At 48.8% G+C, this 144,179-nt stretch overlaps 2 long non-coding RNA genes across 2 annotated transcripts; one reads left to right on the top strand and one right to left on the bottom strand.

Moving 5' to 3' along the window:
* Positions 1-26,643: 26,643 nt before the first annotated feature.
* On the bottom strand, positions 26,644-114,772 carry LOC136174040 (uncharacterized). The gene is made up of 3 exons (XR_010664375.1): positions 114,746-114,772; positions 33,300-33,484; positions 26,644-26,699 (listed from the first exon to the last, which is right to left on the bottom strand). It is a non-coding gene; the product is annotated as an uncharacterized lncRNA (long non-coding RNA).
* Positions 38,157-57,185, top strand: LOC136175063 (uncharacterized). The gene is made up of 3 exons (XR_010664429.1): positions 38,157-38,286; positions 55,675-55,888; positions 57,130-57,185. It is a non-coding gene; the product is annotated as an uncharacterized lncRNA (long non-coding RNA).
* Positions 114,773-144,179: the final 29,407 nt, after the last annotated feature.

The raw sequence follows: 144,179 nt of genomic DNA, 5'->3' as shown, positions 1-144,179 counted from the left end.
GCCTCTCAATGTAGGCAAAGCCCAGTGCTTAGCGTGTAGGTGCTCCAGAAAGGCCCCTCCTTCTTGCCCTCCCTCCTTCCCTGGTGATGCCCTCCCTTCCTCACCCACCCCCTTCTTGCTCCCAGGAGTGGGCGGGCCCCAGAAACAGTGTGCTGGGGTTTCTCAGACACCGGAAGTCCACCCAGCTCGACCGTTTCACCTTAAACCACTTTTCTGCTCTGCTTTGTTGTCGGTTTGGCTTTTCACATTTTTTGTTCCTTAATCAAAAGCACAGCTGAATTGCCAGCAAAGCAGATCTCTTGATCCTGTGCTCCTGGGCACCAGGAGAGCCTCTGCGCTCAGCTAAGCTCCTAGTGCCAGCCAAAGGGCACGATTGCCCAGGTTCTACTTGCACGCATGCGTGCTGACCCCCAGCCCACGGCCGGCTTCCTGAATACAAACAACCAATTTGGGAGAAAACATGCTCTCTTGTTTGTGGCTTTCTGGATACACTCGAGTTCCTGGTTATTACAGAGACCTGCTCAAGATGTCCAAATACGCTTCTTAGCACAGAAACTGGTCTTCTCACCAGTCTCTGCACATAGCGCCGAAGAGCAGAGGGTCTCAAGAAGTAACAGGAAAGGCCAAGTTACTGAGTCTTCCCCCTGAGGCTCTGGTTCCCTTCCAGCTACTTGCAGGCCTTGGGCCCACAGTGGATAAGACAAGGAAATAGAAATGAGCACTGAGTAGTAGCAAGCAGCCTGGTGAATAAAGGCAACTCAGGACAACGGAGAACCCGGCCAAGCTGTTTAAAGGCCCAAATGTATTGCTTTCTCCAGCAGTCCAAAGGAATAGCAGTCCACCCTGGACATCCAGATCCCTTACCGTCATGGCTGGAAGAGGGGAGGCCAGAGAACCCGGTGGATGCTATGTGGGGGTCTCAGAGCTGCCACTGAGCCTGCAGCACAAAGTGAAAGGGTCGGTCTGATTCTTTGTGACCCTGTGGATTGTAACCCGCCAGGCTCCTCTGTCCGTGGAATTTCCCAGGCAAGAATACTGGAGTGGGTTGCCATTCCCTCCTCCAGGGGATCTTCCCAACCCAGTGATCAAACCCAGGCCTTCTGCACTACACACAGATTCTTTACCATCTGAGCCCCCAGGCAAGCCCAGCATCTATGATGTGTTTGTGCAAATGGTTAGCAGAGCCCCCAGCTGCCTCTGGTCTTCCCATCTCTGCTTATTGAAACCCTGTCCATGCTTTGGGACCCCTGTCCAATGCGACCACTTCCAGAAAGACTTGGAATCAATCCCATTTTTCTCCCTTGTGCCTCTCATCATCCCCTCCCCTTCACACCATCTACCTGGCATTATGGTGGCTTCACCTGCCTTCATTTCAGAGATGCTCATCGGGCTCCAATTACGTGGCAGACCCAGAGCTAGTCACTGGTGATGAGAAAGATACAATCCCTGTGTTACTTAAAGAGCGCACATGCTCACAGTCTAGCAGAGACAGACAAGTCAACACATAATTAAAACACAGTGTGGAGGAATGCGCAGATTGCCTTGAATGCTGAGCGGCTGGGCCATCTGCCTGGGGTTGGGGTGGGGTGGGGGAGACCCCAGGAGACTTCCCAGAGGAGATGATGCCTTAGAGGGTGGGCTCCACAAAATAACAGGGGATGGAGAAGAAGGAGAAATTCAGGGGGAAGTGAAACAGCACCTGCAAAGACAGGGAGGTGCAGGAGAGCCCCAGGGAGCTTCGACGGCTGGAGTGCAGGGTGTCCTCGGCATTGGCGGGAGGTGGAATCAGGCAAGCGGTAGCTGTCAGATCACAGAGGACCCAGTAAGCCCTGCTTAGCAGCCTGGGCTTTGTCCTGCATGTAATGGACCCCCACAGAAAGGGTTTTAAGAGGCATGAACCTGACTGGATCTGTGTTTTAAAGAGACCACTTGGGCTCCTGAGTGAAAACGGATGGTTGCAAGGCAACAGGTGAAGCAGAGAGACCAGGAAGAAGGTGGTAGCAATTGTCCGGGTGAGACGTGATGGCTCAGTGATAGCAGTGGAGGGAAGAGAAGCAGAGAGATGCAAGATCCACCTGGGAGGCCAGATCTGCAGGACACGTTGTTGGTGGGATGGGTGAGGGAGAGAGCAGGTCGGAAAGACTCTGAGAATCTCAGCGCCATCCGCCAAGGTGGAGATGAGGTCTGGGGAGGAAAGATGGCATTTGGTTTAGGAAATACGGATCTGAGGAGCCCGGGAGAAACCCCTGGACTCCTGTAGCAGCCCCTGCCTCCTCTTTCCCTTTCTCCCCAGAACCCCTCTCTGTGGTTCTTTCTCAGACTTACTGCCTATACCTATGTTCAAGGGGTAGCCTGAAGGTGGGCTAGTTTTTTTCACCTCCAGGTGCCAGATATGTATAAAAAGAGAGCAAACAGATGCACCTCTGCTGAAGGTGTTTGAACTGGATACCAGTGTGTGATGCCTCTCTGGGGTGTTTGCACTTCAAAAAAGAAATCTTAAAAAAACAAAAAAAAAGAAAAGAAATCTTGAATAAGTTACTCAAAAGGTGGAATTCCAGGGTTGTAGAAGGGAGATTTGGTGGGATCACCCCATCGTGTCTCCAGGGCCTGAGAACACACTTGCTGGCGTTGGTAGACCAGCCAGGCCCTGGAGCCTTCTTTCCCGCACCTTTTCCTGTTTGCTTGTTGGTCCAGCTCTGCATCTTCAAGAATGTACCCTGCACCCGCTCACCACACTGACCACCTACCTTCACGCTGAGCCCGTACCACCAACTTCAAGGCCCCAGGAAAGTTCTTTGTCCTTCCTGGGCCCTTGTCCTTATTCATGAAACGGCAGGATTAAGCTCTTTTCCTTCCCCCCCACCCACTTTTGTTCCTCCTTCCTTAGTGGTTAAGAACAGGGCTTTGGAATCAGACCGATCTGGGTGTGAATTTCAGTGCCATCACTTTCCATTTGGATGCTTCTTCACCAGGGCCTTAGTCTCCTCATCTGTCAAGTGGACACAGGATATTATTAGTGTATATTACATTACAGGCTATTACTACTGCATGTTATTAGTGTCCATATTCAATGGGATGGTGTTTGAAAAGTTCTGAGCTCAGTGGCTGGCACCCAGTGTGTGCTCAAAATCTGCTAAGGTCATGGTCATCATGTTGTTAGGATTCTCGACTTTCCTCTGCAAATACTCCCAATATAGGGGTCCCTCTGGCCTGGCTGCCAATCATCCAGTCTGGAGGCAGAGGGCTGGACTGGATGAGCCCCCTGGGTCTTTTTGATTTGGGAGTATGGGACCTCAAAGGCTTGGGAACATTCTCTGTGAACTTTCCTCCGCTTGATTCTTGGGGTGATTTGAAATGTGGCCTCTGTGGGTCTCTGTCTCTGTTTCATTTTTCCATGTTCTCTTGAGGCTCCGTTCCTCCATCCCCTGCTTTCAGCATCCCCTCCTGTGTCCGGACAAGTTAAGGCATGCCTCTCAATCAGCCCTCTCCGCCTACCTGCTGGCTCCCCAATTACTGGGCTTCTGGCTTTGCTTCACTTTGCATTTCCCGAGAAGGTTCTGAGGAGCTTCAAGGAATCGCCCCATCTGCCAGCGCTCTGTGTTTCTGAGACCGACTTCAGAGCAAAGGCAAAAGGCCTTGGCAGAATGAGTTTCCACATTGTCTGTGCCGCCTCTGTGCCTGGCAGCTCCCAGGGCCCAGGGAGCTCGACTCTGCGGAACGCTTCTGTTGATTGCCTTGGTCTGTCGTCCTGTGTTTCAGTAACACTTCTGCAGAGAAACAGAGCCAATGTGTGTGTGTGTGGTATTGTGTGTGTATATATACTACATGACCAGGTATAGTGATCGGGGTGTATGAGTGTGTGTGTATACACATATATCCATGTACATATACACAAACCAGTCAATCTTAAGGAACAGCCACCCTGAATACTTGTTGGAAGTGTCAGGGGAAGCACACTGATTGAAACCGCCCACCCTGGCCAGGCACCATAGTAACCATTTGCATGAGTTGTTTCACGGCAGGAGGTCCCGATAAGGAACACGGAATTAATAAACCTCCACCAACTGGAAGAGTTCGGGAAAGGTCAAAAGGAGACACCGCATGTCCGACCACCTCCCAGAATCCTTCTCTCTGGCATCCATTTGGCTGAACAAGGCATGCACCACCAGGAAGGACTGAGTCAGAACGATTGGCCAAAGAAAACCCAGAAACTAATCCCATCACCATAAAACCCAGACTGCGAGCCACGTGGCAGAGCTGTTCTCCTGGGTTCCCTTATCCTTCTGCTCTCTGCCCAGGTGCCCTTTCCTGATAAAATCTCTTGCTTTGTCAGTGCATGTGTCTCCTCGGACAATTCATTCCCGAGTGTTAGACAAGAGCCCAGTTTCGGGCCCTGGAAGGGGTCCCTCTTCCTGCAACAGGACTGCTGCTGACGCTGAAACTCCAGTATTTCGATCATCTTAGGTGAACAGCTAACTCACTGGAGAAGTTCCTGATGCTGGGAAAGGTTGAGGGCAGAAGCAAAAGAGGGTGTCAGAAGATGAGACGGCTGGACGGCATCATGGATGCAATGGACATGAACTTGGGCAGTTCAAGTTCCCAAACTTCGGGAGAGGGTGGGAGATAGAGAGGCCTGACATGCTGCAGTCCATGGGATTGCAGAGAGTCTGACACAACTGGGCAACTGAACAACATACACATATATAGTACATATACTTGATTCATTTCAACGAATTGGCTCACACAGTTATGAAGGTTGGAGAGTCCAAAATCGCAGGATGGGTCAATAGGCTAGAGACCCAGAGAAGAGCCAAGGATGTGACTCAAGCTTGAAGGCTTCTGCTGCAAAACTTCCTTCTTGCTTGGGGGAGGTCAATATTGTGTTCAGGCCTTAACCTGATTGGATGAGGCCCACCCACATTATGGAAGGCAAATCTGCTCAAAGTTCACCAAATTAAATGTTAATATCACCTGAAAATACCTTCACAGAAACATCCAGAATGTCGTTGGACCCCATCTGTGGGCACCACGGTCCAGCCAGTTTGACACAGATAATTAACCACCATGCCCTGTTTTTGACGGGGCTTCCCTGGCAGCTCAGTGATAAGGAATCTGCCTGCCGAGGCAGGAGACATGGGTTCGATCCCTGGGTCAGAAAGATCCCCTGGAGAAGGAAATGGCAACCCACTGCAGTCTTCTTGCCTGGGAAATCCGATGGACAGAGGAGCCTGGCAGGCTACAGTTCATGGGGTCTCAAAAGAGTCAGACATGACTGAAGCAACTTAAATAGCAACAGCAGCCTGTTATTGACAGACATACTGGTGAAATAGCCTGGGCCTCAAGGATGCTTCTCCCCACCCTGTATTCCAGACCAGGTGATAGCAACGCTTGGTTCCTGCTTCCCCAGAGGATCATGATGGAAAGGGACCAACCAGCAGGCTTAAATTCAGCCTCAGCCAGTCAGCGTCACTTGGCTTGCAGCAGATCAGGTCTGGGGCAGCAGACCTGAGGGGCTCACGGGTTGAATGAGAGACACTGAGCTTCTCTATAATGTGAATTAGGGGAAGGGGCTCAGGGATGTCGCTGCCCCTTTGACCTCACAGACAGTGACCTTCAAACCTGGATGCCTATCAGGACCGCCTTAAAAAGCAGATTCCCAGAACCCTGTTCTCAAGGGAAATGCCTGATTTAAAAGACCAGGGCCTCTGACTTTTTAGCCAGTACTTAATGTTTTGCCATAGAAAATATTATAATGAGGATGGAGCTATTTAGCATCTTCTGAGGCCGGACATTCTCGTCTGTGGTGAGGACCTGGTCCAACTCAAAATTTCATGCTGATTCAACTTTTTACCATCTCCCCTGAATGACTGCTGCCATAGAGATCTTATTCTTACCAAGGGAGCCCCTCATGTTTTTAGAGGAGACACACGAAGGCTGGCTTCCTGTGCCTTCCAGCAGCTGGTCCTCGCTCCAGCTCTTACAACCAGAAGAAATCTGTCTAATTTCTCATCCACTGGAGAGCTCTTGAGGTATTGATGACATTTCTCAATCCCCAAGTGTCTTCTCTGGGTGAAAAGTCCCCAGGCCACTCACCAGGCACTGTCTCTCTCAACGTGAGCTCCCAGGAGTGGACCCTGCCCAGACCATTGTTTGACTCCTGCAAGGCCTAGCAGAATAATCACCTCCCTCCTTCTGGATACTCGGTTCAGTTCAGTCGCTCAGTCGTGTCCGACTCTTTGCGACCCCATGAATCGCAGCACGCCAGGCCTCCCTGTCCATGACCAACTCCCAGAGTTTACTCAAACTCATGCCCATCGAGTCGGTGATGCTATCCAACCATCTCATCCTCTGTTGTCCCCTTCTCCTCCTGCCCCCAATCCCTCCAAGCATCAGGGTCTTTTCCAATGAGTCAACTCTTTGCATGAGGTAGCCAAAGTATTGGAGTTTCAGCTTCATCAACAGTCCTTCCAATGAACACCCAGGACTGATCTCCTTTAGGATGGACTCCTTGCAGTCCAAGGGACTCTCAAGAGTCTTCTCCAACACCACAGTTCAAAAACATCAATTTTTCGGCACTCAGCTTTCTTCACAGTTCAACTCTCACATCCATACATGACCTCTGGAAAAACTATAGCCTTGACCAGATGGACCTTTGTTGGCAAAGTGGTGTCTCTGCTTTTTAATATGCTATCTAGGTTGGTCATAACTTTCCTTCCAAAGAGTAAGCGTCTTTTAATTTCATGGCTGCAATCACCATCTGCAGTGATTTTGGAGCCCCCCCAAAATAAAGTCTGACACTGTTTCCACTGTCTCCCCATCTATTTCCCATGAAGTGATGGGATCAGATGTCATGATCTTAGTTTTCTGAATGTTGAGCTTTAAGCCAACTTTTTCACTCTCCTCTTTCACTTTCATCAAGAGGCTTTTTAGTTCCTTTTCACTTTCTGCCATGAGGGTGGTGTCATCTGCATATCTGAGGTTATTGATATTTCTCCTGGCAATCTTAATTCCAGCTGTGCTTCTTCCAGCCCAGCGTTTCTCATGATGTACTCTGCAAATAAGTTAAATAAGCAGGGTGACAATATACAGCCTTGACATACTCCTTTTTCTATTTGGAACCAGTCTGTTGTTCCATGTCCAGTTCTAACTGTTGCTTCCTGACCTGCATACAGGTTTCTCAAGAGGCAGGTCAGGTGGTCTGGTATTCCCATCTCCTTCAGAATTTTTCACAGTTTATACACCCCCATTAATGTGACCTTTGTATTAGTCCCGTCATGCTTTGAATGGAATCCTCCAAGTCTGAGCCTTGAGCCTGGATCCTTACCCTCTTCCACCTGACTTCACTGTTCCACTGGAAAGAAGAGTTTCCTCAAGGGCCTGAGCGCCCCAGAACTTTCTCTTCCATTTTGAAAAATACAAATTATAAGATGTTCTCCAGGCATCTGAGAACATAGGGTTGGCTGCCCCTTGGAATGGCCATCTCTGAGGCCACGTCCTGACCCAGATTCTGGTGCCCTTCGTGGAAGAGACACCACAGTGTCATAGGAAGCTTTTAGCCTTTGGGCCAAGAAGGCTTGGGTTCAAATCCCAGCTCCAGCAGCTGCAGGACCTGCGGCACCTGAGCCTCAGTTCCTTCATCTGTACCTGCCTCCTAGGGCTGGGCTGAGAATTCCAGATTAAGTGTCAAAGCAGCTCGCCCAGGCCTGGCACGTGGTAGATGTGCTGTAAGTCTGATCCTCATCTCCTCTTGAGGAACTTGCTTATCTTCTCCTTCCTTCTTTCTCCACCAGCTCCCCCAATTCTAGCCTCTAAGGCTGAAGAGTCTTACTAAGTAAGCAGACCAGAGGCTCCAAGCAAATCCTGGGGCTTTGGGCACGTGGTCCCTTGGGAGGGGACAAGCCTCTTCCTTTCCTGGGATCTCAGACCTGAGAAGGGTGTCCAGGAAGCTGCTCTAGAGCGCCTTCCAGCTCTGCCCATCAGGTCTCCCCACAAGCCCCGAACCCTGAAAGCAGATGAGACAGATGTGAAAATCATCCAACAAGCTAAGGTAAGGGAGGACCATTCCTCTCAGCACTTGGCCCAGATCCATGCCCTCACTCACCCCTCAGGCTTCCACCAGCCCCTCCTCAGTAGGAAGGCACAGAAGCACAGATGGAAAATAAGATACTAACAGGCCAGAAGGGTGGACAGACAAGGAAACGAGTAACTGGAACCCAGGTTGATAGGAGCTATCCTAGAAACAGAACATATGGAAAGTGCAGGGTAGCTTGCAAGATGGGTGGGGGTTTGCCTGGGGGGGTGACTGCTCCAGGCCAAGGCACAGCCTGGGCAAAGGCCCAGAGATTGGGAAGTCCTCCTAGTGTGCAATGACCTAAGAGCTCAGCAAAGCTTGAGGAAGTGGTTGGAAGACAAGAGTGGAGGCAGGGAGGCCAGATGGGCGTCTACTGTGGTGACTCAGACCAGAAGCCACAGGGACATGAACTAGGCCAGTACCTGGGTCCACACAGGGCCTTTAGGGGCACAAAGGCCAGGTGTGGATCCTCCTCTCCAGGGAGCCATCCAGCCAGCCATGCACTCATCAATCAATGTTAACTGAGCACCGGTACTGTGCCACGCTGCGCCACAGCAGGGAACTTTCCAGGAGAAAGAAAAGGCCTGTCCCCCAGGGTGTTCATTTCCTAGGAAAAGCAACATGAACTGAATGGATTAAAACAACATAAATCTACCCTCTCACTACTCGTGAGGCTGGAAAACTAAAATGAAGGTGTACAGCAGAATCATTGTAAATCAACTACCCTTCAATTAAAAATAAAATAAAGGTGCAGGCAAGGCCATGCTCCCCCTGAGACTCTGAAGAGAATCATATCCTGCCTCTTCCTAGATTCTGGTGGAGGCTGTGAAATCCCTGGCTTGCAGCTGCATGGGTCCAAACTCCGTGTCTGTGGTCGCATGGGGTTCTCTCTGTGTGTGTCTGTCTCTGAGTCTCTCCTCTTTTTCTTATGAAGACACTAGTCATACTGGATTAGACGCACCTCCCCGCCCCAAACTGAGTATAACCTCTTCTTAACTAATGTCATTGCAAAGACCCAAATTTTAAATAACATCACATTTACACAAACCAGGGGTTAGGACATCAATATATCTTTTTGAAAGGGGATGCAGTTCAACCCACAACACCAAGTAACCACAATACACTGTGGCAACCACCTTAGATGAGTCGAGGATGGACTTTGGAAAATCAGACTAAAGACAGCTTTTGGCAACCAGGGGAATCTGGGATGACTTCCTGGAGGAGGTGGCCTTTCAGCCATGTATTAATAGGTAGGATTTAGATATGCAGCTATGGAGAAAGAAAGGCATTCCAAGCAGAGGGGATGCAGAAGTGGAAGCACGGAGGAGAGAATTGCAGGGCAGTAATGCTGTCACTCCAGTTATACCCAGGCCTCCCTCCCACCCTTCTGCCTGCCCGCCCCACCCCCCTGCCCCCGCCACATCTTGTTTACCCCACACTCACTCCAGCTCCACCCCATCTTGCTCTTGGCTTTGCTGAGGTTTGGGGGAAAATTGCTGTCTGGGATCGTCATGACATACATCCCTATTCAAGTCCAAACCTGGATTTGTTTTTTTCCAGAGTTGCAGTTAAGAAAAAAAAATAATAATAATAAACTTGGTATTTATCAAGCAGCAGACCAGTAGGAAATTATAACCTCTTTAAATAAATATGTATCTAATTATAGGGAAGCACAGTTTACTTTTGCAGCACTGTCAGGATTTCCCCCTGCAAGCAGAGTCTGCAGCTAGTGTTCCAACCCCCCAGGCCCCTGCCCACATCTCACTGGGCATTAACCTCAGAAATACCATCTCAGTTGGTCTCTCTGCAAACAGTGAGTCAAGCTGTGTTGAAATACCCTGAGCAGGCTTGAGAGGGACCCGGGTCCCCTTTTAGAGTTTCCTGATTAGCACCCAACCACAAAGCCACAATGGCCTACCAGCCGCCCTAGACTGTCTGACCTGTCCACAGGTTTCTGCCCAGCACGCATGTCTGGGGTTAGCAGTTGTTGCCCTTACAGAAAAGTCAAGAGTAGCAGACAGCAGTAGATTTAGCCATCTTGGGGGTGGGGAGGACTCCCACCCAACCTGTTCCTCATGATGCACTAAGTATTCCCTCCGAGCCTGCCCACCTTTCATGTTTAAGTCCACAGACATTTACTGAACGTAGAATGCCGTGTCCACACATGCCGTAAACGAAGTCCACAGAATGCAGAAGGAAATGCAGATTTATGCTGAGGTGTGGCAACTGTTACTTTTTATGAATAGCTTGCAAATACCATCACCCGGTGGGTCTTGAAATTAGTGCCTCCTTGCAGCAAAGATAAGCATCTATTATGTGCCAAGTACTGCTAAGACACTTGGCTCCCTTCCTCAACGATTTTGAGTCTTTGCTAGAAAGTCACCTTCTCACTGGGGTCCCCTCTGTCCACTGTCTTTAATACTGTCCCCTTCCTACCCCACTCTGGGCTCACCCGCCTTCCTTTACGCTGCATGAATTTTTCTCCAGCGCTTACCACCACCTAATATATTAGGTGATTTACCTTTTGTCTATTATTTTTGTAAGAGAGTGAACTCTAATTAGAAAGTGAGCTCCACGGGGCGAGGGTGGGGTGGACTGGGGTGTCTCGTTTGTGTTTGCTGCCATAGCCCCACTAAGGTCAAGGCGGGGCGCATACGAGATGCTTGGTTAGTGTTGGTTGAATTGAACTCAGATCACTGCTTTTGGAGGCAGACACATCAGATTAAATTCCGGTTCAAGGCTGTGTGACGCTGGACTCTGAGCCCCTCTTCACTTTCCTAACGTGGAGCGTCCATGGGGTCTGGAGAGCCTAGAACAGTGCCCGGCACACAGATACGACTCAGAAGCTGGCAGGCTGGCTTCCGAGGGTCAGGCTCGGAGTGGGAAGTTTGTGGTTCATGGAAGCCTCACCTTTCAGGCAGGCCTGGGTTTGAATTCTGGGGCTGCCACTTCCTAGCTCTGTAACCTTAGGCAAATCACTTAGCCTCTCGGAGCCTCAGCATCCTGTTTGTAAAGTGGGCCTCAAACCAGCTCTCCTACCGCCCCAGAGAGTCACTGGGACGTGGCACAAGGCGTCTAGGCACAGAGCGGGCATCCAGGCTCACTGGCCCCCCTTTCCCTCCTTCCAGGGATCTGTGGGGAGCCGGGGAGCAGGAGCCTGCAAAGGCCCAGGGCCTAGGGCAGGGGCGCTTGGTCACAGAGGGCCACTGGCTCCCCGCCCCCCCCGCCTATCTGGCCCCTCTTGCACCTCTGCAGTTACCCGGCCTGGGCTTCGCAAGGATGTCTCCAGCTCCCCACCGTCTCAGGCCCACGGTCTCTGCTCTCCCAAGGCACTGTCTCTCTGCTCGCTTCGGCACTGGTGGGCCCTAAACATGTCCGAAATGAGAGGATGGCTTCCCCCCGGATCCACAGCAAGTCCCAGGAAGAGGAGTCTCCTGGGGGAATGGAGGGCTCCTCCAGGATTGGGGGTGGAGGGTTGACTTCCAGGGACTCTGGCTGGCTTTGCACCCATGAACAGAGGAGGACCAGGAAGGGCTGCTGCAGCTCTGCAGCTGCCAGTCAAGGAAAGGGGTGGGGCTTGGGCTGGATGGGATTCAGAACAGGCAGGTAGCCATGGCAACCTTTCCTGTCACTCCAAAACAGGAGATGCCCATCTACTTCCTGTGTCTAGGAGGAGCCCCATCGAGGACCGGTGGGGCCAAGGTCGGTCACTGCTCCCACCTTCCTGGCCTAAAGGGGTTGTCTCTTTTGAGGATGGCCCTGTCTCCCCATCACTAGCATGGGGTTGGTGTAAAGTCTGAGGCTTGCACTGGAGGCCCTTCAGCAGGCATGGGGGATGGGAGGGGAGGTGACATTACTGCCCACACTGCAGGAGAGCTGGAAACTTGTGAACAATCTTAAAGTTGGCACTTCCGCCCAAGGCAGGAATGTGTCAGTCTCCACATGGGTCTGGCTTCCCCATCGCAGCTGGCTTGGTGGGTGCTGACTTGACAACATCCCAGTGCAGCCCTACTCGGGAGGTGATGTGTCCTGGAGTTCAGGACCCTCTTTGGGCCATGGCAGGAAACAGCAGAGGCCAGGACAGTAGATGCACACGGGACAGTAGATTAAGCATATTGAGCATCTGAGGTCTAGTGGGGGAAACACGGGCTTCTTTCTCATCTGCCTCTGGGCAACCTGGGTTGGCCACCAAAGCACCAGGTTCATCCTGGGGTTGCTGCCTCGTCCTGAGCTCCTCTGCTGGGCACTCGGCTGGGCACTTTGCCTGTACGATCTTATCCCATCCCAGTTCAGCCTGAGGGTGCTTCTGCCAGGAGCCCCATTCTGCAGCCAGTGAGGCTTAGCCAGGCCCAGCCACTTTCCCAGGGCATACCCGAGCAGCAGAGCCATTTTTAAAGCCAGCTCAGCCCACCTCCCCAGCCCTCTTTGCAGATGAAGAAACCAAAGCCAGGGGAAGCCAATGCCACTCACTAGGAAATATCAGAGCTGTGAGGCTCTGAGGCCAGGATCCTTAGCCTGGGGTCTATGAACATGGGTGGGGAAGAAATACAACTTTATGTTCACTCGCCTCTAACTGAAATTTAGTATTTCCTTCAAGTGTGAACGTAAGCAACACACCAGTTACAGTAACAGCACCTCTGACTTTGTCACCAGCCGAAATCAGGCATTTCCCTGTCACACTTGTGGCAGAGAGCCTGAAATATCATCTGTGCTCATTTCTGCTCTGAAAGTACAGTGGTTGTGACGCCTGGCGTTAGATCTTGTCATGTGCCAGGAATAAGGAAGCACAGTCAGTTCAGTCCTCAGTCCTGTCCGGCTCTTTGCGACCATGGACTGCAGCACGCCTGGCTCCCTGTCCACCACCAACTCCCGAAGCTTGCTCAAACTCATGTCCACTGAGTCAGTGATGCCGTCCAACCATCTCACCCTCTGTCATCCCCTTCTCCTCCCGCCCTCAATCTTTCCCAGCATCAGGGTCTTTTCCAATGAGTCAGTTCTTCACATCAGGTGGCCACAGTATTGGAGCTTCAGCTTCAGCATCAGTCCTTCCAATGAACACCCAGGACTGATCTCCTTTAGGATGGACTGGTTGGATCTCCTTGCAGTCCAAGGGACTCTCAAGAGTCTTCTCCAACACCACAGTTCAAAAGCATTGATTCTTCTGTGCTCAGCTTTCTGTGTAGTCCAACTCTCACATCCATACATGACTAATGGAAAAACCATGGCTTTGACTCTACAGACTTTTGTCAAAACATACATTGCTATAGCCCAGTTTAAAACTGTTTGATAACTTTTTTAAGAAAAGGTAACAAAGTTGGCTTGTTTTGTAATCATACATATTTTATGATTTAAAAACATTATTCTGAGAAAGAGCCCACAGTCTTGACCAAACGGTCTCAGGGGTCATATCATAGAAAAGGTTAAGACAGCCTGCCCCCAGCCTGTGTTCCTAACCACTGACTCATCTCTCCCTTTTCTCCTGACTCCAGCAGAGTCAGAAGCTTGGACTGGCTTGGGGGCTGGCACATTCGGGCAGGCCTCTCCCTCTCCTCCACACTTTCCCATCCCTCAGCCGGGCAGGACTTAAAATGCCCAGTTCTCTGGAGAATCCACTCTTCCCTTTAACAACCAAGTCAGGTTTGTGCCAGTTTCCAGGCACCAATTACGGGCCAGCTCTCTCAGACCAATTAAAATGTGCAGGTGCCATAATGTCGACATCAACAGTCTGGGGTTATCTCAGCAGATATTTTCCATGAAATATTTATAAGAAACTCTGAGGATTTTAACCCCTTCCATGGCCATGCCTCCCTGTTCCAGCAGGGCTCTTGCAGAATCCTGCAGTGACAGGGATGGGAGGGCAGAGAGGCTGAGAATGACTGGGGTCAGGGAGGAGAGAACAGGACTTCACTGAAGTTCTTAAAAACAACAAAAAAAGCACCTGCAAAATTGGACTAACGAAGCGCTGGTATTCTGGAGAGTGCCCTTGTGGGTTCCAGAAGACCCAGGTTTCAGTCTGGACCCTCTGGTGCCCCTGCTGTGTGACCACAGGCAAGCAGATCAGTAGTCCTCTCTGGGCTTCTGTGTCGTCAATTATAAATGAGAGGAAATGGCCTTCACACAACTGCAATGGGAAGTTCACAGCTGAGAGGGTGGGAGAGGCTTTGGAAACGGTTCCTGCCTGCAGGAGACTTCTCTCCGCTGCTCTGGCTCCTGAAGTGGGTGACCTGGGCTCTTCAGCTACCAGGAGTGGGGTGTCAAGGGCACCGAGTGAGTGCTGGAACGTTTGTGGAATGAATGTATGACTAGACTCGATCACTTTCTAGCTCTGTGACTGGTTGTAAAGGTCTGTCATTCTCTTCGCCAGTAACAGGGGTTCCTGGTCCCAGACCCTCAGGGTTGTCCTGCGGATGAGTGAAGACCAGGCTCTTAGGAAAGTGGAAACACTTCCCAGTGCTTATAAGGGTATCATCTGCGAGCATGGATGAGCTTTTCGAGGATCTGCCAAGGAGGGTCTTGTGAGCCGGCAGGCTCTGCTGCCAGATGGGGCTGCTGACCGTACTATTCCCCGTTTTGCCTGCCTCCCTGTCTCTTTGCCCTGGGGTAGCATCCTCCCACGCTGACTCTGGCTTGGCCAGGACTTGCTTTGGCCAATGGAACAGTAGCAGACTTGATGTAAGGCAGGCCTTGAAAAAGCACTTGAGTATTTCCATGTTCCTCTTGCTCCTCTGCCTTGGTCACACGAGTGTGTCCCAGCTGGCTTGCTGGAAGGATTGAAGAGACTTGTGGAGAAGACTCCAGGCATCTCAGGCCAGCCTACAGCCCAAAGCAGCAGGGCTGTCCCCACCTGCACCTCACCACAGAGAGCAGAAGAGTCACCCACCCAAACTGCAGACTGTGAACACTAACCAACAGCTAGTGTTTTAAGTCACTAATTTGGGGGATGACTTGTTATGCAGCCTCTTGATGAAAGTGGAAGAGGAGAGTGAAAAAGTTGGCTTAAAGCTCAACATTCAGAAAACTAAGATCATGGCATCTGGTCCCATCATTTCCAGGCAAATAGATTAGGAAACAGTGGAAATAGTGTCAGACATTATTTTGGGGGGCTCCAAAATCACTGCAGATGGTTATTGCAGCCATGAAATTAAAAGACGCTTACTGCTTGGAAGGAAAGTTACGACCAACCTAGACAGCATATTAAGAAGCAGAGACATTATTTTGTCAACAAAGGAGCATCTAGTCAAGGCTATGGTTTTTCCAGAGGTCATGTATGGATGTGAGAGTTGGACTATAAAGAAAGCTGAGCACCGAAGCATTGATGTGTTTGAACTGTGGTGTTGGAGAAGACTCTTTAGAGTCCCTTGGGCAGCAAGGAGATCCAACCAGCCCATCCTAAAGGAGATCAGTCCTGGGTGTTCATTGGAAGGACTGATATTGAAGCTGAAACGCCAATACTTTGGCCACCTGATGTGAAGAACTGACTGATTGGAAAAGACCTTGATGTTGGGAAAGATTGAGGGCAGGAACAGAAGGGGACGACAGAGGATGAGATGGTTGGATGGCATTACCGACTCGATGGACATGGGTGTGGATGAACTCTGGAAGTTGGTGACGGACAGGGAGACCTGGCACGCTGCGATTCATGGGGTCGCAAATAGTCGGACACGACTGAGCGACTGAACTGAACTGAATAGTTAACTGATACAGTGGTTATATCTGCCCCACAGCCTCTTTGATCTTTGTACTCTCCTTGAAGAGATAGAGCAACACTTTGGTGTCCTCTTTCCTAGGGGTCACCAGGGCCATTGTCCAAACAGAGAGGCAGTTTGCCTAGTAGTGGAGGGTGTGACCTCCAGGCTCAGACAGTGCTGGGATCCCATCCCAGCTGTGGTGACCTGCAGGTAGTTACAGGGTCACTCTGTGCCTTAATGTCTTCATCTGAAAAAAAGCATAGTTTCTTTGCCACAGGGTTGTGATGAGGACTAGAAAGAAAGGTATCAGATGTAAAGTGCGTTCCACAGAGGAAATGCTCAAAATGACAGTTTTTGTCGTTGTTTATTTGTGCTGGTTGATGATCAGCCCTTCCTTCATCCACAAAAGCCTCTGTTACTCTCTGTCAGCTCAGATTGCCTGTAGGCTTTGCCAGGACACCCCTCCCCCCTGCACCACCCCACATCACCCCCACCCCTCCCTCACCCACAGCAGAAGGAGACAAGCTAAAATCTGCAGCCACGTGTGCTTGGTTGTGCAGATTTCACAACGCTGTGATTTTTGGCGAGCAGAGCCTACCAGTTGCAGAGGAACAAGCCCTTCTGACAGCACACAGGGTTTAACGACTGCCAAAGCACTGCCGCATCCATGCCCACGTTTGACAGCTTCACGGGGCTTCCAGGAAATGGTCAGGCCAGGGACTAGAAGCTCCGTTTTACAGAGGGGGACACTGAGGCTCAGAGAGGTTCCCTGACTTTCAGGAGCTAGGATTTCGTTTCAGGTTGTCCAGTCCAAGAGGGGACCTGCCTCCTGTCCTGGATGACTCAATCTCTCCCTCAGGGGCAAGTCTCAGCCTTGGAGATGTGGGTCTGAGCTCTGGGATCTCTGGGTGAGGGACTGCATCTTCGCTTTTGGAGTCCTGAAGGTACTTCTGTGGAAATGTGATTTTATTTCCCGAGGGGAAGGTATCTCATCCTCTCCCTGAGCCCCTGGACTAGTTAGGGAATTATGGTGGAAGATTCCTTTTGTAAAGTCAGGATTTTAAAATTAAAAGCGATTAGGCAGGGTCCTCCCTTTCCAGTGGATGTCACCGTGATGTAGGAAAGCCACCAGCCGTCGCAAGGCTGGTCCCTGCCCTGACAGCCCAGCCCCACAAGGCCCATGGAGCCTGGTTAGGGATGGGGCACTGTCCCCCTGCCTCTCTCCCTCGAGAACCTTAACTCACCCCCAGCTCACGTGGCGAAAACAGGAGGTGAGGGAGCTCCCACCCATCTCTGTATTTATTCACTGGGAACCTTGGCTATTGCTCTACTGAAACCCAACTCTGCCCTCTTGCCACCTCTTCTTCCCCCAAAAGTTACTTTCAGAGTTTGCAAAAGAGGCTGGAAGGTTGTTACGACTTCAGGAAGGTTTAAAACACAATTTCAAAACAAAAGCGAATACCCAGTGTAGCAAGAATATTAAAGAACCCTGCGGGAAAGGGCTGCCAAAAACAGCTTTTTTGTTGGCCAATCCCCTTCCAGGGGTGGGGTGGAAGGGTGGGGTGGGGTGGCCTGTGAGACAGGCGTAGCTGGAATGAACCTACCACTTTGCCGTCTGGTTTCTTCCCTCGCTGTCCTAAGCATTTTCCTGTTGCAGCTGGTTCAATTACGGTGTGTCCACCGGTAGAATTTGAGACAGCTATGAACAAGTGATTGTTACAAAGACGAGGCTGTGTGTTGGAATGTGGCGAGGAGGCAACACGCTTGTCTGCCCTGCGCTTTGCAAACTGGCTCCCAGGGCTCCCAGGGCCTCTGGAGCACCCCGTCTGAGGGCAGAGAAAGGGACTGATGCTCTCCAGCGGGGCCGGGCCAGGGGGTCTAGAGACCCTCAGCCATGGGGACAATGTGTGCCCGACCCCAGACCCACGGCAAGGACCTCTGTCCAGGTCTGCCTCACGCTAATATTAGGGTTGCTGCTGCCGCTGCCCGTTTGATCTCTGAGCCGTCTCTCTCCTCAACCACAAGGGAGAGCCTCATCTTGAGCTCCCAGAGGACCAGGTTTGGGCAGAGATGCTGAGTCTGATTTCTGACACTTTGCAGGGATGAGCAGAAGGGGCAGGTTCTAATCACCACAGCTCAAGAGAGAGGCTTGGACAAACCAGGGGTGGGGGTGTGTGTCATCGGAGCCCCTCGGCCAAGCGATGCCTGCACTCCTGGGGAGTGGGCGCTGTAAGGGTTGGGGAGGGGTCTGGAGGAGGCCCTGAGGCCCTCCGTTCTCTCCTTTCGCCCCTCCAGGTCCCTGCAGCTTCCTGGAGCCGATACACACGGGGCAGCAGGACCCTGAATGACCGCGCAGTCAAGGCCCTGCGCCTCGTAACCTCCTGTGTCACGAGACCTCCTTAGTCTGTGTGTCCATCGACCTTCAACCATCAGAGGCCAAAGTTTTAGATTTTTGGAAACTGCCCGATTGCTTTCCTGCTTGCTAAAGCAGGCAGAGCTTCAAGAGGCCCATCCAGACGTGGGCTTAGAGCAACTGACTCACAAAGTCAGGACCAAGCCTCCTAGAAGGGGCGGCGGCCGCTACAGCCTGAGACCCAGGCCCGCTGGCCAGGCCTGCTTCTCTCCCTGTGATGTGGGCGGAGGTGTCAGCACCACTGGCCGACCTGGGGTTGGGAGTCTAAGCTCCGGGAATGTGACTTTCCTTCAGGAAAATGAAGGAGCTTCCTGTGGGGGAACAAGGGTTTGGTGAGGGAGCAGAGGAGTCTTGGAAAAGCCCTCGCCCCAGCTGGGGTCTCTGAGTTGCTCCTTCTCAAACCTCTGCTCATAAACCTTCAGGCCATGAGTCTGCGGCTCTACAAAATTCATGCATCAGATTTTTTTTTTTTTTTTTGAGTGACTTCCAGGTGACAGGCATTGTACTTTAGGTGCTGGACACTCAGCAGGTTAGAGAATCCTGCCTTCTTGGAGCTCATGTTCCAATGAAGAGAGAAGAGAGGTCATCCTGCTTACCCCAAGATCGTGTCTAGTTCAGTTCAATTCAGTTGCTGCTCAGTCATGTCCGACTCTTTGCGACCCCGTGGACTGCAGCACGCCAGGCCTCCCTGTCCATCACCAATTCCCAGAGTTTACCCAAACTCAAGTCCATTGAGTCAGTGATGCCATCCAACCATCTCATCCTCTGTCATCCCCTTCTCTTCCTGCCTTCAATCTTTCCCAGCATCAGGGCTTTTTCCAGTGAGTCAGTTCTTCACATCAGGTGGCCAAAGTATTGGAGTTTCAATTTCAGCATCAGTCCTTCCAATGAATATTCAGGACTGATTTCCTTTAGGATGGACTGGTTGGATCTCCTTGAAGTCCAAGGGACTCTCAAGACCGTGTCCAGCTGTCCCATTTTACAGAGAAGCAAACCCAGAGAGGGAAGGGACTTGCCCGGGGTCATACATGTCCCTGAACCCAGGCGTCCTGGGCGCTAGCCAGCGGGGCTCCCATCACCCCAGGCTGCTCATAGGAGTTAAAGTAGCTAAAAGCACCTTTGAGTCAGGGTTGTTCATCTTGTAATTGGAGGAAATAGGTAGGTTTGAAAGCCCTGTCAGCAGCTGCTGGCGGCCTCCTTCAGCCGAGGAGCCTGGCAAGAAGCTACTGGCCCCAGAGTCTGAGGTCTCTGCCCCTCTCCCATCGCTGACAGCGTGAGTCAGGAAGGGCCAGGAAGTGATGAAAGGCAGGGGCTGGCTAAGGAGGCGGAGACGGGCCTTACTTCCAGGCTGCCTCTCCAGGCTGGGGCTGAGCCTGGGTCTCTTTCAGCCAGCGGCAGGAATGTCACAGGCCAGTTGCTGAGAAGCCTCTGTTTCCGATCTGAGAACTGATCCCTGTAGCTGTTACTAGTCAAGACCATATACTAGCATTTTCCCTGCGATTGCATTTTATAGCTCACGGCTCCTCTGAATAGCATTTTCCCCATTAAATCAGATGTTTTGAAAAAAAAAATGGTGGGGGGGGAGGTGGAGAAGGGAATCGTAATCACAACCATAAATCATAAGTCACGTTCCTATAAGCGGATGGCTTCCTGGCTTCCTGGGATCGGTGATTCGGCGGCTGTGTGTGGGAAAGCTTGCTATAATGAGGCAACAGGGGAGGCCAGGTCTTCCCAGGGGGTGTCTGCCACAAGCCTGATGTTTCACACAGCCTTGCTTCTGGATAACTTCCGCCTCAAGGGGGTTAGCACATTTAATGGAAGACTGGGGGAGGTGGGATGGGGGTGCAGCAACTGGGAAAAGTAAATCGCAAGAGGAGAATGGTATTTGTCACCCCAGATGCTGCCTGATGATTCTAAAAAGAGGTGGAGTGCTGCCCAAGATGCCCCACACCCCCCAACCAGGTTTGCAGAGAGTCCGGAGTCATGGTCCAGAATGCCGTCACATGCCTGCGGGTACCAAGAAGGCCTGTGTGTTCCCATGGCCCATCATGCTTGCCTTGGAGCCAGAATCCTTTATGGATGAGAAAACTCTTGTGGGCATGCGTGGGGGCTCCCGGGCTCTGCCAGCGGCACCTCTGTGATCCAACAAGCTCTCCTCTGAGCATAAATAAATCAACAGCAGGAGAACCTAGGGAAACTCAAAGAGGAGAATTTAAAAGAGGGCTCTGGGGATAAACATAAAATATAAAGTGCTGTAGCACTTAGGAGAGGGCTTGAGCTCTGAGGAAGAGGAAGAAAAGGGTAGTTATATGTCTAAGAACAAGTGGAAGGGCTTACCATTGAGACTTCAGGAAGAAGAACAGAGAGGTTCCGGGACTTGCCCAAGGCCACACAGCATCCTCAGTTCCAAAGGCTCCTTATTCACGCAGTCAAGGATCAGTGATCTTAGTGGCTTAGTCAACAAGATGTCCTGAGCACAGAAGCTGTCCAGGCTCTGACCTGGGAACCTAGAGGATGAAGATACAGCCCTGCCTTCAAACGTTCATAGAACAGCAAGGGAGAAAGGCGAGATAGCAATTATTGTGTGGGGTAAAGAAATTCATGGTTCATTTTAGATTTATTGCCATGGTTTATTTCATTAAGGATTTTTGATGCAGAAAATACAAACAAAGAGCTGTGACAGAGATAGGAGCAGATTCTGAGGACAATAGTGGAAGAGATGGTCAGGAAGGGAGGTTGGGGCAGAAAAAGTGATGACAGTAGGGGAACTTAGGAGACCTTCCTCTTAATCGTGCTTCAGCTTGATCTTGAAAGAAAAGTGGGAGTTTGCCCAGAACAGAAAGCTCAGAAGGGCGCTCCAAGTGGAGGAGAGAGTCTGTGCAAAGGCCCGGAGGTGGGCAGGGCAGGGTGCACGCGTTAACTGCAGATGTTCCGAAGGCTGCCACACCAGGTGGTGAGGAGGTCACCGGGGGAGGTAAGGCCAGCAGAGGCCAAGCTGAAAAGGGTTTTGATAACTAGGAGCTTGGCCTTGATCTCATAGGCAGTGAAGAAGGAGAGACAGATTCTAGGAAGAGATGTCAGAGTGAGGTGGGCATTCTAGAAAGATCCCTCCCATGGTAGAGAGGCTGATGGTGGTAAGAGGCAGTCAGGCGACTTGGGGCAGGTAGGAGGGGACGAGGGAGCGTCTTATGGGACACTGGCAGTGGAGATGGAAGATTTGATGGAGACATTTGATGGAGGGAATTGACAAGGCTTTGGGAGATGAGGAAGGCAGCTTCCCAGCAGTCCCCGAGGCTCCTGCTTAGAGAGGACTCAAGTGGTCAGTGATGGTGTTAACCTTTGAGCTTCCCGACTTCTGGCCCGGTCTTCCATCATTGAACCACTCTCTTTCTTTCTCTGATTTGCTGTTGTTTAGTCGCTAAGTCAGGTCTGACTCTTTTGTGATCCCGTGGACTGTAACCCGCCAGGCTCCTCTGTCCATAGGATTTCCCAGGCAAGAATACTGGAATGGGTCGCCATCTCCTTCTCCAGGGGATCTTTCTGACCCAGGGATCGAACCCACATCTCCTGCATTGGCAGGCAATTCTTTACCACTGAGCCACCTGGGAAGCCCTCCCTCTAGTTAGGAAACCTGATGGCAGGGTGGGGAAGCAGCAGATGCCAGTGGTAACCCCAGCTCCTCTGTTCCCGGCTGTGCAACCTCAGACAAGTCCCTTCCCCTCTCTGAGCTTCTGGGCTCAGTGTTCTTATCTGGAAACGGGATAACCTGCAGGCAGGGCTGACTTGAGGATCACTACCTGTGTGCTTGTTTCAAGTGGGTCCCAGCAGGAAGCAGACAGCTCACTCGAGTTGGGTGACTGGAGGAGAGTTTTATAAAGGGACTGACTGTTCACGAAGACTTGGGTGGGACGCGGGGAAATCTCAATGAACAGTGCAGTGCCCTGGGGCACTGTGGTTCACGTTAACACCCCAGGCCTGTGTGGGGATGGTTACCCGGCAGGAGCTGTGACCTTCAGTCTAGGAATACAGCAGCTACCCCTCTTCCCCATTCGTCAATCTGCGCCCCCAAGGGACTGAGTATCTGTCTCCTCTGGAGTGTGAGCAAGGCAGTGGACCTCCCCAGCCAACAATCAGCTTATCTGAAGGTCAGCGTGGATTCAGTCTTGACTCCAGCCTCCTCACCCGAAACAAATCAGACAGAGAAGCCAAGGGAAGCTGCTGACACCAAATCAGATTTATTCAAAGCCCTTACACCAGGACCTGAAATTATCTTTTTCTAAGTCCTGTCTCCCTCTACCCTCTTCTTTTCTTTCCTCCACCTCTTTGCCTCCTTTCCCACTTATTCTTCCTCTTCTTTTCTCCTGCTCTCTTCTCTCTCTCTGTCCTCCTCTATCCATCCACTTTTTTGACCTCCCTTAATAGCCAACACCTCAAAAGAGTCACTCTTCAGTCAGAACTGATCTTGCTTTTTGCTTGCTAATTTCATTATTTTACTTGTCTTTACATTTCAAGGAGCTTGATGGTCTATTACAGAGTGTTTCATTTACTAGATGGATTTATTGCCCTCGCTTTTGACCTAACATTTGTGGACTCTGGCCCCGAGGGAGGGAGGTGTGCAGTTAGTTGTTTGGGTATTGGGGCCCCGAAAGCTCTGGAAACCATGTCCAACAAAGAGAGGCTCCTAGGACCTCCTGCGAATGAGAGGCTTGGTATTCTGTTTGTGCTTGGAGTACAGCACAGGGCCCGTCTGCCCATGGCCTGGCCCATCTAGTGGGAGGGCGGTGGGAGAGGGTGAGCTCAGCCAGAAGAGAGGCACTGTTTCAGGGGGCCAAGGTAAGATGGGACAAACCAGATGGAACCTACTGTGTCCTAGGCATTGGGCAAGGGCTTTCACATCCTGTATGGCTCACGCTGGCCCCACACGGTACTTCTCACTTTACAGATGAGGAGAGCGAGGCTTCTGTCTGTGATAAGCCCTGCGAGGAATATGGAGCATGTAGAGTAATGTAAACAGCCTTACCAGTCGGCATCTACCATGTGCCTGGCCCCAGGCTGTGATAAGGAAGACCATTCTCACCTCACCTAATTCCAGAAGGGAGCAGATGAAGCTGGCGGTCAGAACCCTGGGATGTCAGGACTGGGGACTTTTCAGACGTCTTCTAGAAGCCCAGCATCTCCACTAAACAGATGGGCAGCAAGGCCCAAGGGGAAGAAGTGGCTTCCCCAAGCCTCACGGTGAGTCTTCTTCCACCACCTCACAGCGTTGCTTCTCCAGGAAGTCTGTTCTGCTTCTAGACTCCCCTGTTTAGAAGTTAATTTTTATTCCCCTACTTAAACAATTAAGCTTTAATACACCAAAAACAGATCATTATCCTCCTAAGGTTTAAAAAGCAAGATTACTATTTGTAACACAAGCAATTAGCTACCTTCTGATGTTTCCATACTTCTTTCTTCCCCCAAAGGACTGAACTCTGGGTGGGGGGCTGCAGATTAGTGGTGCCAGCCAGAGCCGGCAAACGGAAATACTGGGGTCTTGGAGGTGGAAGTGCTCCAGGAAGGGAGGGAAGTGTGCCGAGGCTGGTGGCAGGAGGCCGTGCAGATGTGGAGAGCTTCTCTTTAGGGGTGCCAGCTTGGCTCTGCCAGTCCTAGAACATTCCTTTCCCGGCTGCTGCCTGAGCTGCATCACAGCACCAGTGGGATAGGACGGCCGCCCACCTCCCGGGATGGCAAGTGTGCGAGTCAGCTGTGGCAGCCTAGGTGAGTTCCTCCTACAGAGGACCTCTAAAGGCCCTGTGAGCCCCCTGCGTTTAGATGAAGCGTGATGTTTTTTCATAGTTCTGGAAGGAGGATCCCTAGATTTCATCCTTTTTTTTTTAAATAGCAGGAAGAAGAATGATCTTTATGTTTATTTTGTGATGGAATACACATAAAGAGGGGGCTTGCCCAGTGGCTCAGTGGTAGAGAACCCACCTGTGAGGCAGGAGCCACAGGAGATGTGGGTTCAATCCCTGGGTTGGGAAGATCCCCTGGAGGAGGGCATGGCAACCCACTCCAGTATTCTTGCCTGGAGAATCCCCATGGACAAAGGAGCCTGGTGGGCTACAGTCCGTAGGGTCACAAATAATGGAAAGAATAATGGGAAAAATGTTGGGTATCAAGCCTTCCATTGAGAAACATGACACTGTCAGTAGCTGGAGGTCCCCAGTGAGCCCCACTTTAATTGTATCACCCTCCTCTCTACTGAGTTAACTACTGTTCTGGTTTGTTTGTTTGTTTTTAATGATCATTCCTGGCTGCCTCTCATTTCCCCACCTAGGAACCTGTTCCTAAATGACAGCCTGTTTGGTTGTGCCTGCTTTTGAACTCTGAATGTGAATATCCGAACTTGCTTTCCAAGGAACATATGACATTTGTTTTTGAGATCCGTCCAGTCGAGTGTGAACCTGGCGTTTGCTCCTTTTCTCTGCTCTGTGGTCTTGCATTGCATAACTCAGCCACAGCTCACTGGTTTCTGGAAATGAGGGCTAGTTCTAGGACTTGACTTTTATGAGCAATGTTCTGTAGACATTGTCTTGTGTGCGTGCAGGAGTTTGTCTGAGGAAAGTAACTGGGGGGTATTGTTGGGTCCCGAGCTGTGTGCACATTCAGCTTTACCAGACCTTGCCAGATTGTTTTCCAGAGTGTTTTTTCCAATTTGCATTCCCATTAGCAGTAGATGAACATTCCAATTCTTTCATACCTCACTGTGGTCCACATTGTCAGTCATGGTGACTTTACCAATCTGGTGTATGTATGTGTGCGTGTGGTGAAGGAATTGTAATGTTATTTATTTATTTGTTTATGTCATGCCATGTGACCTGTGGGATTTTAGTTCCTGGACTAGGGGAGTCAAACCCGGGCCTTTGGCAGTGAGAGCTCAGAGTCCTAACTCCTGGACAGCCAGAGAATTCCCTGTTATTTAATTTGTATTTCTTAGATGATTAGTAAGAGTGGTCGCTTTTCCTATGTCTATTAGCCATTGGGGTTTCCTTTCTGGAAAGCAGAGCTCTGGTCTATTACCCATTTTTCTATTGAGTTGTATTATTTTTTAATGATTGATTCATATTGGACTTTCGGTTTGTTCTTGTACTAAAGTACTCTAGACATCAGTCCTTTGCCATTATCGGAGTTGCGAGACTCTTCTCACACCATGGCTTTTCTTTAGACTTTATTCACTGTAATTTCAAAGGGCCCATGACCCCAGGGAAGGTTGAGAACCACTCATGTGAGAGGTTCTATAAACAGGAGGCCTGTGAAATGCAAAACCTCAAACTTTTATTAAGCTTAATAATATTTAAAGCAACTTGAACCAGAAATCAAGAATGTCATGTTCAAAGATTTGCAGTTTTCTTGGGAAAGACCAGGCTGTCTGGGTCTGCAGCTTCTGCATGGTGGGGATGGCCAGCTGGGCACAGGGAAGGTGCTCACCTTCACCCCAGATCCTACTGCTTCCAGACGTGAGGGTCCTTGGGTTGCGCTGGTGGTTTCCTTCCGCTTACCTGGTTTCCTCGTGCAGCTACCTCTGGGTATTTGCATGTCATTAGCACACTGCCTCTCTGCATTTCCTCATTCTATGCAGAGCTCCATCTACCCCTGCGGTTGTCCTAACCTCCCTTGTGGTGTGGACACTTCTGGTAGGGCTGCCACTTCAAGTGAATCTCATTCACTAAGTCCAGAGCAAGAGGGGACTCCCCACATCTTCTGAGCGGGTTTGATGGAGACCTGTGAGGACCGGGCTCCTACAACGGCACAGAGAAGAAGGGAGATGCCCAGAATCGGGCCGTGAAGGCACCTCTGCCTTGGTAAGTGCTTGGAGATGCCATCATCTGTTTGGGAAGACTGGTGATGACCTGTAAATCAGACAGATGTGAGCATCGGCTCATCTTCAGAGGCAGCCCATCCCCTTGATCTCCGGCTAGTTGGTTTCCTGTTTATCTGGGGGCAGTTTGATTTGCATCTCATTTACACCCACTAGTGTGCTGAAGTCTAGGGTACAGACTTCAGGTGTCTGAGATAAAATGAAATCATACAACCTGCTACAAGTGGATTCACATCTAATATGGTAGGTCTGAGCGGCCCGAAGCTGAGTGGGCTCTTTTCTGCAGCTCATTTCTTGAGCACTTCCTGTATACCAGCTACTGAATACCAGGAGCTCTCCACGCAGGGTCGTATTTTAGCTTTCACGTGATTCCACGTGCTGCAGCTACTCAGTCTTCATGTTTCGATGCGGAAGTAGAAGCTTGCCTAGATGACCTAGTGTGGGGGCATAACACGGTGGTTACCCACGCACCCGCTGGAGTCAGATAGACCAGTCTTGGGATCCCAGGTCTGGCCTTTGTCGACTGAGTATTCTTGGGCAGGTTACTTCCTGTTTCAAGGGCATCAGCCTTCCCACTGAGAGAATGGGAATACCCATGTGGTTATTCCTGAAGGCTTGGGTGGGGATGCAGTGAACCACAGGTGGACACAGCTGGGGGATCCCGCAGCACTGTGATGAGAAGGAAAGAGGATTTAGTCAGTCTCATCCTTGCTTCTCTGGGGTCCACTCTGTCTCCCACGAAAGCGCTGTTCTTCCTATTAGTCACAGGCACAAATGTGAGTTTCCTGCCCTAACCTGCTAGAAGCCCACTCCTCCTCCTCACCCAACTTGAGGGTCCCATGCACTCGGCAAGGACATGCAGGCAGCCCTGGGCTGGGGAAGGAGGGGGGCTTCTTGATGTGCCCATGGCGTGGGGATGCCACTTGTGGGAGGCGAGGGGACTTTTCCCCTGGTGTTAGTCACTGCTCACCTCGTGGAGGAAACACTGGAGCAGGAATAAACATTCAAGATTCTCTCAGTATTTTCCATTACCTTCTCCCTCCTCTTTGCAAGTGGCTGTCCCATCAGTCTGAGGCTGTCGGTGAAGATGTGGCTGCCCATTTTCCTCTAAACAGAGTGTTTCAAACCTGCATGATTCTCCTGAGGTGATGATGCAGAACTTCCTGAATTGTCCCAGACTAATTTAGAATCCGGTCACAGTAAATGCCTCTGTCACCTCTTCTTCTCTGCTCCCAAGTCTGACCCACCCACTCTGGATGGTTGTTTGATTTCAGGCCCCTGACCCCCTGAATCACCTCTCCCAGGAGAGTGTTGTGGTGAGACTGGGCTTTCGGAGTTAGATCACCTGGGCCTGAACGCTTGTTCTGCCATTCACTAGCTGTGTGTTCTTGGAAAAGTTACTGCACTTCTCTGTACTTACATCCATATCTGTAAAACAGAGATACTAATAGTACGTAGCAGATGGTTGTGTGTATTAAACAAATATGTGGACGACGCTGAGAACAGAGCCCTGCATGGAGTGAGTGCCCATGTCATTGATTACCATTGTTAGGGTACAGCGTGTGCGGGAAGCATGGCCTTTACCTGGGTTCAAATCCTGGTACCTCCACTAAGGTGCCTGTGACCTTAGACGTCTGTCTCCCTGAACCTCATCTGAGCCTCCTCTGGGTGGCCTACCCTAGAGGATCGTTATGAGACCTGATTCATGGGTGTGGGATTTCTGTGATCACATAGAGCCCTACGCTTGCGTTCATGCTATGCTCTCACCATCTTGGAATCTCTATTAAGTCCTGAGCAGGGACCTCTCCTTTTCATTCAACTTTGTGTCCTACAGACCACATCACACCTGCTTTTCTCCCACTTCCTGCCTTGTCCTGTTCTGCATTGGGCGCCAGGGCCCATCACCGGTCCATCAGGGGCCACCCATGTGCAGAATTCAGGGGGCTACCCATCAGTGTCTGGGTCCAGACTTGGTTTCCAAGGGCACAAGGGGGATTGCCCCCTCTGGATGACACGTGGACCCGCCTTCAGTGGAAACTTTTTGGCTTGGGATTCTGACCTTGGAGTGTGTTGATTGAGGCTCTTTGCTGCTGTGGAACTGGCCATATATTTTCCAAATATTAGGTGATTTCAAGAAAAAAAATCAATTTTAATAGCACCAATCAAAACTGTAGAACCCTGCAACTGGTACCACAGTCCTACTCTACACTGGTTTATAGGATAGGAAGGCAAAGAGCCAGGGGTCCCCCAGCTCACTGTTGCCTTCCCAGCACCAGAAGGTGGGGGTAAGGCGATGAGGGTCGGGGGAGGTAGTAGATGGGGCCTCACCAGAGCAAGCAAACTTCCTCCCTAAGAGCAGCTCCTTAGATCTATACATTTTGCATAACAGCTGGTTAATCTTTAAGCCAGAACATATTGTTTAATGACAATTATTAATTGTTTAACAGTTAATTCATTCTCATGATTGAAAATCCAGAAGGCACAAAAGGATATGGAGTGAAAGTTCTTCCTATACCCATGTTTTCCTTTTTGGAGGTAACAAATGTTTTCAGTTTCTTGGGTGCTTCTAAGAGATAGTTTATTTTTATTGCAGAAGAAAATATAGTTCTATGTTATATTTGTATATTTCCTGGAGAAGTGAATGGCTACCCACTCCAGTATTCTTCCCTGGAGAATCCCATGGACAGAAGATCCTGGTGGGCTACAGTCCATGGGATCACAAAGAGTTGGACACAACTAAGTGACTAAGCAGCATTCATACATTTCCCCCACTCTAATATAAATGGCCACGTGCAATGCCCACTGTCTGGGCCTGGCCTTTTCACAGTCCCTCTTGGAGATAGTTACTTTTCTATGTTAAGTCCCCTTGTTCTTTGATGTGGTTACACTGTCTGTTATAGGGGAGCCCCTAGTTTACTTAACTAATAATGGATGTGCAGGTTGTTTTCATTTCTTACAGGTCTGAGTCTTTTTTTTTTTTAAGATTTTTTTTTTTTTTTTTAATGTGGACCATTTTTAAGGTGGGATAGTTTAAGATCCCACAAAGCATGTAGGATTTTAGCTGCCTGACCAGGAATCAATCTTGCACCCCTTGCATTAGAAGGCAGAGTCTTTTTTTACCCCCATTTATTTTTATTAATTGGAGGCTAATTACTTTACAATATTGTAGTGGTTTTTACCATACATTGACATGAATCAGCCATGGATTTACATGTATTCCCCATCCCGATCTCCCCTCCCACCTCTTTCTCCACCCGATCCCTCTGGATCTTCCTAGTGAACCAGCCCCGAGCACTTGTCTCACGCACCCAACCTGGGCTGGTGATCTGTTTCACCCTAGATAATATACATGTTTTGATGCTGTTCTCTCGAAACATCCCACCCTCACCTGCTCCCACAGAGTCCAAAAATCTGTTCTGTACATCTGTGTCTCTTATTCTGTTTTGCATATAGGGTTATCGTTACCATTTTTCTAAATTCCATATATATGTGTTAGTATGCTGTAACATTCTTTATCTTTCTGGCTTACTTCACTTTGTATAATGGGCTCCAGTTTCATCCATCTCATTAGAACTGATTCAAATGAATTCTTTTTAATGGCTGAGTAATATTCCATGGTGTATATGTACCACAACTTCCTTATCCATTCGTCTGCTGATGGGCATCTAGGTTGCTTCCATGTCCTGGCTATTGTAAACGGTGCTGCGATGAACATTGGGGTGCACGTGTCTCTTTCAGATCTGGTTTCCTCAGTGTGTATGCCCAGAAGTGGGATTGCTTGGTCATATGGCAATTCTATTTCCAGTTTTTTGAGGAATCTCCACACTGTTCTCCATAGCAGCTGTACTAGTTTGCATTCCCACTAGCAGTGTAAGAGGGTTTCCTTTTCTTCACACCCTCTCCAGTATTTATTGCTTGTAGACTTTTGGATAGCAGCCATCCTGACTGGCGTGTAATGGTACCTCATTGTGGTTTTGATTTGCATTTCTCTGATAATGAGTGATGTTGAGCATATTTTCATGTGTTTTTTAGCCATCTGTATGTCTTCTTTGTAGAAATGTCTGTTTAGTTCTTTGGGCCATTTTTTGATTGGATCATTTATTTTTCTGGAATTGAGCTGCAGGAGTTGCTTGTATATTTTTGAGATTAATCCTTTGTCTGTTGTTCTGTTTGCTATTATTTTCTCCCAATCTGAGGGCTGTCTTTTCACCTTGCTTATAGTTTCCTTTGTTGTGCAAAAGCTTTTAAGTTTCATTAGGTCCCATTTGTTTATTTTTGCTTTTATTTCCAATATTCTGGGAGGTGGGTCATAGAGGACCCTGCTGTGATTTATGTCAGAGAGTGTTTTGCCTATGTTCTCCTCTAGGAGTTTTATAGTTTCTGTTCTTACATTTAGATCTTTAATCCATTTGGAGTTTATTTTTGTGTATGGTGTTAGAAAGTGTTCTAGTTTCATTCTTTTACAAGTGGTTGACCAGTTTTCCCAGCACCACTTGTTAAAAAGATTGTATTTTTTCCATTGTATATTCTTGCCTCCTTTGTCAAAGATAAGGTGTTCATAGAAAATAGAAAGAGAAATTAAGGAAACAATACCATTCACCATTGCAACAAAAAGAATAAAATACTTAAGAGTATATCTACCTAAAGAAACAAAAGACCTATACATAGAAAACTATAAAACACTGATGAAAGAAATCAAAGAGGACACAAACAGATGGAGAAATATACCGTGTTCATGGATTGGAAGAATCAATATTGTCAAAATGACTATACTACCCAAAGCAATCTATAGATTCAATGCAATCCCTATCAAGCTACCAACGGTATTTTTCACAGAACTAGAACAAATAATTTCACAATTTGTATGGAAATACAAAAAACCTCAAATAGCCAAAGTAATCTTGAGAAAGAAGAATGGAACTGGAGGAATCAACCTGCCTGACTTCAGACTCTACTACAAAGCCACAGTCATCAAGACAGTATGGTACTGGCACAAAGACAGAAATATAGATCAATGGAACAGAAAAGAAAGCCCAGAGATAAATCCACGAACCTAAGAAGGCAGAGTCTTAACCACTGGTTCGCCAGGAAAGTCCCAGGACTGAGTCTTTAACAAATTCTATTCCCCCTCACCCAGATGTTGACAGCATTTGTTTAAAGAAGACATTGGTATCATTCTCTGCCAATCTCTGCCTAGTCATTCAGATTTCCTCACATGCCATCAGTTCCAGCTCCAAATGGTTTTCTAGATATGATTCTTGAAGACAGATGTCCTCTCTCTTCCTCGTTATTCTCTGATATTCGTCCTTCCCCTCTTCCAGAAACCTTCTCCCTCAGCTGCCCCATTCAGTACCTCCATTTGCTCCCACAGCACTGCCCTGCCCACCTGTCTCCTCCCCCACGGCCACCTGCTGGGCCCAAGGCTGCAGCCTGTTGGATTTGGACCATGGCAGTAATCTCCTCTCCTGCTGATGGGAGCCACATAGGTCACTCCACTACCTAAAGCCCTTCCATGGCTGCTGAGTGGTCAGCAGATAAAACCCCAAATCCTCATGCCACCTTGCCCCAGCTCCCTCCCTTCTCTGCTATTCATCAGCCTATAATCTCACATGGAGCTCGTGTCTGACTCTGAGTCTCTGCACACACTATGCCTTCGCCTGGAGCACCACCCTCACCCTAGACACCCCCCTCCACCATCTCAAAGCCCACTCCCTTGAAGTTTCAGCTTAGATGGCACTTTCTCAGTGAGGCCCACCCTGACATCCTATCCAAAATCAGTCAGCCTGCTGAGATGTTCTGGGACTAAGCCTTGCTTGTTTCCTGACATCATTCACCACTGTGTGTAATTATACGCTTGTTTGTGTGTGTGTGTGTTTCAAAGTGAAAGTCGCGTCCGACTCTGTGACCCCCATGAGGGTTGTTTACCATCTGAGCTACCAGGGGGAGATGTCTATTTTCCCCATGAGAATATAAGCTGTCTGAGGGCAAAGGTGTGTGTTTTCTTCATGACGATGCCTCTGATCTGTAGCTCAGGACCTCATTAGTGCTTATTGAGTGAATGTACACTTTTCAGCACTTGATCTTTGACAGGACTTGTGCTCAGCACGGGTCATTCAAAGTTCAGTAGTTGAAAGTTGAATCCCATGGACAGTGAAGGCTGGCGGGCTATAGACCATGGGGTTGCAACGAGTTGGAAATGACTAAAGTGATTTAGCACAGTTGAAAGTTGATTAGTAGCTAAATAGAAGCCAGAAGGATGTGTACCTTCCTGGTAAGATCACCCAGTGAGGAAGAGTTGATTCTACCCCAGAGGAAGTCTGGAAGGATGAGGGACCTTTCTGCAGCAAGGAAGAAGGGGAAGGGCATTCCAGGTAGATCACACAGCTTGAGCAGAGGCCTGTGTGGGGAGAGGGTGTGGACCCCGCATCAAGAGGTGCAACATGAGATTGGACAAGGTGAGCTGGGTCATTTCACTACGGTCCTACTGGGATGGTCAAGGGACTTGAAGATTTTTCTTGTTTTCTATTTCTTTGTATCCTTAGCCTTCTTTTCATCCTGGACATATGGAGAAAGTTAAATGAAAAAATCCTAGATGTAAGCTGGTGATACTGGACATTAACTCTGTTTTACAGAAGGGAAACCAAGAGTCACAGATTCAGAAGTGACTTGCCAAGCACATTCTTATTCTTTGTCATAGTCATTGGAAGCTCCTTGTATCAGTTAGAGGAAGCTAAGCTGCTGTAATGAAGAGACTCACTCCTAAGAAAAGTCCACCACCCTTCTCCTCACCTCTTCTGACGTCAGTCTGCTCCTTTTCCTAAACAATGCTGTCAGTGGTCGGGCCTCTCCTCAGCCCCTCTCCCAGTTGACCATTTATTCCTGACTGGTGGTGACTCTGAACCAGACCCAGATCTTGGCACTGCTGCTCAGTAAAGAAACCTGGGCAGTAAGTAAGCATCGGTGTCCACGTTCTAAGGGCTCATAGGGACTGGTAACAGGAGAAACGTTTAAGTACTTGAGAAGCACCTTTGAAGATACAGGAATGAGTCAAATTTTTATTATCCAGTGATTAACACAGACTTCTGGACTGAATGCTTGTGTCAACCTTCAAGTTCATAGGCTGAATCCTTGCCCACTGTGATGCTATTAAGAGGTGGTCCTTTAAGGAGTAATGCCCTTTTAAATGAAGTCTGGGAGAGATCCCTGGCCCCACCTCCCCCCACCATGTGAGTTTAAAGTTAGTCTATGAATCAGCACATGGGCACTCACCAGACACTGAATCTGCCAGCATCTTGACCTGGACCTCCAGCCTCCAAAACTGTCAGGAGTAAGCTTCTGTTATTTGTCAGCCATCCAGTCTGTGGTATTCTGTAAGCAGCTTAAAGGGACCAAGACAGCCCCCAAGACTCTTCCTGACAACACTGTCATAGTCCAACAGGGGTCACTGTTTGTACCTGAAAGTAACAAAATTGCTTTTAAAAGTCCCGTGATAGAAATCCAAATTGAACTTTTATTACAAATAGTCTACCAGTTCATTAATATTAAAAATTAATAACAGCTAATATTTATTGAGCACTTACAGTGTCAGGTACCATTTAGCCCCTTAGACGATGGTGCAATCTCTCTTAATCCTTACCACTCCTGAGGGGAGAGCTTCACGCGGCCCCGTTTTCAGACGAAGAGACTGAAGTTTAGGGAGCAGGTGACTTGATCAGGGCCCCACCGTTAGCACAGAGCAAAGTTAAGTTTTGATCCCAACTCTGCCTGACTCCAGAACCTTCGCTCCTGAGAAGTCGCTAGGATCTGAGCATCATGGGAATATCTTCCCCTGAGTATCCACAAGGTGATCATGGCTCCTTCACCCTCCACCCCAACCCAGTTTGTCTCTATCCCTGTTTCATCTGAAGAAATGGAGGCACAGGAGGTCAAGTCCACACAGCTGTGGAGTCCTTCTTGCCCTTACACTCCGGCAGAGAAGGGGAGCATCCCGACCTTTAGGGATAAACACCCTTATAAATGAGGCATCCATCCCTGAGCGCCCAGCTCTCCTAGGCAGGTGTTCAGCCTTCTCAGACCCTTGGCATGCTCCACATCACTGGGAAGGGAGCTACTGGCCACTCTCCTCCTCAAGGAAAGTGAGTACGTCCTGCTGCCCCATGAGAATGCCAGCCGATGCTTCTCCCCTCCAGCTCCTTCCCATGTCCTCTTGCTGGTCCAGGGCTGGAGGATTCATCCACATCCCCTGTCCCTTCCACTCCTCACCTTGTTCTTCCTATCCTTCCAGGGGTCCCTGACCTTTCTACAATATTAGCAAGCCTGATAATGTCACTTTCTGCCCAGAAACATTGCGCGTTCCCATGCTTTGCAGAGCAAAGCTTCTTCCTGTCACCCAAGGCTCTGCATGACCTCTCTTTTTTTCCTTTCCCCAACCCCAAGGTGCTCCCCCAGCTGCAGATGCAGAGGAACGGGCAGAGGGGATGGCCTGTGAGCAAATATACCTGGAAGAGTCTGTATGTTCTTTCTGGCAGTGAACCCAGTCCTCCCCATATGTGTTTGACCATGGAGGACCTTAACAGCCTGCAGATCAGTCCCTACGATCCTGCTCCTGTAGCCAGATGGGCGCTCCCTACCCTGTTCCTGCTGTCTCCGCACCTTTCTCCTCCTCTTGCTCCCCCAGACCTCAGCCCCTGCCTAATACCCACTCTCACCCCCCTCCCTAGTGAGAGATTTAAGGCCCAACTCAAAACCATACTCCCCATGAAACTGTACTGATTTTGCCCCTATTGAAGGACTGTTCTCAGCCTCCGCCTTCGACTAGGCTTCTCCCTAACCTTGAGCTATAAATCCAGTCAGGATGTGTGCTCCGTTCTTGTTTCTCCCCTGTAATTGACTTGCAGTGCTGTGTTAGTTTTAGGCATACAGCAAAGTGATTCAGTTACACACACACACACACACATGTATGTATATATAACTTTTTCCAATTCTTTTCCATTATAGGTTATTACAAGGTATTGACTATAGTTCCCTGTACTATATAGTAGGTCTTTGTTGTTTACTTTATGTACATTAGTGAGTATCAGTTAATCCTAAACTCCTAGTTTATCAAACCATGGATTTCTTAAAGCAAGGGAGTGAATCTTAGTCTCCTTTCCAAATCTCATACAGGACCTGCAAATCACCAGTGCTCGACAAACATTCCTTAAACCAGAACCGAAAAAGGAGATGCAACCTTTGAAGGGCTAAGACCCCGCCTTCCTCAGTCCAGCTGCAGCTTGGGTTCCCATGGCAACCACCCCCTTAGGCCCAGGATGGCCCGGCCTGACTCTCTGAGCATGATGGACAGGCCGAGAGGCTTCCCTGGCAGCTCAGGAATAGGCAATGGGGACTCCATTTGTTACCATGACAGGCTCTGCGTGTCCAATCTGGGTGTCCCTCGGAGGAATACGTCGTCTGTCATCTGCAGAGTGGCAGAAATGGACTCAGGATAAGGCTTCCTAGCTTGTAGCAGGCTGCCTCCATCCTCTCCTGAGCTGAAAAGTGGCTGCGTTTTTGAGAAGGACCAGAAAGATGGTGTTATGGGGCCACCACAGGCATGTGTCAGACTTTTGTCCCAAGCCCTGGGGTTTGTGGGGCCCGCGGGCAGTGGGAATGAGAGAAGTGGGCAGGACAGAGTTCCCAGTTAGTTTCAAGAGCCCTGCCCTGCCTGGAGGGGCTGCCCTGCTCAGCTCCAGCCATGCAGCCCTGCGGGGAACAGGCACCCGGCAGAGCCAGAACTTCTGATCTGTATGTGAATACACTGATTTTGAAAAATTGGCTCCAAAATTCTTTAATACGGGTGAAAGCAACATATCCGTCACGGGTTAAATAAACAGCGTTGAATGTCAGAAGAACACATTCGAGTTTCGTTCTTTCCAGCGTGTCCAAGTCGGGTGCAGGTCGGTCGGGCAGGAAGTAATGTTAGGGGCACATCAGCTCTATGTTAGTGCTACGCGGGGGGTTCATCTTCAAGCCACGTGGTGGGTGCACTCATGTCATGTGAACATCTCAGGGTCGAATGTCAGCTCACAGGGTGGTGCAAGATGCGTGTCCCTGGGACCTGCCTGGAGCCAGCCCCGCAAGTGGCTCTCTGCGCCCCTCATGGATGGTCCCCGCTCCCTCTCAGAGCCTGTGCAGGTAGAATCGGGGGGGATTGGGGGCCCCAGGGTGTGAAGGAGTAGAGCTCTCAGCCGGAAACTGTGGCGCAGACTCCCTGGGGCCGCTAATCGCAAACCCCTTCCACGCTCAGCTGCTCCACCTGCCACGGCCACATGCAGCCTCGGGTGCGCTCCCTGGAGAAGATGCCGGACACAGTCTGCTCCTCCAGCCGGCCAAGGAGGGGCCCACACAGGCCTGCCGCGCTCACAACTGATGGTTCATTCCAGGCAGTGCAGGGCACCGGGGAGGAGGCGGCTTGGACTGCCCGTGGGCTGGCTCTGTCACTTGTCTCCTCCCCTCCCAGGGACGGGCATGGCCCCAGCAGGCCTGGCTCAGCCTCCGCTGCTACCTGGGGGCTGAGCAGAGCAGCTGATGTGTCCCCTCAGCCTGACCACCCACCCCTAGCTCCAGGCTAGGAGATGGGGAGAGAGACAGAGCTGGGGGCCAAGGAAAACGGAGGGAGTCCGCTCCGGCTCTGCCACTTCTTGGCTGTGTGATCGTGAGCAAACTGCTTAACCTCTCTGTGCCTCCCTTTGGTCGTTCAGCCGCTAAGTCGTGTCTGACTCTGCGACATCAGGCACTGTAGCCTGCCGGGCTCCTCGGTCCATGGATTTCCCAGGCAAGGGCACTGGAGTGGGTGGGATTCTCAACTGCCGAAGCCACCTCATGCCTCAGCTTGCTTCTCTATAAAATGAAGATGGGGGCTGTTATGACAGAAGACCCCTCTGTGACCACACTTAGCACAGCGCAGACTCATAGCAGGCTCAGTAACTGTTCTCTTCTGTCGTCTGTCCGTCCCGTCTGCCCAGAGGCCTGCATTCCCAGGAGGGGGGCAGAGGAAGGACTCTGCCTCCCTCTCTCTCTCTCTCTCTTTCTCTCTCTCTCTGTGTCGGATTCTTTCCTCCTCCTCTGCTTTCTTCGAGCGACAGAACGTTTCCATCTCCCAAAGTGGATGTGGGCACTGTGAACTGCCTTCCCTAGCGGGCTCCGGAGGAAGAGATCTGGAGGGCAGATCTCTTGACACAAGTCTCCACGGTGTTTTTATCCCGTCCCCCTCCTCCCTCCACCTTTTCCAACCGGTGGGCTCATCCTCACCTGGTTGCCTCTACTCTGAACCTACCAGCGGCTGAGTGTCTGGCTCATCCAGGGAGGAGTACCAGTAGGAAGAGCCCATGCTGGGGAGCTGGCCCTGCTCTTCCCAGCCGGGTGCATTTGGACACCGTCCGTGGCCTGCCGGAGCTTCCCTGACCTTTCAGATGAGAAGCTCCCCCTGCCCCCTTCAGGGGACTCTTAGGAGGATTGATGCAATGATGACCCTACAGCCCCTAGTTCTGGGGCCTCTGTCCTTGCACTTCACCCCGAGAAAGGCCCTGTTTCTCTCGGTGCAACAACAGCGGAATCTGACCAGGTTGTCCTGGCCTCGGCGCCTGCTGACTTCCCTGGGGCATCCCGGCCTTTGACAGCCCGCTTCCTCCCGCGGGGCGGCGGCCTGCCCTGGCTGTGTCCAGCCTCGGTCAGAGCCAGGGTCTGGCCCTTCTCGGGTTTCCCTGCCCGCCATAACCCTCCAGCCACCCCCCTCCCAGTCACCAGGCCCAGAAAATGACACGGGTTTGCATTGATTTTTCTCAGCGCCCCCATCCCCTCCCAGCCCTTCCTCCTCTCCGCAGGGAACCCTCCACGTGGCAGAACAAGAGCCTGGGTGTGAAAGCCGTGCTCCCTTCTCACACATCCAGCCCATTGTGGGGGCGGGGGGCATGTGCTCTCTGGTTTCACAAGTTCGGCCATTTTTCTTCAGAGTGGTAAAGGAGACTCAGGCAGAGAAAAGAGGGGGTGGAGACAAAGAAGGAGAGAGACAGCAAGCTAAAATGAGCCAGAAACTCAAAGGAAGGAAGAAAAAGGAAGACAAAGCGAGGCTCGGAGAGAGAGAGAGGAGAGGGACACAAGTCAGAGCGGGGCACACCTCTCTAGCAGCCAGCTCTGGCCTCCCCGGGCCTCCCGCCGCCCCCAGCTCCGCCTCTGCAGCCCCCAGCCCACCGGCAACCCGGCTGCCACCTGATCAACCGTGAGTGACGGTGCCCTCCGGGGGAGGTGACAGCCTCTCACTCAGCTCGGCATCCGCCTAAGACCCGGGAGCTGGGATGAGCAGCCCATTGATGCCCGCAGGGGACTAACGGGCTGCCTTCGGGGAGCTGAGACCCTGCCCCCCTCACTCCTGGGTCTGAGCAACCTTTCGGGGGGGGGGTGCACCTGGAAGCCAGCTCCCCCCCTGCTCCTGAGCCTTAACTCCACCACTATTTCCTGCTCTGCCTGCCCTCCCCGCTCCGCAACCCCCTCCTTTGTCTCCCGATCTTCGATTTCCTATTGGAGAACAGTTCCAGCCTGTGCCACTGCTGAAATTCCCAACCTCTGTAACCAGCGCAAGCTGTTTTGAGCCTGTGAGTCAGAGACCATTGCTTTTTTTTTTTTATTAAAGTCAGAAGGAAAATAATCTGATTTATAAAAGCAAAGCACCATGGTGAAAGCCAAATGTTCCACGGAACAGCTCGCTGCCTGAGAGGATATTTTGCAGCCTTGCATACACACAGTAGACCCCAACTCCTTCCCTGTCTTTGGTGGGAGTGTCAAACCCGCGGGGGCTGTTTTGGTTTTTTTTTTTTTTTTGCTAGCTAAATGTTTCTAGGTCACTTCTATACTCCCCCACTGTGAACTCCCAGGCAGGAAACGCTGTGGATTCCATTCTAGTCCCCAAGCCTCCATAATTAATGAGATCGCTTAGAAACCCACCAAGGAGGAGGCTGGGGGCGAGGGGTCTTATCTCTGCTCCTGAGAGGGAGAAGCTTCTGTCTGGGTGAAAAGCTGAGCCTGGCCAGGCCCTGGGGCTGTCTGGGCTGCCCACACTGACCCGGTTCCCTGTGAGCCCACCTGGGGCTGGCACTCCCGGAGCGGCTTCCTCTCCCTACCTCACCACCCTCTGGAGCTGTCTCTTCCTATAATTCTCTCCTCGTCGAGTCTATTAGTGTTCTCCAGCAGGCTCTGCCAAGTTCAGCTGCATCTCCTTGTCTAGTTTATATTAGAAGAGAAAGCTCTGGCATGCTCTCCCCTCACCTGAGGAAAGAGACGCTTCTCTTTTTCAAGCCACTCGTAGCCTTTGGTGGAGCCCAAGAAAGACTTAAATGATAATGAAATGTGGTCGCTGAGAGATGAGATTGCCCAAGAGCGCTTCCAGCTGCCTTGTGGAAACGGCGTGGCTGTCCGGCCGAGAGGCACCAGGCGTCGGGCCCTGCCCTCTACGCCCTTTCTGCTGGCCTGCTTGCGACTCGACTCCTGTCCGTTCCTGCTTCCGCGCCTAGGCCATTGGAATACCCTGTCGGTGCGGTAGGCTCCCGACTGGCCTCCCTATGGTCTGTTCTCGTTCCCTTCTTGAACTTGACTCTTCCTGCTCTGATCACTTCCCTTTCCTCCTTTAAGTCCTTCCGTGGGCTCCTAAATTCCCAGTTCACATACCCCTTCCCCTCCTTCACAAAGCCTTCTTGACACCTTCTAGGTAGGATGGACTGCATCAACTATCTGACTTTTACAGGACTGTGTCTGTAGACCAGTAAAAAAAACCCACTCTACTCTTTCTGCCTGGGATTATCGTTACCTATTATATCGATAGTTGACAGAAGAGAAAGAAAACATCCTCTGTGAATGAAGTCCTACTATGTGCCAGGTACAGATGGAAAGCTATCTTGAAGGCGCATGGATCTGGGTTCAAACCCTTACCCTGCCGTTCACCAGTTCAGTACCCAACGGCAAGTTCACTCACCTCTTTGAATCTGCTTCCCCACCCGTGAAACAGGACTAATGACATCTACCTCATAAGTCTGCTATGGAAGTTAAAGAAGGTGTAACTAACATTCTGGGTACATCAAGACTGCTGGATCAATAGTGTCCACGCTGCTTTGCTTTTCACTCCTCATAATGAGAAAGGTAACAACAACAAGAGATTCCTCATGATGATATGGAAAGCTATGACAAACCTCATCATGTCATCTAGTTGCTCAGTCGTGTCTGACTCTTTGCCAACCCATGGTCTGCCAGGATCCTCTCTCCACGGGATTCTCCAGGCAAGAATACTGGAGTAGGCTTCCAGTTCCTACTCCCAGGCATCTTCCCAACCCAGGAATTGAACCCGGGTCTCCCACATTGCAAGCAGATTCCTTACCATCTGAGCCACCAGCAAAGCCCATGACAAACATAGAAAGCATATTAAAAAGCAGAGACATTTTTCTGACAAAGGCCCATATAATCAAAGCTGTGGTTTTTCCAGTAGTCATGTACAGGTGTGAGAGTTGGACCATAAAGAAGGCTGAGCTGGAAGAATTGATGCCCTTAAATTATGGTGCTGGAGAACTCTTGAGAGTCCCTTGGACTGCCAGGAGATCAAACCAGTCAGTCTTGAAGGTAAGTCAACCCTGAATATTCATTGGAAGGACTGATGCTAAAGCTGAAGCTCCAATACTTTGGCAAAGAACTGACTCTTGAGAAAGATCCTGATGCTGGGAAAGATTGAGGACAAAAGCAGAAGAGGGCAGCAGAGGATGAGATGGTTAGAGAGCATCACCGACTCAATGGACTTGAGTTTGAGCAAATTCCGAGAGATGGTGAAGGACAGCGAAGCCTGACGTGCCGCAGTCCACGTGGTCGCAAGGAGTCAGATACGACTTAGAGACCAGAAAACAAGGCTGATTTTATGGATAATGAAATGGTTCTCCACCACGGCTGTGTTTGAAAAAACGTCTGGGGAACTTTTAAAATTACAGATGCTGGAGTGCCCCTTGCAGCTCAGCTCTTCCTGGGATTTAACTCCAGTGTGTTTGGTCAAAGGCCCTGTCTAGAGAAGATGAGAACTGCTGCCAACGTGCTGAAAAAGCAAATGCCCAGGCAGGCCTGGTTGGGGGTAGAGCCCAAGAAAGGGGCTTCATCACGGGTGGGGAGGTCTGTAGTAGCGGTGGGCGGGGCCGGGAGCCTGGGCTTTGGAGTGAGCCCAGGGCAGTCCCTCCATGTCCAAACCATTGACCCACAGGGATGGGTTGGGTGAGGTCAGGCACCATCTTGCTGTTATGCCCGGGCACACTCAGCACAGGCGGTGTCTTGAGTCTGAGAGGGGGGCTCGGGCTCAGGGGAAGCCAGGCTATCTTGGTTGCCCAGAAGCAGGTTGGTGGCCAGAACATCAGCCTTCTAGTCAGGGGGGGAGCGCAGGAGAAGCAGGAGATAATTGAGGGTGTCAGGGACAAAGGCTTGTTCTCCACCACTAAGAACAGAAAGGAGAAACGCCCAGAGGTAATTAACTTCCTGCAAGATGGCTGGTGCCATGGGTCTTGCAGCTGCCCGGGGTCTCGCTCCATCTTATTAGAGATTATTGTGCTCAAAAGAAAAACCTTCCCCCAGATCGGAAGGTGTCCAATATGCTACTGGGGAAGAGCAGAGAGCCATTACTAATAGCTCCAGAAAGAATGAAGGGGCTGGGCCAAAGCGGAAACGACACTCCATTGTGAATGTATCTGGGGGTGAAAGTAAAGTCTTGCCGTAAAGGACAATTATTGTAGAGAAGCCTGGTGTGCTGCAGTTCATGGAGTTGTAAAGAGTCAGATATGACCTAGCGACTGAACGACAACAAAGAGAAAAACTTTCAAACAGTTAGAACAGCCCGTTTTTTTTTGCCAGTCACATCCTTGTTCACCTGTTCAGTCATCAATAAACGTGAACCAAGTGCCAGGCTCTGTGCTGGGGGCTGGAAACATACATAGCAGTCATCACAGGAGAGAGTTTTCTGACCTCATGGATCTCAGAATCACTCGTTCATTCACTTATCCTTCCAACCTGCACATGGAAAACGACTCTCAAGCAGGCCCTTGGTGGCATCTGCAGTTGAGTTTTTTATTTCTCCATCACATTCTGATCCCCCATCTCCTAGACCCACCATCTCCTCTTGCCTCAGACCCCCAGCATGTCTTCCTCCAGCCCCATCCTCAGCGGAAGATCTTACTTTGGTTATTTTAGAAAATACAAGCAATCAAAAAAGAGGCTTTCCACAAGGTCCTGCCTCCCCTGTATCCACTCTCCAGCACATCTGTTCGAGTCTTCTGCCTCCCTTCCTTCCTCCCCCCATTACCAGCATGGACTGTCCCTGAGACTAAGGCCACCCCTCTCTGTTCCCTGGATCCCAGGCCCTCTGGCTCCCTGGAGCCCATCGTTCAGAGATTTTCTGTTTTATCCTCTGTCGCCAATTTCTGCTCTCTGCTGGATCAACACCATCAGCATACAAACATGCTGTTATTTCTCCCCTCCTAGAAAATTATAAAGCATCTCTGGACCTCACCCTTTACTCTGGTACTACTCCACTTCCCTCTCCACCTCGTCATGAAAACACTATGAGAGCTGTCCCTGAGGGTCGTCTCCAGTTTCTTTCCTACAGTCCTTTTCAATCCCACTCCAATCAGCTTCCACCCCACCACTCCAGTGGAACTGCTCTCAACAAAGACACCAAAGACCTCTAAGACCCCGAGAGCCACTCCTTGGCACTCATCTCCCTTGACCCGGCAGCAGCGTTTGACATAATTGATCTCCGCCTCCTCTTGAAATCACTCTTAATTGGTTTCCAAGGCGCCACACGTCCCTGGCTTTCTTCCCACCTCATCGGTCCTGCCTTCCCGCCTCCTGTGTTGGTTCCACTCTTCGGTCTCTTCATGTTGGGGTGACTATACACCATGTCTCTAGGCGGGCAACGCCCACCTTTCCAGCTCCAGACCAGACCTTGCTCCACACTCTGGCGTCAAATATCTGACTGCCCAACCAGCATCTCCTCCTCACCCTCAATACACCCAAAACTCAGATCCTGGTCATTCCCACAATTCTGCTCCCGCAGTCATTCTCCAACTCGGTTAATGGCAGCTCCATCCTTGAGCTGGTCAGACCCAAACAACTTGCTGTTATCTGGACTCCTCTCTTTTTCTCACCTTCCCCATCCGTCAGGAAATCCTGTTGAATTTACCTCCAAAATGTACCTGGACTGCCATCAACTCTCCCCACCCCTGCTCCTGCCACCCCAGTCCAACTCAGCATTTCTCACCTGGATTTTTTTAGTTCCCTTCTCTCTGGTCTCCACAACAGTCATATCAACCTTGACTCCAAACCCTGCAGTGGCCCCATCTCTTCTGGGACTGCCGAGCTCCACAGATCCTCCTGGCGCTTGTCCCATCTCTGCTTGGACTTCCTCCCTCCTTCACTTCTCCATGCCTGAGTCTTCCCAGGTATTCCCTCTTTGGGGCTTTTTAAACTTGCTATTCTCTCTCCCTGGAACACTTTCCATGCAGACATCTACCTGGCTTTTTCTGTCACCACCTTCACATCTTTGCTCAGATGTTACCTTCACGGTGAGCCCTACCTTAAGTATCTATTTAGGACTGCAATGCCTGCCCCCACTTATCTCGTCTTCCTACTCCCTCCTACCTCCTTTGGCAGAGCACTTCTTGCCATCTAACATGCTATATATTTACTTGTTCTTCACCTCCCTCCGCTAGAATGTGTTTCTGTATAATGGATTGAACTGTGTTTCCCTAAAAGACACGTCCAGGGCTTTCTGGGTGGCGTAGTGGTAAAGAAGCTGCCTGCTAATGTAGGAGATGCAAGTGATGCAGGTTCGACCTGTGGGTCAGGAAGATCCTCTGGAATAGGAAATGGCAACCTGCTCCAATATTCTTGGATAGAAAATTCCATGGACAGAGGAGTCTGGCGGGCTACAGTCCATGGGGTCACAAAGAGTCAAACACGACTGAATGAACATGTGTACACACAAGATTTGTTTAAGTCCTGACCCCTGTGGCTGGAATTTGACCCTATCTTGAAATAATTTTTACAGATATATAATTAAGTTAAGGGTCTCAGGATGAAGTCACCCTGGATTTAGGGTGGACCCCAAATCCAAAAAAGATAGAGAGAGTTGAGGAACAGAGGCACCAGGAAGAAGGCCATGTGCAGATGAAGACAGAGAGGAGGTAATGTTGGCACAAATCAAGGAATTCCAGGAGCCATCAGAAGCCAGAAGAGGCCAAGAAGGGTTCTCCCCTGGAGCCTGCAGAGGGAGCAAGACCCCGCCAACACCTGATGTCAGAGTGCTGGCCTCCAAAACTGCAAGACTCTATTTAAGCCATCAGGCTTGGGGTCATTTGTATCAGTCCTAGGAAATTCGGGTGAGATCTTGGTTTCACCCCGTTGCATCCCCAGCTTTAGCACAATGCCAGGCAGAGTGGTCATCCACGTGCAGAGTGACTGAACGAATGTCCTTTTGCACAGCAGGGAGACAGCACCCAGTGAGACAAAGAAGCACAGGCATGGGCTGTCCCCTCCCTCAGCTTGGGAAACTGCCCAGAGCCAAGACTCCTGGAGACCCCAGCCTGTGACTGAGCAGCTGAGATCTGAACCCCCACCCACCTTCCCTCCTTTGCAACATGAAGGGACAAGTCCCACATCCCAGTGTGGGTGTGAGAATTCGATGGCTTGTAATAGATGCTGTGAGCTTCCCTGCTGGCTCCCTGGTAAAGAATCCGCCTGCCAATGCAGGGGACGCAGTTTCAATCCCTGGATTGGGAAGATCCCCTGGAGTAGGAAATGGCAACCCACTCCAGAATTCTTGCCTGGAAAGTCCCACGGACAGAGGAGCCTGGCAGGCTACAGTCCATGGAGTCACAAAAGAATCGGAGACGACTGCCCGATAAACAGCAGCAACAATGGAGGCTGTATGAATGTGAACCTCCCTCCTCCACCCCTCAGGGTCCTCCTTCATTTCTAAAATAGAGGAAACACCCCTGCTTGTCTGCCTTGGAGAACCATTCTGATGGTTTTTCATCAAACACTATTTAATGACATGGGAAATATCCACTCTATACCGTTAAGTGGGAAGAAAACTGGTTATAAAATTGCCTGTGCATTAGCTATGCTTGTAACAAGTAAGCGTGAAAGTACAGTCCATTACCAGAAAGAAAATCTTCCTCAAGAGCCCCGATTCCAGCATCCGAATTGTTCTTCGCTTTTGCCATTGACTTTCATCTCAGTGCACAATCCACCTGGCGTGGGTACTGGGGAGCCCCCTCGCCTGCCTCTTCTCCCTCCCAATTTCCCATCATCCCCTCAGTCGTCCCAGCTCTTTTAGTTCTTTCTGTAATGCTTTATAAACTTCTCCATAAAAGTCAGGCACGTCTTTTGCTGTCTTTATCCCTAGGTGTCTTTCAGATTGACTTGCTATTTTAAAAGGAATATTTTTTTTTTTCCTATTACAGTTTGGTTTGTTTGGTTTTTAATGGAGGCCTCTCTGCTTATATGTTAAGTCCATTTTGGAGCAATCTTTGACACCCCACTGCCTCTGGGCACCATGAATGTCTCCTACATGACTTGCACATTTTTCACTTGGGGTTATTTAATTTCTTTTTTGTGTGTGTGCACATTTTATTAATGCAATTTATTAGATCTTGGTGGTCTTTTCGACAGGATTGTGCAGTTTAAAAGATCAAGGATAGAGTCTGTCTTAATCACAACAGTTCCCCTGGGATTTACCATAGTGCCTGGCGCGTGGTGGGTGTGTGTGCATATTGAATGTGTGCGCGTACATGTTGATGAAAGGATGGTGGATGGATGGATGGGTGGGTGGGTGGATGGATGGGTGGATGGATGGGTGGATGGATGGATGGATGGGTGGATGGATGGATGGATGGGTGGATGGATGGATGGGTGGATGGATGGATGGGTGGGTGGATGGATGGATGGGTGGATGGATGGATGGGTGGATGGGTGGGTGGGTGGGTGGGTGGATGGATGGATGGATAATCCAGGCCTTGCTTCTTCTGGCTATAGCAGTTTTGTTGGTTAACTTCCTACTTTGTGCTTTAGCTTCTCCAGTGACAAAAGACAGAGCTTCTGGTTTCCCTTGTCTTGCTAAAACCCTGTGATTCAGAGAGAAGAGAGCTAAAACAGGCCAGGAGCAAGCTAACTTCCACAAGGCAGGCTCCCAACTATAAACAAAAACTAAGGGAATATGTTCCAGGTTTCTGGCTGCCAGTTGTGCTAGAAAGATGTGACATGACATTGTCTGACTGACTGACTTCAGATGCTCCGGCATCCTCAGCATGGTTGGAGCACTCTGCCAGAATGGGGATTCCTGGTCAAAATTCAGCTGGAGGGTTAGCATTCCACAGCAGTTGAGTGGATATTACCCAGGATGGGTCCCACAGAGAAGTGATAATGGCAATTGCATCCATGCTAGGCCTGGTGTCGAGCTGAAGCATCTTCTTTTCAGTTTGGGGCTTCTACCCTCCACCCTCCAAGTCCTCCATTCTACTAGAATGGAAGGTCATTGGAAATGAATGGAAATACAGTTGATACCTAGATATCGAACTTATTCTGGGCAACCATAGCAAACTCTCCTAATCATTCCAGAAGATTGTAGTTCATTCGGGGTTTTCTATACAGAAATTTAAATAAAGCAGGTTATGTTTCCTTCTTCCCAATTCTTGTGCAATTTGCTTATGTTTTCTTTCTTGATTGCACTGATTATGGTCTCCAGCTCAATGTTGTATAGAATCAATGAAAGAGGGCCTCTTTATCTTTTTCCTGACTTTAGTGGAACTATGTCTAAAGCTTTATCATTGAGCACAATGTTTGCTTACTTTTTTTTTTTATAACAGAGACACACTTAACCAGATTAGCACAATTCTCTTCTTTTCCTACTTTGCCAAGAATTTTTTTTTTAAATCTTGAATACATGTTGACTTTATTAATTGCACTCTCTGCATCATTTGAGATGACCCTCTAATTTTTTTCCTTTAATCTGTTACTATGCTATATTATATAATCAATTTTCTGATATTGAGCTAACTCTGAATTCCTGAGTTACACATTACTTGATCATGATGTATTTTTTAAAATATATTGCTGAGTCCCACTAGCTGATATTTTATTTAGAATTTTCCTGCTCAAGTTTATAAGTGAGAAAAATCTATAATTTCTTTTTTGTATTGGGGCTATTTTGAAGCTCCAATAACAAGATGCTTTGAACATTATATAGCACTTCAAATACTTAGATAATTAGTAATTGCCTCTAAGAATTTCTAGACTGGCTCAGGGAGAGGAAGCTCTACGTGACCAGAAGGTATGTTGGATTCTATACATGAGACAATGTGAAATGCCTGGCTGGCACAGTGCCTGGAATTCCACAATTCAGAATATATCCATGATTCTTGAGGGTCTTTGGTGCCTGGAATTCCACAATTCAGAATATATCCATGATTCTTGAGGGTCTTTGGTCCTCAAGAGTCCCATTAATATCAGAGAGGCTCTGAGAGTGGGTCACAACTGAAGCTAATTTCAGGATTAGCTTCCCAGGAGAAAGGGCAGAGGGCTGATTTGCCCACTTTACCAGTACAAAGACCACTTCCGTTGCGGAGGTAACACTTTAGATAATGGTATCCTTGGCAAGCAAAGGGGATATAAGTCCATATTCTTCACTATCAATATCAAAGAGGCTTGGAGGATGGTGGAGGGTGGGGGATAGTCGAACTCTTTAAACTAATAAACAGAATATCTTCTAGCCAAGTAGTTCTAACAGCAAATCATTAAGAAGTAGAATTTTATGCCTAGAAGGCATTGTTTGTTTTGTCTAGAATTGTGGCACAGTTTCAGCTTTTGTCCCCAAAGAACACTTTTTATGCACCCTGGAAATGGGATAAGACCTTCTTCTGAGGACCCCAAGAAGACTGGGATTGTAGAAAGAGCCTTGACACTGGAGTAGGAGGCCCACGTCCAAATCCTCACTCTTCCGCTTATGCTCTGTGATGTGAGCCCTTGACTGTGTCTAAATCAAGGATAATTACACTCTACCTTCTAGGATTCTAATAAGGATTAAATATGATAATAAATGCCAAGGGTCTGGTACACAGTAGATGCTCAGTCAATTCCCTTAGTTGCCTGTGAGCCTGAGGACAATTACATGGAATAAGAGTAATAACGAGTGAAAGAAGCAAAGCTGTGTCTTGCTCCCAACACGTCCAAGCTTAAGACTTCCAATATATTCAGACCTGGCTCACAGGGGGTCAGTATCTAGGAAGAGTCAGTCTGGGCTGTGGGTCTGGCTCTATGAGAGGAGGACACAGACCAAGTTACCAGTTTGTCAGTTCCGGTAGAACCCTCAGAGAAGGACAGCTTGGATTTGTGAATTATCATGGACCATACAAGGAGCCAGCCTTGGTATTTGTGAGAGAGGAATCCAATAGAACTTCCCACAATAAGACTTGGATAAGTAGAGGGAGTTCAGTAGACAACAGTCTCTGATAGCTTGGGGGTGAGTTCAGAGGAGGACTTCCGGTGCAACAGGTCCATCCACTACTTTTGGCACAGAGACCCACTCCTCTATCTTATCCTCTGTCCAGTCTCATCATCCATCCATTCATCTATCACCCATCTATGTATGCATTCTCATCCATCTACCCATTCTCCTATCAAATCATCCATCCATCTGTCCATCCACCCAACCATCTGCACATTCATCCATCCTTCCATGCATCCATTCAGTTCTCATCTTATTAATAGTAATAATGATAATAATAAAATCATAATGGCTAGTGGTTATTCAGTCCTCTTTTTGTGCCAGTCACTGTTTTAAGCTTTTCATGGGTGCAATTTAGTTCTCACAACAAGCCTAAGAGGAAATTGTATTATTGTTTCCACTTTACAGATAAGAAAACTGAGGCCCCAAAAGAGTGATTCACTTACAAGAATGTACCAGAGCTAGGGGCTTTCCTAGTAGCTCAGCAGGTAAAAAATTTGCCTGCAATACGGGAGGCCCCGATTTGATTCCTGGTCAGGAATATCCTCTGGAGAAGGGATAGGCTACCCACTCCAGTATTCTTGGGTGTCCCTAGTTGCTCAGATGGTAAAGAATTCACCTGCAATGTGGGAAATCTGGGTTCTACCCCTGGGTTAGAAAGATCTACAGGAGGAGCGCATGGCAACCCACTCCAGTATTCTTGTCTGGTGACTCCCCATGTACAGAGGAGCCTGGTGGGCCACAGTCCGTGGGGTCACAGAGAGTCAGACATGACTGAGCAACTAAGCGCAGCTTAGCACAGCACCAGGACTGAGATTCAAACCTAGAGGTCTGGCCTTAGAGCCCACACACCCAGCCACTGTGTCAAGTGGCCTTTCAGGCACCCGCTCACCATCCGCCCCACCCAGGGCATCCCCCTCCACTCATTCTCTACCTCTCATCCATCTTCACTCCCAACTAGATGTCTGCTTCTCTACCTGCTCTGCTGCTGCTGCTTGGTCACTTCAGTCACATCCAACTCTGTGTGACCCCATGGGCTGTATGTAGCCTACCAGGCCCCTGTGTCCACGGGATTCTCCAGGCAAGAATACCGGAGTGCGTTGCCATGACTTCCTCCAGGGCATCTTCCTCACCCAGGGGTCAAACCCGGGTCTCCTGCAGTGCAGGCAGATTCTTTACCACGGAGCCACCAGGAAAGCCCACCTGTTCTTCTGTAGCTGTACATCTATCCATCCACTCACCCACCCTCCTTTGCACCACCTACACATCCATCCATCCAACAACCACTCATTAAGCACCTTCTATGCTGAGTGTGGATGTTTAGAGATGAATGCTACTTAGCTTCTGACATCAAATGGCTTACTCTTGTGAGGGTAAACCGGGAGATGAACCAGTGGGGTAACCCAATGGTGTCAGTACTAAGGACAAAATGAGCCTGTGGTGCTATGGCTGCATGGGGATAAGGGCTCCACAAGTAGCCTGGGGTGGACCAGGTAAAACTCTGAGGATGTAAAGGCTGGTATGAATGATCAGAATGATCTTCCATGCAGAAGGAGCTTCCTGTGCAAAGACACAGACCCACCTGTTTAATGGGACTGGGAAGGGGACGGTTTCCCCTTCTCTCTGTTAGACTGCAGGGAACAATGCCATCCAAGTCTTAGGCAGTCTTCTCTGAGTTTGTCAGGGATGGGGACAGGTGAGCTTGCCTAGTGGCTCAGACAGAAAAGAATCTGCCTGCAATGCAGGAGACCCAGCTTTGATCCCTGGGTTGGGACGATCCCCTTGAGCAGGAAATGCAACCCACTCTAGTATTTTTGCCTGGAGCATTTCATGGACAGAGGTGCCCAGTGGGCTACAGTCCATGGGATTGCGAGCAGTTGGACATAACTGTGTGACTAACACACACACACGGGGATGGGTCTAGTTAGAAACTGGCCAGAATGGGGAGGCGGGGAGGGCTTGAGCCAGCATCAGAAGGGAGACTCAGGGCAGCCCTCTGAAAGAGAAATCCCAAGTTCAGGGTTCCTTTAAGTTCCACTCCCTGTTTGGTTTCTCCTAGAGCCACCCTGCATTTGCTATTCTGTGCACTTTCCACGTATTTGCAAGCTCTGATTGAACAAACACTGGCTGGGGCACAGTGAACCCAAATAATTTTGTGCCTGTCAACGGTACATGTTAATTGGAGAGTTGTAGAGTCCACGGGATGGGTCACAAGGGAGAAGCCAATTACTCCATGTACCTATTTGAAAGGCTCCCGTTCCTGGAAGCCTGACTGGCATTAGAACACTCTGTATTGGTCCATGTTATTGATTTTTCTCCCGCCTCAGTTGATGGGCTCATTAATTGACAATTACCTTTTTCCCTGTGTTGGGAGAATTGACAACAATGACCTGAAGTGTTCGAGTTTCATTTGAGCCGAGCTAAGTCTATATCTGTTTAACCTGTAACAAGTCCCAACAGGGAACTCTGAGGAGCAGGGGCCTCTAAGGAGGAGCCAGGGGTGCTGGGAATGAACTTGGGTCCTACTGGGTGCAGACTCGGGTGTGGAGCACGCCAGGGCCTCAGCATGAAGGATCATAGGATGGAGGGGGAGAGCTGGGTGGGACCAGATGGAGACTGAGGCTGTGCACAAAAGCTCAAGGTGGAGCCAATTCACATTTGGCTCCAGGGGGCAGTGAAAGAGGGGACCAACCATTTATTGAGTACCTACTATGTTCTTACTATGTTCCAGGCACTCGCTAATAGTTCTTGATTGCATTCTGCATTAATTTTTTGATACTACCAATGCGCTGTGTGTGTGTGTGTGTGTGTGTGTGTGTGTGAAGCAGCTTCAGTCATGCCTGACTCTTTGCAACCCTATGGACTGTAGGGCTCCTCTGTCCACGGGATTCTCCAGGCAAGAATACCGGAGTGGCCAATCCCCGATCCTCTGCTCTTCTCTCTCCTCTGGATTAAATATCCCTGGGACATCCCTGTAGTCCAGTGGTTAAGAATTCACCTTACACTGGAGGAAACGTGGATTTGATCTCTGGTTGGGGAACTAAGATCCCACATGCTGTAAACAACTAAGCCGGTGATCCTCAACTAGAGACTGAAGATCCTGCATGCAGCAACTAAGACCCAATGCAGCCAAATAATCAATTAAAAAAAAAAATCCCAGCAGGGCCTTTCAATGTCTCCACCACCTCTTTCCTGAACTAAATTTATATCTTAACATCAGAGTCTGTTTTGAACCGTCATCTTGTTTTAGAAATTGTGCCTGAGCTGCCCCTTGTCTTGTCAAAATCACTTCTCCAAATAGGAACACACGATCTCCAAGACCCACTATCCCCACTCTGCCTCCCTCTCCACCTTAACAAATGGCACCTTCAGCTCTAACCCAGGAGTTGTAACCCAGGAGTCAGTTTTTACCTTCTTTTCCTTTGCTCCTATTTAGGAAAAAAAAAACCAATAAGCTTCCAATTTTTTTTTCCAAAAAAAAAAAAAAAAAAGAATACCAGAGTGGGTTTCCATGTTCTTCTCCAGGGAATCTTCCCAAGTCGGGGATCAAACCCTCATCTCTTATGTCTCCCGCATTTGGCAGGCAGGTTCTTTACCACTAGCGCCACCTGGGAAGCCTTATCTATCTGTATGTATGCTTTATATATGAAAATGTCAGATTTTTTGCAACCCCCACCAAATCAATTGTTGTCCCTACTGAGAATGTCTAGTGTAGGGAAACCAAGGCATATGGACTTGGTGGGGATGGGGTCTCTCTCCAGACACCCTGGAGTAAAGGATGAACATCTGACTTGGATTCAAGGCTCCACTCTGTTGCTTACTATTTGAGTTAAGCTCTCTGTACCTCAGTCTCCTCATCTGGTAAATGGAACTAGAAACAGGACTCCCCTTACATTGGATGCTAATGATAACTCAGTGAAGTAATACATACACAGTACTTAGCACATAATAATAATAGCTCCCAATAGGGGCTTCCCTGGTGGTCCAGTAGCTAAGACTCCACGCTCCCGGTGCAGGAAGCCCAGGTTCGACCCCTGGTCGAAGAACTAGATCCCACATGCCTCAACAAAGAATGAAGTTCCAGTGTGCTGAAACTAAAACCCGACGCGGCCAAAAAGAAAAAAATAGCTCTCAAATAAATTGTATTCATCACGATGCTCATGACACAGTCATCACTTCAAGATCTCACTGTCTGGTGGGACGGATGTTTCTGGCATGTCCTCTGCTCTTCAGGGGCACGGGCCTTGTCTTATCGATCTGGGTGACTCTGGCCCTGTTACCCGCTGCTGTGTGAACTGTCAGCTCTGGAGCAGGTGGACTCTGGCTGGGAGCAGGCCAGGCAGCCGGGAAAGAGGCAGGAACCACAGAGGCTGCCCACAAGCACCTGGGGGCCACGTGTTCCTCTGGGAACTCCGTGTCCAGCCCCCGAGAGGAAATTGCTGTTTTAGCCTCTGCAGCTGTCCGAGCAACATCAGAGACTTCCTTAAACTCCTCAAGTGGCCTTGCCAGCTCATCTACCCAGCTGACCCGAGGGGCCCAAGAAGGCTGAAGTGTTTTGCTTGGAGGAGGGCGACCTCCCTACCCACTGTCTGAGGTCAGGGCTCGAGGGCTGGGTGTTGGCTGGTGCCAGTTCTGCCTCTTAGCCCAACCAGGAGCTCAGAGACACTGGCACGGACTCAGGAGCTGGCCTGCCTGGAGGGCCACGCCTCACAGCCTGGATCTTACAAAAGCTTCCTGCATGCTCTGCCCTGCTAGGTGGCTACTCCGGTCTAGCCAACATCAAGGAGACACTTACCCATTTTTTAACAGCTAAAGATTTTAAATTTGAAATAAGTGAAGAGGCCCTGTCCCACTGGTGAGGGCCTTCTCTGCCGTGCAGCTTCATCTTCAGATCAGTAAGTTTATCCTTATACCGCCCTGTAGAAAACCACCTCATCACAAACCAATCCCGGAGGCACAAGCCACAGGCCTGACTTGGTTTGGTGCACTGGTTTCCAATTATTTTTAAGCTGTTTGTCCCTTTCTTCAAATGAAATCTAATGTGGAAGCCCAATTGATATGTCAGAGGAACAAATATCTGTAATGTGCAACAGGAACAGAAATTAACCCATGTGTGAATATCACATCTCCTCCCATCCCACGCTTCCTGCTTTCTGGACAGCCTTTCAAGGGCTCTGCTCTGTGGGAGCAGTCACTACAACCCAGGCCTGCTCCTTCTTTCCCGGCAGCTCCCTCTGCCACCCCCCAGAATCCCTAGCACACCCAGGACGCAATAGGAAAGTTCCTGGTTGGTGGTGTGTGCTAAGTCGCTTCAGTCATTTCTGACTCTTTACGACCCTATGGACTGTAGCTCGCCAAGCTCCTCTGGTCCATGGGATTCTCCAGGCAAGAATACTGGAGTGGGTTGCGATGCCCTCCTCCAGGGGATTTTCCTGATTCAGGGATCGAACTCATGTCTGTCTCTTAAGTCTCCTGCATTGGTGGCCGGGTTCTTAACCACTAGCGCCACCTGGGAAGGTTCTAGTTGGTGGTGAGATGGGTATAAATCCTAGTCCAGCACTCACTGGCTGGGCCACCAAGGACAAGTACCTGAGCCTCTCTGGGCTTGCAGTTTGTCATCTATTAGACAAAAAAAACCAACTGCATTCACCTCCCTCTGTGTTGCTCAGAGGACAGAAGGGATTTGTGAATGTAAAAACAAACTCTGAAGGGCTGTCCTCAGAATTGAAAAAAAATACCTTGTTGAGTTTTGTGTCCCGCCCCCTCCTCCCCTTTTTTTTGGTTTTCAGGTTGTAGGTGGCAGAAGCAGACCTTTCTTTAACTGGTGAGGAGCTAAACTCTGGGGGGAAAAAAAGCTTTTGTTTTTGCTTGGAAAAAAAAACAAAAAAGGCAAATGCTTTCCCACCCGGCTCCGTGGAACAGAGCCTGCTCCGAGCTCTGTTCTGAGCACTGGGTTCTGGGGCCAGAAGCCACTCTGAGTGTCCAAACGTCCCTGCTCGGCTTCGTCTGCAGCCCCATTCTGCACGGGAGCGCTTTCTGCCGCTGAAGCTGGAGCTCGGAGGTCCCTTAGGAGGTTTGCTGGGGTTCAGAGCGGGATGGGGGCGCCAGACCACCACCAGCACCAGTTTTAGGTTCTGCCCAGCTGTCTTCCTCCCTGGATGCCCTTCCAAGATGCCAGCCTTCCGTGCTGGGCAGAGTGGACCCGTGGAGGAACTGGGTCCGGTTGCAGGAGTCCTGGGGCACCTCTAAGGGGCAGGCTTCATTCCCATGCCCCTCACAGAGAAGGGGGCTAGGAGAGGGGCCTGCGGTGGGCCTGGAGCCCTGCACTGCCCGGAAACTGAGCGAGGGGCACCAGCAGAGCAAGTGGAAGCCTCTTGCTTATGGAGTTTGGGACGGAAGACCAGCAAGGAACTGGTGACTGCCCAGGGTCTCCGTGGCCAGGCCTTTGCAAGCTCTTGTGAAATGACCACCAATTATAGCCTTAGATGGTTTCGGAAGGCAAGTGTGATTGTCCCCTTCTGCAGACGGACATGAGTTTGAGTAAACTCTGGGAGATTGTGAAGGACAGGGAAGCCTGGTGTGCTACAAACAGTCCACGGGGTCGCAAAGAGTCAGACACTACTTTAGCAGCTGAACAACGACAGGTGGGGAAATGGGGGCTCAGAGGAGTTAAGCGAAGCGAGCTGCCTATGACCCCAGGGCTAATGCCTCCGGAGGAGCCAGGATGGCCGGAAGAACCTAGTGTTGAGTGAGGCTGGGAGACGTTGAGGAGGGAGTGCACAGGGTCGGGACGGGGCTGGGTCTCAGAATTCTGGTACCCCTCAGGTCAAGGTGACCTGAACCAGCTGACTAGTGGGGCACCATCCATGGCTTACTGAGGCCCGAGCGGGCTGACAAGGGGAGGCGCGGAGGAACAGGGCAGACTCTGTCCTCAGGAAGAGCAGAGACCAGAGTCTAAAACCCCTGGAGGGGGAAAGGGCAACCCACTTCAGTATTTTTGCCGGGAGAATCCCATGGACAGAGGAGCCTGGCGGGCTACAGTCTATGGGGCCGCAAAGAGTCGGACCGACTGAGTGACTATTACTTTTTTAGAGTATAAAACAGGCCCTGGAAAAAAAAAAATAAAAAAGGACGTGGGAGTAAACCTAATCCTGCGAGGACAGTGCAGGTACAGAGACACGTGGAGGGCCGAGGGCGAGAGGAACACCGACAGGGGATCAGGGCAGGCCGGCAGAGCCCAGCCGTGAGAAGGCGGGGAGAAGGAAGGCTGGGGAAGAGCTCCGACCACGGAACCACTGATGGCGCGGTATGTCGCTGCTCGCGTCCGTGGCTGCCCTGCTGGACAGCACCCTTCACGTTGGGTCTTTCTTCTTTCAGGGGTGACCTTGGGCAGGGGGTGGGGCTCCCCTTGACGTCACCACTCCCATCATTCTAGGTGCCCTGGGCCCCTCCCTCTGGCTGGGGGAGAGGTTTGGACTTGGAGTGGTCCATTTGGGGTGGTTTGAGGTGGGGTTGGTCTGTCTCCGGGACTCCAGTGGGTGTCACCGCAGTCTGGAGGCTTGAACAGTGACCTCTGACCCTGTCCCTTGGTGGTTCACACCAACAACAATGGAAAGGGAAACCCAGTCCTCATGTGGCATCCTTGAGGCTCCCGACACTGGTAACAGGCTTTCCTGGTGCAGATAGAACTCACAGTGTCTCCACCTCCTAGTCTCCTAGGTTTTCCCTTTCTCCCTCCTGTGCACTCTCATCCATGGTGGGGATAGTCTCTCTGCAAGGATTTATCCCAAAGTTGTAAAGACCCAGGACTCTGGAGCCAGCCTGCTATGTTTGGGTCCCACCTCTAAACTAGTTATTTGACAGGTTAACTTAACTTATGCCTTGGTTTCCTCATCTGTAAAGTGGGTATAATAATAGGACCTACCTCCTAGACTTGTGGAGGGGATTAGGTCCCAAAGCCCAGATGATTTCTGGGACTTCACATTGTTCTCCAGGTGGTGAAACATCACAGGTGTTATCCCCAGGGAATTCTCAGTGTAGGTGGGAGTGATGGTGCTTAGAGTAGGGGGTAGAATGCTGGTGAGCTAAATGGGCAGAGGAGAGAACAGTCCCACTAGAGGGTTTACAACCTAAATTCTGAGATGAGGAAGGTGCAGAAGGAGAAAGAGTTGGTAGGTCTAGAGCCTAACACACCATCTGGGCAAATGATGTAGGACTGGGCTGGAGGGAGGAGGAGGAAAGGTGCTCCAGGGGGAGGGTCCAGACGGGACAAAAGCATGGAGGCAGGAAGCTCAGGGTGGTACCCAGAAGGGCACACGCATGGTCGGTGTTGGGCACGGGTCCGTGAAAAGGCTTTCTGCAGTGCCTAGCACATGTGCGGTTAAGCGAGCCAGGGGCCTGGGGGCTGGGGGCTCCCACAGCTGATCTCATGCGCTCCTTACATCATCCCTGTGAGTCCTATTACTCCCTGCATTTCATAAATGAGAGCAGACCTCCTTCCCCAAGATCACTCCCGTTACGTGATGTCTCTGGTCCATCTGTCTACAGAGCTGGTGACCTTCCCAGCGCCCCACGCTGTCACTCGGGCAACAGGAGCAGAGTCTTGGAGAAGGAACGGGAATCTGGTTGGGGGCCAGGCCCTAGGACTTGGAGAGCCCCGGGGATATATTTCAGCTTCATCCTTTTTTTTTTTTGAGATTTTTCTTTTTTTGATGTGGACCATTTTTAAAGGCTTATTAAATTTGTTACCTATTACTTGTTTCGTGTTTTGGTTTTTTGGCTGCAAGACATGTGGCATCTTAGCTCCCCGAACAGGGATCAAACCCACACCCCCTGCATTGAAAGGTGAAGACTTAACCCCTGGACCACCAGTGAAGTCCCCACCTCCATCCTTCTTGTGGAAGGCCAGCCACCCACCGGGGGCCTCACACATTTGGAGTGGCCACCAATATCCTTAGGCAACAAGGAAACCTAGATTCTCAGCCATGGATCTTATTCTCTGAGACCTTGTCAGGGGCTGGACTCTACGTGGTTGCTTTATTCAGCTCCCGATTGGAAATTTTTCTGTGGACCCACTTTCTTATCTACACAGCTCACAATTAGCACATCAGGTACCACGCTGTTGATTCGAGTCTAATCAATGCTTGACTGTGTAGCAAACGTCCACCCTCTCTTCTTTGTTGGTCCCACAAACTTTCAGAGCAGCAGTTCTCAACTCTGGTTCCAATGAAAATTAATTGGGAACCTTAGAAAATACTGATGCCCCGGCCTTGTGCTCTGTGAGAAAGCTCTGGGAGGGAGGCATTTTCAAAGCTCCCCAAGGTTGAGAGCATTGCTTTAGAGAAACCCACTGGAGCAGGCTGTGGACCCTCCGAGCACGGCAGGTATGCCTCATGCATATTGCATATCCACTCACATCAGCCTAATCCACCCTATCCATGGCCACAAAACACAAATCAAAATGCTCCTGCGGGCCAGAGAATGGGTCTTTGCAAAGTGCAGCTGAGCCTTATGGACTCGAGTCCTGGGGTGAGTTCTAACTGTGTCAGTGCCGTTGTGACTTCAGAGTCACCCTGGCCGGCCTTATTCCTCTGCCATCTCACCCATGATAGCCAAAGCCCCACTGAGACTTTTATTGTCTATGTTATACTGTTGAACAGGAGCCTTAGATGCTTGTGGTCATGATTTTGAAATATTAAATTACACCAAGCATTAAGGGCTATGTTTTCTGTTACAAGACAGGTTAATTGCTGCTCTTCATCTTTAATTTTGAGATTTAAGCTGGTTTCTCGGTTAGCTCTAATTGGTAGTGTTTCTACAGCCCTCCCTGACCTCACAAGCCTTTGATATGGTTTAGAAATCCTTTTATGGGAGCCCCTTTTTCCTTGTGCCCTGCACATTTAATAGATTTGTATTTCCTCAGTCATCTTTCCTTCTGTGGAGATATTTCAAAATCACACCATGTGTCTGCAGGGAATAAATGCCTCCTCTCCAGCAAATGTTTTTTTACAGCGATCGGCAAAAGAGGATTAATTGCCCCCATTCACACACATCTCTTACTTGCTGTGTTCCATTTTCATACAAAGATTTTTAATCCTTTCTTCTGTAGCCCGGCTGAATTTGTCTGTAAATGCACGTGCTCTTCAAGTGATGTTTCTGGAATAGATCTGAAGCAAGCATCCTCTCCAATCACTCTATTTTACAGATAATAATATCACCATGATAACACGTTATGTGTCAGGGGAGAGCACTCATGGGAAGATGGGAATGGGGTGTGATAATGAGGCCCCCGTCCCTGGAGGTGTTCAAGCACAGTTTGGAAGCAGCTTGTCTGGCATATTTTAGAGGCAAATACAGCCTAAGAACTAAGAGGGTTTAGAGTCAGGAAAACGTGAGTTTAAATCCCTACCACTTAACTGGTCCTGTGACCTTGGGCAACTTATGAGCCATACTGAGCCTCCGTTTCCTAGTCTATAAAATAGAGTTAATAATAACACTTATCATATAAAGTTACAGTGGAACTGAGTGAAATAATACCTGGCCCTTTGTAAGCACCAAATGAATGTGGCTTAATCTTATTAAACATTATAAACAGCAGCCGGGCTTCAGAAATAGAGGAAGGTTAGGAATAGGGAAGAAGTCAACATAAGCTGTCTCCATCACTGAGATTTCCCTGGTGGTCCAGTAGTTAAGAATCCTCCCGCCAATGCACGGGACACGGGATCGATTCCTGGTCGGTGAAGATCCCCGTGCTGCGAGGCAACTAACTCCTGTGCCGCAACTACTGAAGGCCTCCTGCCCCAGAGCCTGGCCTCCACAACGAGAGAAGCCGCTACAAGGTGAAGCCCGTGCACCGCAGCTGGAGATTAGCCCCTACTCGCCACAACGAGAGAAAACCACATGCAACAACAAAGACCCAATGCAGCCAAAAAAATCATAATAATAGTGGTAAATAAATAAAACTTAAGATCGCTCCATTAGCTTCAACCCCAGAACTCGATGGCCAATCGTTTACAAAGTGCTTTCAAGTCCGTAACCTCAGTTTATCCTTACCCCAGCTCTTTACAACACAAAGGTTCTACTCTCATAACAGTCCTTTATCCAGACTAAATAACAGTGTGAAGAAAAGGGGGCTCAGGAAAGTGAAACGACTTGCCTAAATGATACAGCATTAGGATAGATAGAGCCACTAGAATCCAGATTCATACACACTCCTTGTTATCTGCTGTGCCCACAAGACCAGTACTATCATCTCTCTGCTCCATTGTTATTATTGTTGTTTTTGCTGCTCACTCGCTGTCTTATCTGATTCTTTGTGACCCCATGGACTGCAGAAAGCCAGGCTCCGCGTCCTTCACTATCTCCCAGAATTTGTTCCAATTCATGTTTGAGTCAGTGATGCCATTTAACCTTCTTATCCTCTGTTGCCCCCTTCTCCTCCTGCCCTCCATCTTTCTCAGCATCAGGGTCTTTTCCAATGAATCAGCTCTTTCCATCTGGTGGCCAAAGTATTGGAGCTTCAACTTCAGCCTCAGTCCTTCCAAAGAATATTCAGAATTGATTTCTTTTAGAATTGACTGGTTTGATCTTGCTGTCCAAGGGACTCTCAAGAGTCTTCTCCAACACCACAATCCAAAAGCATCGATTCTTCAGCATTCAGCCTTCTTTACAGACCAACTCTCACATTCATACATGACTACTAGGAATACCATAACTTTGACTATACGGACCTTTCTTAGCAAAACGATGTCTCTGCTTTTTAGTACGCTGTCTAGGTTTGTCATAGCTGTCCTTCGAAGGAGCAAGAGTCTTTTAATTTCATGACTGCAGTTACATCCACAGTGATTTTGGAACTCCCCAAAATAAAATCTGCTTCCACTTTTTGCTTTTCTATTTGCCATGAATAGGACCAGATGCCATGATCTTAGTTTTGTGTGTGTTTTTTAATGTTGAGTTTTAAGCCAGCTTTTTGTTATCCCTTTGCTTTATTATAAAGTCATTTTTTTTAAGATTTTTTAATGTGGATCATTTTTTAAGTCTTTGTTGAACTTGTTACAATATTGTTTCTGTTTTGTGTTTTGGTTTCTTGGCTGCAAGGCTTGTGGGATCTTAGCTCACTGACCAGGGGTTGAACCCACACCCCCTGCATTGAAAGGCGAAGTCTTAACCATTGGACCACCAGGGAAGTCCCTAAAGTTATTTCTTAATATCCCAGGATCTTCCTTAGCTGGGTGGGCCTGCTCCTGATCTGCCCAAATTCTCATTCTGAAGGTAATGCATGCCAATTCAAATGAAAGACTTGGAGCTGTTTCTTTTATTCCCACATATGTAGGGCAATCAAGCAGCTCAATAATAATAATAATACATAATGTCGGATACTCATAATGCATTTGTTTCATGTGGCCGTCTTAGAATTTTAATTTGATACAAGGAACATTATTACTCCATATTCATTAAATCGCATGTTAACCTCTTTTAAAAACCCTTTTTCCGGCAATAACAGAGGACAATTTTACACGGGGAAAGTCATTTGGGGAAGATGTATTCAATAGGTTTTCTCCAGCATCGTTATGGTCCAGGCTGACCCCCCATCCCTCTCCCACACTTCTGGTCTCCCCTGCCGCTGTTCACAGTACAAAGTCTCGGAGGCCGTTTGAATGGGGGCTCATGGACAGCTACAGAACGGGCCTCCACAGTTCTGATCAAGGCTGGCTCCCAAGAGAGCCCCTTGGCAGAGAGTCAGCCCTTCGTGCCAGTGTTATGCTAGTGGGAATCTCTAAGGTCTCATAATCATAAGAGGTTGGGAGGAAAGAAAGGACCAGATCAGGGCTGGGGAGGGGGCTGCAGTGAAGGATGAAGGGGAGAAATTCTGCCTCTCCTTCAAGGAGTCTACACTCCAAGAGCTGGGTTGGAAAACCTTGAACGTGGATCAAACTCCTACAATCAAACTCCTACCTTCAGGAGGGGGGACCCCATCTTTAGACCCTGAAATCCACTAACTCTCCTCCCACCTCACATTACATCACACACACACACACACACACACACACACACACACACTCACATACACACACATCCCAAAGGAGGCCAACCTACAGGTCTAATCCAGTCCTCACTGTCCCTGTTGCTGACCTCTAGCTAAACCTGCTGTTCTAACTATCTTCCAGCAGTGCTTCCAAAGCTCCCTGGGCTTCAGGGTGAGGGGTCTCACTCTGTCTCCAAATTGGGCCTTCTTTTTTTTCGATTTGTCTGCTTTGGATCTTAGTTGTGATACATGGGATCTAGTTCAAGATCTAGTTCCTGACCAGGGATGGAAACTGGCCCTCCCACGCCGCCGCACTGGGAGCGAGGAATCTTAACCGCTGGACCACCGGGGGAGTCCATTAACTGGGCTTTCTAATGGATTCTGCACAGGTTGAAGCAAGAATTCTGAGCCTTGGCACCACCCTGAACCCATCCTGTCTCCTCATTTCACACATTAGGAAACTACGTTCCAGAGAAATTTAGAATCTCCTTTCAGGCACGGGGCTGAGTCAGAACCAGAGTCCAACTCTAACACCACTGCCACAGGCGCTCACGCATGCACGAGTCCTCCGATGAAGCCAGCACCAGAACATCTGTTGGAGGGGAGCTAGAGTTTACTGTGTCCTTGTAACGTTCCAGAAACTCATTCTAAACCATTCCCATCCACTCCAGGAGTTCTAACAACAGTTTCATGTGGTCGCTATTACTGACCCATTCTATGGATGAGATCACTGGGCTCAGAGAGCCCAGGCTCTTGCAGGAGGTCAGCGGCGGAGCTGTTATCCTCAGCCTCTGCCCTTCAGCCTGTGCTTTACTGCCAGAAACTGACCGCCCGGAGCCTCTGTTGACTTCTCTGTGAAACTAAACTCCTCATTGCTGTCCAGACTAATTTATGCTAGTGGTTCAAGTCAAAGGGATATAAAAATTCTTGGCAACATCAAAAATGCTGTAAAAATGCATGACTCTGTACTAATGCCATTATAAAATGTGGACGAATTATTTGGTTTGGGTTTTTTTTTTTTTAATGCTATAAAAATTGTCAGGGAAAAAAAAGGATCTTTTCACCTGCAATGGATGAGGCATTATGTGTTAGAGACACGTTCTTTCAAAAACTTTTATTTGGAACATTTTCTGGGCTCAGTGCTGGGTGAGTTTCCAGGGATTCAGAGATAAATAAAACGGGTCCCAGCCCTCAAGGGCCCTTCAGGGACTGCCAAGGGATAAAGCAACAATTACATTCCAGCGAGGAAAGTGCCAAACAGAGAAGAATGGTCTGGAGACCTGTAAGGGGGTCAAGGGAACCTGACCCAAGGCTGAGAGGGCAGGCTCTGATCTAGATTGTCTTGAATTCAAATCCTTGCTCTTCGTCTACCAGCTGTGTGTCCTTGGGCAGTTTTCTTGACCCCTCTGTCCCTGAGTTTTTGGTTCTATATAATGAGAATTATAAGAGACAATAATAGAGTCCTATCCCAAAGGATTGCTATAAATATTTCATGAACCAGGGACTCTGGAAGTCTACTGAAGCCTATAGCCTCCTTTTGGGAATATTGTTTTTCAAGGCACACAATAAAAATACACAGATTACAAAGTGTACTAATTATATTGAAAATAGTATCAAAATATTAGAAACAGATTTATAATTGAGCAATATATGTGCTTCTTTATTAAGGCATTAAATAATAAGATGTAACGGCAGGTCTAATAAACACCATAATTTTGAAGTGATGAGAGGTGTGAATGGTTATTTCAAGGCTTTGGAACTATGTAAAGTAAGAGGAATGTATTGGTTATTTCTATGGGCGACCTACAACGAAAGGAAATGCCTGATTTCAGTTAAGATGAGTGAGTACAAAGATGTGATTTCGCCTTCCTATCTCTTCTGACCTCCTGAGTTCTACCCAAAGGCGCTGCTGGAAGCCGTGGACCCAGGTGGCTAGGCCCTGCCCCAAGGAGAGCCTCAGGGGAAGGTGAGGAGAGGGCTGATGCTGAGGGCCAAGCAGGAGGAGCTTCGGGGCGTCAGGAAGGAGCCCCACCCTTGGGGGGCTGCGAGGGGTCTGGGATGGTACACTGCTCAGTACCCTGGACTCGAGCGACACCAGCTGATTGCTAACTGACATGCCGGGGCTTCAGCTTGGTCAGGGGCAGATACTCACACACTCGCACCATCCTCTACTTGTAATAATCTGGGTGAAGGTGGAGCTTCGTTTCTGCTGAATTTCGGACCTCAACTCCCTCACCCATTCTTTGAGTCACCTTAGAAGAAATCCTTGCCTTCATTATATCTGGGTTTCCTCATCTCAGCTCAGTTCAGTTCCACCGCTCAGTCATATCTGCCTCTTTGCCACCCCATGGATTGCAGCACACCAGGCCTCCCTGTCCATCACCAACTCCCGGAGTTTACTCAAACTCTTGTCCATTGACTGGGTGATGTCATCCAACCATCTCATCCTCTGTCATCCCCTTCTCCTACCGCTTTCAATCTTACCCAGCATCAGGGTCTTTTCAAATGAATCAGTTCTTCGTGTCAGGTGGCCAAAGTATTGGAGTTTCAGCTTCAACATCAGTCCTTCCAATATTTGAGTATTCAGGACTGATCTCCTTTAGGATGGACTGGTTGGATCTCCTTGCAGTCCAAGGGACTCTTAAGAATCTTCTCCAACACCACAGTTCAAAAGCATCAATTCTTCAGTGGTCAGCTTTCTTTATAGTCCAATTCTCACATCCATGCATAACTACTGGAAAAACCATAGCTTTGACTAGCTATGGTTTGCAAAGTAATGTCTCTGCTTTTTAATATGCTGTCTAGGTTGGTCATAACTTTTCTTCCAAGGAGTAAGTGTCTTTTAATTTCATGGCTAAAGTCACCATCTGCAGTGATTTTGGAGCCCAAAAATATAAAGTCTGCCACTGTTTCCACTGTTTCCCTATCTATTTGCCATGAAGTGATGGGACCGGATGCCATGATCTTAGTTTTCTGAACGTTGAACTTTAAGCCAACTTTTTCACTTTTCTCTTTCACTTTCATCAAGAGGCTCTTTAAATCTTCTTCGCCTTCTGCCATAAGGGTGGTGTCATCTGCTTATCTGAGGTTATTGATATTTCTCCCGGCAATCTTGATTCCAGCTTGTGCTTCCTCCAGCTCAGCATTTCTTAAGATGTACTCTGCCTGTAAGTTAAATAAGCAGGGTGACAATATATAGCTTTGACATACTCCTTTCCCTATTTGGAACCAGATAGGTTCCAAAGCCTATCTTTCCTCATCTAGAAGATCCAAATAATAATCCTGGCCTCATAAGACTGTTATAACAATTCAAAGAAAAACCTCTGCATGGTGAATTCTCCCTGAGCACCAAGTACTCTGGGGTCTTTGGCTACAACAACCAGCGCTGTAAATGCCATTGACTTGATAATGCGCAACGAGCCACTTTCAAGCAGGAGAACCTTGGGTTTCAGAGTACAGGCTGTGGTGTGTGACCACTTGAGTTTGAACCTCAGCTCTGCCACTAACTGGTTATATAACTGTGCATGCTGTTCAACTGCTTTGAGGTTTGTCCATCTGTAAAAGGAGGAAAATAATATTACACATCAGCCTCACAGTATTGTTTCTAAGACTAGATGAATGAATGTGTGTAAAATGCTTAGGACAGTCCCTGACATGTGAAATGCTTCTCTGTTGTTGTTGTTTAGTCACTAATTCATCTCCAATTCTTCTGTTACCCCATGAACTGTAGCCTGCCAGGCTCCTCTATCTATGGGATTTTCCTGGCAAGAATACTGGAGTGGGTTGCCATTTCCTTCTCCAGGGTATCATCCCTACCCAGGGATTGAACCCGCGTCATCCTGCACCCAGGGACTGAACTCATGTCTCCTGCACTGCACAAGTGGGTTCTTTACCACGGAGCCACCAGAGAAGCCCCCAGCATTATTAGGACTGATGTCTACCACCCAGTGAGTGAACTACCAGCTGCCCAGCACCAACATTTTGCTATTTTTCAAATTCTAATAATCATTAAGAGCCCAGGAAGGCAGTGAACAAGTCCACTTGTTCCACTTTTTCGAGCAATTTATCTGCTAGAGCAATGGTCACAGATCTGACACTTAGATGGTTTGGGAGCAGCCGAAGGACCAGGGACCTACATCACCTTGCTTAATCCTCACGATGGTCTTTCCAGAGAGTTATCTTTATCCCCATTTCACTAACGAACCAATGGAAGTTCAGAAAGGTGAGGAGACAGGCTCAGGTTTGCAGAACCACGAGTGACAAAGCTCGGATTTGAAGGCAGTCTGCCCTACGCCTGGAAGCCTTAGTTGCGAGTATTTTCTGCAGAGCCAGAGGATGGGGTCTGCCTGGCTGAGACCAGTCTCCTTGGTCCCCACATCTCTGGTCCAACCAGGCTGACAGGAGCCGGAATGCTCAGTCTGTGCAAACGAGGAACATGTGTTCATCTCATGGGTACCGAGCTGGGCTTCCTACTTGATGCCCTAATTTTTAATGTATAATGATCCTGCCCAAAGAGCATGCCTCTTCTTCCTCCTTCCTTTGGGATGTCCAGCCCTTTTTAGATCAGGGCAGTAGATGGGGCTGCAGCAGCTGCTGGGCATTCTACTCCAGAGAAGATATCTTGGCAGGGGATCACCTGTGTAAAGGATCACATATCTACAGGGGCAGAAGCCAGATCCCTGTGTCTTTTTTTGTTTGTTTGTTTTGTTTTGTTTTTATTGAAGAATAATTGCTTTACAGAATTTTGTTGTATTCTGTCAAACCTCAGCCTAAATCAGACATAAGTATACATATCTCCCCTCCCTTTTGAACCTCCCTCCCATCTCCCTCCCCATCCCACCCCTCTAGGTTGCTACAGAGCCCCTGTTTGGGTTTCCTGAGCCACACAGCAAATTCCTGTTGGCTGTCTGTTTTACATATGGCAATGTAAGCTTCCACGTTACTCTCTCCATATATCTCACACTCTCCTCCCCTCTCCCCATGTCCTTAAGTCTATTCTCTGTTTCTCCATTGCTGCCCGGTAAGTAAATTCTTCAGTACCATTTTTCTAGATTCTGTGTATATGCATTAGAATACGATATTTATCTTTTTCTTTCTGACTTACTTCAGTCTGTATAATAGGTTCTAGGTTCATTCACCTCATTAGAACTGACTCAAATGTATCCCTTTTTATGGTTGCATATAGGTACCACAGCTTCTTTATCCATTCATCTGTCGATGGACATCTAGGTTGCTTCCATGTTTTGACTATTGTAAATAGTGCTGCAGTGAACAATGGATACATGTGTCTTTTTCAATTTTGGTTTCCTTAGGGTAGATGCCTAGGAGTGGGATTGCTGGGTCATATGGTGGTTTTATTCCTAGTTTTTTAAGGAATCTCTATACTGTCTTCCATAGTGGCTATATCAATTTACATTCCCACCAACAGTGCAAGAATGTTCCCTTTTCTCCACACCCTCTCCAGCATTTATTGTTTGTAGACGTTTTGATGATGGCCATTCTGACTGGTATGAGGTGATATGTCATTGTGGTTTTGATTTGCTTTTGTCTAATAATAAGTGATGTTGAGCGTCTTTTCATTTGTTTGTTAGCCATCTGTGTGTTTTCTTTGGAGAAATATCTGTTTAGGTCTTTTCCCCACTTTTTGATTGGGCTGTTTGTATTTCTGGTATTGAGTTGTATGAACTGCTTGTGTATTTTGGAAATCTTTTAATCCTTTGTCAGTTGTTTCATTTGCTATTATTTTCTCCTATTCTGAGGGTTGTCTTTTCACCTTGCTTAGAGTTTTCTTTGCTGTGCAAAAGCTTTTTAAGTTTAATCAGGTCCCACTTGTTTACTTTGGTTTTTATTTCCGTTACTCTAGGAGGTGGATTGTAGAGGATCTTGCTTTGATTTATGTCGTCAAGTATTCTGCTTATGTTTTCCTCTAAGAGTTTTGTGGTTTCTGGTCTTACATTTAGGTCTTTAATCCATTTTGAGTTTATCTTTGTGTATGGTGTTAGGAAGTGTTCAATTTCATTTTTTTACATGTAGCTGTTCAGTTTTCCCAGCACCATTTATTGAAGGGGCTGTCTTTGCCCCATTGTATATTCTTGCCTCCTTTGATCCCTGTTTTACTTCCATTCCTTTTCTGGGGCAATCAGGCGTGCAAGAGAAGGGTCCTAGAAAAATGAAGTGTGTTCCTGAGTTCTGGGGAGCCCAGCCATTCACTCACTCATCCACCAAATGAAAGCAGAGCTCACCACTGTGTTCTGAGCCCTGAAAAGGAAAGGATGAATGAGAGAGCTTCCACCTTGGGAGACACATGTGTTTATGTCACTGTGATCTTGGACATCATTAAGCTGTTGCAAAAGCCACGGTAGGTAAAAGAAGGGAGTGACTAGTTTTCCTTGGGGTAAGGGTTAGGGGGATGTAGGGAAAACTTGTCAAAGAATGTGCTATAGAAAAACAAGCAGGTGTTCCCCAGGCAGAGAAATGGGAAGGGTGGGGGAGGAGGGAGATCAAGGCTAATACCTAGCGGTCACCCTCCAGGGTCAGGCCGGTTCTGTGCCGGGTACTTGATCTGACGTATCTCACTCCAGCTTCACAGCTACCTGATAGGGTCAGGCCTCAGCCTCCTTGTTAACAGGGCAGGAAATGCGTCTCAGACACGCTGAGAGATCTGCCTGTCTGAGATCACACCGCTGAGTGAGGGGTGGAGCCAGGTTCCCACCCAAGGCTGGCTGGCTCCAGGACTTGGACTTGTTCACACTGAGCCCAGCGAAAAAAGACCCACCTGTGAAGACCCCGAGGAGAGAAGGGACCCCCAAGGAGAGAAAAGGTCCCGAGGTGCTCAGAGAAGAGAGTTGGAGTGTAAAAATTCACCAGGAGGGTGAAAGGGCATTGGAGTCAGAGGACAAAGGCCTGGAATGGAGTGTCCTAGACAGTGTTCTGTGTTGCGGAACTGTCACATAGACTGTCACAATGGCCTGCATCCACACCCTTCACAGTGGGGATGACCCCTCCTTCCTTCAAGAGGAGGAGTCCATTCCCCCAGTCCTGCAATCTGGGTTGACCTGTGACTGTTTTGGCCAGTACAGTATGGCAGGAGTGGCCCCATGAGAGTCCCAGGGTGCAGACTGTGAGATGTGTGCGGCTTCCAGACCCAGTGTCCTGTGGTCCTGAGACTCCATAGAGGGCGCCTGGGGTGGGCTCCTTCAGTCCGCGGGGCGACATTGGGAAGAGACCTTCCTCCGCTCAGCCACCTCAGCCATCTCAACCCCAGGACCAGAAGCGCCAGGCACGAACACGGGTCCCGCTTGGGTCTTTTGTCCCAAATTGCCATTTGAATGCAGTGGCCCAGGATCGACTCCAACTGACCCCTCGTGGCACAGCTGCACCTGGCCCTGATCGCAGAATCTGGACAAATAAACGGCTGTCACTGTTTTAAGCCACCAAGTATTGGGGTAGCTTGTCATACAGCCATCGTTACGGAAACAGTTGCCATTTGGAGCAAGTCTGTGACTGAACTGAACACGACCCGAACTACTCCCAACCCTGTTATTCTAGAAACACTGCTCCATGTCGAGGGCAAGCATGCGAAGGCCAGACCAGGATCCAGGGATCCTCTGCATCTCCATCACTGGGACAGCTGCCTTCTCCTTTGGAAGCTGGAACCAAACAGCATCCCTCCTTGGCCGATCCATTTGTTCCACTGCCATTTGTCTTCCCTCTCCCCTTCCCATCACTGATGGTGGGGGCAGCTGCCAAAACAAACTAGGGCAGGCTTCACAGCCAGAAAACACCAACTGCCTAGATGTCTTTGCTTGTCTGCTGGCTCCGCTCCGGGTAGCACACTTTTCTTTCTATTCATGTAGAATCTTCCCACTGGGGACCCAGGGTCTCTGGGGTGTGGAGACTGTGTCAGGGACACCAGCCAAGCCCTTAGGGGAAAGAAGGCACTTTATGTGTATTGTTTTTTATTGGAATATAATTGCTTTACAATGTTAGTTTCTGCTATACAACGAAGTGAATTAGTTTAATGTATACATGTATCCGCTCCCTCTTGGACCTTCCTCTCCCAGACTCATCCCACCCATCTAGGTCATCACTGAGTCACTTGTAGAAATGTGGATGGACTTAGAATCGGTCATACAGAATGAAGTTAGTCAGAAAGAGAAAAAACAAAGATGGGATATGAATGCATGCATTAAAATCTGGAAAAATGGTACAGATGAATCTATTTGCAGGGCAGGAATAGAGATGCAGATGTAGGAAAAGGATATGTGAACTCAGGTTGGGGGGAAGGTGAGGATGAGCTGAATTGAGAGATTAGGATTGACATGTATATATAGACCAGCATGTGTGAAGTAGATAGCTAGTGGGAACCTGATGTGTAGCACAGGGAGCCCAGCTCAGGGCTCTGTTTATATTATTTTGACCATGCAGTTGTCATTATTTATGGATTCCTACCATGTGTCTGGACATTTACATATGTCACCCTTAGTTCTCACAAAAATACCGGAAGGCCAGTGCCATTATCCCATTTCAGTTCAGTTCAGTCACTCAGTCATGTCTGACTCTTTGTGACCCCATGAACCACACCACGCCAGGCCTCCCTGTCCATCACCAACTCCCAGAGTCCACCCAAACCCATGTCCACTGAGTTGGTGATGTCATCCAACCATCTCATCCTCTTCGTCCCATTCTCCTCCTGCCCTCAATCTCTCCCAGCATCAGGGTCTTTTCAAATGAGTCAGCTCTTCGCATCAGGTGGCCAAAGCATTGGAGTTTCAGCTTCAACACCAGTCCTGCCAAGGAACACTCAGGACTGATCTTTAGGATGAACTCGTGGATCTCCTTGCAGTCCAAGGGGCTCTCAAGAGTCTTCTCCAGCACCACAGTTCAAAATCATCAATTCTTTGGTGCTCAGTTTTCTTTATAGTCCAACTCTCATATCCTTACATGATCACTGGAAAAACCATAGTCTTGACTAGACGAACCTTTGTTGACAAAGTAATGTCTCTGCTTTTTAATATGCTGTCTAGGTTGGTCATAACTTTCCTTCCAAGGAGCAAACACCTTTTAATTTCATGACTGCAATCACCATCTACAGTGATTTTGGAGCCCCCCCAAAATAAAGTCAGCCACTGTTTCCACTGTTTTCCCATCTATTTCCCATGAAGCGATAGCACTGGATGCCATGATCTTAGTTTTCTGAATGTTGAGCTTTAAGCCAAATTTTTCACTCTCCTCTTTCACTTTCATCAAGAGACTCTTTAGTTCTTTTTCACTTTCTGCCATAAGGGTGGTGTCATCTGCATATCTGAGATTATTGTTATTTCTCCCGACAGTCTTGATTCCAGCTTGTGCTTCCTGCAGCCCAGCATTTGTCATGATGTACTCTGCACATAAGTTAAATAAGCAGGATGACAATATACAGCCATTTCACACAGCAGAATTCTGAGGCCCAGAGGAGTGGAGTGACTTGTTAGTAGGTGGCAAAGGCAGACTTTGGATTCAGGTTATCTTGCTCCAAACCTGGAGCTGTTTCGGTGCTACGTGCGGCTTCCTTTCCAAGAAAAGAAAAATCTGGCAACCAAGAATCCAGGTGATGGGAAAAGGGCCTGTATTTGATTGAGCAGGATGGAGCAGGAAACGGACCTGCAGTAAGGGCCCTGTGTATTGCAAACAATGACCCTCTATTCGCTGAATCTGTAGCCCAAACATCCTAAATCTCACTCTGGGGCATCTAGTCACAGCAGAAGATTTGTGGAACTGGATGTCTCCACTGTCTTCACCACCAAGCTCTGGTCTTACAGGAGCATTTCTGGAGGGGCTTCTTGCTCTGCCCTCTGTGCTCAGGTCTGAGAGAGAAGCCCAGAGCTCTCTGAACACCTCTGGCTGCATAGACAGCCACCTATGACTGTGAAGAGTTGGGGTCCAGGCTCCTCTCACTTGGGCATGTCCCTGCCTGAGATTGAATCGCCCAGCAGACTCACCAAGTCCGGGTCTGGGGCATCAGCAAAGGAAGAGAACACTTACAAAATACTTTTTATATTAAGAAAAAAATAAAAAGGAGATGGAAATAAGCCTCAAAAGGGAGCATCAGAACTTTGTTTAACTTTCTTATACTTAAAACAAACCTTTTCATACTGTTGTGACTGGGAATTATTATGAGGAAAGAGGCACCCCAATCATCTCGGCATGGGGACTTTATGAAACCAGGACTTCAGTTTCTCCATCCTCAAAGGAAAGAGTTGAACTCTTTGTGTTCCCAAGCCTGGCTGGGTGTCAGAGTCACCTGGGGAACTGGGGTCCTGGTTTTGGGACCACTGCCCTGGTGATTCTGAGTGAGGGAGGTGGGCCCAGGGATCTAGCTGTGTCTTAACCAATGTCCTAGAGTAATTCCTCTAACAAGGAAAGATGTATAATACCTGTGTTTGGGGAACTTCACTACCAGAGGTACCAACTGTCCTGGTTTGCTTAGACTGAGGCATGTGGGACTTCAGCGCTAATACGAGGAAGCTTCCAGATACACTGGGAGAAAGTCATCTTTTTTTTTTTAATTTTGCTTTTTCAATTTATCAGTCAGGGCTTTTTTCTTTTCATGTTTTGGCCGCACCACTCAGCATGCGGGATCTTAGTTCCCCCACCAGGGATCGAACACATACCCCCTGCAATGGCAGCACAGAGTCTTAACCACTGGTCCACCAGAGAAGTCTCTAGAAGCTGGTCATCTTAACTGTACCAGATGGCCACTCAGAGCCTTCTGGCTTGAACTTGCTGTGAATCTACAGTGACAATCATTAGATAAATCCTTCTCGCTGAGAGAAGCTGAAGCTGCCATGTCTTACTTCTAAGGATTCTAAAGTGAGATAAAAAAATTATCCTAATTCATGGCAGTGTGAGTTCTCTTGACTGGTGCTGGGGCTGAAGGAGGCAGAAAGAAACCCTCAGCATTGGGAGTGTCTGATCCCAACACACCACCCTCCGTCCATCGCCCGTCTTCTCCAGCACTGTATCCTGAGGGGCTCTGGTTCCCAGTTTGCACTGATACTTCTGTGTGCACGGGACACAGGGACAGAAATGGACCTCCATCATCTCGTCCTGATTTTTAATTTTGTCTTTTCAGAAAACATGAGAGTATGTTATCTCATTTAATCCTCCCCCCAACCCTGCTGGTAGGATTTATTTTTATCTTATAAATAACACATCTAAGACCCAAATCCCTCTAATAGATAGACACAAAGGAGGTTGAGCCCCATAGCATCTCCTCCTTGTAACACAACAAACTCCCCACTTGCCAAGCTCCAGGAAGGTGCAATGGTTCAAAGGATGCACATAGAATATGAGGAAGATTTTGAAATCTACACAGGGAATTAGAGAATGAACATGGCCTCACAGAATCACTCGCTGCTGATGATGTTTGATTCTTTTAGGTCAGCGCTATTGAATACAAATGTAATATAAATTTATTATTGCATGTATGTAAATTTGTATTCTCCATTGGCTGTATTAAAAAGTAAAAATATGTGAAATTGATTTGGTAACATACTTTTTTAGCCCAGTACAACCAATGTATTAGCATTTCAGCAAATAATATAAAAATTATTAATGAGCTATTTTACATTCTATTTTTTGTACAGTATTTGAAATCTGGCGTTTATCTCTTACTCTTGAAAGCGCATCTCAATTGAACTTGCCTTACTTCCAGGGCTTAGTAACCCCATGTGGTGAGGGGCTTCTGTAATGGACAGCATTGCTCTACATTCTTTAAAAAAATGTTTTTTATTTTAGGTCACCCCTGTGGCATGCAGGATCTTAGTTACCTGACCGGAAATCGAACCCATGACCCCCTGCAGTGGAACTGTGCTGTCTTATCCACTGGACAGCCAGGGAAGTCCCTATGTCCTTCTTTTTGGACTACTGAATCGGTCCAATTCTGAAAAGGATGTATTAAAAGAGCTTCAACTTAAATTATATTTGAGAAGCAATTCTCCTTTAACCTGTAATACTTTTTGCCTCTGTGTTTAGTTGCTGCGTTGTTTGCCACATACATGTATGTGATTAAAATATATTTTCTATAAAATATATCCTATGTCATTGTTCTCTGTAGCAAGTCATGCTGTTAGTCTTCAATTCTACTTTGTCTACTATTAACGTTGTGCTCCCTTCTTGCTTGCCTGTTTTTGTTTGGACACTGTGGTTTGATATTCTCCTTCCTTCTGAGGCGTTTCCATTCACATGACTTGGCTACTCTCAGTCTCTGCTCCTTATTATGGGTAGGTCTGTCTCTCCTTTCATGATGAACTGCCATTTTCACCTTCTATTCTCTTTCTATTACCTTGAGGTATTTGCTTTTTTATGGGTTTTGCTGCCTTATAACTTTGGCTTCCCTTGACCTCTTAGAAATCAAATCAACCTCCTGGTTCTGCCTGTGCATTTTTTGCATCATACAAGCGAAGGGGGACTAAAGAGCCCCTTGATGAGAGAGAAAGAGGAGAGTGAAAAGGGTGGCTTAAAACTCAACATTCAAAAAACAAAGATCCTGTCATCCAGTCCCATCACTTCATGGCAAATAGACGGGAAAACAATGGAAACAGTGAGACACTTTATTTTCTTGGGCTCCAAAATCACTGCAGATGGTGACTGCAGCCATAAAATTAAAAGACACTTGCTATTTAGAAGAAAAGCTATGACCAACCTAGAGAGCTTATTAAAAAGCAGAGACATTACTTTGCCAACAAAGGTCCATCTAATTAAAACTGTGGTTTTTACAGTAGTCATGTTTGCATGTGAGAGTTAGACCATAAAGAAAGCTGAGCTCTGAAGAACTGATACTTCTGAACTGTGGTGTTGGAGAAGACTCTTGAGCATCCCTTGGACTGCAAGGAGATCCAAACAGTCCATCCTAAAGGAGATCAGTCCTGAGTATTCATTGGAAGGACTGATGCTGAAACTGAAACTCCAATATTTTGGCCACCTGATACGAAGAACTGACTCATTTGAAAAGACCCTGATGCTGGAAAAGATTGAAGGCAGGAGGAGAAGGGGACAACAGAGGATGAGATGGTGGGATGACATCACCAACTCAATGGACATGGGTTTTGGTGGACTCTGGAAGTTGGTGATGGACAGGGAGACTTGGCGTGCTGCAGTCTACGGGGTCGCAAAGAGTCGGACACGACTGAGCGACTGAACTGAAGTGACCAAGCTCCCCACACTTGCCAGGGCAATGTGAGAGATACAGATCGTCTGGTCCCTTTCTTTGGAGATTCTAATCTGATGGGCAGGGCTCAGGAATTCATATTTAAGCAATCATTCCAAGTGAGTCTTCTAAGCTAGCTACTGGGGACTGTGCCTACCCCTAGTCACCTCCCTTCCACATGTAGAAAAGTCTTCCTGGCATCAAATTGGACTGACAAAAGATCTGGGTAACACCAAAAGGCAAAGAAGGGCAATCCCACTGTGTTAGATTGTTTCAATTAGTTCCACTGCTCAGTGATTTATAGCAGAAGGTGACAGATGTGTTTTTCCTAATAAAATCCCTATATATACAGATGTCTTTTCACCCAGAGCCTGCCTATCTCTGCTTAAGAGTTGTCTTGTTTTTAAAATTGCAATGTTGGCTTTCGTTTTTCTTTTTTTGGGTGGGAGGCAATAAGGCTCTGTTTGCTAAAGAAATGGAGAGAATGTTTCCAATTCTCCTTAATTGAAATGATCTCATATGCAAACAACAACAAAAAAATTAAGCTTCGGATGTGCCTCTGCAGAATTGAGGGGTAATGACCCCAGCTTAAGATAGAAGGCGATGATCCGTTTCATTGTCTAAAGCCGTGAGCATCTGTCATGTGTGGAGGGTTCCCTGCAGGAGATGCCAGAGCCTGGAGAAGGGCGCTCTTCCCTCCATCCCTTCTGCATTCTTCTGTACTCGATTTCCTCTTTCAGAGAGGGGAGAGGCCACGGGTGAGTAGAATGGCCACAGGCAGATGTGTCTCAAGGATGCCACCAGTGCTGGTATACAAGCCAGCACACTACATTTTTGGATCTTAAAAATCTTTGCAGACCTCAGGCCCTCACCTCCCACTCCTGTGGGCTCGGCATCTTCAGCCGCTCTTTTTCTAGGAGCCCTTAGTGTTGTGACGTGGAGTCACCTCCATCCCTCCTAAAGAGGAAGACACTGCGGCCCCCCTCACATCTGGTACGGATGTTTGGAGAACAGAGAGCCCGATACCACGAGAGCAGGAGGAGACAGTGTGGAGCGAGGGGTGAGCGCTCACCTTCTCAAGGATTTGCTCTAATAGGTACCCACCTGCCCACAGCATCAGCAATCCCTCTCTCTCTTCTAGATAAGAGGTTGGCAAATTGTGAAAATGGGGTTTTATTGAAATAAAGTCACGCCTATTTGTTTTTGCATCACCCTTACCTGCTCTTGTGCTAGTCGGGGTCATCAGGCTAGTCGGTATGTCAGGCATTTGAGAGCCTACATTGTAAGTTCCTGTGTGGTTTGGAAATCAGACAGAGTCCTATAGTGGAATGTTTTTCTTCAGGCAGAATTTCAACCTCTGGAGTGTGGACACGAGCTGAGTTGAGCTGTGGCACCAGAAACTGTATGGCTCCAAAGCCCAAAAGAGTTACTCTCCAGCTCTTTACAGAAAATGTTTGCTGACCCCGGGCTTAGACGAGACAGCATGGACCCCTGAGCTGTGGGGTGATGAGAGCGGCCACCTGAACACGGACAGGCTCCTGCCATCATTAAGGGGAGGCCAATGCTACCGGCCCCCAGGAACCTCTGAAGGAAGACCCTGCGTCATCAGGCACCTCATTTCTCACTCAGCTTCTCCACACTGGCCATCAGGCTACTTCTCAAACTTCTTCTTGTTCCTACCACAGGGCCTTTGCACTTGCTTTTCCCTCTGCCTGGAACACTCTTTCCTCAGGTACCTACATCTTAGATCTTCCTTTTCACTAGAGCTTTGCCACAAAGAGGCCTCTCTAAAAGCTGGGCTTGCCCTCAGCCCTCCCACATTTATCTTATTTTCACCTTTGCCTCTGTCTGAACACTTGTTTATTGTTTCTATTGCTGATTAGATCAACAGTTTTGAAGTTGAGGAAGTTGAAAACTAAGTTTGTGTCTCCACCTTTTATTTCTCTCTGAATGGTAAAGGAAAAGGGAAAAGAAAATAGATTACAATATCAGTCACAATACCATGTCACCCATGCAGAAGACCACCTGACTTATGTGCACTTATTAAATCATTGAGGGATTTCCCTGGCATCCAGTGGTTAAGACTCTGCGCTTCCACTGAAGCAGGCAATGGTTTGATTCCAGGTCAGGGAATTAAGATCCCGCATGCCCTGTGGCATGGCCAATCAATAAATAACTGAATGAATGAACACTTTCTAGGACAGAGGTTGAGGCTTTGGGCTTTGGCATCAGGCTGCCTGCATTAAAATCGCAACCATACACTTGGTATCTTTGTGACCTTGGGCAAGTTTCTTGACCTCTTGGTGTTCTGTAAAATGAAAGTCACGTTTTCACCTACCACTTTGGGTTGTAGGGAGAATTAAAGGGGATAGTGCATAGAAAGATGCTAAATCTGTTAGCTATTAAAGTTAAATGGTGGGGAAGATGGAATACATGGTAGGTGTGCCTCAAGCCCAGTAAACACTCAACTAATGGATGGACTGTGATTTCTCTTACCCTAGCCTGAGGGCTGTGGAGAGTTTTCCAGTTCCGGGCAGGACACTGGTTAATTGTGTGACACAGACAAGCCAGCAAACATCTTTACACCTCAGCTCCTGCTCTGAAGGCTAGAACTGATTTCTCTTCTTCACAGGGACAGCCAAAGTTGTGTGTGTTGCCACGCTTTGATGGAAGCTCTTGTTCAGGGTCCGCTGAGGAAGAGGATGGGCGTGGTTAAGGCAGCAGACTAACTGTTAGCTCTGCGACCCTAGCCAGCTTCCTTGGTGCTCTGAGCCTCAGTCTTCTCATCAGTAAAATGGGGGCAATGATAGTCACTTCAGAGTGTTACTGTGATGATTTGACGTCACAAGGGTGGTTCCTGGCACAAAAGACACTCACCCCATGGTAGCCAGTATTTTCACTGCCTTGTAAGACCTGTAAGTGAAACGTACATGAATGCAAATACCATTCAATATGTCTGGTGGTGTCAGTGGTAAAGAACCCGCCTGCCCGTGCAGGAGACACAAGAGACACGGGCTCGATCCCTGGATCGGGAAGATCCCCTGGATAAGAGCTTGGCAACCCACTCCAGTATTCTTGCCTGGAGAATCCCATGGACAGAGGAGCCTAGCAAGCTACCATCCATGGGGTCGTAAACAGCTGGACACAGCTGAAGCTACTTAGCACAGGCATTCTTATCCAACGTGTCTGAGCAGGAGTACCACAAGGTTTAAAGCTCTGGTCCAGGGTAGATGTGAATTGAACCTAAGTCCTCATTGTCAGCCTCTTTTTCACAACTGCTCTTGGCAGCTAATTTGCTTTGTGATCTTGGGAAAATCGTTCACCCTTTCTGAGCCATGATTTTCCTCTTTCTAGAATGAAGATCATAATACTTCCTCAGTGGGATGTTTGACTTATATGTCAGCTTGATTGGCCCCAAATGCCTAGTTATTTGGTCAAATATTGTTCTCGATATTTCTCTGAGGTTGTTTTGGGATGAGATTAACATTTAAATCAGTGGACTTTGAGTAGAACAGACTGCCCTCCATAAGGCGGATGGGCCTCTTCCGATCAGCTGAAGTCCTGAGTAGAACAAAGGACTGACTTCCCCCAAGCAAGAGTAAATGTTTCTTGCAGGTGACCTTTGGACCTAAAAGGCAACGTTGGCTCTTTCCTGGATCTCCAGTCTACTGGCCCACCCGGCAGATTTTTGACATGTCAGCCTTCATAATTGTGTAAGCCAATTATCCTTCCATTTTTCAAACTCTCTCTCCCCTTCTCTCTATATGTATACACACATACTTTTATATATACTTGACATGCTTCTCTAGATGTATGTATACTTATGTACATTCTGTGGGTCTTATTTCTCTGGATAACCCTAACTAACACACCCACCCTGCTCTCAGGGTCCCTGAAAATCCAGAGAAGAGCTAAACAACTCCATGCAGTCTCACAGCCAGGTGTCCAAGCAGAGCCATTACTGGCCCCTGGGTCTCAGGGTCTGGAGGGCACCTAGGGCATGTGAAATCCTCTCCAGCTTCTGACACAGGGGTATACCGTGGTGGGGAGAGGGGCTCAGACAGACCTTCCTCAGCCTCCTGGAGCCTGGAGGGGCCCATGGTGCCACTGGAAGGAAGGAGCCTGGGTCCATTACGAGGCTGAGGGCTCACCTCCATCCTTCTGCCTACCTCTTGTACCAATTTCCTGGGGCTACCTTCATAAATTACACAAACTAGGTCTTTAAACAGCAGAAATGTATTCTCTCCCAGTTCTGGAGGCTAGTAGTCCAAAACTCAGGGGCCGGCCGGCAGGGCTGGTCTCTCCTGAGGGCTCCTTGGCGTGTAGACACATCCCTCCCGTCCCTGTCTCTGCCTTGTCGTGGGTTCTCCTGGGCGTGTCTCTTCTCCATTTCTTATAAGGACACAGGTCACATGGGTTTTAGAGCCCACCCTCAACCAGTATGACCTCATCGTGACTAATTACAACTGCAAAGACCCTGCGTCCTGAACATCACGTGCTGAGGTCCTGGGTGGACATGAATCTGGGGAGGAGGCGATCTGGCTCAATAAACCTGTGTTGGGCTTCTGGGGGCAATTTAACCCCAGGACGAATGGAGAGCAATCCTTTACCTTCGACAGCTCCATTTATCCTGCTCCTTTCCCGGCTGGCCTGGGAACCTGCTGGCATTTTAAAATGCAGCTCATGAGGCAGGGCGGGGGGCTGGGGAGATTGAAACTTGGCAATACTCCTTTTCGCTGATGTGAGGTTGTAAGTTTGTTTTTTCTCTTGTAAGATTGCATTAGTAATCCAGGGCCAGTCAATAATATTTGCAAAAGTGGACATTAGAATGAAAAAAAGAAAAGCAATAGGAGAGCTGTGGTAGCCCTAGGACCCAGATGTCAAAGGTAGGAATTGCTGGCTAGAGTGGGAACAGGCATCAGGACCCCTGAGGGTGCCCACCTACCCATCTACCCACTGACCCGTCTACAGGGAGGGAATAGATCAAATGGGATGTTTCAATAGCACATGGAGAGTAGAGGGCTGGATCTGGACTATTAGAAAAGTGTTTCCTCCTAGAGATAAGACTCCTCCATGGGTGAGGAAGGAGGCATTCAAGATTCCACCTCCCTTTGTCTCATCTGGCAGATAGTGTAGACACCTGGCCTGGATCCCCTGTGACATTTCACCCTGTTTATGCTAGAAGATGGGAGCTGGGAAACGGTGTTGGCCTTTTTTTTTTTTTTTTTGGCTTTGATATGCTTTCCTTTCCAATAGCCAGTGCCTGGGACTTCTTGGAGGACTGCTCTGTCCTCTAGCCCCTAGAGCTGCCTTGCTGAAAGGCAGGAAAATTTACATCCCTGGGAAATGTGTGGGAATTTACATCCTCCAGCCTCTCTCCCAGCTGCAGTTAACCCTCCACTGATGCCTTCAGGGGTATGAAAGACCCAGCATCCTTACCTCAGGGCATAACTTAACACCCCAGAGGTCCCCTGCTGCTGCCAGCTGAAGCTATCCTGCCCAGGACTTCTCCTGAAGTAACGTACTTGCCCTTGCATGCTTTCTTCACCTTTCCTCCCTGTTTTCTCAACTGCTTCACCTTCTTGGTAAATCACTTGCACAGGAATCCTCATGTCAGGTCTGCCCTTGGGGCTCTGGTCACAACCACCCCACCTCTGGAATGTCATTTGCACCCCACATGCGAGCCTGACCTTTTGTATCAGTGACACCGGCAGAAGCCTCTGGAGAGGGATCTGAAGGAACAAGGGCCCCATGATCTCTCCTGGGTGCCTCTGAAATCCCCCCATTTGAGAGTCATTCCCTTGGAATGTGTCCCTCTCTCCTCTTAAAATGGAGTTGCTCCCGGGAGATCAGCTTTATTACTGGCATTAATACTGCTTCTTGGAGTGGAGTTTCCCAGTAAATCAGAAACCTTTTGCTGTTGCAGCTGCTTTGGGGGCACCAGTCGGCTGGGTTCAACCCTGCTGGGCCTGGACAAAATGATGCAGGCAGGAATTGCTGCCTTGGCCACGGCCTGCCTCACTTCGCAGAGAACTTGCCCCTCCTGGCTCCTTCCCCTACCCCTTTCTGAAGGCTTATCTCAGCTGCACTTGGAGGCTAATCCACTCAAGTTTTAAAATAATGGCATGATAATAAAGCAAATGATGATAAGGTGTTATTATTTTGGGCAAGTTATTATTTCCAGGGATGTTTCCTTTTAAATGGGATTTCTGGAAGATTAAAAATGACCATGGGACCCAAGGGGAAGCTTGAATGGTAGAATTCAGGCACTGTGATCCCCAGATAAGAGTAGTCTGGAATCCTGCCCCGCACCCTTCAATTACCGTCGGGGCATATGGGGCTGCACATAGAGCTTCTTTGCACAAATTAGGAACAGATGCCCCCTCTGCGTAAGTGAATGAGAAAAGGGCTCCTCTTGGGGGCAGACACAGCTCCAAGGCTACTCAGCTTGGAGGGTGAGCACCGGATTTCAGCCCCACTAACTCCTGCCAGTGCCTTTGTGCAGTGCGCAAACCGCCTGGCCATACAAGGCGGCACCAAGGACCTGACTAGTAGTGAAATGGACAGGGCAAGACCCTGTGGGGCTCCTGGGCATGGAAGTCCCCCCTGGCATCTTGTCTGTAGGAAGTAGGCTTCAAGCCTCCAGGACCTTCTCTGAGTTCCAAAGGGCAGGCTCACACAGTTGCTAACCTGGGAAGGGAGGGGATGCAGACACCAGGGAGGAGTCAAGAAACAATAGTGGCCTTGGGGCAGGGTCCTGATTCTGCCTCAAGGGGTTCAGGTAACACTGCCTTTGAGCTCCTCTGCAGAACTAAAACCCCCAAACAAACCGAAGATGTTAACAAGTTGATGAAACATTCTTCATTCCAGGGAGCAGGTCACAGTTTGATAACCCCAAGAACCACAGAAGCTCATCAGGAGGACCATCTGAGACCAGATTTTAAAAAGTACAGGCCCTGAATATTCAATGGAAGAACTGATGCTGAAGCCGAAGCTCCAATACTTTGGCCACCTGATGTGAAGAGCCGACTCTCTGGAAACGACTCTGATGCTGGGAAAGATTGAGGGCAAGAGGAAAAGGGGATGACAGAGGATGAGATGGTTGGATGGCATCATCGACTCAATGGACATGAGTTTGAGCGAACTCCAAGAGATAGTGAAGGACAGGGAAGCTGGTGTGCTGCCGTTCTTGGGGTCGCAAAGAGTTGGACACAACTTAGTGACTGAACAACAAGGCCCTGTCACACTCTCCTCCTTTATCAGCAGCCTGCCCTTGACCATTACTATAAAACTCCAGCAAATCCCCTTCTAGGTCAGAATTTTCATACAGTTTTGAGGGCATTAGCCTGCTGTGTCCCCCTTTGCCTGGCAATAAAGCAATAAAGCTATTCTTTTCTACTTCACCTCAATCTCTGTCTCCGAGATTCAATTCGCCTTTGATGCACAGAGGCCGAGTTTCAGCATCAGAAATGTGTGTGTGTGTGCACTCATTCGTTTCCGACTCTTTGTGACCCCATGGACTGTAGCCCACCAGGCTCCTCTGTCTATGGGCTTTCCCAGGCAAGAATACTGGAGTGGGTTACCATTTCCTCCTCCAGGGGAGCATCAGGAATAGTAACAGCCAACATTTAGTTTACTCTGAACCATCCCTGTGCTAACCATGTTGTCTGCACTATCTTCTCCACATCAATCTGATGAGGTAGATATAGTCTGCATCATCCCTTTTACAGATGAGGAAACTGAGGCTCAGATATTGAGCAAATTGCCCAGAGCCACACAGCAAATAAATGAAAGGTCCAGAGCTTGGATTCCCATCATTGGTGCCACAGGAAATGTCTCCCACTCAGGATATTTCAGAAGAAAGGAGAGTGGTAAAGGGTGGTGAAACATTGCCAGCAAATCCCATACGCATAGAAAAGGAAGCACATTGGCTGGGGTCTATGAAATGAGGCTGGGCAGACCAGTGGCAGGCATTGGCCTGGGTGTTCAGGCCCAAGTTAAACTTTCAAGTCTGCCTTTTACCAGCTGTGTGTCCCTGGGCAAGTCCGCCAGCAGCTTTGGGCCTCAATTTCTGATATCTTCATTTGTGAAAATAAGGGTTAGGGAGGCAAGTCTCCACCGATCCTTGTAAGTTCTCGTATCGCCCTTCCCACCACCACCCCTAAGAGTGGCTACAGCAGGGCAGGGAGCGGACCACCTGGTCCCCAGTGTGCCGGATACGAGGAGGGCAGGGCAGGTCCCTGCGCCCTCAGCCCAGCCTGGACTCTGCACTCTCAGCCTGCCTCCTGGCTATTTCCATCCTAACTCAGGAATACAACTGCATCCTGAATATACCCAGCAGAGCTATTTATCAAACACACACAACTAAGGCCACAGTTGTCAAGATCTATTCCAGGAGCAGAGCCTGGGGGGTGAGGAGGGAAGGAAAAGGAGATGTGGGGAAGGAGTGAACGAGCCACGCTAAGTGAGATGATGGAGGGGCTGGAGGAGAACCACGGCATGAAGTTCATGGAACACTGACTCTTCCAGGCAGCTCTGCACGGGTGATGGTATAGACCCTGTAAGCTTGTTCCCCATTTTACAGATGGGGCAACTGACAGATGAGACATGGACAGGCAGAGAGGACCGGCAGAGAGGACAGAGGAAGCATTTGAACTGAGGTAGTCTTGATTCAGAGGCGTGCTCTAAACCATACTGGGGCAGCCAGATAGTAAAATAGAACTGTGACTGAGCATTGGCCTGGGCGACACCAAGAGAGAGATCAGACACCAGAGAGAGTGAGGCTGGGATTTCACAGAGGATAACTTTGAGGACTGGTTCTGTGATTCCTGGGCTCCTTAGCCAGATCAAGGATAGAAAGAAGGCAGATTCCTTAGGAGGGCCGATGGGACTGGTGAAAAAGTCCCCCTCTTCCTGCCCTGATCTCTCTGTGATTACAGGCCCGAGTCTCCACGTGTGTGCGTGTGTGTGTGTATTGTGTGTGTACATCGGCGAGAGGGAGTCAGTGTGTAGGCAGATGAGCATTCGGTGGGCAAACGTGATTGTGCATGAACATGGGTGTGTGAACCTTTGTGTGAGGGCTGATGTTTGAACACATGTAAGTAAGATTGTGAGTGAGTGTGCGTGTGTGTGTGTGTGCGCATATGGTGTGTTTGTTCGCTGCAGCTCTGCAGAGCCTTATGGGAGATGACATTTGAGGCTGCAGGAGATCCAGCTGCCCCCTTCCCCAGCTTCTCCCTTCCTCTCATTAACTGGCCTGTAAGAGGTGGGAGGAAACAATGTTATCTCCTTGTGGAGTGTCCATGTAGCCCTGCAGGGTAGCCCAGGGAGATTTTGCCATCACTTTCTGTCCTCTTTTCTGCTCACCTGCCCCCTTGCCCAACCAAGGGCCATCCATTACCATGGCAAAAGCCCCAGGGGAAAACCCGAGGCTGCATCTGGACAGAGGAGAGGAGGGTCTCTGGGTTCCTACGATCCAGTCTCCCACTTGGACCAGACTGAGCACCAACTGGCCTCTGCTCGCTCACCTCGGTGATGGGAGGCTTATGTCATGCTATCACCAACAGATAAACCCTCGCAGGAGAACACCCTTTCTGAGTAACCCCAAAGCTGTTGCCCTGTTTCTTCTACCCACTGGTCTCAGCTCCTCTCTCCTTCCTGGGTCTTCCCAAGGCAGCCAGATTGTCCCCGCTAAGCCTTCCCCTGAGATTCCACTCATCATTCCTCACCTGAGGACATTAGGTCCTGCTGCCCCTCTCTGGGTCCCTCCTCTGGACACTCTGTGCCTATCAAGTGTGGGGTGCAGATTTGAACCCACAGCACCTACTGAAGCTGAGCAGAGCAGAGAGCAGGGACTGGAGGACAGTCTATTCCACCACCAAAGCCCCACTCAGTTAGGAACCCACCTTGGGGTCCATGGTTTTAGTAGCCACATCACATTGCTTATGCCTACATTGACCTTATGGGGGTCAAAGAAAAATGACCAGATCATTTCAGGTGGAATTCTGCCAAGACAGCCCTATCTACCCACTCTTGGCTTGCTCCTTAGGTCATTGATTTTTTTTTTTTTTTTTTGATCTGAAAGTGCCTGACTTTACATCGATTACTGTTAAACTTCTTCTTGTTGATTTTGGCCCAGCATTCTGCCTAGGAAGAAAGCTTCAGATCATAAATCAACTGTAGCAGAATAACCTGTGCTTTCGAGGCTCAGAAGAACACACCTTTTGTGTCTTCATCCAAGTCTCTGGCAAAATTTTTGAACAGGTTGGAGTTTGGGCAATGTTTGCACTGCAAGCCACCCTCCCAGTTCATTCCCCTCTACACAGACTCCTTGAGTAGGGGCTGTTCAAACAACCACCGCAATCCGACTCTGTCTTCTCCGATCTGCTAATCGGGTCACCCTAGGAAAAAAAGGGGTCTCCTGGGGCAAAGCTGACTTTGATGAGCCCAGTCTGGCCCTTAGACCGTGTCACGTTTCTTTTCTGGATGCTCTGAAGTTTCTGTCTAGTCAGTCAGTCTAGGCTGATTCTGCCATGATCAGAATTCAGTCTTCCACTTTCCCTGCTATTTGGCAAATGAAGGTAGCTTTGCACCTCTTTGGTCTCCTTGGAATTTTCTCATTCTAGTTAATTCTTGGGTACCCCGCAGGATCTTGGAAATCTTTCTTGCAGAGAGTAACCATGTAATTTTTCAATCAAAAGAAGCAACTTTTAGAGTGTATCAGTTTTCAATTGCCAGGTAACAGATTACCCTAAAACTCAGCAGCTTAAATCATCAAACATTGATTATCTCAGTTTCTATTGGATGAGGCGTTTGAGAGGCTTCTAGGTAAAAGGTTCTGGATTTGGATCTCTCATGAAGTTACAGGCAGGATGCTGACCAGGCTGTGTTTATCTGGAGCTTTCCTGGGCTGAAAGATCCAGCAGGCTCTGTGTAGGAGGCCTCAGTTTCTCACTGCCTTGGCCTCTCCGCAGGACAGCTTGACATACATTTTGATGTGGCTCTGGGCTTTCACCAGGATGAGTGATCCAAGAAAGAGCTGGGAGGAGGCCACAATGCCTTTTGTGACACAGTCCTAAAAGTGATACCCTCCCAGTTCCATAATATGCTATTCATGAGGCAAGTCACTAAGTCCATGCCATATACTCAAGGGGAGAAGAATCAGGCCCCACCTTCTGAAGGAAAGAGGGTCCAAAAATGTGTTAACAGATAAAATCACCACAGAGAGTGAAAGGAGATGCTATCTAATCACACCAGGATGATGGACGTGAACCAGGACTGTCCCGTACAGATCACGTTTGCTTACCCAACTCCTTCATGGCCTCTCAAATATTCAGATGGTGAGCCAAGTTAAAAATCCATCATGACGGGCTTCCTGGTGGTCCAGTGGTAAAAGAATCCACCTGGAAAAAGAATTTCACCTGGGTGAAAGCCCAGAGCCACATCAAAATGTATGTCAAGCTGTCCTGCAGAGAGGCCAATGCAGGGGACTCGGGGGGCATACCTGGGGCAAGAAGACCCCACATGCCACAGAGCAACTGACCCATGTGCCACAACTATTATCCCGCGTGCCCTAGAGCCCGTGCTCTGCAACAAGAGAAGCCACTGCAATGCTCAGCCTGTGCACTGCAACCAAGAGTAGCCCCTGCCCATCACAACTAGAGAACAACCTGGATGCAGCAATGAAGACCCAGAGCAGCCAAAAACAAATACATAAAATTCGTTTTAAAAAATCCATCATGACCTTCTTCAATCATACATTTATAACTGAAACAAAAGTTCACAAAATAGCCTTTACCCTTTCTATATGCATTCTTAGGAGAGCAGAAAGTATTCCTAGCTCCACTGGGGATCCCTGGCTGGATCTGAAAGCTAAACTGCTGGAGACAGAATAATGGAAGAAAAGGATATATATTTATGTCATATGCATTTTACAGGACACAAGAGACTTCACAAGGGAAGGAAGACCAAATAAATAGACCTGTGCATTTTTATGCCAAGTGATGGAGAGTCGACAGCTGTGGGGGGACTGTAACATGCTAAGGTGTAGGAGGTGATGTAGGAAACAGGGAAACCTTAGCATTCCTCTTGGTGATCCCTTTCCTTCAAAGATGAGGCTATCCCTTTCCTCCGAGTATAAGATGGACACCTCTCACATGAGGGTTTCATAACCTGTTTCAGGGAAGAAGGTGGAGGAGGTGTTTCAGAGCGAGCTTCCTACTTCTCCCATTTCCTCAAACTCCTTCAGCCTCCAGCATGCAATATGCCAAGATGCCTATTGTCTCGAACCACTCCACACTGAAATGTAACGTATTCCATTCAGCTTCATTTTACTCATTCTATTCTCTGTACAGTCTTTTTTTTTTTTTTTTGGCCGAGTCCCATGGCTTGCAAGATCTTAGTTCACTGACCAGGGATTGAACCCAGACCCTCGGTGGTAAAAATGCAGAGTCCTAACCACTGGACTTCGAAAGGGCTCCCTGTGCATTCTTAAAACACTGCTTGGGGCTGACTAAATTGATTTCATCGTTCACTAGCGGGGTGGGGTTCACTTGGAAAAAACAAACCACCATGCTAGAGTGCGCTGTGTGTATGGGCATGAAGCTACTTTCACTCTCCATCTATTCTGGAGCTCTCCATGGGTCTGACCCAAATTTCCTAACCTCCTTCTTTTTTTTTTAAACTTTTAGACCCCTCTTTCCTTAATGCATACACACGTATTCTTCATCATAAGTGCTGTGGAGTCACTGAATCTTGAAATGTCAGCATATGAAAGATACTCTGGACCAGGAATGGTACACGTCGTCTCCTCGACGAGGCTCTGACAGACATTACTAATCAAGCTTAGCACTGTCCTCAAGCTCAGCGTCTACCTCAGAATCCTCCCCAACTCCAGATATCTCATTTTTTGTGTGTGAGACAAAAATCTATTGAACAAAGACTTTATTTGAGGCCCCAGAGCAAACTCCAAATCCCAGAGAAATGCAGTGGCCTTGCCAAAGTCACCCAGCTGGTCTGTGCCTGGGCAGAAATTGGCAGCACTGCTCTCTTGCCGAGCCCAAGGCTTTCCTAGGCTTTGCCCAGTTATTATCTGTCATCTTAGACCTCGTTCTTCTGATCAGCATCCAGCAATCGCCCACCAGCTCACTCCTCACCAACCACCTATGGACCATGAGACGGTTAATGAGACCCCAGAACCTTTCTAGAGAGAACATCGCATGCAGCTTCCCTGCATGGGATGACACCCAGGAGAAGCAGTTTTGTTTGGGATGCGAACCACAGCTTAACCACCAGCCCAGCTCAGCCTCCACTGCCTGGAATCAAGGGCCAGAAGTCCCGTCGGCCACCATGACCACCAAGAAGGTCCAGCGGGGGCTGCATGTTGTCTTCTGTGATTGCTCATTCTCTGGGGCCAGCCCAGGCATGACATGACTCTGGAGGATCACAGCCAAGCTTCCAGTTATCCCTCCATGGAGGCTGCTCTTAGCAGGGTGCCCGGGGTGCTATAGGAGCAGAGAGACAACAGTTCATCCAAAGGAAGAGACACCTGAGAAGCCAGGTGAAGGTTTAGAAGGATAAAAAAGGTTACTCCGTACAAAGGGAACAACAGCAAGGGCAGAGAGGCACAAGGAAACAATGAGTTCGGGGGAAATACAGGCATGTAGTAGTTCAGGAGAGGGTGCTGAAAGGTTGCAGGACACGGTGAGAGATGAAGTTATTACCCACAAGGAGATCGAGTCTGTGAAGGGAGGGAGAGAAAAAGAAGAAAAAAAAAAAACCACACATATATTACTCCAGTTGGTAATAGGAGCAAAAAAATAGGAGGGGACTAGAGCTGGGGATGCTGTTTTTAGATGGGTGATAAGGGAAGGTCTTTCTGAGGAAGGGACATTGGAGCAGGGACCTGAGTGTGCAGGAGTGAATCTGCAGATCACTGGAAGAGCATCCTAAGCAGAGGAAACCCACAGCAGAGATGCCCAGAGGCCTGTGTAGCCAGGGCTTATGGAACACTGGTCCTAGTCAAACTTGGCACACAGAGCCCCCAACTTGGTCAAACTATCGGAGTGAAGATCAAACGTCAGACTCTCGAGAGTCCCTTGGACTGCAAGGAGATCCAACCAGTCCATCCTAAAGGAAATCAGTCCCGAATGTTCATTGGAAGGACTGATGTTGAAGCTGAAGCTCCAATACTTTGGCCACCTAATGTGAAGAACTAACTCACTGGAAAAGACCCTGATGCTGGGAGAGATTGAAGGCAAGAGGAGAAGGGGACGACAGAGGATGAGATGGTTGGGTGGCATCACCGACTCAATGGACATGAGTTTGAGTAAGTTCAGGAAGTTGGTGATGGACAGGGAAGCCAGGCGTGCTACAGTCCATGGGGTCACAAAGAGTCAGACATGACTGAGCGACTGAATTGAACTGAACTGAACTAAACCCTCAGTCAGGCCAGGGTAACCTGGTTGAGTGAGACTTGGGTCAGATTTCTGCGGATATTGGTGGGGCCCATGTCCCATTCCTCATTTACCTACTAATGGTTCACAGGTGTCCCCTAATCTGGAGACTCAGCCTTGGCCCAGACAGTAGCCAATGGCTGATGGATTTGTGAATCCAAGAGGCTGGTCCTCTTGCCTCAAGTTGGTCCCAACCAAGTGCTTTAGCTTACACTGCAGGATTCCCCATGGGATGAGGCTTATGTGAGTCTTCTCCAGCTGAGATCTTCCTTGCCCTGGTCCTCTCCCCTCACTTGCCTTCTCTTTTCCCAACTAGTTATATGACTGAATCCCTGCTTCAGGCTCTGCTTCCCAGGAACCAGACCCAAGAAACAGGTTCCCATGATTCATCTCAGAAATACCCAGTGCCTTAGAATCTCAGAAAGAAGAGCTCCCCTCCCCTATGCTTTACCTGTAAACTGGTTTCCATCCCCTCCCACCTCCCCACTCCCCCAGAGGACCTTGCCTCACCAACTTTCCCCTCCCTGCCCCCTTCATCTCTGCTTGACATATCCTGCCTGTTCCCCACCCAACTCCCATAGCAACAGCACTCATTTCCCTCCAAGTCACTCCCAAACCCACACGGCTGCCCAGCGTGCCCTCTCTCCCACCCAGCCCCACTGTCCCAGCTGCCTGCTAGGTGTCTGCACATGGCTGTCTGGCTCCCGACAGCACTTACTTTAAAACTGCACTCACAGTCTTTCTCCAAACCCAGCTCCTCTTCCTGGCTGCCAGCTACTGTAAATGCCACGCCTCTCTCCAGCTCTCCAGGCTCCAAACTTGGCTATGTCCTGATTCCATCTCTCCCCTGCTTGCCTGCCAACTCTCTTACATCTGCCCTCTTCTCTCTTGTCTCAGCCAACCAGTCTCTTTCCCTCATCCACCTCATTGATTTTAAAATAATCTTGCAAGGCACTTGCTAAAAACTTACTACATGTGAGACTCTGAGTTCTCTATTTATGAGCTCAATTACTCATCATAAGGATCCTTTTGATGAATTATTATCATCATCCCCATTTGATTGATGAGGAAACTGAAACATAGAAAGGTGAAATAATTCACCCAAGACCCTATGGTTAAAAACTGATTGTCCTTTTGATGAGGAAACTGAAACATAGAAAGGTGAAATAATTCACCCAAGACCCTATGGTTAAAAACTGATTGTCCTATTCTGATTTCCCCAGAAACCAGCTCCAAGTAAAGGCTGCATCGTGAGAAGTTTATCTGGGCAGTGTGTCCAGGAAACGCGGGTAGGGGAGTCAGGAAGTGAGACAGGGAAGGCAAGGCGGGCAGTAAACACTGTCATAGCAAGCAAGTTATCACTGCAGGAACTGGAGCTTAAGCTTTCTGGGAAACCCTGGGAAAGATGCTCTAGGGAGCTAGGGTATCGATACACCAACTTCTGTTGGTCCACTGTTGAGGGCTGTTTCTGGGGGCGTTAAGTTCCTGGCATTCCTGGCACCGGTGGAAGGTGATCTGCCAGTCTGAGAAAGCCCCAATTTGAAGCAATGCTGGGGCTAGGAGTTGGGAGTCAGACCTATGCAATCAAAAGTCAGGGTCAAGGTGCAGAGCAGGGAACCCACAGTGCCCACTATAGGGGTAGAGCTGGAATGGAATCCGGGCAGCATGGGTCCACCCTTAACCACAGGCTCTGCTCTGATGTGGAGGCCTGCCGCTCTTAAGCCTATCACATACCTTTCTTCCACCATTTTGCCCGTCAGCACCAAGTTATGGTCCTGACCTCACTTGGACGCAGTCCTCTGTTCAAACCCCTTTGGCGGCTCCCACTGCTAACTGTCTGAAGAGGCACGGTTTATCCCACAGCCCAGGTCACCGCAGAATGACCCTCACCTCCAGCAGGAGCCCATCTCTCGCTCCTCCCTGCGGCTCTCCGCATCTTGCTCCACCAGCCTCTGCACCTTTCGCTCACGCTGTGCCTCTCCTTGGGATACACTGGCTCCATCACAGCCTGTCTGAGTCCAGCCCCACTATCAGTCATTTAGGTCACACAGCCCTTTTGGAGTGCTCTGTCTTCTGAATGAAGTGGCTCCTGTTGGTCCTTGCCTAAGAGCACTTCTGTATTTCGTGCCCCACCTGTAGCACCCTGGTCAAGCCGCTTGCCCCAACTGTTAAATTGCTAGAGATGCTGAATTGCTGAATCCTCACTTTGCAACTGCTGTGACCCTGAGCAAGTGAGCTGATGGCGCCAAGCCTCAGTTTACTCATACAGAAAACGGGGGAATAATTATATTTACGTCAAGAGGTGGCCAAGGGGATTGAATGAGATAATACATGCGAAGAGAGCTGGGACATACCACGTTCCCATTAAATGGGGACCATTGTGTTTGGTAAGAACCTCCCCCTTGGCCAGGCCATTTGCTCCCTCAGGAGGGGACGTTGCCTCTCAGTTAGTCCTCTCTTTATCTGCCACAGCACCTGGTTTTTCCTCCAGCTACTGACGGATCGCAGAAAGATGTATACTTCATGCCCTGTTGGATCTAACACCCCACCCCCTGCCCCTCGCCCCCGCAAGCCCTTCCTTTTGTTTCCCTAACCTTCTCTTCACGTTCTTCTTTTTTAACTTCCCTCATCTTGCTCCCTAATATTCAGCATTATAAACACTGTATTTCCTTGTTCACTTATTGGCTGTCTCCCCAGACAGAATTTAGACTCCCAGATGACAGAGGCCGAGGATGGTTTGTGCCCTGCTATATGTCTGGTGCCTAGAACATGACTAACTCCTAACTGTAGAAAAATACTGGTTGAACCTGTGAATGAACGAAGTAAGGAAGAAACTGGGCAAATGCTCAATAAATGTTCGCAGCTATAAGCACTCTTTCCAGAGATCCTGTGTTAGTTTCTTCCAAGCCAAGGCTCAGACAGTCAAACAGGAGGTCTGATTCCTCTCCCATCCTGATCTTGGCTGAAGACACTCAGCTGTGGGAGTTTCTCGTTTGGTACTGGGCCTCCTTCCACGCGTTCTGTGATCCCTCCAGGCCCATTCAAAGGGGGCCTCTATCTTTGTTCTTAGATCCCAGGCCAGGACCACAAGGAGATTGTAGGGGAGGAGGATGGTTGGTAAGAAAGATGGGCGTCCACAGCTGTCCACCCCTGCTGCATGGCCCTGCTCCTCATGGCAGCCCCACCTTAGTTTCTCTCAGGAAATGAGTAATTGAATCAGAATCTGAAGGAATCTGAGCTTCTGGGTGCCGCATGCAGGGAGGATTCTGCTAGCTGCCAGATCAGGCCCACCAGCCCCCACCTTGGGAGCTGGAGGTGGGGAGAGTGGGAGATGGGAGCATATGGGCAGGTGTGACTCAGCAGCTGTTTCTGTGACTCAGCGAAGAGCTGGGGCAGGGTGGGGGTGCAGGGGGGCTCGGGGGCCGGGACTGGAGCTGAACAAGCGGGAGTCAGCGGCCATGACCACCTCACCCTGCACAGAGGGTAGCAGCCAAGCAGACTCCAGCTGGGAGGGGAAGCACCATGGGACCCCGCATCCGATAGTCTCCATCCACAGCTCCTCATGGGCTTGTCGCCTGCCCGCAGCGAAACCCAGCCTCATTCCAAGTCCTCCAAGACTCTCATCCTATACCTGCTTTCAACTCTGCTCCAGCCACATGGGACCACCTGAGCTACACTCTCATTCTACCCCCTCCTTAGAGGCCAAGCCTTTGCCTGGGCTGTGCCCTATGCTTAGAAGACCCACCGACACCCTCCACTGCCATCCAGCTGATGTAACTCCACTACCAGCCCCTGCAGATGCTACGTGTCAGGGGTGGATTATGTGCCCCTCCTCCACCCGCCTTGGGCCTGCCTTCACCCTCCTGGCCTGTCTTAAAATGTAGGTTTTATTATCATTCAGGTATGTGGGGGCTGACAGGTCAGGAGATGATCACCATTGAAAATATAGTTTGTTACTCATGGATCCCAAGAGGAAGGTGCCCACCAGGCCATGGGGGGCCACATGAGGAAGCACCAGGGTCAGTCAAGAGGCAGATCGATGGAGAGGAAAACATGGGCAAGAGCCCTTATTGTGATTTCTGGGACAAAATGGGCAAAGTAGACTAGACAATGATTCCACTGGGCTCCGGAGCCTGGGGGCTGTCCCTAGTTATCTGGGACTTGGCTCTGGGCTCATTAGGACAGGTGGATAGTGACCAGAGAGTGAGAGGCTGACCAAGGGATAAAGACGCAGACGAGGTTTGTCTCTGGCTGCTTTGCTTATGAAAAGTGCATTCATAGGCAAGTTGTTCACTCTTGCAAGCGATTGGCTAGCCCTGGGGTGGGGTGTGGTGGGGGGGGAGTCTCTCCAGGGTCAGCAAGGCCCCAAATGTCAAAAACATCAGAAACACAAGGTTAATGCAGGGCTCTTACCCCAATGCCGGACTCCCCTGAGGACAGCAACCAGGCCATGGTGGAGCCCCAGCACTGGCCTGGCAACTGGGGGACTCTTGGCAAATGTTGGATGGACGAAGAGCTGCGGTGGACCAGGCACAGTGCCAGCCACTTGGGGACATGGCAGTGGATAGGAAAGCAAGATCCCTCCTCACACGGATTTTACTTCCAGTGGGCACGGCTGACAACAAACCAGCAAAAAAATAAACAAGCAAATTTCAGCTACTGGAAAGCACCATGTCAGAAGCAAAACACAAAGTTATAATAGCTTCCAGGTGGCATGGAGAGAGAGAGAGTCCCTTAGAGGGGGTGGTCAGGGCAGCCTCTCTGGGGAGGTGACCTTTGGACTGAGACCTGAATGTTGAGAAGGAGTGAGACGGGCAAAGATGTCAGGGCAGAATATGTCAGCAGATGAATCACTCAATGAATGAATGGAAGAATAGATCCATCTTTCGGCCTGGATTTCCCATCTCTTTACAGTTGCCTATGGTGCCTTTTGAGGTTTGAACAACGGCAGTGCCAAAGTCTCACACATTAAATAACTCCCATCAGGATCTTCCATCAGTAACAGGAACATTCCCCGGGGTGACCTAGGACCTGTGAATAGGCACTTCTGGGCCTCAGAGCAGGACACCATTTAAAACCAGCTTTGCTCTTTGACCACTCATCCAATTTACACCGGAGCCAGCAACCTTCTTGCCAAACTCGTCCCTGATGAGAATTAAAGTGGTTGATTTATAGCCCAGGCGATGGTCCCTCTCACAGGGGAGGCCAATCGACAGTCTGTTCAATTACCGAGGCACTGCCCGGCCATCAGACACTCAGACCAAGCCCAGGCCACAGATGCTGTGAGCACGGACCCAGTGGTAGACCCCTACCCACACCCACCCACCCCAGCTGCCCAGAAACTTCCTGCAAGGTTTCTTTGGCAACCAGGGCTGGAGGCTCACCGGCGGGGAACAGCCATGGTGGGCTCCTTGGAGCTTCTTCTGAATCTCCGGTCTACACTGGGAGAGCCAGGCTATCCAGACGAGCCACCTGGAGTCACTCTTCCTGCCACTTGAGAAGGGGTGCAAATGTGGTTGACAAATAAAAGTCATAGGCAGGAGGCATTGCAATTAAGCTGTCAGTGGGCCGGCGGGCGGGATGTAAATAGTTTTAACAGGCGCCTCTCCCTGCTCTGGGTGCTGGAAAAGCCCTCCTGAGATGTTCATCACGCTGGCTGAAGGGCTGTTAGAGCAGCTGTCTGGGCTCCCCCGTGGGCCGCGGTCCTCCCCACAGCAGTCTCAGCCACGGGCTTCTCTGCTCCCCACTGGGAAGGCCGCGGGAAGGAACCCAGAGCTGCCCAGAATCATATTGTGGGGAAAGACAGGGTGTTAGGGGAGGCTGGGAAGGGCAGGAAAGAAACATCCCCCGGGCACCTACTCTCTGCTCGGAGAAGATAAGCAATCGCCCCATGGTCGAAGTGTTGGACTTGAACTCAAGTCTTTCCCGCTTTTAGCTCTCACTCGTGTTGCTGTTGCCCTCTTCTTTTCATTCATTTATTCATACATGCATTCATTCATTGGTCCATTTTCTTGAACTCCATAGGGAGTGGGAAAAGCATAGATCTCAGAACCCAGATACCCCGGTTCTCCCCTGCCTGGCCAAGAACTCCAAGGCAAATTTCTTTGCCTCGATTCCCTTATCACTTTAAAAAAACATAATGACATCCACTGCGTATTGTGAGGTTCCGCTAAGGATCTGTGCGGATGCGTTAGGATCAGTGCGCATGCACAAATGTCTCCACTGCCCACAGCCCGCCTCCACGCAAGCGCACTCCTGGCATAGCGGTCACCGAAAGCCCGATGAGGTACCACAATGCTTGCATTCAAAAGTGCTCTGGCTGCACAGGGTCAGACAAACCACAGCTGCTTCTACTCGGGGGCAGAGGAGAGAAGATCTATGTGAGAATATAGGGATGTGCGGTGAGCGGTTCCATTTGACTGGGTGAGGGAGCTTTCTGCCAAGAAGGGGCATGTGAGTCCCACCAGTGGGGTGGGAGGAGAAGGGACATCCAAGGGGTAAGGGGGGAGAGAACAGCATCTGAAAAGACATGCAGACCTAAAGGTTCCCTGGGAATAATGAAGACAGAGTAGATCCGTGTCCCTGGGCAAGGAGACCGAGACAGGAGTCGGAGAATCAGGACAAGCCCCTGACTGACTTTGGCTGTTGCACTAGAGGACTTGAACTTTATCCTCTGGGCACGGGGAAGCCGTGACCATTTTTTGAGGACAGTTGTGACATGCTTTGGCAAGGGTCTTGGGGACATAATGAAGGATGAATTAAAGGGGCTATGATAGGGAATAGAGACCAGCTCAGAAGTCATGCAGGTCCAGCCAAGAGATAAAGAACAGACAGAGCTAGATAAAAAGAGACCAAGTCATTGAGCACATCCCCCGTTTCCAGCACTTTCTGGACATTACTGAAGGACAAAGCGCCTTCAGTGGCGCTTTGAGTTAGGTGTTCTTGTTCTCATCTTACAGGTGAGCAAACTGGGGTGTAAGGAGGTTAAGGAATGGTATCATGGAGGTGAAAAGTTAGAATTCAGATCCTGGTCTCTCTGAATCCAGGATGCTGATACTTCCCAGACCCTTTCGCCCAAAGTCGAGAAGACCCAAAGGTAGAGAGGGGGGCGTGCAGCAAGCATAGATGACCTTCTCCATCCTCAGCAGCCCTGAGCTGTGCATCCCCCATTGGCTTCTCCAGACCCACACTTTGCCCTCTGCCTCAATGCTCTGTGTCCTGGGAGGATGCTGTGTGGGCAACACCCACGGGCTCCCTGGTCTGGCTGGGCGGAAGAGCAGAGGGGGAAGGAGAGTGAATGGGGGGCGTTATTTCCCTGCTGCCTCTCTGTTTCAGGCGGGCTGTGTCCCTCTACTGACAGTCTGGCTCCTCAAGCTGTGCTCTCCAGTCAGCTCTCTCCAGGTTCTGGCAATTGCTCCCTCTCTTGTCTGTTCAAGCGTGGGGTGGTGACAGCACCCTGTTTTGCTTTTTTTTAATATTTGTTTATTTATTTGGCTGCATCGGGTCTTAGATATGGCACCCAGGATCTTTGCTGCATCATGCAGGATCTTCCGATGCTGCATTCGGACTGTCTGCTTGTGGTGTGGGCTTTGGTATCTGCAGCTCACAGGTACAGTAGCTATGGCTCACAGGCTTACTCCTTGGCATGCGGGATCTTAAGTTCCCTGCCCAGGAATCGAACCCGAGTCTCTTGCATTGCAGGGCAGATTCTTCACCACTGGGCCATAGGGAAGTTCCAGCATCCTGGTTTTGTTTTTTTTTTTTAACAAATGAAACTGTCAATAGCATCTGGACCTCAGGAGAGAGGGCAGCAGGCCCGCAGATTGTAACAAGCACTGGTAAGGTCATCACGGGGGTGGATGAGCTTCCTGGAACAGAGCAGAGGATGACGCCCAGGGACCAAGCTCCGGGGCACGCTGACATTTACGAGGCCTCAGAGGATGGGTGGCCAGGAGGGCGGCTGAGACTTGATGGCACTGGAGCCCCCTTTCATGTTGTTACTCATTCTGTCCGCTTTGTCCCAAGGGCACTGGGGGGGTGGTGGTGGGGCTGTGAGTGAGGCCTGCTAGTCTCTGGAGGCGGCTCTAGCCCTCCCTAGAGATGAAGTCCCCCAGCTAGTCGGGCTCATAGCCCTGCCTCCCGGGGGATCTTCCAGCCTCCCGGGGTTTCTCCCAGCTGTGCATTGCATTCAGCAGCCCTGGCTTTGGGCTCTCGGAGGGCCCACGTGGCGCTCCCTCGGGATTGTCAGGGGACACGCGGTCTGGGAATGGAGTGACCTTCTCCTTGAAAAGCCTGTTCCACCCCCAGGGCCCTGACTGGCTGAGCCCTCTGGAGCCAGCCCCCATGAAGGGTGCCTTTTGGGGAATAAGGACCCCACCCGCCCCACCTGTCACCTGTGTTGGACTCCAGAACGGCACGGCCAGCCCTGGCAGCCAGGTGGCTGCAGAGAAGACCCACCTGGGAGCAGAGGGGAGAGGAACAACGGCTCCAGTCCTATTATGTCTAGGGTCAGAGAAAGGGAAGGAAGGATACAGCTTGGGAATTTTATTTGTACATTGATGTTACAAAAATCCATCTTTGAACAAAGGTAGAGCCACTGAGAACTGTAGGACTTAAGAGCTAGAAAGGGCCTTCCAGAACCCGCAGATAAAGGAACTAAGGTTCAGAGAAAGGATGTTACTCCTGCCTTACAGACCAGCCTGGCCCTGCCCATGCGATCGTGGCCTTTCCACCTGCCTGCCCACCGCTCTCCCCCGCCAGACTCCTTCCGCAGCAAGAAGAGGGATTGTTCCACCCCAGTCGGCCTCTGTGTGCCTGCCGCTGGTCCTGATCCAAATTTCTACCTGCCTTTACCCCACCATGGAAGCCGCTGGTTGTCCCATGGTGCGGGCTGCCTGGGTGCGAGACAGCTGTTTTTTTTCACAGGGTGGAAATAAGATCGGCTTCTCGGGATGAAGTGTCTGTGAGCTGAAATGCCAGCCAGTCGGGTGTGGTGTGAGGCCTTGTTTTTGTTCTGTGCTCCAAGGATGCCAGCCACAAGGAGGAGGCGTGGGGTGGGGACAGAACGGTGAGGGAGGGCCCAGGCCTGCCAGGGCCACTGGAAGAGGCCTGGGAGAGTGTGCAGGTGGAGAACAGAGACGCCAGTGCTGGCCCAGCACTGCACTCTGAAAACAGCACCGCGTGTTCAGGCCTCCCTTGCAGCCCCCTCCCAGCCCCTGCCACCTTTTACTCTGCCCTTGAACCCTGAGCCCAAGGGCCCTGGAGCCAGCAGTGGCCAAAGTGAGCCTCTCTCTACTTGTGAATTTAACTTGGGGGATCTTCCAGCCATGATAGACTGGCTTATTATCCAGCAAATATTTATCACTTTCCCGTCCTACTGGGGGCTTCCCCAGTGGTTCAGCTGGTAAGGAACCCGCCTGCCAAGGCAGGAGACATGAGTTCTATCCCTGGATTGGGAAGATCCCCTGGAGAAGGAAATGGCAACCCACTCCAGTATTCTTGCCTGGGAAATTCCACGGAGAGATGAGCCTGGCAGGCTACAGTCCATGGGTTTGCAAAGAGTTGGACACTACTGAATGCATGCACACACACACACACCCTCCCACTGTGCAGTGGGGGCACTCCCTACACTGAAGTTGGGCTTGGCCACGTGACTCACTTCTAAGCAAGAAAAATCAGCAGACATGGCAGAACAGAAGCTGGAGCTGTGCTTCCGTGGACTGACCCACTCCCTTGCACTCTGGTGGTGTCTGTAAGAAGAGGTTCCCTTAGGAGACTGCTGCTCTTCAGCAACAGTTATAGAATGACTTTATGTGGAGTGACCTGAGCCCAACCTGCAGTCTGAAACAGCACGCAGCTGAGCCTGTCCTAAGTTCGGAGAACCACAGCTGACCTGCAGGTCACGAATGTGTGACTAAATGCCTGCTGCTGTAAGTCACTGAATTTGGGGATGTTTGTTTTGTAGCATTATCATGGCAATAGCTGACTGATACTCAGACCCAGAGCTGGAGCCAGAGAAGGGGCTGAGAGCTGAACTTAGAAGATCCAAGTCATCCATGTCCCTCCCCTCCCGCGATTCTAGATAATCTCAGCTAACTTCAAGGTTACATAAATGCAGGGAGGCCCTAGGCCTCTGTTGGTACTTTCTCAGTGAGAAAGCCAAAGCTCCTCAAAGAGACCAAGGTTTCAGAACTTTAAAAATGGCCACGCTGAAAGTAGAACCAGGTCTCCTGTCTCCCGTTTCCAATCTACCAGGCAACCCAATCCTGGGCCAGCTGAGCAGTGAGACCCACAAGGACTGAACCAGTGGTCTGCCTTGGATATGGTACTCCGGAGGCCCTGGGGTCTCCTCTCCCCAGGCGCTTCCCCTGCTGAGATGCCAAGGTTCTTGGGGGCCTAGGTAGTTCCTGGCCTCCTCGGGACAGAGGGTCTGCCCGGGCCTGGCTGGATCGTCCTGGGCCCTGGGGCTGGGTCCTGGGTCCCTGCCCCCAGTGCCATGTCCAAGGCTGAGAGGTCCAGAGTTGGGGCTCTTGGGTCTGACAGGTCTGCATTCAGCCCTTTCTCTGTGCTCTGGCTGGGTGACCTTGGACAAGGTGCTTGCGATGTCTCTGGGCCTCACTTCCATCATCTGTGTAATGGTACTTTCAGTTCAGTTCAGCTCAGTCATGTCCGACTGTGAGCCCATGGACTGCAGCTCGCCAGGCTTCTCTGTCCATCACCAACTCCTGGAGCTTACTCAGACTCATGCCCATCCAACCATCCCATCCTCTGTCATCGCCTTCTCCTCCCACCTTCACTCTTTCCCAGCATCAGGGTCTTTTCAAATGAGTCAGTTCTTCCCATCAGGTGGCCAAAGTATTGGAGTTTCAGCTACAGCATCAGTCCTTCCAATGAATGTTCAAGACTGATTTCCCACCCTTCTGAATGGTGAGAGGTTACACAAGATCATATACATAGAACAGAGAGCAAAGACCCCGATGCAGAAGCAGCTCCGATAAAAAGTGACAGCTGCCATCACCGCTGTGATGGGACTCGGGGAGCTGGGAGCACTAGGGGTGCAGAGTGCTGGCAGCTCTGTCTGCAGTCATCAGGGCCCGGCTTTCCTGGGGGCCTGCTGGCTCATCCTGAATCCACCCTGAAAACAGGTAGGTCAGAAGGGGTTTCCTATCAGAAGGGAAAGCTGGTGCTGGCCCTCGCTTTGTGCCCCCAGATGAGAGCTCTGAGGGTCCCAGCAGCAGGGGCCCAGCCGGCTCCAGCCAAGAAACCGCAGTGAGCAGTGTGCAGTCTTCCGAACCATCAGCAGCTCCCACTCTGGTTGAGGATGCCCCCGTCCTCCTAGGGTACAGGAACAGGCCCTCTGCCATCCACTCTCACCACACGTTGGGTCACTCATTCAGTCAATTCTGAAGATGTTCTGTGAACAACTAGTGTGAGCCCAGCGCTGTGCAGGGCTTTAGGGATTCAGCAAAGAATCAGACACAGGGGGCTCCCATCATTAAGGAGTTCAGTCTTGGAAGCTGGAAGCGTTCCCTTGATCCATCCCCACACCGTCTCCTTGTTACCCTGGGGTCCAGACCAGGCCTAAGGGAAGCATCCTGTCCATGTCAGGGTCGTGAGGAGTGACCAGGGAGCCTGAAGTTCTGATCTCATCAGTCTGCTGCGTGACCTTGCCTAAGTCACTTCCCCCACTCTAGTCCTGGATTCCTGTTTCTTTAAAGAGAGGACTGCTGGACCAGATGACCCCTGACCCCCTGCTCTCTGGGTGAGTCCAGTATTGGGCTTTCCCTCTTGGGGTTTGCTTGGTAGGTCTCCTCTGAGGTTGCTCTGGCCGTGGATCTTGTTGGGGACCCACGATGACCAGGCCTGGTCCCCTTTCTCCAGGTAGACCCTGCTTTAGATGTTTTAAAAATAAACAATGTGGAAAATAGTTAGGGACGTCAACACACTTGGGCCAGCAGTTTTCTACTGCTCCCGAGTTTTCCTTCCTATATGAGATTTAGAGATCACCACCTTGGTTGTGGTCTATTCAGCCTTTATTTCCAGGAGAGGAGCATGCAGATCTAGAATAATCGGCTTATGCTCTGGTTTCTCTTCAAAACGTATAAATCTTTCGCCTTTTAGAATAACTGGCTTCACAGTCTTGGTATGTCTCTTTCATACCCAAGAGATAAGAGAATCATTCATTATATGGTGAATAGTTGGGAGTGATTGCAAGGGACCCTCTCTTCTCCAGGGTCTTGGGTCCTGTGGGGAGAAGGGCTGTGAGAGGCAGCGGCGGAGCACAGTCTCGAAGCCAGGCGCCTGGGTTCTAATCTTGCTTGACCTCGGCCAAGTTTCTCAACCTCTCTGCGCTCTGACTTGCTCATCTGTAAAAGGGGGATGGTTAGAACAATCCCTACCGACCTCAGAAAGGAGTCAGGAGGATGAATGAGCTGTTTGTAAAGTGCCTGCATCCAATAAGTGTCCCCTGGATGTTGGCCGGCTAAATGTTGGGTGAGCCCTCCCACGCATGGCTGAGGAATCCTAAGAGTTTTGGAGCGCCCGGTGTCATAGACCCTGCACCATCATGGCTCGTGCTAAGCAAGAGAGCTGACCGCAGTTCAGCTTATGAACTGAACTCCATAAGTTTGCTTATGGAGAACTCACAAGAGTCAAATACTCCCAATGTTTTTGGTGTACACTAATTAATCCTCACGATATTCCTAGAAGACACGTAGCTTCTATCTGTATCGCTCCCACTTTACAGATGGAGAAACTGAGGCACGGAGCAGGTGCAGAACTGGCTGTGGGCCCCATGCTCCAGTGCAATGGCCGGGCAGAACACCGAGGTGCAGACTTCTCTGGGCCCAGCCCTGCTAGCTCTAACCTGCTCTGTGGTTTGGGCAGGGGAGTCCCCTCCCTGTTTTCTCAACTGTAAAATGGGGCAAATTATACCTTCCCCCTAGGGATATTGTGAAGAGTAAATGAGATAACATGAGTGGCATGCCTAGCTTGCTTTCTATGTATGATGGGGTTCAGGAAATTGGAAAAGTTATATTTTTTAAATGTTGGGGGCAGGGGGATGGGGAAAGGAGATTGGGTGGATGTCCTACCGCCAGGGCAGCCCCAGGGCAGCCAGGACCCTGAAAACCTCTTTAAGATACACTGAACGTGTTTAGGGGGAACCCTCCTTTTCCTACCCGTACTCAGAGCCCCAGGAACCTGTCACAGGAGTAAAGATGGAGGGGGCATGGGTCTCGGAACTGGGATTCAGCCAGCCCTGGGTCCCACTCCTGCTCCACCACTCATAAGCTCCATGTCCTTGTGCAGTCACGCTCATCTTCTAGCCTTGGTTTTCGCATCTGTTCAAGGGGACAGCAGCCAGCACGCACAGATGTGGAGGAAGGAATGAGACCACTTAGCTCATGTTTATTAAGCCCTGGCCATGGATCATGCAAGGGACTCCCCTCTGTGAAGTAGCTACGACTATTATCCCCATTTCACAGACTCAGAAACTGAGGCTCAGATAGGTCAAGCAAACTGTAAGTCACACAGCACCTGGTGGAAGATGAACAGTGTTGGCCCCAGCAGGGCTACAGAGCTCATGCTTATACCTTTGGTAAATTGTTCCTAGGGGGTCCCTTCGAATTTAAAAGCAGGGAAGCACGGGTTGTGTCCTGACTTCATGGCCTGAGCTGAGAGGTCCCTGGTTATTTGGGAAATGGGCCTAACAAGGCCTGGGGTTCCAGAGTCCCGGCATAGTCCTACCTAGTTACCTAGTTTCCACAGTTCATACAGTTATCTCAGGGAGATAGCCAAAGCAGGGACCCAAGCAACCTGGCCTTCTGCTTCAGCTTTCTGCTCAGCTCAGAGGTCAAAGTGACCCCCCACCCCCTCACTTCCCACCAATTCCTTTTCCCCAGGCATCTTCCTGCTGCTCTGGTCTGGTCCGTGCCCCTTTAGGCCCAGGATAAATCCCTCTCTGCACTCTGCTTGCAGCAGAAAGCAGTCCACCAAAAGTGCAGGAAGCACTTCTGCCCCCAAGTGACACCCTGCCCACATTCCTGTAGCTCTAGAGGCAGGCTGGCCCCGTCTGCAGTCATCTGTCCTGGCTGGAAGGACTGTTCGGATCAGTCTGTCCCACCCCCAGCCCTTTGCACAAACCAGGAAATGAAGATACAGATGGGGCAGGGCTCTGCCCAAAGGCACTGAGCTCAAAGCCGGGTCAGGACAAACCTTGAAAACAGTCCCCACTGAAGGGCCTTAGGACATGCAAAGAGCTGTGCAAATTGCTTGAGATTCATCCAATACTCAGTCCAGCCCTGTGTCAACCTAAAAAATAGTCACAGCCTAAAACTTGAGAGTTGTGTTTTATTTGGCAGACATTTTTAGGACTTAAGGCCCAGGAGGCAGCATCTCAAGTAGCCCTGAGAGAACTGCTCAGAGGAAGTGGGAGGAGAAACCAGGTCATATAGAAGTGTGTAACAAAGGGCAGGTAGTCTGAACATCAAAAGTATTTTTGTGAATTAAAGAGAACCAGATACTCCAAGTTAAGGACTTTAGCGCTTTTCTGTGTATGGGAAGATGCAAGGATCTGAGCTCACTGAAGTCTTTCCTTTCATATGCATCTCAGCTATCTGGGGCCAGTAACCTGCAGTTTTTTTCAGGAATATCCTGAGTTCCTCAGTGCTCACCATTGGGAGTGGCTGTAACTTGATGGCTGTCTGATTGCTCGGTATTTGCCTTCCCGAGTTGGAATCACTGAGGGCTGTGACATCCTGGTTTATTGATATGGCAGGAAATACTCTATTTCTCAACCTGCAGGGTTGGTGCTATTCCCATTTTACAGATGTAGGCACTGAGGCACAGAAAAGGACACTTGATTACCTAAGGTCACACAGAAAGCAATGGTTTAGGGATTTAAGCCAAGGCTCTTTTCTCTTTGCTGCACCATCAGTTACCGCAGGTTGAACCTGTGGGTCCAGGGCCACCCACCTATAAAACAGTTGGATTCTTTACCACCGCCACCACCCAAGGAACCTCGCAGGGGCAGGGTGTGGGGAACAGCGTTTTCTACTTAATCCATCAATCTGGGTTTCCCCTTCAGGGCTCCATCCCTCAGCCTCTCTACTCAAACCCAGGCCTCCTGACTCCACCATAAGCTCCCCATTCTGCAGGCCGTCCAGGCCTGGACTGGGAGATTAAGGCCTGCCCCTGACACCAGTGCAGACTGTGTCAGGCTGAGCACTCCTCTGGGGCCTGGGAGACCCCAGAGCTGGCAGAATGATTTCCTGATGAGGTTTCTGCACACTTCTGATGCTAGACAATCCTTTCCGATGCCCAACTTCTGTCAGCAAAGGCCTTTCCCAAATAATAACACTCTGTGGCTCCTCCCATTTTACAGATGAACAAACGGATGCTGTGGGAAGTTGTGGCTTCCCCGTGGACCAAGGTCAGGTCCAGGGCTCTTCAGGGTGGCTTCCCCAATGCCTGGTGTCCTTTCCAGATTAGCAGACCCTCAGTTTGGTTTTTTTTTGTCAAATGAATAAATGAACAAGATTTTTCCATTTCTTTATTTCTGAAATGATCATATCAAAGACTGTTGCCCGTTAGAGCAGGAAGGGGCCTCAAGATCATTCAGTCCCCTCACTGTACTGATGAAGCAACCAAGGCTCAGAGACGGCCAGTGACTTGCCCTCCAGGAGGGTCCACAACCGTTTCAAGCTGCCAGTGATCGTGAGATCAAGGTACCCTCCAGCACCCCTGCCTCCTTCCTGTTTCCTCTGTCTCCTCCCTGTTGGTCCTACAGTGGGGTCACACCCATCCCACATCACCCACCTGCATCACCCTCATAGCGTTCAGGACTCCTCTCCTCATCCCTGCCTGTCAGAATCCTACCTATTTGCTGGCAGATGGAAGTTCAAGTTCCTCCCCGCCTTATTTGAGTTGTGTGACCTTGAACAAGTCACTATGCTTACTAAGCCTAACTCCTTCTTTGCAAAAAGGGTGATAGTGCCAGTTTTGGAGGGTTATTTGGGGGATGAGAAGAGCTCCTGTGTGTAAAACATGCTGCACTATGGTGATTTGGGTGGCATGGGGGTAGCGGTGATTGCTAACAAGACCAAAGGCAGGATGAGGGCCTAGGCACTGCAGAATCAGGATGGCATGGTTTGGGCGCTAAAGCAAGGACCCCCAAGGGTGACATCAGAAAACAAGGCATTCTAGGCAGTGGGCAGCAGCTGGAATCCCAGGGGAAGGTAGCTGAGTGTCCCACTGGGTGGATGGGTGGGGCCCAGCCTGGAGGAACCCAGCAGGTGGGGGTTGCGGTGGGCAGTGGGCACCATACTAGGCCTGATCACCAGGCTCAGTTTGGGGAATAGAGTCGCAATAGCCTTCTGAGGGAAGTTCTGTGTCCCTCCTTTACAGACAGGGAAAGCAAGGCCCAGAAAGGGTGAGTAACTTTCCCAAGTTGATCCAGCAAGAAAGGAATAAAACCAGAATGAGAACCCAGCAGCCTGTTAACCAAACACTCTCCACGCCAGCTCCCGGCCGGTTTAAACTAAAGTCCTTCCACGCCACAGTGCGCTCCGCCCTGGATCCCAGCGGAGCCAGGATGTGGTCAGAGTCCCCAGGGAGGAATGCAGCGAGGCCAGTGGTCAGTCAAATTCTTCCTCTTTCTGACCACCCCCCACCCCCACCCCCCAGGGCAGCTGGGACGAAGATAGAGCTCCAAAGACAATTCCTAACAAAGAGAGGAAGCAATTCATTGAGAGCAAAGTGGGGGGCCTGGGCCCTTAAACGTGCGGGGGCAGGGCTGGCGTCAGGCCCCAGTTTCTCCCTTGATTAAAATAGACCAAGGTATGCGGACCTTGGGCAGCTTTTTTTTTTTTTCTTGGGCAGCTTTTAAAAGGATTTGGGGCCGAGCCAGCCAAGAAGGTGCCGCAGGGTCTCCCAGACTTCAGCCCAGGTCACTCTGCCCTGACCGTGGAGAGCCACTCTGCCCTGCAGTGGAGAGGAGAGGCCACCCAGACCCCAGAGACTTCTTCCTGGAGTGGGGGGCAGCAGGGACCGGACTTTTTCTCCTCCTGTTCTTTTCTCTACGAGCCATGGCATTCCTCTTGCATCACAGCTGGCCTCAGGGGCTCTGTTCATCCAGCCTTCACCCTTAGGGACCACCCACACCTCCTCCGAAGATGACTGCCAAGCTCTTTCTTCTGAATTCCTCATGGAGTGCCAGGCTCCCTTTTCAAGAGAGACAGCCCTTCTGCCTCTGTGGGGCCCGGAGACCCACGATGAGAAATTCCCGGGAGAGTCGGCTTCCTCATCCCTGTGATGTGTTACCCATCACTCCCCTGCCTTCCCTGAACTACATCATACAGTCTACACTCTGCACAGCCGGAATGATGCCCCCTGGGGGTGTGCAATGCCAGGAGCTCCCCTGGGAGTTAGAGGTCACCCAAAAATGGATGGAGAGGCTGGAGGGCTGAAGAAAGGGACAAGGTACACGGGGAGATGTTCCCGTGGCACCTGTCACACTTCTTCACTCCCCGGCTGCTGGTCTGGGGCTGAGGGCCTCTTGTGCTTGCTCAAGGGCAGAGCAGAGGAGAGACCACCTCCCTATCCCCACCCCCCACCCCAGGCCACCTGGACCGCAGGTCTTGGGCCTTGTCAGTGATATGGAGCCGTTCCACTTCCTGCCATGCTTTTCCCACTTGCCAGGCAGGGCTCCTGGAAAGTGAGACCCCTTCTGAGAGCAGACCCAGAGGCCCCTGGAGATAAATTGACTGCAGAGCTGAGCTCAAATCCTTGTGACCTGGGGCAAAGGGCTTGGCTCTCTGGGCCTTAGTTAGTCCATCTGTAAAATAGGATGAGAATCAAACTGAAATTTTGGAGGGGAACTTGCTTCTTCCTGCCAGCAATAGAAACAAAAGCTAACGTTTAATGGGTGCCGACACTTTTTGAGCATGATCTCATTTCATTGTCACACACACCTACGAGGTGGCAGGGCCGGAGGGCAGCTATGATTTTCTCCATCCAACAGAGAGGCCAGAGGAGGAAGGGAGCAGTGCCAGGCTTTCAGCGCGGGCAGTCTAACCCCATCCCCACCCAGGGCGCTTCTCCTGTCTGCTCTCGCCTCTCCCGCTACTCAGGGCTGATGGGCACTTATTTTGCCAGATGCCGTGCAGATCAGTTGGAGAGAGGCTTGAACTAGCAGACTTCCACCTCCCCCACCCCAGGAGCTGTCAACCTCATCTGTGGTCCAGCCCACTCAGAGAGGAGGGAGACGTAGCCAAGGTTGGCGGGAGCAGGGGCCGGGGGTCCTCTAGCCCACACCCCAGGGAAGGCTCTTTGGGTGGAGGAAGGAGGGGGACAACCCAGGCCCTTGGCCTTCACCTCCTACTCCCTCACCTCCCCCCCGCCCCACATCCCAAAGGAAGCCCCGTCTGCCCTCTGCTTTCCTTCCAGCCCCCTTCCCTGCCCCTCCCAGCAAGGATTTATGGTTTTAATAATGCGGGCTTTCTCCACCGGCCTCCCTTGCTGTTTAGTCCCTTCTAAAGATCCTTAAAATTAAAACACTAATCAGGAATTTATTTTCTCATCAATCCTGCCATTCAGGTTATGAGGCCCTTGTGTTTTCACAGCCGCAGGGAGGGCCCTCCAGGGGCAGAGATGGGCACAGAGAACATCGGCTCTGGCTCCAATCTGGGGAGAGAAAGGAGAAGAGAGAAGAGGGGGAGAGACTGCAGGAGGCAGAGTCAGATCCAGGTCAGAGGGAAAGGGGGGTGCGGGCAGCTCGGAGAAGGTGTCACCTCTCTGCATGGGCCCCGTGCCACCCAAAGGGGCTGCTTGCAAAGCCCAGGAATAGACTGTTCCTTCCATGGGAAGCCTGTGAGATGAGTCAGGTCACCCTGATCATCGAACAGGGAGTCTGCTGCCTGCTTCGGCTCTGTCTGGCTGTGTGGCAGTGGGCAAGTCACTGGCCGTCTCTGAGCCTTGGTTGCTTCATCAGTACAGTGAGGGGACTGAATGATCTCTAAGGCCCCTTCCTGCTCTAACAGGCAACAGTCTTTGATATGATCATTTCAGAAATAAAGAAACGGAAAAATCTGTACCTTGTTCATTTATTCATTTGACCAAAAATAACAAAACAAATCTGAGGGTCTGCTAATCTGGAAAGGACACCAGGCATTGGGGAAGCCACCTGAAGAGCCCTATACCTGACCTTGGTCCATGGCGAAGCCACAACTTCCCACAGCGTCCATTTGTTCATCTGTAAAATGGGAGGATGTGCTGCCCATCCTGCCCCAGAGTGTTATTATTTGGGAAAGGCCTTTGCTGACAAGTTGGGCATCGGAAAGGATTGTCTAGCATCAGAAGTGTGCAGAAACCTCATCAGGAAATCATTCTGCCAGCTCTGGGGTCTCCCAGGCCCCAGAGGAGTGCTCAGCCTGACACAGTCTGCACTGGTGTCAGGGGCAGGCCTTAATCTCCCAGTCCAGGCCTGGACGGCCTGCAGAATGGGGAGCTTATGGTAGAGTCAGGAGGCCTGAGTTTGAGTTGAGTATCAGCTGCAGCACTTGCAAAATCAGTAGCTTGGGTGAGTCCCTTCCCCTCTGGGTACCCAAGAGTCATCCTCCAAGAAGGTTAAACAGTCCTGCCCCACCTGGTGAGATGTGTGAACTGAGCCAGGTAACGCAGGTGCAAGGCCCAAGCACACAGTAGGTGTTAGGAGAAATGCTTGCTCAGCACCTGGTTTAAGCCACATCAAGGTCGAGAGTACCGAGTGTCGAGTTACACAGTCAAGGGCAAGTTGGGATGGTGGTACAGCCCACTGCGGGTGGGGGAAACGGGGGCTTCAGCCTCCCTGCCAGATGAGGCCGTTCCAGGCTGGCATTAGCATTTTCCAAGATGATTCAGCAAAACCAGGGGGCTTAGCCCGGCTTCCCCTTTATGCTGAGCAGCTTGTTCATGCCTCAGCCCAGCTTGTCTGACTGATAGGAAATCAATGTGTTTATGATCTGAGGCCTCTTGCACAAAAAGAGGAAGAAATAATTGCTCTTCCGAGGTCTGAATAGCAGCCTGCCCAATCTCCTGATTTAGCTTACCTTCCCAGCCCTGAATCTTGCCTCTCTTCAAGTCAAAGTATCCAAGAACAGTAGAACTTAGAGCTGTGAACAAAGGACTTTGAACACCCCCATCCTGAGAGATAGATGAGCCCTCTTGGGGGATCCCTGTCTCTGGGAACCAGTAGCTATCAAATCAAGCAACCTGAGCAAGAGTTTGGCTGTATTTTCGAGAGGTTCCGAGTCCTGTAATAACAGAGACATGGTCTCTAACTTACACTCCTACAAGAACTCTATGGGAAAAGGTAGATTTTGTTGGGAGGGCCAAAATAATTATACTGTGATTATGTCTCATTTATCCTGTAATCACATATCCAGGGTAGCACACGATAGTGCTAGCTGCTATTATATGGGGTTCCTCGGTCTAATTAACATTGTAGAAACTGATAGAATTTATGATGATACTGATACCATGATCAAATATCCTGGGAGAATGACTCAGAACCCCTTCAGGACATTATGCCAATGGAGGAGAAGTGCCCTGAAGATTTAGATCTGATTAATGATAGATTGATTACAGTCCTTAATCATTCATTAAATGCAGATGGCTTGTAGATCAGGGAGGCAAAAGAATCGCCAAGTGAGTCCAAAAGTATGAGAAAATCTGTGTTGGTCTTATTGGATGATTCAGTCACCTTTTCAGATTTGTTCCAATCCCCCACTGGTTATTGCAAATGTTTGACATTGACATGAGTTTGTTAATTGCTGTCAGACTAAGGATGATCATTTCTTCACAAAAAGATCTGGCCCATGGGGCAGGGCTGAGGGTGGGGGGAAATGGGGGATGTCACCTTTTCAGATTTGTTCCAATCCCCCACTGGTTATTGCAAATGTTTGACATTGACATGAGTTTGTTAATTGCTGTCAGACTAAGGATGATCATTTCTTCACAAAAAGATCTGGCCCATGGGGCAGGGCTGAGGGTGGGGGGAAATGGGGGATGAACTGTGATCTGTTTTGCTGAAGCCCCCATATGGCACCGATCCCCTGTCAGGGCGTGAAACACTGGGCAATGGTGTTGCTCTGTCATCAGAGGCGGAGGAGTTTCAGGGCGACTTGGACCATCCTGTCGGTACTATTTATGGAGAGCAGTGAGACTGATGATTTGCACCTGGCCTTGGTAAGACCCCTGACGGGCTCTGCCTTTGAGGTTGGTAATGTAGTGGGAAAATGCCGACATGACCAGCAAAGTGTACAAATGCCGAAGCTGAGGCTCCTCCCCAGTTTGGAGGTGTTCTACATCCCTTACAGAGGGAGAGTGCTGGAGACCCGCACCTGCCTCTCCAGGCTCCTAGCCGGAAAGTACATCCTGGCTTGAATGCAGTCACTCCATCACTCCATCGTGTCCTCTTCCTGTAAGCAGCTGTGGGTTTGTGAGCGCTGTCATTTGGGATCCTGGGAGTCTGATTTAGCAGTTGAATCCAACTTGATTGCCACTGTTTAAAGGTGAAACTTCTGTCTTCCATATTTCATAGTTGAAGCAATGGAAACTCAGAGGGGGAAATGACTTATCCACAGTCATGCAGCCGGTTTACAGCAGAGCCCAGATTGGAGTTGTAGGTGCACATCTCAATCCAGAGATGTGATCTGTTTTTCCCTCCTGACCTTGCTCCTTAGAGGTGATCGGTCACTTCCCAGGAGGCCTTGAAGAACCAGAGAGAAGCATTGACCTCTAGCATAGGTGTCAGGGTAGCAGGAGAAGAATTGCCCCAGAATGAGAGGACGTCAGAAGCCAGGAAACGGATGGGAAAACCCACAGCTCAGGGAGAGGAGGAAATTGAGAGAGAGGCTCAAGACTGAGTCTGTGAAGGAAGAATGTATCATCAGTGTAGGATCATTGCTGTAACAAACAACACCAAGTCTCAGGCCTTTAATTCCAGAAGAGTCGGTTTGTTACTCACGCCATAAGGCCAAAGCAGGTCAGTGGAGGAGAGAGAGCACTGCTCCATGCAGTCATTCAGGGACCCAGGCCCCCTCCATTCTGTAGCTTGCCTCCCCTCAAGGTCTTCAAAGTCCTCACCATCCAGAGGGAAGTTGAAGAAGGAGAGGATACTGGTGTTATTACTGATATTAAGGCCCGCCCAGGCGTCCCCTCTCTTCTGGACATCGGCATGTCAGTGTAGAAGCATTAGGACAGAGGGGTTGAATTCCTCTCTTTCTGATGGGCAGTGTAGCCCGAGCCAGCCCGTGGCTGCTTCATCCACACCTTCAGTGTCCCCGAGGGTTCTCCTGACACCTTGACGTCAGCACAGTCCCTCTTCTGCATAAGGTGAGCCAAATCCCGAGTATGCAGCCAATCCAAAGGTAACCAGGCCTCTCCGTGGTCCCTCAAGTCTCCGAACTTTATGTCCCAAGTTCAACTAAAGTCACTCTTGGAGGAGCATGTTGGTGGTCATGGAGGTCACTTGCCATCGTCATTGAGAATAAATCATGGTAGGATATGAATTGTGAGCTGTTCTTCTCTAGGAGATAGGTTCCCCCTACTTAGAAACAGTTGTATCCATGGCGTGGACCCTCCTGGAAGCTGATTCCAATAGCTTAAAAACTACATACGTAGTCATCCGTATATTACCCAAGAGAGAACTTGTGCTGGAAGTTCCCACCAAGCTTGACAGCAGGAATCAGTAGGACACAGGGTGGGAGCCAAAGCAGAAATGGGCTCAGAGTCAGGCTGGGAAAGGCTCCCGGACACGACACCCCAGGACACGGGATGAGGCATGGGAGGAAAGCAGGCCTTGCGGTGAGATAGCTCTGGCTTTCCATGTTAATGCTGTGTGACTTTGGACAAATCAGCTCACCTCTCTGGGCCTCGTTTTCTCATCTGTAAAATGGGTGTAATCACACTACCTTTCTCCCAGGGATGCTGTGGGATTTAATGGGATGATGCCCTCAAGCACAATGCCTGCTCCCAGGAGGCTCTCAGTAACTGAGCTCTCACTGGCCCTCCTCCTGCCCTTCTTGAACCCTCTGTGATAAAGGAACCTCGGAGCGTATGTGGGCTAGGCTTCCAATCATTAGAAAGAGTCCTGTGGGAACATGCTATTTTCCTGGGAGCTGAGAATTTCATCTAGCTACCCAAGGGAGGGAGGTGAAACTTCTATGCTGATTCTGGTGACCAATGCCAAGAAGTGAGCAAGGTCTGCGGGCTCCATTTGCAGTGAATTCCTCCATTTCTGAGCTATTTTTCTCCACCCGGCCTGGTAGACTCTGGGCTTGTAAAATGCGCTTATTAGCCGAAATGATCTAAATCTAATCTAATTCTCCCACGGAAACGATGCAATGATGTTCCTCACTAAATACCTGATGCTCGACAGTTTTATAAAATGACCACAAACATCTTTGTTAATCACGTTGACACCTCATACCTGGGCTCGGGGCAGCAGTGAGCTTTCAGAAATGCTTCTAAATCCATTAAACAGGGCGACACGGTGCGCACTCACACAAATACTGTTTAATATGAAACAGAGTGATAGTGAAAAGTACAAAAGGTCCTCGTCAAAGTTCTTGTTAATTTTCACCTCGTTTCCTCCGTGTTGAGTAATGACACCTAGCATTTACAATGGGTGCTTACAATGTGCCAGATGCTATTCCAAGCCTGTTACACAATTGTGTCACTTTGTCCAACCCAGAAGCTTGGGGCCCAGAGAGGTTAAGACTCCTTCCTACAGACACACGGGTAGGAAGTGACAGAGCCAGGCCTAGAACCCAAGGGATGAGATTCTGGAACCAAAACTCTTAACCAAGTCAGGGCTTGGTAGAAGTGTATCAAAAGGCTTATCTTTCCCAAAGGCTTCCCTGGCCAGTTTTGGCAGATGACTTTAGGAGAAATTTGGAGACACGGACTCCTGTTGGCTAATCATGAAAGACATCAGCCAGTTAAATATGTTTAGTGCCTTTCTGTTCCACGTTCTGTTCAGTTCTGCTCCATCCTACATACTAAGAGCTGTGTTAAGCTTGGGAGATATCAAGGCATCTGAAAACTGATCCCTTACCTCTGGGGGAAGCAAATATGTAAATAAATGACGACTGCAAACCAGGAGAGAAAGCGTAAGAGAAATACACCAAATGTTTGATATAGCATAAGGAAAGAAACTATCCACCTGGGGAAGACTGAAAAAAAAAAAAAAGAAACAGGAAAGTAGTTACCGCTGGGAGGATTTGGGGGAATGAAAAGGAGTCTTCCAGGCACACAAGAGGAAAACACATCCTAGACAGAGGCACAAAGATTGGGTAGAATAAGCATGGGCCCACTTTGGTGTGGAGCATCCGTGCTGAGTCCTGCAAAGTTTGGCAGGCCCATCTTAGAAGCTTGGGTTCTCTCCTCCAGAAGAGGATAATTGAATGAGTTGAGACTCTTACAGTTACACAGACAGAAAGCCAATTCAAATGGTCTCGGACTTGGAAGGTTTTGACTTGTGTCACTGAAACCATTTCATGTTACTGCATTCAGGCATAGCTGGATCCAGGCGCTTAAACAATATCATTGGAAATCTATTTCCATCTCTTAGCTAGGGTTCCTCTGGCTTAACCTTCAGGTAGCCTCTGTCTAATTGATGACAAAGATAAGTTTCACAATATCTAGGGTTACATCTGACCAGTTGGGCAACCTCAGGAGAAAGAAAGTGTCTTATTCCTAAGAACTCCAACCAAAGTCCTGGGACAGGTGTTACTTGCTTGAATGGCTTGTGTGCCATTACTAAGAAATGAACCCCAAACGTCAGGAGACCCAGAGTCTTCCTCCATCCCTGACATTTAACCAAGTAGCCTTGGGTGAATCCCTCTGTTCTCTGGATCTTGTTTTCCTCATCCAAAGAAGGGTGGACATGAGGTCCTTTGGGGTCTTACCTTCCAGCCTGGACACGGCCTGCATACTCTGAGTGCTGTGCATGGTCATGTCTGCAATCTGCAAACTCTCAGCTCCCCAAGACGGGGATGGGCTTGCCTGGCAACCCTCCTCACCTCCTGGTTTCTCCTTCTTTGTGACCCAAGAGCAGGGGATGACTGATGGGTGGGGGACAAGCAGGCATAGCTGGTCCTTCCCCAAGGACCTGAAGGCTTAGGGACCAGTGACTCCCTCTTTCAACCCACTGCATAGCCTGCTGCCAGCTTGAGACCTCCAGGCAAGAGCTCCTGCCCAAATGCAGGGCGATTTAATCATCTCAGGAGGCTGGCTTCACCGGAAAGCATACCTGTTTAATCCTCAAACTGAATTTTATGTGATTTTTTCCCCCCTCAAATTCTTACAGTACTTAATTCCAGGGCTAATCTGGGGCCCTGACTATGGCTAATTTATGGCCCGGGTAACGGCTGTATTTATCAGGCAGCGGTAAGGCTGCTCACTCACGGCTTCAGGGCCGTGGGCGGACATTCACCACCCCTCCAGTCCCCTGCTCACCAGGACTCCTGTCTTCTTCAAGCTCCAATCTTTCTTGTCCCCAGTTCAGCCTCTGGTCAGGCCCAACCTCTGGCGCTCATCTGGCCCTTCCCAGCGAACTTGACATCTAGGGATGCCCGTCTTTATACGTTGCCCCTGTCCCCAGGACAAGGGAGGGGAGAGAGGCTCCGAGTGGGACAACAGTTGTTAAGCAGAACCTCACCCAGATCCCGCTGCTGGAGGGTAAAGACAGACGTCTGCCCCTTCCTGTCCTTGGTCCCCCTCCCTCGCCACCCCTGCTTCCGCCCACACACTGTGCCAGGGACAAGATGTTTTGTCAGTTTTAAAGTGCAACCTTGCAATACAACAAGAGCTAGAAGAACTGGGTGCTCCTTCCTTATTTTCCCTTCTCCCACTCCCCCCTCCCTTCCTTCTTTCCTCTCCTCTGCACTCTCTCTCCCTCCCTCCCTTCCTTGCAGCTGCTCAAAGATTTATTGAGCACCTACTATGTGCCAGGTCTCCCCCAGGTTGCTGGGCTTACTGTGACCAAGACAGACGCAGACTCTGCGTCCCTGAGGCTTCACCCCCGGGGAGACAGGTGGCCAGTCAGTCGTCGCGGTCACACAGGAGCAAAGAGGACATGTGTCACCCCAGAGGCGGTGACATTGCAGCCGTGACCTGAACGACAAGGAGGAGCAAGGACAGCGAAAGGGCCTTCCAGGCCGAGGGGACAGCAAGGACAAGAGCCCTGGGGAAGGAAAGGGCTTGCCTTTGTGTCAGGAACAGAGGGAGGCCAGGGTGGCCGAGGCGGAGTGAGCCAGGGGAGCAGTGGGCTCAGCTGGGCTCAGACGGGTGGGCAGGCCAGGTTCAGAGTGTCCCTCTAAAAGGGCAGGATGCCATCTGGAAGAGGGGGAGGAAGGAGAGTGGAGCGTTCTCAGTACAGGCAGAGGGAACAGCATGAGATAAGGCCCAGAGGCGGGTGGGGTACACGGGGAAATTCCAGTAGCTCATTCTGGTCCTGCGACGTTGGAGAAGACTCTTGAGAGTCCCTTGGACTGCAAGGAGATCCAAGCAGTCCATCCCAAAGGAGATCAGTCCTGGGTGTTCATTGGAAAGACTGATGCTGAAGCTGAAACGCCAATAATTTGGCCACCTGATGTGAAGAACTGACTCATTTCTTCAAGAAAAGACCCTGATGCTGGGAAAGATTGAACGTGGGAGGAGAAGGGGACAATGGGATGAGATGGCTGGATGGCATCACCGACTCAATGGAGATGAGTTTGAGTAAACTCCAGGAGTTGGTGACAGACAGGGAGGCCAGGCATGCTGCAGTCCATGAGGTTGCAAAGAGTCATACACAGCTGAGCGACTGAATTGAACTGAACTGAGGACTACTGAATGTATGAGCAAATCCAGGGGAAGGGCTCAGCCTGGGACATGCTAAGGGCTCAGTAAGTTATCAACTACTGTCTGGCACTAGTTGATAATAAGGCAAATGCAGCAACTGGGGCAAGACCACAAAGCAGCCTGTGCTATAAGAGGGATAAGCAGAGTGGCAGAGGAGAGGAGGGTGTCATTAGCTCTGACCAGGGGACCTCCGCAGTGGGATCAGGAGTCCAGGAAGGCTTCTCAGCGGAGGTGATGTGGCCAGGGCCCTTGAAGGCTGAGCAGAATTCCATCTGCAGAAGGGGAGGGCCCTGCAGCCTGAGGAAGGAGCACAGCGGGGTGTTTGGGGAAGAGAAATGATCAAGACCGGCTGCGGGGAGGGTGGTGGGAGAGACAGGTGAGGCGGGAGAGGTAGGCTGGGGCCACGGAGCGCGGGCTCAGAATGTCATTCCAAGGAGGCTGACTCTATCCTGAGACCGGGAAAAATGTTCTTTTTCCTCAAAGCGGGGAATGAGTGACATAATGAGAACAGATCTGAGTGTTCAAATCTCTTTGGCAACCACGTGGAGAGGCTACAGCTGCCTTCAGACATCGAAGAGGGGAACCCCCAGAAGCCCAAGGGTGCGGGCTGTGGTCAGGGCAGTGAATGGTTCCCCAGGGGGCGGCACTCTGGGCTCCGGTCCTGGCGGCGTGATCAACTTTCTGGGTGACCTTGGGCAAGTCACTCTCCCTCTCTGAAGCTCAGTGTCCTCATCTGTAAAGTGAGCGCACTGGTCTAAGTCCCCAGCCGGGTTTGCAGCAGGATGGGGCTCTCAAACTCAGGTGCCCACAGAGAACAAGCTGAGTACTGGAGAGATGGGAATTGTGGAAAACTTGAGAAAACGCCACTTGTTCAGAGAGGGGGCTGCTGCTCTGCCCCAGCCTGCTGTTGTGATGCAGGGTGTGTGTGTGTGTGTGTGTGTGCACGTGTGTGCATGCTGGGGTTGCTAGCAAGTCTTCAGGCTGGAAACCCAATTTTTAAAAAATATTTATTTTTAATGTATTTGGGTATGCCAGGCCTTAGCGGCAGCACCCGGAAACTTTCATTGCGGCATTCAAACTCTTGGTTGCGGCGTGTGGGATCTAGTTCCCTGACCGGGGACCAAACCCCAGGCCTCCTGCATTGGGAACACGGAGTCTTAGCCTCCAGACCCCGATGTAAGTCCCCCAATTTTTTTAAAATAAGAAATCATCTGACTTTTAAATGTTGATTCACTTCTTTTTAAAAATCACTACTTGGAGTCATTCTCATCTACTAGACCCAAAACGACTCACACCTCACAAACTTAGCACTCTTATTTTGGCATTTTTGGAAAGGGGAGAGAGAGCAAGTAGAAAGGAGGAAATAGACGGGGTCCTGGGGGGGAGAAGTCCTGAACCCCCAAGATTGAGGACAGTGCAGTGCATCCTGGCAGCAAACGCTCGCCGACAGACTGCTATGAGCTGAGTGTCTCTTCTGAGCTCACTCGGGAACCAGGAGTCTGTTTTCATTAAAAGGCGAATGCTGAATCGGCCCTGGAGGCATGTAAACCAGCTCCCCTGTCCAGGAGGCTTTTAAAATCTATCTTGTAAACTTGCCTTTCAGACCTGACACGAGGCAGCCTTGTCAGGAGAGAGACTGGAGAGGCGAAGTCAGCAGCCCGGCTCTTATCAATCAGGCCACGGGGAGGTTGCAGGGGAGGGCGTGGGGTGCGGGGGGTGGAGGACTCCAGGAGGCAGGGATTCAGCAGTCCTCGGCGGGGTCAAGGGCACAGACCTGAGTGCCCAAGCACAAATGGGGGCATACTACAATAAAATCATCTCTCAGGGGCGGTGACATGACCACGTCCAGGCGGTACCACCGTTATTTTCATTTTATACAAGAGAAACCTGGGGTTCTGGCACTTGCCCAGGGTCAATACATCTCGTAAAGTCAGACAAGGGGACTTAAGTGCAGGTGGTCAGGCTCTGGAGCAGTCACCACCCCCCAGGTGGTCGAGGAGACCTCCCTCACCATCCTTAAGATTAGAGGAGAAATGAGAAGGGCATTTTGACCATGACCCAGAGCCTCCCTTGCCACCTTCAGATTCACTGGGTGAGTCGCGGAAAGCTGCCCCCCGCCTCTGGACTTTAACACGGGGCTGGCTATTGAGCTTTCAGGACCGTCCAGCTCTGACATCCATTTGTTCTATGCCTGCGACTTAGCATCTGTTCTGTGTCACGGGCTTGGGGAGACAGCAGACAGACAGACAGAAGTGGTCCCTGAGCTGTTGGAGTTTCCATCTGGGCATGAGGGTAGGGTTGAGGGGGCAGTGGAAAAATCGGCCGATCAGGAGTGCTGCCGAGCGTTGGGATGTGTTTTGAAGCAGACAAAGCAGGAAGGTGAGAGAGTGATGCGTGTGAACAGAGTGGGTGACTTTGGATAGAGTCACCAGCAGCTTGTCCAGAGGGAGCTCGTCTGTAAACCCATTATGTGGATGCTGAGAGTGAGGCAGCCACACCAGGGGGAGCAGCAGGAGCAGAGGCCTCTAGGAGGGAGCAGGCATGGGGTTTTCAAGGACCAGAGTGAAGCTGGTGTGACCTCAGGAGCCCGCAGGCCCTTCCTGCCCGCCTCTGCCTCCTGCTCTGGAGGCCAAGTTGCCAGCAGCCAAGGGAGAGGGAGAGAGAGACAGGGCCAGCTTTGAGAGGCTACAGACCTGTGGGCTGGCCCTTTAATAATCCCAGGTGGGCATTCAAAGCAATTGCAATTGGAAGATCCCAGCTTGCTTAGTACAAGTGGAAAATTACCTTCACATCTTTTCTGGATTGCTTTCTGATCCCGATTTCATCATTCAGATGTACAACAGTGCATTTTCAACGGGTACAATTTAATTAGGCTCAATTTGTATAACTACATTATTAAAGACCCATTTGGAAAGAGCTTCATGTCCAAGGTTCGCCGGGCTCCACCGTTTGCGTGAAAACACATTTGGAAGAGAGCCCTCTGACGACCCTGGCTCCTGGAGTGCTCTCCTCCTCCTCCAGGGCACAGGTCTGGCTTGTCATTTCATTTCCATCTCATTTAATAGAATGTCTTTGGACATCTCTGGGTCTCTGAGCCTCTGACGGGTGTCTCCTGTAATTACACAGAGATTCCTCCTATGCTCCTTCAGTCGGTCATCAAACATTCATGAGGAACAAGATGGGAGCAAGGTCTTGAGCCAGGGAGCTGGGAGAGGAATAAAAAGCTGCAGATACACACTTTAGAGTCTAGATGGGGTGGGCAGTGCAGGGCCATCAGCTCTGTTAGCGGATGAGGACTGCAAGCCTGGGTCCCTAAGTCAATGCCGGAGTCAGGATTTGAAACCAGGAACCTGGAGTGGTTCTGCTTCACCAAGATCTCTCTTCCTTTTGTGGGTGAGTGCAAGGAGATTTGCCATGACAGAGGCAGGTCAGGCCTCCTGGCAGGTATCATAACTGGAGGCCCAGAAACCTCCAAGTTACTGAACTGGGCTAGGGGAGGAGGGGCAGGAGGAGGATATATTAGGCAGAGTTCTCCAGAGGAGCACCACCAGTAAGATGGATATATACAGATAGAAAGAGATTTTATTACAAGGAACTGATTCACACAATTATGGAAGCTGAGAGGTCCCAAGATCAACCATCGGCAAGCTAGAGACCCAGGAAAGCTACCAGTGTAAGTTCTAATCTGAAAGTCAACAGGCTTGAGGCCCAAGAATTGATGGTCCAGTTTAAGTCTGAAGGCAGGAAAAGACTGATGTTCTGGCTCAAGTCAGCCAAGCAGGAGGAGTCCCCAGTATCCTTAGCCTTTTTGTTCTATTTAAGCCTTCAACTGATTGGATGAGGCCCACCCACATAGGGAGGGCAATCTGCTTTCCTTGGTCTACCCATTCAAACGTGAGTCTCATTCAGAAACTCCCTCACATGCACACCCAGAATGTTTGACCATATGTCCAGGTCCCTGATGGCCCAGTGGAACTGATACATAGAATTAATGATCACAGAGGGAAGGAGAGAGGGAGGTTAAAAGACATTGCTAGTTACAGGCCAAATGGTAGCCAGGAAGTAAAGGCAGCTCACATCTCATTTTATCTTCACAGCCCCACTGTGGGATGGGGTCCCTATTCCCATTTTTGAGATGAGGCACTGAGGCTGAGATAAGGGACACACACTCAGGGACACACAGATGGTGACTCAGTGCCTCCTTATCCCTGGGTAATATTTGTCTCCATGGAGAAAGACTGAGGATGCTGCCCATAGCACTATCTCCTAAGTCTGTTTTATGTTTTCTGTTGCCTCTTCTTCTCTTCCAGTGTGATCACAATCTGATTGGAGTGTTGAATGGTCCATCTCTATCTACTGCATGTACTGAGGGGTGGTGGGACCACAGCACTGTGGTCAATGGAGTCTCCAAGGTCTCCCACAGTCCTCTGCTTCAAAGATGCTAAGAGTCCTAGAGCAGGATGCAGGACCCCCCACTCTGACTCTCTGAGTTGCTATGTGGGCTTGGATAAACTTCTTCTGATCTATGGGCCTCAGGCTCCTCATCTGGAGAACCAAGGAGGACTGGAAGATGTCTAAGGTCTAGCAGACTCTTTTGAGGGGTTCCATGGCTCTCCTTTACTGGAAACCCTTCATCCTCTAGAGCCCCACCCCCCAAGTCCTATAGGACTGTTTGGGCAAGGCCTCCATCCAAGGGGCTTGACACTTCTCACCGAAGGAAATTGCACCTGGGATCCCTGGACCCTACAGGGCCATCAGTGGGGCCACAGGCAGGGAGGGATGAGCTCAGATGCTGTGAGGATACGGCCTCGCATACAGCCCTGGTTCCGGTTCCCACACTGTCATCAGCCTGGTAATGTGCATGGCCCTGGACAGAACAGGTCCAGGAGCAAAGGTCTCCCCTCTCTTGCCCACCCCCGAAGAACATTCCTACAGGGAGAAAACCACGTGTTTCTGCTTTTCCCTTACACTGCAATCACACCCACAACACTTCTGACACCAGATGTGTAGGTATTTCCTCCACACCAAGCAGAGCAGCCAGGTGTCCTACAACTTAATTCTGATGCTATCAGTCTGGAGATAACCCCAGATCCCACAGTTAAGGGCTCCATCCCACAAGATTCATCCTACCTACCTCTCACTTTGGATGCCAATGCAAGTAGTAGGCTCCTCAGGTTATTCACACCTTCTGTCCAACTTGACTACAAACTGGAGGTTCTCATGGTCCACTCCCTTTAAATTTGATTATTTGCTAGAACAGATCCCAGAACTCAGGGAAATGCTTGCTTACATTTACTAGTTTATTATACGATAATGGCTATGATAAAGGATCCAGATAAACTGCTGGATGAAGAGATGCATTGGGTGAGGTCTGGAAGGGTCCTGAACACAGGAACATCTGTCCCCATGGAGTTGGAATGTGTTACCCTCCTGGTGCATGGATTTGTTCACCACCTGGGGAATTCTACAAACATCATTCTTTGGGGATTTTTATGGACACTTCATCATGTAAGCTTGATCATTTATTATATCCATTTCCAATCCCACTTCCCTTCATGGAAAATGGAGGGTGAGGATGAAAGTCCCAAATTTTTAATGATGGTTTGACCTTTCTGGTGACCAGTCCCACTCAGGAGCTATCCAGGAGCCCATCCAGAGTCACCTCATTAGAATAAAAGACAATCCTATCACCCAGGATTTATGAACCCTGTGTCAAGGACTGGGTTCACAGACCAACTTCTATCAGAGAAGAACTACTTCTTCTATTAGAGAAGAACAGGTGCTTCCAATACTCCTATCTCTTAGAAAATTACTAGAGCCCTATTTCAGGACCTGGGACAGAGACAAATATATATGTTTCTTACTATTTCATAAGTCCTCAATTGCTCATCCCCAAGTGACATCCAGGGCTGGGGATTGAGGCAGGAGAAGTCAAGTAGCTCACTTGTGATCCAAGAAAAAAACTGGGAAAAGCTTGGAGCCCACAGGCTTGATGGGAGTCTGTGATAAAGACCTAAATTGGGAATGGGCTCTCAGAATCCAGTCCCAGTTTTGCTTCTGTGTGACCTTGGGCAAATCACTCCCCTTCAGATTTTTTATCTATAAAATAGGAAACAGGGTATGTAAAGATAATCTTTAAGATCATAAGTTTGCCTCTTTGCCACAGGACCTTTGTACAAGCTATTCCCCTCAACTGGGAACCCTCAATTTCCACCTGACCAGTTCTTATTCACTGTAAATGCCATCTCCACCAGGAAGCCTTCTTGGAATCCCCGGCCTAGATTAGGTTCTCTTATAATAGCCCCCATCCAAATGTCTCCTTCATAACTCTTGTCTTGATGGCAAATAGAACACTATGTGTCAGAGTATTTGTTTACTCACTACTTCTAGAATGTTGACAGGAGCAGCAGCCACATCTAATCTGTTCATGTCTATGTCCTTGGTACTTAGCATAGGGCTGGTGCACATAGCAGACGCTCAGTAAATGTTTGCTGTCTGATAGGCTGAGTGCTTGAGTGCTTTTGTGGTATGAGACCTTGGGGATAAAGAAGAAAATAAATACTAAACAATAATAAATAATACAGAAACCACCCATGTTCTCTGAGCATTATCAACATTTGGCCATCCTGTAGACCACATGGCAAAAAAAAAAAAAAAAAAAAAAAAAAAGTGCATACCACTACTGAAAAACAGGATGAACAAGTGAGACTGTTGAGTATGGGACACATACCCTTCTCCCCTTTCCTGCCTCCCTCTCACCTGACTCTCGCTGTGGGGTTAACTAGAGAAAGAACTCAAATTAAGAAGGAATCCAGCTCTGATTTCCCCACCAGAACCCCTCCCCCATGCTCTGACATCCCCATGTTTGCTATGGAAACTACTGTGGCATCATCAATGCGGGTTGAGGATTTCAGGTGGGCTAATCAGCCAGAGGAATCGACCTGGACACTCACAGCCTCTGGGTTATTCCCTTGTAAATACTCTCAGCATAGAGAACAGAAGAAAAGACAATTAGTCCACTCTGTCCGGAACTCCACACAAGCTGCTTCGTTCCTGAAAATGGTCCTCATTTTTTCCCCAAGATCTTCCCTGGCTGTGGCACATCTCACATGCTGCAGGGAGCTGTCAGCTCTGTGGAGCGACTGGAGGAATTAAAAATAAAAATTGACTTTCAGAGAACAAAATCAGACCTGACAACTCAAGTCACTCAAACCAGCCGTGGTTAGAAGATTGCAAATATGTTTGTAAAAAGGAGGTGGCAGAGACTGGTGGGGGAGAGATTCTCTCAGGGAGGAACTCTGGGAACGTGTTCATCTCCTGAGATGAGGTTTCCAGCAACCGCCCTGTCCCACTGTGTTCGTTGCTTCACTTTCCATCCTCATCGCGGTCTGGGCTTATGTCCGGTAAGCTGCAGGTCTTTCCCTAATTACAGTCTGTCCTCATTATTAGCAGACTCTGCATCTGTGAATTCACCTCCTTGCTAAAACTTAACCTCAAATCAATAGTCATTCATGGACATGCACAGAGTCATGGAAAATTCAAGTCATTCAACACCCATGTTCTCACCGGCAGGGCAGCAATGAAATGCTCTGCCTTCTCGAGTCAGCTCTCGTGATGTAAACAAGTATCCTTTCGTGGTCTACTTTCTGCCATGTTCATCACATTTCTGTGCAGTTTGTTGGTGATTTTGCCATTTAAAATGGCCCCCAAGCACAATGTCTAGTTGTACTCCTGAGTACACGAAGGCCATGTTGTGCCTTAATGAGAAAATGTTTGTGTTATACATGTTTCACACTGTTCATGAGATTCTCAAGGCAAGAATACTGAAGTGGTTTCCCATTCCCTTCTCCAGGGGACCACGTTTTGTCAGAATGCTCCACCATGACCCGTCCGTCTTGGGCGGCCCTACACAGCATGTCTCATAGTTTCATTGAGTTAGACAAGGCTGTGGTCCATGTGATCAGTTTGATTAGTTTTCTGTAATTGTGGTTTTCATTCGATCCTCCTTCTGATGGACTAAGGATAAGAGGCTTATGGAAGCTTCCTGATGGGAGAGATTGACTGAGGGGGAAACTGGGTCTTGTTCTGATAGGCAGGGCCACGCTCTGTAAATCTTTAATCTAATTTTCTGTTGATGTGTTTGTGGGATTGTGTTCCTTCCCTGTTGTTTGACCTGAGGCCAAACTATGGTGAAGGTAATGAACAGTGTGAAAAGGCAAAAAGATAGAACATTGAAAGGTGAACTCCCCAGGTTGGTAGGTGCCCAATATGCCACTGGAGATCAGTGGAGAAATAACTCCAGAAAGAATGAAGAGACAGAGCTAAAGCAAAAACAATACCCAGTTGTGGATGCGACTGGTGATGGAAGTAAAGTCCGATGCTGTACAGAGCAATATTGTATAGGAACCTGGAATGTTAGGTTCATGAATCAAGGCAAATTGGAAGTGGTCAGACAGGAGATGGCAAGAGTGAACATTGACATTTTAGGAATCACCGAACTAAGGTGGGCTGGAATGGGTGAATTTAACTCAGATGACCCTTATATCTGCTACTGTGGGTAAGAATCCCTTAGAAGAAATGGAGTAGCCCTCATAGTCAACAGAAGAGTCTGAAATGCAGTACTTGGATGCAATCTCAGAAATGACAGAATTACTGGTAGACTTAGCTTACTGTGATATTGAAAATGGTTTACCTTGGAAAATTTATTATAAAGTATTGGCACATGCCATGAAGGTTGAGGTGTTCTGTGACCTACAATCTGCAAACTGGAGACCCACGAAAGCTGGTGTTACAGTGCAAAGCCCAGAAAGCCAGGGAGTCAGGGGTGTAGGTCCCAGTCAGAGTCTGAAGTTCTGATAACCAGGACCTCTAAGAGCAGAAGGCAATCAGGTAGGCAATCAGAAGGCAATCAGTGTTCCAACCCAGCAGTCAGGTAGAGAGTGAATTTAACTTTCTTCCACCTTTTTATTCTATCCAGGCCCTCAATGAATTGGATGATGCCCACCCGTGTTGGAAAGGACCAACTGCTTTCCTCAATCCGCCAATTCAAATGCTTGTCTCTTCCAGAAACGCCATCACAGACATGCCCAGATATAATGTTTCACCAGCTCTCTGGACGTTCCATGGCTCAGTCAAGTTGACGTGTAAAATACACCATTGCACAAAATGAATAAAATGTATAGTATGTTATGCGCTAAGGATTTAAAAAAATGAAGCAATAAAGAGGGCTAGAAATTATCAGGATTGGAGAGGAATAGACATGTTAGATAGTGTAGTTCTATCTTCTCACTGAGAAGGTGGCTTCTGAGAAAAGGAAGTGAAGGAGCTTGGCGGGTAGTTTCTGGGAGAAAGGCCATCCAGGGAGAGAAGCAGGAAATGCAATGTCTCGGAGGCAGAAACATGTTCCTGGAGCAGCAGGAGGCCATGTGACTGCATTGGTGTGAACCAGCAGAGAGTGGTAGGAGGTAATGAAACTGTGAGGCTGTGCAGAATTGACTTTTATCAGAGTCTTGGTTTATTCCAGGAATGCAAGGTTGGTTTAATCTTTATAACATATAATATTATAATTTATAATATTAAGAGAGCAAAGAAAAGGAAACTACTGAATCATCTGAATAGATATAGCCCTGGAACAAACCCAACTGGATTGTGATGTATTGTCCATTTTATGTAACATGTGATGTGATGTTTTATCCATTATGCAATATTTTAATTGAGTGTGGGTATCAAAGTCATGCTGACATCATGAAACAAGCTGAGAAGTGCTCTCTCTCTCTCTCTCTCCCTTTTATTTCTAGTCCCGAGAAGAGTTTGTACTTCTTCCTTAAATGTTTGGAAGAATTCCACTGTGGTGCCATATGAGCATGTAGTTTCATTGGTGAAAAAAATGTTTAATTATGGATTCAGTCATGAATAGCTACGGTACTATGTAAATTTTCTGTTTCTTTTTGTGTCCATTTTGGTAAGCTGTGTTTTTCATGGAATTGTTCATTTCTTTAGAATTTTTATATTCATTGGCATAAAACTGGTCAAGATATCCTCATCTATTTTTAAGTGACTAAGATGTGTAGTGATGTCCCTTTTTCATTTCAGATAGCAGTATTTGTGTTTTCTCTCTTCCTCTTATTCAGTGTTGCTAGGGGGTTATCAATTTTAATAATACTTTCAAGAACTAATTTTTCCTCGGCATTCTAGTAGGCACAGGGCATAAAAGTTGAACATAACATTGCCACTGTTCCCATGTATTTTACATATTGGAGGAGATAAAAAGGCCATAAACAAGCCAACATAATTTTATTTGTTAACATAATTTTAAAAAGTAATTTCAGCAAGCAGTAGGTTTTAGTAAATTGCAATAAGCAGTAAGAAGAAAACAGAGCAATCCAGAGCCATTTTTGGTTGTCTGCGTACTCTAAGATGGAGACCTTTGAACAGAGATTTGAAAAACAAGAGTCAACCATGTAGAAATCTGTGAAAGGAGAGTTCTAGGCAGAGAGGGAACAGCATGTTCAAAGACTTGAGGTGGGAGTCACATTCAGCAGTGTGTTCAGGAGACAGACAAAGGCTGAAGTGGCTGAAATGTCACAGGTAAGGGAGAGAGGATGGCACGAGATGAGATCTGAGAGGTGGGCAGGGTAGAGCCAGATCATGTATGGCATGTAGTCCAGGGTATAGAGTCTGTACTTTATTTTAAATATTAAATATAATGACAAATGAATGTCAGCTATTGCCACAATATTGCTCTGTAACAAACAACCTCTCAAATCTCAGTGACTCTCAGCAAGTTAATTTTCTAACTCACTGAGTCTACAAAGTCAGCTGGCATGGCTGTAGTTCATACAAATGATCTTATCAGGTATTTTCCATACATTTCTCCTTCTGGGACCGAAGACAGTAGATACATAAAAGAGCAAGCCAAACCGTACAAACTCATTTAAAGTCATTGCTTTCATCATGTCCATTAACATCCCATTGGCGAAAGCAAGGGACCGGACCACGCCCATCATCAACAGGACAAGGAAATACACTGTGTCTGCTCCAACGGGAGGCACTGGAAATTCATATTACAAAGGTGTCCGGTTCTCACAGGGAGGAAAAGATGATGAAAGATAATCCAGTTTACAAATAGCTTCTCTCTGAGACCACTGCGGCTCTTGTATGCAGGATGGATGGAAGGAGGGTGTTGAGAGCGGAGGTGAAGACCTGGTCCAAGTGAGAGAGAACAGTAGCTTGAATTCAGGGATCGCACTAGAAGGAGAGAGAAACGGACAGATGTGGAGTATATTTTAGAGGTATACTTCACAGGCGTTGATGACAGATTAGATAGGGAGTAACTATTACACTCTCTTTGGTCACTTCATTCCAGACACGCTAGCCCTCATGCTGTTCCTCAAACATTCCAGGCACCCTGCGATTCCAGAATCTTTGCCATTGCTGTTTCCTATATCTGCAATATTATCCTCTTAGACACTAGTTTGACAAACTTCTTCTATTAATTTCAGTCCTGCTCAAGTGTCAGCTCCTGGGTGAGGCATCTCTGACCACTCTATTAAGAACAATAGTGCCCTCCCTTACTTTGATCTATTTTTTTTACACTTTTATTATTTTTTATTTAATTTTTTGGCTGTACCATGCAGCATGCCTTAGTTCCGCACTGCGGCTGCTGCTGCTGCTAAGCCATGTCAGTCGTATCTGACCCTGTGTGACCCCATAGATGGCAGCCCACCAGGAATCAAACCTGTGACCCTTGCAATGGAAGCACAGAGTCTTAACCACTGCACTGCCAGGGAAGTCCTCGTTGATCTGTTTTTTTCCCATAGCTCTTATTGTCAACTGACAGATGCTGATTTGTTTATCAGTTTCCTCTTTCTCTCTCTCTCCCTCATTACAATGGAAATTCTATTCATGCAGAGATTTTTTTTTTTGTATGTTCTTTCCACTGCTGTATACTCTCATCTTGGGTACTGCCTGGCACATACTAGGTACTCAGTAAATCTTGGCTAAATTGATAAATGAATTCCCACAGGCCAACCCTATGGGGACCATTCACCTTGGATCTGGTCTTCAGACATGAGGGTCTGGCCCAGCCCTCACTAAGAAGACCCCTGTCTCCCCAGGCAGCTGACATAAAAGGGCAGGGGGCTGTGTGATGACTGGAACTGTAGCGAGGCCTTCCTGCCTGTGGCCTTCCTTCCTGCCTGCCTTCTTCCTGCCTGAGTCGGTAGAAAGCCCACCTGGGGAAATCCAGGAAAACTGGTTTCCATGGTTCTATTGAGCATCTACCCGGAGGCCTGTGGTCCTGAATTTTTTCTTCCTACTGCAGCTAAAGCAGACAGAGAATTCTGGACCCTAGGCTGGCATCTCTCCTGAGACCAGGGAAACTGGGATATGAACTAAGGTGAGAGTGAGGGCGTCTGAGACCTCCCTTGGAGCCCCCTGACCCCCAGATTCAGCTCCTGGAACAGAGGCTGGTATCTGCAGGCAGATCTGGGAGAACAGAAGAGAAAGACTCTCCAAACATTCATTGGTAGTGATGAGCAAACTGAGGCACTGGCTGCTTTTTCAAGAGAATAAACGGCTTCTGATTGAAATGGGAAACTAATCTGTGTTGTGCGTGATGCGTGGGTGCTTAGTCGCTTCAGTAGAGTCCAACTCTTTGTGACCCCACGGACTGTAGCCCGCCAGGCTCCTCTGTCCATGGGGATTCTCCAGGCAAGGATACTGGAGTGGGTTGCCATGCCAGTGGAGTGGGTTGCCATGCCCTCCTCCAGGGGAACTTTCCAACCCAAAGATCAAACCCGCATCTCTTGTGTCTCCTGCATTGGCAGGTGTGTTCTTTGCCACTCTTACACACAGGCTTTTCACAACACGATGTCTGCCATGAAGGGAGTTTATAGGGAAACCTATAGTTTGTGTATGTCATGGAGAAAGGAGGAGGCAGCTAGGGTGTACACGATAGGAGGAGCACTCTGGTGCAGGGTATGTGTGACCAGGACTGTTGTTACGCTCCTAGAGGGGCAGACGTTAGCTAAGCACTCTGCTGGGAGACTCTATAAGGTGGCAGTCCCCAACCTTTCTGGCACCAGGGACCAGTTTCATGGAAGAGAGGATGGGGGATGTGAAGGTCAGGGGTGGAGATGTGGAGGTGGGGATACAGGATGGTTTAGGGATGATTCAAGTGCATTACATTTATCATACATTTTATTTCTAATCTAATGCTGCCACTGATCTGACAGGAGGTACTTGTCCATGGCCTGGAGGTTGCAAATAAAGTGAAAATGAAGGTTGCTCAGTCATGTCCGACTCTTTGCGACCCCGTGGGCTATACAGTCCATGGAATTCTCCAGTCCAGAATACTGGAGTGGGTAGCCTTTCCCTTCTACAGGGGATCTTCCCAACCCCGGGATTGAACCCAGTTCTCCTGCATTGCAGGCGAATTCTTTATCAGCTGAGCCACAAGGGAAGCCCAAGAATACTGGAGTGGGTAGCCTATCCCTTCTTCAGGGGGTATCTTCCCTTCTGAGGAATCGAACCAGGGTCTCCTGCATTGCAGGCAGATTCTTTACCATCTGAGCTATGAGGGAAGCCTCATAGCTGGAGGTTGGGGACCCCTGCTATAAGGGACACGTGCCATAGAGGGAGGCCTTGTAGAGTTCACACACTGCTGTGTATTTGCCAGAAGTACTCTAACCTGCCTTGTGAATGGGGAGATGTACACTTGGAAGACAAACAAATGGAGTGCAAGCTCAGGAGTTCAGCCATACGCCATACCCCATGGGAGGGACGGCACTTGAGTGTGTATAGATGGGCTGGCTGCTCAGGAAACTGTTGTCACCACTGAGTGACACCTGCCCAGGTGACATCACCGGGCATTCACAGGCCTGCTTCACCGCCGTGCCCGGCATGCGGGCATTTGGCGGAGAGGTTACTAGAGGGAGTGACATCTGCTTCCCGAGCTGTGTGCTCTGGTACCATTCACTGATTCATCTGCCCTCTTTTCCTAACTGGGCAACCCAGAGGAGGTAGGTGACTCTGGTCTAGCCGATCCACCCAGAGGGATTCCTATTTTATCTACTTTGCACCAAGAAGTCACAGCACTAACGGCAGTCTGATGTTTGGGACCCTCCGCCCCTCCCCACGTGACCTGCCTTGCCTCCCGGCACCATCCAACCCCGTGGCCCCCTTCCCCCACCCCCACGCTCCAGCCAATAGGTGCCTTTGTCACCCTCTCTACATGCCTCCTAGAGAGAGTGTCCTGACGCTCCCGGCCCCGTCACCTCCCTGGTCACGCCACCTCCTCTCAGATGAGTGTGTTAGCCTAGAAAGTCTCCAAGATTTCTTCCAGATTCACCATTACAGAATTTTTAAAATCTGTATTGTTGAGGTCTAGTGAGCAAACAAAATTCACCAGTTTTAAGGGTCCAGTCCAATGAGTTTTGACAAACACAGTCATGCAGCTGCTACCAACAGTTAGGCGATTTCCTTCACCTCCACGTGTCCCCTCTTGCTCCTTTGCAGCCAGTCCCCTGCCCTCTCCAGCCCTTGGTACCCGCTGATCTCTCTTTACAGTTTTAACTTCTCCTAAATACCGTATAAATGAAAGCAGTCTGTACCCTTCTGTGATTGGCTTCTTAGCATAACACGTTTGAGATTTCATCTATGTTTTGGATATATCAGTAATTCATTCCATTTTACTGTTAAGTAGCGCCCCATTTGGGCTCCCCCAATGGCTCAGTACATAAGGAATCCTCCTGCAATTCAGGAGACACAGGAAATACAGGTTCAATCCCTAGGTCAGGAAGGTCCCCTGGATGAAGAAATGGCAACCCACTCCAGTATTCTTGCCTGGAAAATTCCATGGACAGAGGAGCCCAGTGGGCTACAGTCCATGGGGTCGCAGAGTCAGACACGAGTGAATGACTAAGCACAGCACAGCATCTGATTTTATGGATATACTATGCTTTATTTAGCCGCCAGGGAAGCCCATCCATTCCCTATTAGTGGTTATTTGTGTTGTTTCCAGTTGGGGCTAATATAAATAAAGCTTCTATTAATATTTGCATACAAGTGTTTCTGTGAGCATATGTTTTCATTTCTCCAATTTCATTGATTTCTGCTCTTATCCTTCATATTTTCTAGCATCTGCCTATTTGCATTTAGTTTGTGCTTTTTTTCTTTTCTAGCTTCTTTAAGTTGGAAGCTCAGATCTTTGATTTGAGATCTTTCGTGTTTTGGAGCATAGTCATTTATTGCTATAAATGTCACTCTACACATTACTTTAGCTACATTCCACAAATACTGACATAATATCGATGGAAATTTTCATTTCCATTCAGCTTTAAATATTTTTATATTTGCTTGTGATTTCTGCTTTGATCCATGAAGTATTTAGAAATGTGTTTTCGAATTTTGAAACATTTGAGGATGTGGTCAGGGAGAATATTTCACATGATCTAACTCTTCTTAATTGTACTGAGACCTGTGTTATGACCCAGTATACGGCTGATCTTGGTGAGCATTCCATGCTCAGTTGAAAGGAATGTGTGTTCTGGTGGTGTTGGGTGGTGTATTTTATGAAGGTCAATTAAGTCAGTTTTAATTGTGTTGTTCAGATCTTCTATATTCTTGCTGACTTTTTGTTTACTTGTTCTATCAATTACTGTGTTGTTGTTTAGTCGCTAAGTTGAGAGTACTGAAATCTCTAGCTATAAATGTAGCTTTTATTCTGTCCCTTCTCAATTCTATTAGTTTTATTTTCATGTATTTTGACACTCTCTTATAAGCACATACAGGATTACTGTCCTCCTGAACTGCCTTGTTAACATTCCTTGCTCTGAAGTCTACCTCGTCTAACATTGATATATATGCTCCAACTTTCTTGTGATGTTTGTGTGTGTGATTCACCCCACATCTCTTCCCATTCTTTTACTTCTAATCTGAGTATATTCAAAATAGTTTCTTGAAGACAGCATAAAACCAAGTCTTGACTTTTTTTTTTTTGGACAAAATGATCATCTCTCTATTTAATTGGGTCATTTAGCCCATAAACAGTTAGTGTAATTACCAATGTGTTTGAATTTAAATCTACCACCTTGCTATTTGTATTCTATTTCACCACTCTTCTCTCTTCCTCTGGGTCTCTAATTCACAAAAGTTAGACTGTTTAATATCCTTCCATAGGTCACCAGTGTACCCTCTCCCTCTCTCTCTGCTTCTCTTTCTTAAATCTTTTACAAATTTGTGCTATATTTAAACTTGTATTGCTTTATCTTCAATTTCACTAATTTTTTTCTTCTGCCGTTTCCAACCTGTTCTTAGCTCCATTCAGTGTATTTTTTAATCCATATATTGTATTTTTCATCTTAGAAGCTTCATTTGTGTCTTTTTGTATTTTTCATTTCTCATCCTATATTCATGTTTTCCTCTATCTTCTTGAATAAATGGAGCATATTTTAATACCTGTTTTAACATCACTACTTGCTAATTTCATTATATTTGTCATTTTCAGATCTGTTTCAGTTGGTTAATTTTTCTCTGGGGCAATGGATCATATTGGATGTTGAACATAGTCAATTTTATGTTTAGGGGTGCTAGATTTTATTGTATTTCTTTAAAGAACATTGAGGCTTGCAGTTAAGGCATTTGAGATCAGTTTGATCCTTCTGAGTCTTGCTTTTAAAGCCTTGTTGGGGTGAGTCCAAGGAAGTGTTTAGTCTAGGGCTAATTTAGTCCTATTATTAAGTATTTCTGAAGACTCTATCTGATGCTCTATGTATTTTGAGGTCTAACCACTCTGGAGAGTGGGGATATAAACTATTCCCAGCCTTCTCTGAGCTCTGGGAATTTCTCTGCCTGCTGCTTTCCAGGGGTACTTATCCCAACTGCATGGGGTTTCACCCCACACATTCACAAACCAGTGTTCTGCCAAATATTGGGGCCATGCCTCTATAGACAGCAGCAGCTCCCTCTCTCTCCCTCCCCCACCCTCACTCCCTTCTCCTTTTTGCTGTGTTAAGTCCTGCAAGTGCTAATGGCTTCAGCTTCCACAAACTCCAATCTCTGTCTCGTCTGGTCAGCAACAACAGCTGGGTTCCATTCAGATTCCTTCCCTCTTGTTCTGCTCCCTGAAAAGTGCCTCCAAGCATTTTGCTGGGCTATCAAGGGGCTCACCTCATTTGTTTCCCTTCCCTCGAGGTTCACAGTCCTACATCATCTTCCGTCCAACGTTCGAAAAGCAGTTGTTTCATATATTTCGTCCAGTTTTTTTTTTTTTTTAATGTGTTCAACCCGAGGGCAGTTCTGAATCTCTTACTCTCTCTTGGCTAAAAGTAGAAGTCTCCCACCATCCAAGGATTTTAGATTTAAGAAACCAAGTAAACCTAAGAGGGATTGCCATCAGCTCAAGGACTACAGTTCTTGGAGAGGTGGCGAGGATACTGCTGTTCTCTGCCTCTACCTTGCCCTGACATTAGGAAGGGAAAGCAGGGTTGATGATACCTGTGCAATCAGGGATGCTCAGGAAGCTTCAAGGACTCTGAGCAAGAAGATGCTTAAATGACAGGACATGTAAGAAGAACACTAAGACTGCAGGGCTGGCAATGTATTCAGCAATGCTCCTGGACTGTGGATTGCTAGGATCTGCCTGAAAGCGGGGGGGAAAGCCATCAATAAGAAAAGAAATTAAAAGAGAAAATAGAAGTATGATAATGAAACCCCTCTCAGTTTGGGACTGTGGAGGTTTTTTTCTTTTCCTTAAACAAGTGGCAATGAAACCTTTATTGCACTCTGTCTCCCAGGCTCTCTTTTTTTGTGCTACATGATGTGCTTGCAAGTTTCTGTCTAACACAGTTTCCCTGTGCTTTGTCCTATGTGAAACCACTGGTTTCTGTGGTAACTAGACTGCCAGCTCAGAGAGTCGAATAGAGAGTCAGAGGCTCTGCAGGGCATCTAGAGGAGCTAACAGAGGCCTGGACCATAGGTAAGAAAGAGACATGGGTGCGATGATACGTACAAGGGTCTTTGCAAGAGCCGAAGATCCTCAGCCAGCTTTGCACCGGAAGCAGCTGCCCTATGCATCCACAGCCTGGTGCTCCTGGGAGGACACTGCCTGCCACTGAGTTCCTTCAGCTGTTGACATTTATGGGTCAGACTCTGGGCCGAGTGCCAGGCCCTAGACCCCAAAGGGGCAAGCAGCCTCTCTAAAGAGAGAAACCACAATAAAGGGTGTCCGGAAGGGACAGTGATTGAGTGCCATCCATATGCCAGGCACTGATATGAAAATTACATACCTTAAATTTTAATCCTCACAAAAACCCAATGATTTCATTTTATCCAAGACAACCAGAAAAGGTAAAGTCAGGATTCATACCTGGAGTGAATTCTTCTCAACCTCCCCTGACCTGCACAGCCCCACCTGCATCAGTCTCTCTGCTCTAAGACTTCCGTCCAGATGCCTCAGAGTTTAGACACAGCCTCTCTGTCTGTCTCTCATCCTCTCTTTTTTCTCTCTCACTCTTTTCCCTGCTCTTTTCCCCCCAACCCCATTCCTCTCTGGCCTTGTGAATATCTCTGCCTGGGGTCTCTTCCCTCACTCTGGAGAGAAATGTATCACGGAACTCACCCCCGGAACATGAATTTAACACAGGAACAAGTTCTAGAGCAGCCTCTGAGCCCCTGCCACGCAGCAATGGCATTCATGAAGGGTCTCATCTCCTCTGATCCTCCAACATCCCACCTGCTTTGTGCAGACAGCGGGAGGAAAGAGCTGACGTCCTAAAACGGGAAGACCCACAGGGAGAAAGAAGCTCTTTCAAAATAACTACCGTGGCAGGAAGTCTCCCCAGGCCGAGTGTTCCCTGGACCGCTGGGAGCCAGTGAGAGCAACACTTTCAACCAGACGCCTCTGCCTGGATGGCCTCGGAGGCTGCACCCACAGGGGCTCAACCAAGGGACACTCAAGCTTACAAAATCAAATGCTGCCTTGTCACCGAGGTCAAGGTGAGTTAACATAGCCAACTGAGGCTCAATTCATCAGCACGTTCTGCCTCTGCTGAGACTTTACCCACCAGATGGGCTGCGGGTGCAGACCTTCCCTCCCCGCATCCCTTCCCCTAGGCTGACCTTGCTTGGGACCCACACAGCATCAGAGGCTGCAGAGATCTTCAATCACCCTGTCTGATCCTTGTTTTAGAAATGTGAATCCAAGGCGAAGAGAGGGGTAGTGACGACCAATGAATGGGTCACACAGCAACTCAGAAACAGGGCCAGGACTCTAACCCAGGTCTCACTATGGGTCCCGTGGCCTATGGGGCTGGCATCACGCCAGGCCAAGACACTGGCCATCCTGTGCAAGGACAAGTCCCTTGTCCTGGATGGCCTGGAGACTCTGGGAGAACAGCCTTTATACACAAATCCGGGGTGGAAACCCCTCTCAAGGGCCTGGCAAAGGATGTGTGAGATCTGAGAGGTATGGCTCCGAGCGGATTGAAGGCCAAGGGGTGGGAGGCCCTCTGGGCACCAGGAGAAAAAGGATCATCTCCGGCCCTGGCTCTTGCCCTGGGAGTGACGGGCGGGCAGTATGACTAGTGACCTTGGACAGAGCTCCTGACCCTCGTTACCTCCCTTGTGATACAGGAGAGCAGCGGTTATAGGGGCTCTGAGTACAGACCTGGATGACGTTATTCAGGAAAGTCTCCTTACGGGGCCTGGCACATGTCCAGCCTTGGTAATAACAGCCTAAACACACACCCTCCCCTCACAAGCACCGCGTCCCCGCAGTTTCACATGGACGCTCCCCGCGGCTCACAGCGCGCTCAGCAGCCCCCAGACAGCTGCCTTCTGTGGCTCTCTCCCTTGCAAGCGGTTCCGGGGTGTCTCCTGACCCCAGCAGCTTTGTGTCCCAGACGGCTGCCATCATTCATGCACCAGAACCCTGGTGCCTCTGCTACCAAAGCCAGATGACCTGGAAACGTTCTGTTTGGGCAAGGCTCAGCGGGGACCTGGGTCCCCTGGACAGGTCACGAGACACTGGACATCTCTGGGCTACAGTTTCCTGTTCCCTCATCTGAAAATGATGATGGTCAACAGTACATGGTGTACACACACACACACACACGAGAATCTTCACTCACCTTGACTGAGGTCCAGTTTGTATACAACAAAACTCACTCATTTTTTCTTCAATTTTTTTTTCAGCTTTGCAGAGGTATAATTGACAAATAAAATTGTGAAGATATTTAAGGTGCACGTGGTGTTTTGATATGGATACCTGTGAAAGGGTTCTCTGCATCGAGTTAATCATCACGGCCATCACCTCACATATTTGTCTTTTTTTTTCTCTTTTTGGTGAGAACATAGAACTTTTAAGTTCTTCTCACTTAGCAAATTTTAATTATACAATACAGGGTTATCAACCACATTCACCATGATATACATTAGATCCTCAGATCTTATTCATCTTGTAACTGAAAGTTATTATAACTTAATAACTCATCTCATAACTAAACTCATATTATGTTATATAATGTATAATATATATTATATCATATTATTATATTGCTATATATCAACTTGTATATGTTATAAGATATAAACTCATATTATATCTCATCTTATAACTAAAAGTTATGCCTTTTTCCTACCCACTCCCTCTTTCCCCCAGCCCCTGACAACCACCATTCTGCTCTGTTTTATTGACTCTGACTTCTTTTTCAGGGAGACTCCACATATAAGTGATAGCATGCAGCATTTACCTTTGTCTGGCTGAATTAGCATAAAGCCATTGAGATGCATTCACGTTGTAGAAAATGATAGGACTTCCTTCTTTCTCATGGCTGAACAGTATCCCACTGTGTGTGTGTGTGTGTATATATACACATATATATATGTATATATACACCAAACTTTATTTATCCATTCATCTGTTGACAGACTTTTAGGTTATTTCTAAATCATGGCTATTGTGAATACTGCTGCAGTGAACATCAGGGGACAAATATCTCTTCAATAACCTGTTTTCATTTCCTTTGGACAGACACCCAGAAGTGGAATTATTCAATCAGAGGGTAGTCTTATTTCTAGTTTTTTGAGGAACCTCCATACTGTTTTCCACCCACAGTGGCTATACCAATTTCTTTTCTCAGCAACAGTGCACAAGTGTTCCCTTTTCTCCACGTCCTCAACGATACTTGCTACCTCTTGTCTTTTTGGTGAAAGCCATCCTAATAGAGGTAGAGCAATATCTCATTGTGATTTTCATGTGCATTTCCTTGATGATTAGTGGAAGCAATCTACAGATTAAATGCAATTTTATCAAAATTCTAATGGCATTTTTTCACAGAAATAGGAAAAAATTCTAAAATCTACATGGAATCACAAAAGATCCCAAATAACCAAAGCAACTTTGAGAAAAAAGAACAAAGCTGGAAGCATCACATTTTTGATTTCAAAGTATATTGTGAAGCTATAGTAATCAAAAAAGAAGTATGGTATTGTCAGAAAACGAGACACATAAATCAATGAAACAGAATAGACAGCCCAGAAAGAAACCCAAGCAGTTTATTTATATGTGGTCAATATTTATGACAAAGAAGAAAAGAATATACCATAGTGCTGGGAAAACCAGATGTCCACATGTAAAAGAAACTGAAATCCTGTTTTATGCCACACACCCAAAAATTAACTTCAAATGGATGAAAGACTTAAGTCTAAGACCTAACACAATAAAAATCCCAGAAGAAAACATAGGGAATAAGCTCCTTGACATCAGTCTTGACAATAATCTTTTGGATTTGATACCAAAAACAAATGCAATTAAAGCAAAAATAAACAAAGTGGGACTATATCAAGTCAAAAAGCTTCTGCGCAGCAAAGGAAACCATCGACAAACTTAAAAAGCAGTCTATGGAACAGGAGAAAAATTGGCAAATTCTGATAAGGGCCTAGTACCCACTATGCATGCATGCTCAGTGGCTCCCGTCACGTCTGGCTCCGTGCAACTCTATGGACTGTGGCCTCCCAGGCTCCTCTGTCCATGGGATTCTCCGGGCAGGCACAGTTGCCATGCCCTCTCCCGGGGGATCTCCCCAACCCAGGGATTGAACCCACGTCTCTTATGTCTCCTGCATTGGCAAGTGGGTTCTTTACCACTAGCGTCACCTAATATCCAGGAAGACCTAATATCCAATATATTGATATGTAAAGAACACATATGGATCAGTAGCAAAAACACAGCAGTCCATTTAAAAAGGGACAGAGAAACTGAACATGTTTTTTCAAAGAAGACATACAAATAGCCAACAGGTAAATGGAAAAGTGTTCAATATCACCAATCAGCAGGGAAAATGCACTTTTTAAAAACAGCTTTATTGAGACATAATTTACATACTACACTGTACCATTCACCCATTTAAAGTGTACAATCCAGTGTTTTTCAGTGTATTTATATAGTTGTACGATCATCACCACAATCAATTTTAGGACATTTCATTGCTCCCTTTCCCCACAAAGCCCACCCACATTAGCAGTCACTCCCTGCTTCTTCCAAGGCCCTCCTCTCATACCTAGACAACCACTAACCTGCCTCTTGCTTCCATAGGTTTGCCTGTTCTGGGCATATACGTGGAATAACATAATATGTAACATTTGTCTGCCTTCCCTCACTTGGCCTGTGTTTTAAGGTCCATCTATTTTGTAGCATGTATCAGTACTTCATTCCTTACTGGCAAAGAATACTCCATTGTATAGCTGTACCCTAATCCCATGGTTGGGCTTCCCAGGCGGTTCTAGTGGTAAAGAACCCGTCTGCCAATGCAGGAGACATAAGAGACTTGGGTTCGATCCCTAGATTGGGAAGATCCCTGGAGGAGGGCATGGCAACCCACTCCAGTATTCTTGCCTGGAGAGTCCGTGGACAGAGGAGTCTGGTGGGCTACAGTCTATAGGATCGCAAAGAGTCAGACATGACTGAAGCGACTTAACACGCAGCACACAATCCCATGGTTAATGGTGTTGTATATCTTTTCGTGTGCTTATTGGCCCTTTGTCTATCTTTGGAGACATGTCTATTGAGATCCTTTGCCCATTTTTTGGTTGGATTATTTGTCTCTTCATCATTAAGTTGTAGTGGCTCTTTACACATTCAAAGTATATAAGTCCTTTATCAGATACACAGCTTACAAATATGTTCTCCCATCCTATTGGCTGTCCTTTCACTTTCTTGATAGCATTCTTTGGAGTTTTTAATTGTGAAAAAGTCTTGTTTACCTATTTTTTTTTCCTTTTTTCCTTTGTGCTGTAGCTATCAAGCTTTGTAAGGATTGGTCACCCCTAGGTCACAAATATACACCATATTTTCTTCTATGAGTTTTACACTTTTGGCTATTAAATTTAGGCTTATGATTCATTTTGAGCTAATTTTTGTGTATAATGTGAGGGGAAGATTCAATTTCATTCCTTTGCATGAGGATATCCAGTTGTCCCAGGATCAATTACCCCCATTTTTAATGATACAATTCAATAAGTTTTAACAAATACACATGCTCACATCTCATTCCACCATCCCCACAATTTGCCTGTGCCCATCTGCAGTCCATTTTCCCAACTCCAGTCCTGAAAGATCTACTTTTAGTCACTATAGCTTCAGTTCAGTTCAGTTGCTCAGTCATGTCCAACTCTTTGCGACCCCATGAACTGCAGCAAGCCAGGTCTCCCTGTCCATCACCAACTCCCGGAGCCTACCCAAACTCATGTCCATTGAGTCGGTAATGCCATCCAGCCATCTCATCCTCTTGTCATCCCCTTCTCCTCCTGCCCTCAATCTTTCCCAGCATCAGTCTTTTCAAATGAGTCAGTTCTTTGCATGAGGTGGCCAAAGTATTGGAGTTTCACCTTCAACATTAGTCCTTCCAGTGAACACCCAGGACTGATCTCCTTTAGGATGGACTGGTTGGATCTCCTTGCAGTCCAAGGGACTCTCAAGAGTCTTATCTAACACCACAGTTCAAAAGCATCAGTTCTTCAGCGCTCAGCCTTCTTTATAGTCTGACTGTCACATCCATACATGACTACTGGAAAAACCATAGCCTTGACTAGATGGACCTTTGTTGGCAAAGTAATGTCTCTGCTTTTTAATATGCTGTCTAGGTTGGTCATAACTTTTCTTCCACTATAGCTTAGATTTGCCTTTTCTCTAATTTTATATAAATGGAATCACAGGATGTACTTTTCTGGGTCTGGCATCTGCCATTATATTTTTATCATTTAGCTCTCCTGTATGAGGATTCTTCAGAAAAACAGAACCAATAGAATGTGTGTGGGGTAGGGGAGGGGAGAGAATTAATTTTAAGGAATTGGCTCACACAACTGGAGGCTGGTAAGCACAAACTCAGACACAGGACAGCAGGCTGGAGACCCGGGGGTCTGGGGAAGAGCACAACTCAAGTCCAAAAGCAGTTTGCTGGCAGAACCCTTCTTTTTTGGAGGAGGTCAGTCTTCTTCAATTAAGGCTTTTGACTGATTGGATGAGGCTCACTCACATTGTGGGAAGAATCTGCTTTTCTCAAAGTCCACTGATTTAAATGCTAATCTGTTCTTAAAAGAATATCTTCACAGCAACGTCTAGACTGGTATTTGATCAAATGTCAGTATCACAGTCTAACCAAATTGACACGTTAAATTAACCATCCTGCCTCCCAGCAGACCTGTGAGGTGGACAATACCATTCCTATTTTGCAAGTTAGCAAAATGAGACCCAGGGCTTCCCAGGTGGCTCAGTGGTAAAGAATCTTCCTGCCAATGCAGGATACACAGGATCGATCCCTGGATGGAGAAGATCCCCTAGAAAAGGAAATGCCAACCCACTCGAGTACTCTTGCCTGGGAAATCCCACGGACAAAGGAGCCTGGCAAGCAACAGTCCATGGGGTTGCAAAAGAGTAGGACATGACTTAGCAACTAAATAACAAACTGAGACCCAGAGAGGCTAACCTGTACTCATAAGAGGCATAATGAGACTCAAGCTAGCGCTGTTTCTGCATCCTCATGTTCACCTGTTCCCAGTTCCCATCCATTTGCGGATCAAGAAGGATTTGCCGTGTTTGTCTATGATTGTATTTGTGAGACCTGAAACCCTTTCTTCGGGGTTTGCATCAGCAGAACTGACCTCCAGTGTTCCTCCTTCCTCACCGTGGAGCATGAAGCAGGGGGGGAGGGTCTCATGGCCCAGAACCTCCACCCCTGGAGGACCCCTCACCTGGCCCCCCGTTTTTGCACCCAGCTAGCCTCTTTATCCTTCTGGTCACCAGACCTGCTTGCTCCCTGCCCCCTGAAGTGGCTGGATCGTCTTCTGGGTTACGGCCTCCCAGCTACAAAGAGAAGCCAGGTCTCCCAGTACCGCCCCAGGTGATCTGTGCTCCTCTCCAGACTCTGACGTGTTGTCCCTCTTTATTTCCTTCTCTGTTGGTAGCATCTTCTCCCGTCATCTGTCCTGGCCTCCTGCCTGGCTGCCATCCCTCTGTCCTTTTTATAACTCTGCTGAAAAAACAAAATCTCTGGATTGTTGTTTCCTCAAGTTCAGAGACCTGGGAAGGAACAAGCAAAGCACGAAGCTCACTAATATAAACATATTTTTTAAATTTTCGGATTAAGCCTGAAAAGAAAGAGTCAGCAAAATTCCAAAGGCTTCCAGAAGCCTCCAGAGCCTCTCTTAGTGACCCCCCTCCTCATTCAGGAAATAAAACCTCCTGGCAACTTTAGCCCTCAGATCCTCTGATCTGACCCCTCTGCCTTAGTTCAGATACCAGAATGTTTGAGATTCAGGTTTCACATAATCTGGATAAATGCAAAGTCTTATTCTTCCATTTAAAGACACACTGTCTAAGTTTCAAAAAGACTGCCTTATCTTTGCCTTTGGCTTCCCAGGTGGTGCTAGTGGTAAAGAATCTGCCTGCCAATGCAGGAGACACAAGAGACATGGGTTGGATCCCTGGGTCAGGAAGCTCCCCTAGAGAGAAGGAGAATGGCAACCCACTCCAGTATTCTTGCCTGGAAATTCTCAAGGACAGAGGAGCCTGGACAGAGGAGTCCATGGGGTCGCAAAGAGCTGCACACGACTGAACACACACGCATCTTTGCCTGGGTTCCCCTAAAGCAGAGCCCAAAACAAAGGCATGTGCAGGTAGTTTATTTGGGAAGTGGTCCCAGGGATCCAAGACTTTGGCCACATGATGTGAAGAACCGACCCACTGGAAAAGACCCTGATGCTGGGAAAGACTGAGGCAAAAGGAGAAGGAGTGACAGAGGATGAGATGGTTGGATGGCATCATCGACTCAATGGACATGAATTTGAGCAAACTCCAGGAGAGAGTAAAAGACAGGGAAGCCTGGTGTGCTGCAGTCCATGGGGTCACAGAGAGTGGGCCATGACTTAGCAACTGAACAACCCAGGGATCCAAATATAGAACAGGAAGAATGAAATGGGAAAGAGGGGAAAGTCAGTACAAGGATGCATCATGAAGATGACCCTCTGAGGGGCCTTATGAAATATATCTCAGAATTGTGCGAGCAGGCATCATCCATCAGTCTCCGACTCCCATCGATCCAGGGTGGCTCCACCAGCATGAGCTTCCCCACACTTGAAGCTGATCATTAATCAGAGGAGTCCCGGAGGCCTCTCCAAAAGGAACAATGGAGAGGTCTCAGGACGGGAAGCGAGAGCCATGTGCCGAGGCCTGAGGGCAGCACTTTCTGATTATACCTGCACAAAGCCAGACAGAGTCTGCATGAGACTGGTCACTGCAGCTGCAGCTGGAGTAAGAGGTGAGGTCAAGAGGTTTTTATAGTCATATCATATAGTTGGCGGTCAATACAGGGCAGGGTCTGGGCGGGGTGGGGGGGGGGGATGCATCTCAGCAGGGGAACACAGTGAAAAAAATCTTTGAGCCTTGGTAGTTACTCTCAAAATGAGTCAGCAGTGTCATGCATATGCCAACCAAGCCAGTGGAAATTCAGCACAAGCCACAAAAATAAGGGCATAGAGCATAGAGACTCCCCTGGCGGTCCAATGGTTAAGACGCCATGGTTCCAATGCAAGAGACGTGGGTTTGATCCCACGTCTGGTTGGGGAACTAAGATCCTACATGACACATGGTACAAGCCAAAAACCATAAACAATAGAACAGCCAGAGGAGAGAGACATGGTGAGAGAGACATGGAGAAAAGTGATTCATCATGTCCTAGGCAGGAGCATGGTACCCTGTTCCCTTGTAGCTCAGTTGGTCAAGAATCTGCCTGCAGTGCAGGAGACCCAGGTTCAATTCCTGGGTTGGGAAGATCCCCTGGAGAAGGAAATAGCAACCCACTCCAGTATTCTTACATGGAGAATCCCATGGATAGAGGAGGCTGGCGGGCTACAGTCCATGGGGTCGCAAGAGTTGGACACATCTTAGTGACTAAACCACCACCACCACCCTGCTCGTAGTAGATTCTCAGTGAATAGTGACTGAATGGCAGAAGGAATGCGTGGATCAAAGGTAGATGGAGAGTCCCAACAGATAAAAGGGTGTCACCTGCTTTAGAGTCAGATAGGCCTGAATATCCTCTGGCTCTGCGACTTACTACTTGAAGTTCATAAGCGAGTGACCCCTCAACTGCCATCTCTTGAACTCCCGCTGACTATGAGTGAGTGACTATGGACTCACTTCATGACTGTTCTCACCTGTCCTTCACAAAATGAAAAACAGACCTCCACTTGTCAAGCTGGGCTTATCTCCGCTTGGAAGAAGGGCATGCTTCTCTAACATGCAGGGTCAGTGAATGGACACCCATCATCAGTACAAAAGGAGAAACAGGGTATATTATGGGCTACAATCACTGGCTTTGGGACAGATAGATATGGGTTCAGATCCTGACCCTACTAATCACTGGTCATGTAACCTCCAACAAATTATTCATACTTCAATTCTCTGAGTTGTAGTTTGCTTATTTGTAACATGTGGCTCACAAGGGTGATGTCAGAGGTTAGTTGTGAGCAGGAAGTATGCTTTATGGGAAGC

This window comes from Muntiacus reevesi, chromosome 9, assembly GCF_963930625.1.
Source record: "Muntiacus reevesi chromosome 9, mMunRee1.1, whole genome shotgun sequence".
NCBI classification, from domain to species: domain Eukaryota; kingdom Metazoa; phylum Chordata; class Mammalia; order Artiodactyla; family Cervidae; genus Muntiacus; species Muntiacus reevesi.
The sequence above is the reverse complement of the archived record's forward strand: the minus strand, read 5'-3'. Positions and strand labels throughout refer to the sequence as shown.